This window comes from Talpa occidentalis, unplaced genomic scaffold, assembly GCF_014898055.3.
Source record: "Talpa occidentalis isolate TD23 unplaced genomic scaffold, MPIMG_talOcc4v2.1 talOcc4.12, whole genome shotgun sequence".
NCBI lineage: Eukaryota > Metazoa > Chordata > Mammalia > Eulipotyphla > Talpidae > Talpa > Talpa occidentalis.
Window position 1 is genome coordinate 79108672 of NW_023601212.1, and position 140316 is coordinate 79248987.

The 140316-nt window shown below is 48.9% G+C and overlaps 5 protein-coding genes across 13 annotated transcripts in view; 3 read left to right on the forward strand and 2 right to left on the reverse strand.

Moving 5' to 3' along the window:
* The first annotated feature begins 4368 nt into the window (after positions 1 to 4368).
* RHBDD2 (rhomboid domain containing 2) lies at positions 4369 to 11800 on the forward strand. Of its 3 annotated transcripts, XM_037506856.2 has the most exons (4): positions 4369 to 4585; positions 6640 to 7047; positions 10467 to 10617; positions 11208 to 11800. In XM_037506856.2, the coding sequence occupies exons 1-4, from the start codon at positions 4408 to 4410 to the stop codon at positions 11563 to 11565; spliced, it is 1095 nt and encodes a 364-aa protein (XP_037362753.1). In that variant the 5' UTR covers positions 4369 to 4407; the 3' UTR covers positions 11566 to 11800. The 3 variants fall into 3 exon arrangements, with proteins under 3 accessions (XP_037362753.1, XP_037362754.1, XP_037362755.1); XM_037506857.2 differs by lacking the exon at positions 6640 to 7047; XM_037506858.2 differs by lacking the exon at positions 6640 to 7047 and having other exon boundaries at positions 10503 to 10617.
* Positions 11801 to 35042: 23242 nt separating this feature from the next.
* Positions 35043 to 87483, forward strand: LOC119241534 (NADPH--cytochrome P450 reductase). Of its 7 annotated transcripts, none has more exons than XM_054693624.1 (17): positions 35064 to 35102; positions 36532 to 36626; positions 64053 to 64240; positions 76701 to 76749; positions 79110 to 79238; positions 80767 to 80916; positions 81469 to 81593; positions 81995 to 82084; positions 82480 to 82578; positions 83279 to 83395; positions 83499 to 83617; positions 85295 to 85476; positions 85643 to 85792; positions 86188 to 86458; positions 86535 to 86680; positions 86771 to 86856; positions 86963 to 87483. In XM_054693624.1, the coding sequence occupies exons 3-17, from the start codon at positions 64068 to 64070 to the stop codon at positions 87105 to 87107; spliced, it is 2031 nt and encodes a 676-aa protein (XP_054549599.1). In that variant the 5' UTR covers positions 35064 to 35102; positions 36532 to 36626; positions 64053 to 64067; the 3' UTR covers positions 87108 to 87483. The 7 variants fall into 7 exon arrangements, with proteins under 7 accessions (XP_054549602.1, XP_054549599.1, XP_054549596.1 ...); XM_054693621.1 differs by having other exon boundaries at positions 36532 to 36622; XM_054693622.1 differs by having other exon boundaries at positions 36532 to 36622; positions 64056 to 64240.
* On the reverse strand, positions 87402 to 92950 carry TMEM120A (transmembrane protein 120A). The gene is made up of 12 exons (XM_037506859.2): positions 92831 to 92950; positions 91159 to 91277; positions 90815 to 90931; positions 89506 to 89565; positions 89200 to 89295; positions 89032 to 89121; positions 88775 to 88840; positions 88623 to 88684; positions 88435 to 88527; positions 88238 to 88302; positions 88072 to 88140; positions 87402 to 87988 (listed from the first exon to the last, which is right to left on the reverse strand). The coding sequence occupies exons 1-12, from the start codon at positions 92909 to 92911 to the stop codon at positions 87875 to 87877; spliced, it is 1032 nt and encodes a 343-aa protein (XP_037362756.1). The 5' UTR covers positions 92912 to 92950; the 3' UTR covers positions 87402 to 87874.
* Positions 92951 to 94417: 1467 nt separating this feature from the next.
* Positions 94418 to 128328, reverse strand: STYXL1 (serine/threonine/tyrosine interacting like 1). Its single transcript, XM_037506860.2, has 9 exons — positions 128153 to 128328; positions 116746 to 116849; positions 113587 to 113648; positions 109745 to 109892; positions 105260 to 105405; positions 101039 to 101184; positions 98771 to 98868; positions 97056 to 97168; positions 94418 to 94900 (listed from the first exon to the last, which is right to left on the reverse strand). The coding sequence occupies exons 2-9, from the start codon at positions 116846 to 116848 to the stop codon at positions 94769 to 94771; spliced, it is 948 nt and encodes a 315-aa protein (XP_037362757.1). The 5' UTR covers position 116849; positions 128153 to 128328; the 3' UTR covers positions 94418 to 94768.
* Positions 128329 to 128431: 103 nt separating this feature from the next.
* MDH2 (malate dehydrogenase 2) overlaps positions 128432 to 140316 on the forward strand; it is a 12452-nt gene continuing 567 nt past the window's right edge. The window contains exons 1-8 of the mRNA XM_037506862.2: positions 128432 to 128580; positions 132104 to 132272; positions 134895 to 134978; positions 135464 to 135573; positions 137047 to 137172; positions 137430 to 137507; positions 138491 to 138590; positions 138939 to 139090. Coding sequence (XP_037362759.1) covers positions 128515 to 128580; positions 132104 to 132272; positions 134895 to 134978; positions 135464 to 135573; positions 137047 to 137172; positions 137430 to 137507; positions 138491 to 138590; positions 138939 to 139090 — 885 coding nt within the window. The 5' untranslated portion in view covers positions 128432 to 128514. The remainder of the gene's footprint in view (positions 128581 to 132103; positions 132273 to 134894; positions 134979 to 135463; positions 135574 to 137046; positions 137173 to 137429; positions 137508 to 138490; positions 138591 to 138938; positions 139091 to 140316) is intronic.

Consider the following 140316-nt stretch of genomic DNA (forward strand, 5'->3'; position numbering starts at 1 on the left):
AATGGATGAACTCTAAGGACCATGCTCAGTGAAATAAGTAAAAAAAATAAAAGACAATTACTGTATGGTTTTGAAGTGGAAAATGTCAGGCTGACCTGTTGATTAGCTGGAATTGGGACACAGCCTGTAAACTGAAAGTTTCAGGGAACAGTTGATAAGCACCCTCAAGGCCACACACACCTTGATCCATGCATTCCCAGCTGACTGTACCCTTTGCTTTAGTCAGTAAATACTCTGTAACCTAGTTGCTCAAGGCTCAGACTTTGGAGAGAGATCTCTGGGCCCACAAGTGTAAAACCTGCCAGAGTAAAAAGAGCTTCCTTCCTCCTCCTCTCTGAGTGCTGCCTGGTTCACTAATGAAAATCTGCCATAACAGTTCTACTTTTACAAGCTACCTAGAGTAGTCAAATTCATAGAGACAGAAAATAGAATGGTAGTTTTTGGAGTCTGAGAAATGAGGATCCAAAAAGACTTAAAAAGGCATCTATACCTCGGCTCTTGTATAAATAAAATAAATCTTTAAAAAAAAAAAAAGGTATCTAGTTCCACCTCCAATCTGATGTTTGAATATTTCCTCAATATTCTCATGAAGTCACCATACCGCTTCTGTTTGCATACTTTTAGTTACAGGAAGTACACTACCCACCAAAGCAGCTGATTCCAAGGATGGACAATGCAAAGTCAAGTGTGTCTCCCTGTCATTTCCATACTCCTGCCTCAGTTCTTGCCTTTGAAGTAATATGGAATAAATCCACCCTTTTCTTTTAGGAAAAGAACAAAACTAGACCACTACCTCATACCATGCACAAAAATCAACTCAAAATGGATAAAAGATCTGTACATAAGACCTAAAGCCATAAAATACATAGAAGAAAATATAAATAAAACACTGCAAGACATATATCTCAGTAACATCTTTAAAGACTCATCCCCCAAAGCAAAGAAAGTGAAGGCAAAGATAAACAGCTGGGAATACATCAGACTAAAAAGCTTCTGCACAGCAAAAGAGACATTAACCAAAACAGACACCCCACTGATTGGGAGAAAATTTTTGCACTCCATACAACTGATAAGGGACTGATCACAACGATATACAAAGAACTCACAGGACTCAACAAAAACAAAGTAAACAATCCACTCAAAAAATGGGCAGAAGAACTTAAAAGACGCTTCTCCAAAGAGGAAATGTAAATGGCCAACAGGCGTATGAAAAAATGTTCAACATCCCTCATTATCAGGGAAATGTAAATTAAAACCACCATGAGATACCAATTTACACCAGTAAGAATGGCACATATTAAAAAAAACTAGCAACAACAAATGTTGGTGAGGATGTGGTGAAAAAGGAACTCTCCTACATTGCTGGTGGGAGTGCAAACTGGTCCAACCACTATGGAGAGCTGCATGGAGATTCCTCAGACTACGAAAAATGGAGCTACCCTATGACCCAGCAATTCCACTCGTAGGGATCTACCCAAGGGACACAAAAACATTAATTCGAAAGAATACCTGCACCCCTATGTTTATCGCAGCACGATTTATAATAGGTAAGTTTTGGAATCAACCTAAATGCCCAAAAATAAATGACTGGATCAAGAAGATGTGGTACATATACACACAATGGAATACTATTCAGCAATCAAAAAAGATAAACTAATGCCATTCACAGCAACATGGATGGAGCTAGAAGAGATTATGCTCAGTGAAATAAGTCAGAAGGAAAAAAAAAATAGCGGATGGTTTCACTTATAGGAGAATTATAGGGGAACCATACAAGGGCTCAAGGGGAAAAAAATAACAATAAAAAACACAACAAAACAAAAATAAACAGACAACTATAAATCAGAGCTATTCTGCAGGGGAGGGGGAGGGAGAGGGATCAAAACAGGAGAGGGAAGAGCAGAAGAGCACAAGGGTCTGTGGTGATGGTGCATGGGTAAATTGGTGGTGGAAATTCTATGGGAACTACACCTGAGAAAAGAAAGCAAACATTGTAAAAAAAAGAACAATGATATAAAATATATAGATAAATAATTAAATAAAATTAAAAAATAAATCTACTCTCTTCAGGAAAGTCCTTCAGATAGTTGCAACCAGGACCCCTGAGACTTCTCTAGGACGTCTCCCTGACCCCTTTCATTGGTTCTCATAAAATTATTTGAAGAGCCCCCTCCCCTCCCAACTCTGTCACTTCTTGTTGGACAAGTTCCAATTTTTTTAGATCTGTTTTCAGAGTATGTGTCTGGAAGTAGATCCAGAACTCCGTGAGAGAACCGACTGGCACAGAGGAGATGGGGCCGCCACTCCCTTCCTCTTTCCTCAGTGTAGATTTAGGAAGTTCCAGAAGTTCCCACTTGCTTTGTTTAGTATTTCCATCATACTCCTGCTTCCTATTTTGCTTCTTTTTATTTATTTAATTTTTAAAAGATTTATTTATTTTTATACAAGAGCTGGGGCACAGGCCAGAGGTGCCGGTGGGTGAGAGGATTCACCAGAGAAAGAGCGGGGAGCAGAACAGGCAGACTGACCGAAATACACCGCTGAGGGGAGCAGCGGGCGCAACAGGAGAGGTGTGCTGCACCATGTGGGTATCTCGCTGGGCAGCCAGGATCGAACCCACCCTACAGAGGCTGCGGACAGCTTCACAGCGCTGCACTCAACCCACTGTGCCACTGGGGAGGCCCCTATTTTGCTTCTTGTAGAGTAAAACCTTTAGTAATTTTCATGCCTTCTACTGCGTCATGAAAGTATTAGCCTAAATACCTGCACCATTCATTGAAATATGTCCCAATGTTTTATGTCTACATCTGAGAAATTATATGGTTATAATTTAATACTAAACATGAAGAAAAAAAACAGCAAGTTCTCTCCCGAGCTTTGGGATAGCACAGACACTGCCAGCACTACAGAGAGGTGCAGAGCAGGCCCCCAGAATAGATCTCTATCGACCACTGAGAAGCATTTACTTCTCAGTGGTCTCTGCGGCCTCAAGCGAAATGTCCACAGAGTCGAAGTAAGCAGGATATTAGAGGGCAATTGTGAAAGGGGCAGAAAATTGAGCCCTACCAGCTGGGATCCAAACCCTAGCCTGAACATTTCTCACTTGTAATCTTGTTGCCATAATTTCTCTGTAATAAGTGTCACCTTCTGGAGTATCTGCAATCAGAGAAATAATATTTCAGTTGTCTACCTTAAAAGCTGTTCTCTGGCAAAGAGACCATCAAGTGCTTTTGTAACAGGGTGGTCCCCAGGAAAGGGGGAAGTTCCAGGTTCCCTGCCCCACCCAAGGGAGGGTGGAGCTGAGCAGGGAGAGAAGCTGCAGAAGAGACTGAGGAAGGAAGCAGGATGTAGCCAGGAGACACGTGAAGAAACTGTGCTTGTCTTTTGCTCGTGGACTGGGTGACACAGGTGTGGGTGAGACCCGTGGGGAGGTGACAATGGCAGCTTTTATCTTGATGTTGATTTTGCTCTTTTCCTTCCGGGCTTGTCTGGTTGTTTCTGGCCCTTTTCTGTGGGTCCCCACTGGAAGATGCTTTAGACTTGTGGCAGGCTTTGGGGCCTTGCTCTGGGCCAATCCCATATAGATGGACTTTTACCCACAAGGGGACGGGTAACTTTGGGTGCTTCATTTAGAAACTAGACTCTTTGCCTTACCTGTATTGTTTCCTAGTTTTATTAAAGTTCCTTCCCATTAAAGTCTCCTATGTTTTGTGTTGATGTGGCGGATGGCAGAACCCATTTAGAATAGGCAGGTTTGCGGGGTTTTGGGCTGCCCCTCTCCCTGTCCTATAACACTTTGAAAGAGACCTTGCCTGTTAAGGTGCCTTGAATCTCTCCAATCTTCCCTTTCCAATCCGGGATCAAGGCTGCCCAGGTGGTTCTCCTGGCCAATTCCAGGCAGTAGCTTCAGGGGGGCTGAGAGCTAATTCCACCACAGACATCGAACTTACCCAGCGACCTGCCCAGGCCTCAGTTTCCTCATCCGTGTAATGGAGATGTGTGAGAGGGGGAGAGGGAGGAGAGGGAGAAGAGAAAGTGGGGAAAGAGAGTGGGGGGCTAGAGACAGACAGACAGACAGAGACAGACTGACAGACAGAGAGACAGAGAGAGAAAGAGAGAGAGAGAGAGACTGGGTGTGTAGCCGCCCCCACGCCACACTACAGGGGCCTACTGGGGGTGCGGGCTGGACTTGGGCTGCTGCAGCCCCAGGGCGCTGGCCGACACCCCCTTCCGGCGCGCGGGGGCTGGCTGGTCGGAGCCACCGGATTGGACAACCCCGCTCGGGGCGGGGCCTGGGGCGGGGCTTCCGGCCGCCGCCCCCGCGGTTGCCAGGGGAGACAGCCGCAGGGAGGCGGAAGCAGCCGAGGACCTGCCAGAGCCGAGCCGGACGCGGGAGGGCTGGCGGCCATGGCGGTCTCGGAGCCCGGCTATCGGAGCTGGTCCTTCTTTCCCGAGGTGCCATCCGCCACCTTCTTCACCGCGCTGCTCTCGCTGCTGGTGTCTGGACCCCGCCTGTTCCTGCTGCAGCAGCCCCTGGCGCCCTCCGGCCTCTCGCTGAAGGCCGACGCCCTGCGCGACTGGCAAGGTGAGCTGGGCGGGACCCCGGTGCCCTCCCTTTTCCTCGGACTGCGCCACGCCGTGGGGCCCCGGCCTCCCAGCACCCGCGCCATCGGGGCTCGCCTCCTGCCACCCCGTCTCGGTCCGCATCATCATTCCCCCCAACCCGGGGGAGCAGCCCCATAGTGCACGTCTTTGTGTCTCCACAGCCCCATCTTCGTCATCTCTATAATCCTCCCCGACACGAATTTTCCCCTTTCCCTGTCGCCACCGGGACTGGGCAAGGGCCCCAAATTCATCGCTAGCAAACCTGTTCCATTCATTCATCCTTGCTCGCTCTCCGGGAGGATTTTCCCCGCCCCCTCCCTGTCACCTATACACCTACGTCTGCTCTAGGGCCCAGCTCGCGCTGAAGATTTTTTTTCTCACCTTCATCAAGACATTTGAGCGTTATTTGTGACAACCCCTTTAAGCCTCCAGTCCTGCTGGGATGTGGCATTTATTTCTTACGCATCTTCGTTTGTAGCATAATCCTGACTCTGGTTCCCAGTTTAAGGAGGGGGAGGGCCATCTACTCCCTTTGGAGAGGGTTTGCTTTCTCTGGAGGAGTGAAATATTGCAGACCAATAAAACATAAACTTTGGCTCGTAAAAGACATTTCTAGTAACCCGTTTTGTTCTCCATTCTTTTCTGGGAAGGAAAATGGGGAATTTGTATAGCTCTTGTTTTGCGAAGCACACTCACCTGCATTAATCCTCGTGATCTCATGACGTAGGTTTTATTATTGCCCATTATTTAGATGAAACTGAGGCTCAATGCGGAGAATCGCAGGGCTATTAAGTCATACGATTGAGACAGGAATCCAAATTTTTCTTTTTCTTGTGTGATGTATGCATCCATACATACGGATATATTTGTAATCCCCAAATCATATAGAGTTGCTTCTAGAATCTTCACATTTGTACGTGGAATTTCAATTTTGGAGGTATTCAACAAATGATGACGTACTCTCAGATAATGAAGCCTTAAAAGAGATGACCTGACTGAATGGTTCATTGCCTCCATTATGCTCAAATCTAAAACTGTTTACCATACCTGAGATACACACAGCACCGTCATCATAGACAGATACAGCGTGCCAGCCAAAACAGCTCCCTTTTTTTTTTTCTTTCCTTCAGTTTCTGTGAGGGTGGGGTTCAGGGGCATGTGAGTAATGGACACATAAGAAACCTTTGAAGATCTCACGTGTATTCCTGTTACTTTGCAATGAGGAAACTAAAGCCCAGAGGGCCGGTGACTTGAGGTGAGCTCAACCAGCAGTCATGATAGAGCCTATTCCACTCTAAGTCTTTAGCTCCCAACTTCAGTATTCCTGCCACTACATTCCCTTTTTCAGTGTAGCATTTTGGCCTGCAGGGAGTAAAAGTATGTAAGAGATGATTGCTTTTAGAAACATATAAGTAAGATTCTTTGCTGTCTTATTGCATGTAAAGCATGGCTCTAGCTATAAGATTAGATACATTTTTCAAGGAAGACTTCTGAATTCTATATCTACACTGACAGTTTTATGATCTTTATAGGTGCAAAATAATTCATGGTCCCTTTTTTCTTCTTCTGAACAGCCACTATGGAAGGAGAGGTCAGGATTACAGCCGAGGAGACTGGCACACAGAGTGTTAAGTGACACCCACTCAGTGAACCCTGAAGCTGTTACAATTAATTAACCCTCAAACTGCCCGGTGAGATAGGTCAGTATTAAAACCTGAAAAAGGATGATAAAGCACATTACAAATTCAAAGATCATCCCACGCTAAAAAGTGATTTTTCCCCACATGGAAGTCAGTCACTGATGAGACTTGCTCCAGGTCTGGGAAAGAGATGGGCTTAGATATTCACGCCTCTCCTTTGAGTCTGGGGTCTTACATGGCTGCCTCCCACTGCTTGTCTTGGTTCCTGCTGATTTTCACTGGCTCTCAGTGATCTACCATGGGGGCTACTCCCCCTTTCCTACGTGGGTTGTAACCAGGCTATCACTCCTTGGAGCAACCCACTGGGAGGACTCTAACTCAGTTCCCTCTGCAGTTTACAGGCTGGTGACCTACATCTTTGTCTATGAGAATCCAATCTCCCTATTCTGCGGTGCTATCGTCATCTGGCGCTTTGCTGGCAACTTTGAGAGAACCGTGGGCACCGTCCGCCACTGCTTCTTCACCGTGATCTTCGCCCTCTTCTCTGCTATCATCTTCCTGTCATTTGAGGCTGTGACAACACTGTCAAGGCTGGGGGAGGTGGAGGATGCCAGAGGTTTCACTCCAGTGGCTTTTGCCATGCTGGGAGTCAACTCTGTCCGCTCTCGGATGAGGAGGGCCCTGGTGTTTGGGGTGGTCGTGCCCACAATGGTGGTGCCATGGCTACTGCTGTGTGCTTCCTGGCTCATTCCCCAGACCTCTTTCCTCAGTAATGTCTGTGGACTTGGGATTGGGCTAGCGTGTATCCTTCCTAAAAGATAACCTGCCTAAGGGTAAACCAAGATGGAGGGTCTGGGGGCTCAAGTAGATAGGTCCATGGGCTCAGATGCAAGTAATCTGAGTCCTAGCTTCACCCTTGAAAACCATGTAACCTGGGCAGTTTAAATTCTTTCTCTAGGCCAAAATTTCCTTATCTGGAAAAAACAACATAACTACTCCCTCATGTCACATGCCTCCTTAGCACTATCAATGAAATATTCTGATTTTTTTCCCTTGTGAACAGGGGTGTAAACCTATATTTGAATCACTGTGAGAGTTTGTTGGAAGAATCTGAAATACCATGAGCTGGAGATGAAAGGAATAGGAAACAGATTTGTTTTGTTATTGTTTTTATTTGGTTTGATCTTTTATTCAGGAAAAAGAAATGTTTTAAGACAGACTTTTACATTGGTAAAAGAATATAGTTAAATATCATTAAATATGATTAAAAATTAAATTAAAAAATTAGGTCAGGCCTTACATGCCTTGTATATATATTTTGGCAATTAGGAAAAACAATTTAAAATACAGAATGAGCCACATTTTTAAATATCAGAATTGATGATATTGGGGGTTTTACTCAGTGCATCCTTAAAATCTTTATAAGTTCGTAGAGTAGGCAGTGTATAAATATACATAACATAGCTCTTTTTATCTTATTTTAAATTTTATTGTAATTTCATTTCTTTTAAACTTTTTCCTAATATCAAAATTTAAAGCTATAAACTCCCCTGTAAGCACTACTTTAGCTGCATCCCACAAATTATGATGATTGTCAGTTAAACTGGGCCTCCCCGGTGGCGCAGCGGTTGTTAAGCTGCCCGCGGCCTCTGCGGCGCCGGTTCGATCCCGGCTGCTCCCCAGCCAAGGAGGGTCCCAAATATCTGGCTCTGGTGAATTCTCTCACCCTCCCGCGCTTCTGACTGTACCCAGGGTTATTTCATATAAGTGAGTTGCTTAACTTCTACATATTTGGTGATCTTCTAGATTTCTTTTTTGCTGTTGACTTTTTATTTCTTTCATGTAGTCCTTTTAAATTTTTTTCTGGGCCTGCGTTGCTCTATCTTGGTGAATATTCTTTGTATACTTGAAAAGAACATATTCTGTGATTGGTGGGTATTGTGTTCAATATATATATGTCAGTTAAGTCAAGGTATTGATGTTCAACTCTTCTATATTCTTATACTTCTCTCACTGAGAGAAGACCATTGAATTCTGCAACTAAAATTGTGGATTTGTCTATTTTTTTCTTCCAATTCTTATGATTTTTCCCTTTGTTTATTTTGAAGCTGTGTTTTTGGATGCATACACATATAGGTTCAGTATGTCATCTTAATGAATTCACCTTTTATCATCATGAAATTTACCCTGTTCATCTAAGAATTGTTTTTGCCCCAGAGTCTTTGTCATTTGATATTTATAGTTATTCTAACTTTCTGCTTTTTAAAAATAGAATTCAAATGGTATGTATTTTCCATCCTTAGATTTTTGACATGTTTGTGTCTTTAAAGCATGTTTCATATAGATAGCATATAGTTGGTTCTCTAGTCTGACAGTTTTAAATTGTATGTTTAACCTATTTACATTTAGAGTAATTGCTGATATGGTTGGGTTTAACTCTGTCAGATTGTTTTTTGTTTTCTCTTTGCCCCAGATGTTCTTTATTCCTTATTTCTCTTCCTGCCTTTAATTGTATATTTTTTAGTATTTCATTTTATCTTCTCTGTTTGCTTATCATACCTCTTTGTCCTATTTTTAGTGATTGCTCTAGTATATACAATATACATTTTTAGTTCATCACAGACTTCTTTTAGATAACAACACTTCACAGATAATGAAGAATTTTATAACATTGTATTTCTCTTTTTCTTCTTTTCATTCTTTGTGTTATGTCATTATTTACTTCTACATATATTATAAATCACAGAATATGTTGCTATTACTTTTATATTAGACAATTATTTTTAATTTAAAAAGGAACATTTACCATTTCTACTTCTTTTCATCCTTTTGTGCTTCCATGTTTCCATGTGGTATCATTTTCCTTTAGCCTGAAATTTTTTCTTTAACATATATTGAAAAACAGGTGTGTTGATAATAAGTTCTTGATTTTCAAAAGCTCTTGGTTCTCAAAAAGTGTCTTTAGTTTACTAACTATAGAATTATTGCCTCTGATATCCTTTATTCTCAAAGATGTCATTACTTTACTTCTGGTTTGTATCTTTTTTAATGAGAAGTCAGTAATCTTTTTTTAAAAACAGGCTTAATTCACTTTATTGTTTTTGCATAAAGCAATGCGGTAGCCATACCTGGAGCTTAGGTCCTCAGTGATCATTTTTATTGTTACCCTGTATAATTCATTGTTTGTCTCTGACTTGTTTCATGATTTTTCCTTTATCACAGATTTTCAGCTACTTAGTTATCATGATGTGTCATAGGGTGATTTTCTTTGTGTACCTTACTTGAAGCTTACTGATCTTGTATCTAGAGTTTAGAGTTTTCATCAACTCTAAAAAATTATTGTAATTATTTCTTTGAGTATATATTTCTCTCCTATTTTCTTCTCTCATTCTAGGGTATCAGTTACACATATGTTAGACTACTTGATGTTGTTCAATGATGGGGTAACTGATCTTTTTTTTTGCAGTGTCTACCATGTAGTTAAACCCATCCAGTTAGGTTTTTTCGTCCTCAAGTTATATATTATAGTTCAAGAAGTTCCCTTTAATCTCTTTTTACTTTTCATTTCTGTATTGACATTCTTTTTTGTGTGTTCCATTACTATGGTTGTGTTTTCCTTTAAATGCTTTTATACTTACATATGTATAGTAGTTGTTTTTTCCTGATAGGTGCTTAATTTACTTGTTAAGTCATTGCCTTTTTGGAATTTTCTTCTGAATGCCCTGAGTGTTCACAATGATGTGTCCTTACTCTGTCTGGTTATAACTTCAGCATCTCTTGGGGACTTGGGGACAGGTGTAGTTCTACCAGCTCCCTGGTAGTTGTTTCCTCAGTAGCTGTTCTTTGCATAGCCACATTCACCTCGCCCTGTGTATGTACACGCTGGAGAGTATTAGGACAGCCTCATTCCACTGCAAGGACAGCGGTGTGTACCCACGACTGCAGGGGTTAGAGGGACTCAAGAGATGGCAGTTGGGTTGGTTTAGGGGAAGGGAAAGTGTTAGCATCTATGTACCCTCCCCTTTTACTGGCCATGTTCCTTCTGAGGTACAGTGAGTAGAAGCTCAACTTGTGATTTCCTCTGGGCTTGAAACTCTTGTAAGATAATGGTGGGAATGAGCACTAATATCCCTGTAGAATAAATGTGGGAACCTGTATTCTTCCATGGGAAGTATTTAGCCCTTTAGCTACCTCCAATTTTACTTAATATACTGACCTCAGATGGCATCACATACTGCTATTCCATCGACCTCTCAGAGCGTGTAGCACTGAAGCTTGACCAGAAGTTCCCCTTCAGCCTGATGAGGAGGATTTCAATGTTCAAGTACATCTCAGGCTCTTCAGCTGAAAGAAGAGCAGCCCATAGCCGGAAGTAAGTTACAGAACTCTTAAATCTTACTTTAAAGGCAATTCATGGCTTGTGGAGAATATGACTGGTTCAGTGTCATAAGGGAAAAGGAACAGGGTTTGGGTAGCCCTGGGCCCAGAAAATCCACACACAAGTGTTCTGAATACTTTTGTCTGCCCAACTACATCAAAAGTAGTGCCAAGCAGAGATGGGAAAGGGAGAGCACTGGAGCACAGCATTAATCCTCCATGGCACATGGCAGAGGGGTGGGGAGGAAGGGAGGTGTGTAGGGGAGGGGGAGCTCCTTGCTTCCAAGCCCCTACTCACTCTCTTTCTACGGTTCCACTCTGCTGGTCTCTTGAATGCGTCACTGGCCCAGTGTCCCTTCATACCACTGGCTTGCGCAGGATCCTGAGTGGGCCCTTCTCTCTCTGGACATCTGTTTTCTGTTGAAATGAAACTTTTCCCCAACTTAGTACTTAGAGCTAGTGAACAGGAAACGTCTGCAGCCCATTGTAGTGTGACAGTTCCTGGGTCTCGAGCATTTCTCCTGTGGGTGCCGCATGCCTTGGTATTACTAGCCGGATGACCATTTTGTCTCTTGTTCATTCCAGAATGAACCCTGTGCCTGGCTCCTACCCGACGCAGAGTGGCCATCCTCACCTGTCCCCCAACCACCCTGTCGCCCAGATGCAGCACACTAGTGGCCAAAAGTTAGCCTCTTGGCCCCCCAGTGCTCCGGGGCACATGCCCAGCCTGCCTCCATACCAGCCTGCCTCCGGCCTGTGTTATGTACAGAACCATTTTGGCACAACCCCTAACTCCTCTGGTGTCTACCCAGCTTCGGCGGGTGCCTCCATGGGGGTTCAGCCTCCTGCCCCCCTCAACTGCCCCGGCACAGTGTATTCTGGAGCCCTGGCCACTCCGAAGGCTGCAGGCTCCAAGGAGTGCTCACGGGTTCTGATCCCCTGAGAGAGATTTTCCAGGGGAGTTATCTCACCTCATGGCCTTCTGAAGAAGGTCCTCTCTGAGATTTTCTTTACAAAAAATTATTTATTGAACACCTCTGTGTGCCAGGCTCTGTGTTGAGTACTTTGATATTCCTATTTCAAGCTCATTCATTTTCACGACAACTTTGTGAAGTGCAGTTTTTTGTCCCCAGTTTACAGGTGCAGAAAGCGAGACACTTTGTGATGCTATAAGGTTGCGTAGCACTGTAGCGCCATGGCTGGGGCGCTTGGCATCAGGCCCGGGCTCCTCCCATTCACAGTCCTGCCTCCCGGATAACACCTGGGAGAAGAAGGCCCAGGTCGTCCTTGGAAATTCCAGCTCTGCATTTCCTTCCTGTCCTGTGTGTTGTGCTCTTGATTATAGTGTGTCTGTGTATCTTGTGTCTGCCTTTTGGAAGCTCCCTGCTGATGTGCTTGGCAGTCCCCAGGCCTGTGTAGTGTTTCTCCCTGCAGTGACGCCCCCACCCAGACTTCTGCCCCAGAAGTGGTGAGACGGACCTGTGTGAACTGCAGTGGCCTGTGTAGTGTTAACTGCCTTTGTATAAAGAAACAGCCTTCAACCTGCCTGTGGTGTGTGGTCTCTCTGTGGTCTGGACGGGGGATAGGGAGAGCATTGAGATCTGGGCCGTGGAGTGATGAAGAAGACAACTGTTTGGAGGGTCATCGAGTCAGGACAACAACCTCCACTCCACTTGGGCATTGGGGGGTGAATTGCAGCAGTGCTGGGATAGCTGAAATGGCAACCCTGAGATTGGCAACTCCTGCCCTAAATAGGGGAGCATGTTCCCAAAGTTCCATCTTGGGCCACTGTGAAAAGGGCTGCCTTACAGGACCTTGTACCAAGGGGTAACATGGGTATGGGCAGCAATGACTGCTGTAGCCGGAAGCAGGGACAAGAGCCCGGGTGTCTTTCCTGCCCCATCTCCCGTCAGCATCTCCCTCTGGGCCACATTCACCAGGAATGCATTAGCAGGAGAATCCAAGAAATGTAGTTTGTGGGGTTCGGCCTCATGGAGGCAGGACAGGGCAAGGGCAGCGATGTAACTGAGCCAACAGGTACCTGATGAGCCCGAGGAGAGCGCAGGGCTACTAATGAGCATCAGCTGCGGCTCCTTCCGTGTGCTCCCATCAGGAAATGTCCCAACGTGCATGTGCTTCCATGGATGTCATCATACTTGGCCATCAGGAGCTGGATGGCTCACTCTGAGCTGGCTTTTTACGCGTCCTGGGTATTAAAGGTGGATAAGGCACACCCACAAATCCACCCGGCCAGGTGGGGCCCACAGTGGTACGCATATACCTGGATGGCTCATTTGGGCAAAGGGGCTGGGGGTGGAGCTGAGCAGGTGACTCCTGAGCTGGATTGTGAAGGAGGATTCAGGTGCCCAGGCTGCAGTTGGCATGTGTCTGCAGTCAGAGCAAAGTCTGACAGGGCCCAGCCTGGGCCTCTGACTCCAGCCGTACCTGGCACCTTTCCCAGTATCACTTGGTGAGGGCAGACTGTCGTATGTCCCTTACATTTTCCTTCTACTCCTGTCCCAGACCCATACCCAGAAGCAGCTGAGAGGTCCCCCTACCCCCAGTGTGGCAGGGTCATGTCCTTTGTGTTGGACCTCCTGGCATGGCCTGCCTGGCTGTAGAGGCCATGGGCCTGCTGATGGTTGGGCTGGGAGACCCTCTCAAACTCTCACATATCTCTGAGTAGCAAAGTTCTGAGGATCCTCAGAAGCCATTCATTCCAACCATCACCCCTTCCTGGTTTTACTAATGGGGTTCCAAGAGGCAGGACGGGTCTGGCAAGAGCAGCCACCAGCAACCCTGACCACAGCATCTGCTGAGACAGCTACTCTGACACTGACCTTTTGTCTGTTCCGCTGGACTTCCCTGGGTCTGGCAGCAGTATATGATCAGCAGCATGGAAGCAGGTCAGAAGAGGCCACCTCACCCCTCGGTGTACATTTCAGAGGAACTGGAGGAGCTACCAAACCCCACCCCCATTTGCCTTGCCTGTCAAATCATCCACGCCCACAAACACTGAGCGTGTGCTGAGTGCATGCCAAGACTCGAGACTCGAGCTAGAGGTTGGGATGAAGGCCAGCTCCGTGAGCAGAGAACCCAAAGTAGGGCTGGTGCTCGTAAATATTTATCTAAATATTTATTGATGAATGAGCTGCTGATCCCTGCCCTTGGGGGACTCTGGGGGGGAGGGGAGTGGGAGGTGGGCCAGGGAAGAATGGACAGATAAAGAACTAATTCAGGGGGGGCCTCCCTGTTGGCGCAAGGGGTTAAGTCTCAGCACTATGAAGCTATCCGCAGCCACTGCAGCATGAGTTAGATCCCTGGCCAGGGAGGGGACCCACATGGTGCAGCAGACCTCTCCTGACTCTCCCACTGCTCCCCTCAGCAGTGTATTTCAGTTAGTCTGCCTGTTCTGCTCCCCACTCTGTCTCTGGTGAATCCTCTCACCCCCCCACCTCTGGCCTGTACCCCAGTTCTTGTATGCATAAATAAATAAATCTTTTTTTAAAAAAACTAATTCAACAACACTTTAAGGCTCTCAGAAGAGCCTCCCCCATCCTGGAGAGCTGGTGAGCTGAGGATCAGATACTGAGCACACTCATGGAGGGAGTTTTGGAGGCAGGGAAGGAAGAAGCCACCCACCGTGTCCTGTTGCTATTGTTAGCGTGAAGAACACATGATCTTCAGCACGAGGGAAAGCCATAACTCCCTGCAACCAGAAACCTCTCTCCTATCCCCAGGCAGGCAGGACCTACTCCAGTTAGAGAAGCTTCCAGACCTGGTCAGCAGGGAGCAGCAGAGAAGCAGAATCACGCTGGGGCCAGTTCTATAAATACTCCCCAGGGGAGGTTTGGCTTCAAGGTCCTAGCATGACAGGAGGAAGAGGGCTGGTGCCCTTTTTCCAGAAACACACCTCCTGGTGGGGGTGTCAGATTTGTGCATAACTACAGCACAAAATAAAGGCTGTGTGCCCTGCCAGGCTTCATTCCTTCTCACACTTGTTCTTTCATTCATTTCTGTAACACTTTGTGAGCCAGTACTGAGCCCCAGGACTGTGCTCAGCTCTGGGGTCATGAAGATAAAAAAGACCCAGGCCTGCCTTCAATGTCTCTTGGTCCATTAAGGGAGATGTGCTGTATGGAGTGAGAGAGAGAGAGAGAGAGAGAGAGAGAGAGATGGGAGCCACAGGGGAGGGTCAGAGAAGAAACTTCCAAGGAGGAGAGTTGCCAGGCCAGGGCAAGGGCCAGGAGGAGGAGGGCACAGCATGAGCAAAAAGCAAGAGGGCAAGGATCCAGAGGTGCACACATTAGGAAAGAGCTGGTTGCAGCAGCCCAAGCTGGTGGCCCTGCCTTGCAACCTTGGGGGGGTGGGGGGAGGTGTAGAGGAGGACAGGCTGGTGGGCGTGGGCAGGGGAGAGTATTAGACAGGCAGAAACAGAAGCCCGGCGTGTAAAGATTTCTGGGGTTGTCCTGAGCTGGTGACCAAGCAGAATATGTGCACACAGCCTTGCTCCCGAAACCCAGTGCTCCTTCCCTGCCTGGAGGGGTCAGCTTGCTCTCAAGTGAATGGGATGAGGAAAGGCCCCCCCAAAGAGAGGGAGGCAAGACAATCCTGTAGGATGAGGTTCCCGCAGGCATGGAGTGTGAGGGTGTGGGGAACTGACCTTGGGCTGGATGCTTGGGTTGGGTCCCTTGAGTTCTTAAGACCCACAGAGGCACCTCCCTTGTCTCCATCCCAGGACGCTTCCTGAGCTCTGATCTGCCAGTCTGTGCATGAACCACTGTCGGCTGCAAAAGCAACACCCTAACCTGCACCTGAAGCTCCAGCCATTCCCAGATTACACCTGGAAACTTGCTCCAGGGTTCTGATTTGAGCCTAGATCCCCTCCCAGAAAGGTCCCTAGCGACTTGCCTGCCCAGTTCTACCCTTGAACCTTAGCCAAGTCACATCTCAAGGCTGCCTTTGGTGGAATTCTTCCTCCTGGGGCTCTAGCTAGGGCCTCCTATGACTCAAGGGCCTAGGATGGGAAAAACAGTTTCCACAGAAGTGGCTCTGGGCTAGCTTGGGCCTTCCCAGTGCCCAGGAAAGCTGGAACCACATAGCGCCTCTGCACTCCCCACCACACAGCCCACACAGACTTGTGTAAACACAAGCACAACGTTCTGAACATGTGTGTGTGCTGAAGCTCACAAATCTGGGCCCCCACCCACATCGATTCAAGTTCAGACTGGTGATGCCCACCGACCACAAAAAATGCACACACAGAATCACGCATGAGCTGGTCTGTGTACGTCTGCATGCACACACGTGTGTCACGTCACAGGCAAGGTAAGTGCTCAGGTGGGAAGCCCTGTCCCTCCAGCTGGCCCAGCTGCATCTCCCACCATCCCCTGCCTTTCCCCAAACACACAGTGAGATAAGCAGATGGCTGGCAGGAAGCATCTGAAAATGAGCAAAATCTTCAGGAACATGCGTGGCCATCTATCGCCGTGAAGAATAGGGCCCTGCCCTTCCTGCCCCTCTGTCTGCCCATCACTTGCCTGGAATTTCACCATCGAGGCTGTTGCTTTCACTTAGGGTCACCAGACATTGAAGGACACTGGAAAAGAGCCCACACCGGTGAACATGAGGCCCAGGGAGCGATAAGGACATGCAGTGAATCCGTGATTGAACACAGTGGCCACCACTGGCAGGAGTGAGAAAGAGGCGAGGGAGGAGTCCTCCTGGAGCCCCCGAGGGAGCATGGCCCAGTCCATGCCTGATTTGGGAGTTTTGGCCTCCAGAACTATACCTGGGTACATGTCTGTTGTTTTAAGCTTGACGTTCTTTGTTGTACTAACCCTAGGAGGAGAATACAGGCAGGTTCATCTCCCCGGATGGCTGTGGGGCCTGCCACCTCTGCCAAGGGTGAGCCAGCTCTGCCATGTGATGGGCCGGCTCCAGAGTCCTGCTCAGCACCCAGGAGTGCCCCAAGACAAGCCTGTGCGCCCTGTCACAGCCTGGCCAAGCAGGCCTCTCCGGGACAAAACGTGGAGAAGGGCATTCCAGGGGAGAACAGCGTGCGCTAAGATGGGTGTGTTCGCTTGGTTGGACCCAAATGTGGGGTGCGGGAAGGTCAGTGAGGGTTTGTTCTTAGAGCTGGACTTGTGAGGCCTCTCAGCCAGGGTGGGAAGGGCCTTGGGGGCCAGCCTAAAGGATGCACTTGCTCCTGGGGGTGGTGAGACCCCCCGCCAAGAGTGTCTCTGTCTGGAGGGAGTCACACAAATTTGTCTGTGACAGAGCCGGGCTGAGGCAGGGCCCTCCCTGGGGTTGCCCCTTGGATTCAGGGGTCAGGAGGCTGGAGGGTGCACTCGGGGCAGGCAAAGCTGGCCCTCCCGTGGGCCTGCCACCTCTGCCAAAGGGTGAGCCAGCTCTGCCATGTGATGGGCTGGCTCCTTCTTCCCACACACAGCCAGGGGCATTCCTGTGGTTGCCAGAGAAGGAATCTAAAACCCTTGAGCCTCCTGTTTGTTCTTTGTTGTTCTCCACTCCCAGGTGTGGTCCCGCTTCCCTTAACTCCCAGGGCTCCAAGTATACAGAAAGGTCACCTGCCGTTGCAGGTGAGGGAGGGCAGGGCCAGGTGGGAGGGTGAAGTCCAGGTGTCCCACTCCCCAGATGCCTCCTGCCCTGAACTCTCCCCCTCTGCCTTGCACGAAAGTGGGCAGAGAGGAGGGGTGACTCTCAGCCCTCATTTCCCAAGGGCTCTGCCAGGGACAGGGAGCTCCTGGCCACCTTGCTGGGAGTGCTGGGACAAGGCCAAGCCCATGTCTCATCCTGTCCTGTAAGAGAAGACACTGGCCTGAGCTGTGGGCATCAAATCCTGCTGCTCTGGTGTCCCTTCTCTTTATCAGTGCACCAAGGCGGGAGGAGAGGAGGGACCAGACCTCTCGTGGGGCCTGGCAAAGAGGGCGGTAGGTCCCAATAACAGCACCTCATCAGCCTTCCTTCCCTGGAGGAAGCAGAATAGACAGGGGGGCAATGAGTGTGTGCATTGGCACGGTGGCTCAGGGACGCCATGAGGCATGTCTGTGTTCAACATGGGGGCAGGTAGATGGGTTTGAAGGTGCAGGTGATACGGTACCGCCTACTGGAAATGATTCCTCCGGCGGGTGGGAGAGGCCCTTCCGCCGACTGGGTTGGCCTTAGGGCTCTGATGGCTGTGCTGAAAAGGCCCCTGAGCCCTCTGGTCCGAGAGGAAAGAAGCCTTCCCTGGGGCTGCACAGGAGGTGCAGGGAAACCCACATGTGCACCCCACCTCCCTCAGAGGCTGAAGACTGCCCTGCCCTGCCCTGCCCTGGCCAGGCCTCTGGAGCCAGTGTGGCTCAGTGCCTCTTGGTACCCAGCAAGCACTGCGGGATGTGTGGGGTAGAAACCTCTGCCTGGAGGCCAGCCTGAAACCCACCTGCTGCAATCCCAGGCCTGATGGGAGAAGCCTGGGCCTCCCTGCAGGCCCTGGGTGCCTCCCTTCCCAAGGGTGTCCTGGCCCTCCTGTGGCTTCCGCACCTGGGAGAGGTTCAGCTTTCCTGAGAACCAAGGGCTGGCAGGGAGTCAGGTTGCAACTGGCTGCAGGGAGAAGGGTCTGGAGCTCAGGTTTCCACTTACCCTGGGAGGCTCCCCTGGAATTAGGTAATAGTTCCAGCCCTCAAGGGCCTGGCCCCATACCCCTTCACCAGTGTTGAAAGGCTAAGTCCTGAATGAGGTGGATGAGATGGAGCAGGTGGGGAGGGGAGGGGTAAGATGTGGTTACATCTCCCCAGTGGCTTTGCAGCTTCCCTTGGCCTGTCACCCAGCCCTGGGAGCCAGGGACTCTCACTCCCATTCTATGGATGAGCATATTGAGGCCCAAAGGAGGAAGTGAATGGGCCAGGAAAGGCAGAGTCTGGACAAGCACCCAGGTCTTCAGTCCGCTGGTCTGCCCTGCTCTGCTAGAGCCAGGCCAAGGGCTGGCAGCACAAATGTCACATGCCTCTACCAGAAGTAACTTACCCCACCTGCGGCTTCTCGGAGCTCTGCATGGACATGCATGTGTGTGCACGTATGTGCAGGAGTGTGTGTCCGCGTCTGTTTGTATGGTTGCGTACCTGCACGTTGTGTGTTTATGTGCCCGTGTGTGGGAGGGGGAGGCTGGGGCAGGATTCCTGCTGAGAACAGGTTCTGAGTGCCTTCATTCCATCACCTCCCTGAGCCCCTCCCCGTCGTGGAACCCTCTCTAACCCCAGGCTCCACACCCCCCCTTCTCAGGGAGCTCCCCTTCCCTCTGTCACCTCAGGAGCCCCTTCCTCTCCATCACATATAAAGCTGCCACTTAACTTTAAAGTGTCACCTGCCCCTGCCTGCCCACATCCCCCCACCCCCATCCCAGGGGTCGTCTCAGGGAGTCATCTCTCCTGAGAATGGCTCCTCAGCGCTGCTGGCCACTGGCTTAGGCGTCAGAAAGACCCAAAGAGTAACTGTGGGGACAAATGAGGGCACCAGGTTGCCACCCCTGGTCTGGGGGAGAGGCAACCACTGTAGCTATTCACGGGATCTTCCCTTCCCCAGAACCCCTCCAGCTTCCCCGTTTTCCAGCTTGGTCTTCAGAGAACATTCAGTCAAGTGTGCTAACATTCGGTCAAGCCCACTGAATGCAAATGCAAGACATCTGGATTCCCACTGGGCCCTGCAGCAGAGTCATTTATAGAGAGTAGATGTGGAAGACTCCTGCCTGAGGTCACAGGGACAGGTGATGCCAAGGTGAAGTGTGAGTCCTTTCTTCATGCCTCAGCTGATTCCCCTTCCAGTGAGCATTCATCTCAGCACTGGCTCCTGGCCTGGCCCCTGGCTGCAGCATGGTCTCCTGTTCTTTTCTGTTTGAGCACTTGATTCTGGGGCCCAGGCCTAAGGTGGAGCGTGGAGCCCACTTCCTCCCCAGGAACCTGCTGCTCCCTCTACCTGGAGGGGCCTCCCCAGATGTCTGTGTGGCTCACTGCTTAACTTCCTGCAGGAATCAGCTTAATTGTCCCCTCATCAGAGATGCCTTCCTGGGCCCCCTGAGATCCCTCCTGGTCACTCTAAGATCCTTGGCTCCCCACAACCCTCATTCCTCATAGCAGGGACTTCTGCCACCATCTAACTTCTTACCTATGAATCTTCCCATGCTGAAATGGGCTTCCATGAGCTCAGAACCTTTGTTTCATTCTAACCTTATTCCAGTGCCAACATAGCTCTGGTTCTCCCTGTCTGGAACATGGCAGGCATTCAATATCTATTTGTTGGATAAACATAGTCAGTAACTTAATCATCACAACTTTCCCAAGAGGTAGGAATTGCTACCATCTTCATTTTTCATATGCAAAGCCAAGGCACAGAGAAGCAAAGTACACCATCAAAGATTATATAGTCAAGAAGTGAGGGTTGAATCCAGGTGGCAGAATGTCAAAACTCTGGCTCCTGCATTGTGACCGCCTGCTGGGGTGCAGCCAGGATCCATGTGACAGCAGTGTGGGGGCTCAGAGTGTCATGATCCGCCGGGAACACAATTCCTGGTATGGCCGGGGCCCAGCCGATGAGTCCCTCATTTGGGTCTGCTCCAAGCATTCAGGGGCTCGACGTAGACAGAGACACAGAGAAAGATCCCGCAGAAAAGTCCAGAAGGCCTCTGGTGCATCTGGGAAAGGCAAATGGGAGTTTTTGGCACCAAAAATGGGAACTAGAAAGATGAGCCAGTGCAGTGATGACAAAACTTGACACAGGAAGCGTGAGTGTGTGTGTGTGTGTGTGTGTGTGTGTGTGTGTGTGTGTTCTGCTGGGAGAAGTAGCTGCTGAGGAAAGCCAAGCTTGGAGACAGAGGGATCACAAGGGCACTGCCTGTGCCTGATGGTGACCATTGTGTCTACCTAACTGTGAGACCTCGGCCTCCTAGCCCAGCATACTCCACTCCCAGTGCTGATCATGCTGTTCACCTCCCAGGGCTTTTCTGGAAACTGTGTGGGTTTGTGCAGGGCTCACTATGCCTATCTGCAGATGAACAGGCTGCCTTGAGAGGTAGCCTGGCACTGACATCAAGGTGGGCAGAAGAGAGGGATGGTGAGGACTGAATTTTATGAGTTATAGGACCCCCCCCCCTCCAAGCCTAGCATTCTGGTCCCCCCTGCCCTGCTATTGGAAAAGCTGTGGAGAGCAGAGGATCACATGGCCCAAGGTCCCCCAAGAGACCTCATCCATGAGGGAGGAGACTATTGTCAGGGTCAAAGCTCGGGCACAACGGCACGGGAAAGGATGGGATGGGATGAATTCTGCGACTTTCTGGCTGCAGAATGGCTAAGAAAGAGGCTGGTGGGAAGCCCTGTCGGGAACAGCAGTCACTACCACGAGGATCAGGGGGCATATGGAGGAGCTGGTGGCAGGGGATTGGACTTTCCACAGGGCAGTGCTGACACCAGGTCATTCCTGTCCACTGCAGGGAAAGGCTCAGGCAGAAGCCCCAGCACCAGGGAGATGCCACAGGCATCCCTCCTAGGTCACTGGGATACTGAGACTCCTGATGCTGCCTGTTTGTGAGTGAGCTTTTCTAAGAGCCACTGGCCCTGCCCGGCCTGGCAGGTTATCAGGTGTTTCCCATGTTTTGATGAATTTCCCCTGCTCATCCGGGAAGTGCCGCCCCAAGAAGTCACAGGGCTAGGAGAGTTCGTGGCTGAATCCAGAGCCTACAGACCCCAAAGGGCGGGATCAAGTTCTCCTCCAGGGCCTTGGCAGCTTCCACGGTGTCTGGGGTTTTATCCAGCTTGCCTTGAGACAACTTTTGCATGCACAGCTGCAAGTAACAAAACCCCAACTCAAACTGGCTCAACAAGCGAGGACATTCACGATCTCACATGGAAAAAGATCCAGAGGTGGGAAAGGTGAGCAATTGGCTAGTGTGGCCAGAGTGCAGGGTCTTGCTGCCCTAGAGCCCTCACCAGGAACTTCCTTGTCAGACCATTCCCCGCTCGGCCACAAGGCTGCTGATCTGGTGTTACTGCTGCACATGGCAAGATCCAGAGGCAGAAAGGGGCCATGTCCTTAGTATCTTTCTCTTGGGAGCCAGGAGCACCTTCCCTGCAGCCTCCTAGCACCCCTTTCCTCTTGTTTCCTGCGCTGGAGTTGGGGCTTGTGTCACTCCTGTCGATTGCTGTGGAGGCCATTAGGTGTGGGGAGTCACAGCCTGACAATAAGAGCAAAGTGGGGGACATTTTGGAGGTGGAAGGCGTGTCTGGATTAGGCAAGGTGAGATGTTGAGGAAGTAGAGCGCTAAGGTATATTTGGTTTCCAGAACTCCTCACTGCCCTAATCATTTTTCTGCTTATTCCTTCATTCACTTGTTCCTTCCTTCATTCATTCATTGGAGTAGTGACTGAGTGCCTAGTGCATGCTAGGTCCCGCGTCAATCCAAGAAGTATTATTGTTATTTGTTAGAGATGAGGAAACTGAGGCTCCGATGTGGCAGAACTTGTTCAAGGTCCCAGGGCAGGTGAATATTATCTTGCCTTTCTAGCTTCTGATGCAATGGGCAAGCCACTCAAGAGAGGGGAGCTGGAGAGGTGTGTGTCCTGAATGGACCTCACTCCCTTGGGCTCTGACTGGCCCCGTAGGGCCTGGCTGGAGGGGGCTTCTGTGGTGTCTTATGAAGGACGAGGTGCTTGGTCGGGGCAGGGGTTGTCCTAGAACCAACTCCAGGTCCGGCTGCTGCCTTCGGTCCCCAGCAGGGGCATTCAAGGAGGAGACCGTTCTCAGATACCCTGAGAACCTAATCCCTCACACCACGCCTCTGCCCCATAAAAGATCGCCATGGGGCTCAAGTCCTGGACACCAGGACGGACCTCAGCACACTGCTGTCCTGGTTGGTCTGCCCTGCGTGGGGTCCCCACATCCCAGCTCCCCAGGTGGGTGCCTCCTCCAACACAGGGATAGGGCAGGAAAGGGTGGGAGTTGGGGGCAGGGGCGATAGACCATGGCATTTCTACTGCCTGGCCCCTCCCTGCACCTCCGAGGGAAGCCTGGCTCAGAGGAGGGAGGGCAGAGTGCAGGCTGCCTGCATCTGCTAGGCCAACTGAAACCTAGACCCGAGGGCAGCTAGGTGTGGGGTGGCCAGGGCCAAGCCTCAATGAGGAGGTAGAATAGCTGGTGGGGACCTGCCATGCCCTCCGTCCTGTCTAGTCTGGCGTGGAGGGGGAGGAAGGAGCTGGTGTGGAGCCTGCCCCCACCTGTGCCGGCCAGGTGGTGCCGTGGACCGAGTTCTGGGTGGTTGTGTGAGCCCTGCTGTTGACCATTGTGTGTCCTTGGGAAAGTGTTTCGGCCTCTCTGGTCTGAGTATTCGCATCTGTAAAATGAAGTTGCGTGTGATGATCTTTAAGTTTCCTCTCTGCTGACAAGCTCTGCTTTGAGCGTGTGGCGGGACTGGATATTGATGGGCCTCCCTCTTGTGCGCCTGCCTTACCTGCTGTCATCCTCGTCCCTCCGTACTACCATCTCCAATTTCCTGCCCTGACCCCCATGCCGGGACTAGTGGCTTTCCAAGGGCCTTGTGTATGCAGAGCCTAGGGTCAGCTTCTCTCTTCCCCGGAGGCAGACTGGGCAGCCTCTTTGGCTGAGAGAGGTAGAGTGGACGCCCAAGGCCACACAGCTGGGGAGGCTCAGAGTTGGCCTCTTAAAGGCAGTCTTGACATGCAATTCCAGTGGGCCTGAGTAGGCAGTGGGGTTTCTGGGGGGTGCTAGGCCAGCTGCAGGGTGTGGCATTGAACGTCTGGAAAACCACCCCTCGTTTCTCTAGGGTCACACTCCCTAGCCACCCACAGGGTGAAAATGCTAGTGACGATGCATATGGATTCCTGGCCTCTGACTGGGACTCCCTGGCATGATGCCTGAGGGATGCCTCTGCTCTGCTGGCCTGGGAAGAGGAGGGGGGCAAGGCTGAGCCTCCACCTCCAAGGACAGGCCTGCCCTGGGAGGCTTCTGGAAGCTCCATGAGGTGGGCACCAGCAGCCACCTACGGGAGACCCAGAGGCATCTGGCTTAGGCCAGGAGTTAGGGTGTTCTCTGGAGACTCTTGACAAAGGGGAGGAGGGTGACCTTGACAAGGGGGACAACCTTAAGTTTGAAGGCTCTGGGCGAGGGCAAGTGTGGCCAGCCACGTGCAGGCTGGGCGGCTCAAGGCAAGGAGGGAGCTCATAGGACTCTTGCTTCTCAAACAAAACACTAATCTCTCTTGAAAAACATGCTCTGGGGAGTGAGGCCAGCGTTTTTTTCTTTCCTGAGCTCTGGCATTGTCTTTTTCTCTTGGCAGGCTTGGTACAGCCAGGGTTGCCAAAATGGAAAAATAATCCTGTTACCATCCCCACGGAGCTGCGTGAGGGACCTGATCGGGTTTCCTTCCTTGTGGGGAGTGACCCCTCAGAAGCAGAGGGCTTCTCCAGCCCTGGGAGAGAAATTCTCTCTGAGTCCAAATGTGGGCAAAGTCCCTTCCTCAGAAATGTGCTGAGGGCCACTTTGGAAAGAATCCTGTGAAAAATGATCCAAGAAAGTGTGAAGGGTGACCAGGACCATTCCACTGTCCTTTACTACAGAGCTCATCCTCCCAACTCACTGGCTCTGAGGAGCTTTTTTTTTTTTTTTTAAAGATTTATTTATTTATGCATACAAGAATTGGGGTATAGGCCAGAGGTGTAGGGTGTGGGGTGAGAGGATTCACCAGAGACAGATTGACTGGGAGCAGATTGACTGAAGTACGCTGCTGAGGGGAGCAGTGGGCAAGGCTGGAGAGGTCTGCTGTGCCATGCGGGAAGCTCCCTGGCCGGGGATCGAACTCACACTGTAGAGGCTGCAGTCAGCTTCATAAGTTGTGTCTTAACCCCTTGCTCCACCAGGCAGGCCCTCAGGAGCTTTTGCTGAGGCCCCCCAGCCTCAGTCCCCCTCAGCCTCAGCCCCCAGACTCCTCAGCCTCATCCCCAGGCTGAGCTGGGGTGAAACCCCCTCCCCAGCTTAGGAAAAATCATCCAGTTTCCCTCACACCTGTACATACTTTTCTTTCATACCTTGATTTCCATTCATTTTAGAAATCAGAGAATTTAATATCTCAGAAGAGCTCCCCCTTTGTTTCACTCATTTAATATTCATACCAACTTTGGAAAGTGAGTTGACATATTCCCATTTTACAGACTGAGAAACTGAGGCCCAGAAATGGAAATACGTGTGCAGGGTCAGAGGTGGGTTTCCATGAAGCTGGAGTCACTTAAGTTCCAGCATCCTCATTTCCAGAAAACAAGAACATATATAAAAAGTATTATTTTATTGATAAAAAGGCTTAAGGAAGATTTGTTTTTCTTTATGGAACAAACACTGGTTTTCAGCACTGTATATAATTTTGGGGAATAGAACTGAAAACACTATGAAGGAGCTTTAATTTTTCCATATTACAAGTCGTCCATCTGGTGACTTTATTCAGCAAAATGGAACAAGTCTGGATAATCATATTTGTAATATCATATTATTTTTCTTGAAGGGGACTCCAATATTCATCTGTCTAGAAAAACCTGCTCAAGGCCTGCCAGGGACTCTTGGGGAATAAGTAGCAGGATGGAGGCCCCAAATCAGCTGTCTTCTTACCTCCTTCTGTCTACCCCTTGCCTCCTCGGCTCTACCCTTGTCTTCTCGATCCTGCTGTCCTGGAGCTCATGGGTAGGTATATCCTACCTGCTGTTTATCTTCAAAGGTGGGAAGTAGATTCATGGGAAATGGTTAACATTGACTTTCCTACTTCATATCTTACTTTAAAAATAATCCTATAATCTCTGTTAGGGGCGATTAGATCAATTCATATGGTGAAAGGTGGAACTTACACGGGGATGCATGTCAGTTTGTTCAAAGGGAAACTTAAGCCAGTCAGAGATTTCATAGATGGATGGGCTTCCTGAAAGGCAGTGAGCACCCATCATGGGATGTGTGCAAAAGGAGACCGTGAGCCATTAGCTGCTGAAGCGGTGAGTCTAAATTTGGGGTGGAGGGTTGCTCAGGAAGAAGCTGTGTTAAGTGGGAGTCTGAGAGTCTAGTGGGGCAGAAGCGTGGAAAAAGAATGCCCAAGCATGTAAATGAGTGAACAGAAGACAGAGGTCTCAGGATTGAGGTCTGGGATTGAAGGGGCTTGGAAGCCTGGATAGCAGGGCGGAGGTCTCTTATGTGAGTTTAGCTCCCCACCCCATTTGGGGCAGGAGGCTGTCACCAAGACTGTTCTTCCTGAGCTACCCCAGCTCTCCTCCAGGAGAAGAGGCTTTGATTTCTCCCCACAGGATCACGATGCTCAGGGGTGCAAGAGGAGCTGAAAAAGCCTCGTTTCTGTCCCTGCTCAGCCCTTGACCTTGCTGGATGCAACTTAAGATATCTCCATGAGCCTGGGTTTCTCCCAGGATGAATAACCTTATTGCAGTTGCTGCTGAGGGGGGCGGATTTGATACTGAAAAGATCCTGAAAGTCCAACCTCTTTATGAACTGTCAGCTAACCCCAAGGGACAAAACCTTGGTTTCCTCCTCCATAATATGGGAACAATCGTACCCATCTTTTGGGATGATGTGAGGTTTTTTAAAAATATTCTCCAATGATTTATTTATGCATACAAGAGCTGGGGGGTAAGCCAGAGGTACAGGGGTGAGAGGATTCACCAGAGACAGAGTGGGGAGCAAAACAGGTGGATCTACTGAAATACACTGCTGAGGGAAGCAGTGAGCAAGACAGGAGAGGTCTGCTGTGCCATGTGGGTAGCTCCCTGGCCAGGGATCGAACTCATGCCACAGTGGCTACTGATAGATTGATAGTGCTGAGGCTTTAACCCCTGTGCCACCAAGGAGGCCTGGGATTACATGAGGTTTCAATTAAATCTGTGACTTTCAAACATCAGCATCACCTAAGAGACTTTTGCTAAAACACAGATTTCAGTGTTCCCTCACTCCCAAGAGTTTCTGAAAGTAGACTTAGGAAGAGGTCTGAAATTGGGCATTTCCCACAGATTCCCAGGTGATGCTCATGCCCTTGATTTGGGGACCACACTTGGAGCATCACTGAGATAGATCAGTAGGTGTTGGAGCGTGAGCTGGCCAGAAGCCCACCAGCCTGCCCGTCCACGGGCCAACTGTAACCTACCGCCATTTCTGCTAGGCGACCTGGCATATAGCAGGTGCTCTTGGTAAGCCCTGTTTGAACTGAACATTCATGGAAGCTAAGCAGGCTTCTCTCCAGGGGCCTTTTCCCAACGGTTGTCAGGGATGTTCTAGTTATTATGGCAATAGCAACAGCCTTCTGGCAATTTCTGAAAAACAATCATGGGACTGTTTGCAATATTGGGGACAGAGGGCAAAGGTCCTGACCTAGGGTACGGACAAAAATGTGAGGGGAGAGAAAGGGGGGTGTGGCTTCAAGTCTTCCCCTTATAGGACACTCTCCCATTCCTCTACACTTGCTCTCACTCCCCTGTGCAAACCCAGGAAGGATTTAAACTTTAGTTGCATAACAGAGACTGGAACAAAGGGAAGGGGGTGTAGGGAGGGTGTAGGGAGCAGAAAAGAAGAAGGGATCTGGGTTCCTGAGAACCGCAGTGCCTGGGCCACTTCACACGCATTAACCCATTCAGTCCCTCCCAGATCCCAAGGGTTCAGGTTACAAGGACCCCTCCAGGATCACACAGCTGTAGTCAGGACTGGAAAGCCAATCTGCTGTTGCCAAAGGCCATGTTTGTTCTTTCCTTTCAGGGCTGCCTCTGTGAAGGTGCTGAACTTTGAAAGGGGTTAGAAGGACCCAGGAGGTGTGGCGGTGGCAAGGAGGCTGCAAGGAAGGTCTGGGAAAGTTTTTCAATACAGACCTTAGGGAGCCAGGCCTGTTATCATCTTCCCAGCGACCTCCCCTCCTCTTTATCAGCTTCCCTGTTTGCGTCCATTGGAGCCACACTTCGGACACACCACCCCCACTCTAGTTCTGGTCAAGTGAACCCCATGAAGGCAGACAGTGGTTCTCGAAATCAAGTATGGCTGAGAATGAAGCTTATTTAAAATTTCAGTTTCTGCCTTAACTCTGGAAATTCAAACCCAGTGTTGGGGGCAGGGAGGCCTAGAATTTGCACTCCTCACAGCCTCACTTGATTCTAATGTGGGCAGCTCACTGATTGCCCTTTGAGATAGCCAGAGGCCCCACTTACCCCTCAGGAAGCTCGGAGGTTTAGAGACTTTTCCTTCCAGTGTCCCCACCATATCTGCCCTCTGCTTTCAGCTGTTCCCCCTGGGAGTGCTGATGATTCATCCAGCCCCCACAGCACTGTCTACAGATATCCCCAGCTGGCCAGCTCAACCTGCTGACAGCAAGGCCACTTATATCTGACCCACTTGGTGAGCCCAGCAGCGGAATCTGCTGTTTACAAGGACTCAGCCAGGAGACCTGAGCAGCTGTCCCTGAGCTCAGAAGGGAACTAGCATGTCTGGGGCTCTTTGTACAAGAGGTTTGGGCAGAGAAACAGCCCATCAGTGGTGAAAGTACATACATGGGCCAGATAGGACTGTTTCATTTCCTTTTTACATCTGTAAAAGGGAGGAAAGGCCAAATGCTCATTCAAGAGCTTCAGGAAGTTCAGAGTCCTTCTATGCTCAAGGCCAGGCACAAGGTGTGGCGTAGGCTCAAGGTCAGACACGAAGTATGGCTTAGGCTCAAGGTCAGGCATGAGGTATGGCCAAGGCATGGAGGTCAGGAATGTGTGTCTTCAGGCTCCTTGCTCTTTGACAATAGGCTCACCTGGAGACCTGCCTGCTGTCCTGCTATCACACATCCCTCCTTTGATCATCACCAGCCTCAGAACACCTGGGAGACGAGCCAGGCAGAGGATTTTCCCATTCTGCTAACAATTGTCTAGAGACAATTTGGCTAAAGTTAAAGTATCTAATTAGCATCGGAAGCAGAATTTGTCCCCTGATTTCCAGATGGACATTCTGTGCTTTGGTGACTGCCTCACCCATGGGCCAGCAGGTTTCAGAGTAACCATAGCCATGTGGCGTCAGGAAACCTGCAAACTCATTTCCCCTGCACGCTATGGAAACTCCCAAGGGAAAGGGCAGGGTAATCCATCATGAAAAGGCCTAGGAGTGTAGCTGTAGCATTGAGAGAGCCAGTGGATGGTGTCATTCGGGGGTGGGGGGTGGTGCAGGACTTTCTCAGTTTATCAGTCATATCCTTCTGCATCTGTTGGAGATGTCAGCCCCCAACTTCCCTGAGGACAAGGCTGACCTGAGGTCCTCTTTTTCTTCTTACGAGAGGTCAGCCCCTTTGGGGCACTCTGGGAGGGAGCACCCACTCAAGGCAGAGAGACTCTTGAAGACCGTGTGCCTGTGAGAGGAAGCCGAGTCAGAAGACTGCAGGAAAGACTCAGGACCATAGGAAAGACTCAGGCCTGAGGGTCAAGGAGCCTATACCAGCATGGGGGTGGTATCAGCCAGATGACAGAGCTGAGCAGGGACCTCCCCTCCAGGGGTTGGGTGGAGGCCCCTAGAGGAACCAGTCCCATCACCTGGAAGCTCAGTTCCCTGGGATGAAGTGAGGTGGGGAGGGTTTGGACATGCTTGATACATCCACAGATGGGTCCCAGGGTCTGCCCTAGTTTAAACATTTATATGCTGTGGGATCTTTGAACCTTTGGGATTCATCCCCTCACCTTTCTGAGCCTCTGTTTACTCAACTGTCAAATGGAGGATAATAGCGTATACTTTTTTTTTTAAGATTTATTTATTTATGTATACAAGAGCTGGGGTACAGGCCAGAGGTGTGAGGGGTGAGAGGATTCACTAGAGACAGAGTGGGGAACAGAATAGGCAGATTGACCGAAGTACACTGCTGAGGGGAGAAGCGGGCGAGTCAGGAGAGGTCTGCTGTGCCATGTGGGTTGCTCCCTGGCTGACAGGGAATCGAACTTGTGCTGCAGTGGCTGCGGATTGCACCATAGGTTGCGTCTTAACCCTTGCGCCAACAGGGAGGCCCCGATAGTGTATACTTTTGAGAGAAGGTCTTTAGTAACAGGTGTGGGATGTTTAGCACAGCATGTGGGATCTAGTTGGAATGCATGACATAGTATTTATTTTTTATTTAAAAGATTTATTTATACAAGCACTGGGTATAGTCAGAAGCGCGGGAGGGTGAGAGAATTCACCAGAGCCAGAGCAGGGAGCAGAGCAGGCAGAAGGACCGAAGTACACTGCTGAGGGGAGCAGCGGGCGGCAGGAGAGGTCTGCACGCCATGTGGGACCCTCCTCCGGTGGTGGCCAGGGAGCAGCCGGGGATCGAACTGGCGCTGCAGAGGCTGCAGGCAGCTTCGCCACCCAGCGCTCAACCGCTGCGCCACCGGGGAGGCCCTTGTCATAGTATTTAGAGCCTCCCTCCATCCCAGAGCAAGTGGGAGCCTATTGCAAATGCTTAGGAGTTTGGTCCTATTGAATGAGGAAAGGCTTCCATGGATCATGTGGTCCAAAAATACTGACACCACATCAGGGGATGCTACACCTTTAAAAGATTCTCCCAGGAAAAGAAGCTTTGCATGAGGGGCCAGCTTCTGATCTCCAGTCCCTGAAATTTCTGTCTGCTGTAGGTGTCCTGAGTTTTCAGGTTGTTCATATTTGGAGGTGGGGGTGTGGGGTGAGTGTGGGACCACCTGCAGCAGAGAAACAGTCACTCTCCTGGTGGTCCCATCTCTTCCTTAGAAGATCACATCTTCCTCAGTTCTTAATGCATCCCCACCTGCATTAAGGAGAAAACTTCCATTCTGTGCATTAGGAAGAGACCCCAAAATACCACAAAAAGGAAGCCTCTGGGCAGGCCACAGAGCCCTTATTTGTGAGGGTCATGTCCAGCAATGAGCACAGACTAGTCCTCTAGCCCCCCTCACCTAGCCTAGGCTCTGTCCCTCCAACCCACCCTGCCTGAGGTCCCTGCCCCTTGGACTTCTACCCCCTTTCACCTAAGCCCCAGCACCTTAACTCCAGCCCACCTTTCCGGACTCCTCTGTAGCTCAACCAGCAAATGTCTCCTTCGCACCTGCATTTGGCAGAACTTGGAGGCGGGGAGGCAGAGAAAGAAGGTCTCTAACATAGACTTTGCCTGGAGATACTCCAGAACAAAGGGAGACCAATACTCTGGAACTTAAGAGAGCTGACCAGTAGTGTGGGAGCCATCATTTCCAGAAGGAATTCAGTGACTTTCCTTGGGTAGATGTGCTAGAATACAGACATATGAACTACTCCTGATGATTCAGAGGAATAAAAGTATACAGCACGTATGAGGAGTCTTCCAGTTTCTCTGGAGGATTGAGTTTGTTGAAGAAAGTTCTGAAGATCAAGCTGGAAAGATAGTTTGGGGCCAGATTTTGAATGCCCTTGTACTCTAGACCAAGGATATCTATCCATTCCTCAAACATTGTTTTCCTGCCAGGAGATCTGAAACACAAAGAGTAATTCAACCTCCATCCTTGACAATAACCAATCACAACACAGGCACTGAAAGGTCTCTAGAAAAACCTTGATAGCACAAGATTGAAGATCTGTTTCTTTGAAATCATGCCAAGAAAAAAAAAAAAATGACTCTCTGGGAGGAAGACAGCTACACAGGAAGAGCCCTGTGATCACAGGAGAGGTTGGCTGAGCGGCGTGCACCCAATACAATATTACAACATTAATGACTTGACTTTTAGGCCCAAGCCACAATGAACACATAGGTAGAATGTAAATGTTAATCAAACTCAATAGTGAAAATGTTGAGACTCCTCAGGGAGTCTGGGGGTTCAGACCAAAGGTAAGATTGAGGAAGTTGATAACTTCACTGTCCAATGGGAAGAGATACAGCTTGCAGTTGAAAATCCAGAAATAAAGGTCCAAGGCTGTTACTTAAATTATAAAATTACTAGCAGAGGAAGCAAAGTAAGCATATAAATAATTATGCTGAAATGTGTGGGCAGGAGAGGTGAGTTATAGTTTTAAATGACCTGACTCATCATTAGCAGGGCTCAAGACATTTACATTTATTTACATAAAATAAAGGACAATAAACAGCCACAAAAAGATGTATTTACCATGATGGAAATAAGGGCCAGAAGGAAGTGTTAAACAAGGTAAGAAGTGATTCTTCCTGGGCAGTGATAAGGAGAATGGAAGGGAGTTGGCAGGAAACTATTGTCTATCACCCCACCTGTAGAATTTTAAGAAAACGGACGTATATAATCAATGTTCTTTAGGTATTGGGAGCCAGTAAGAGAATGGATTCTTTGACCAGTGACAAAGTTGTTTGGATATTTTTAAAACGTATGTATTTGACTAGATTAAGAAAAATATTCATAAGGTATAAAATGTGAAAGATACCAAAGACGTACAGTGATCTCTCCCTTTGCCCTAGAGATACCAATGTTATCACTTCCCTTTTCTTTCCAGAAAGTTCATGTACTTATAAGTATGTATACACATTACATACATTCTTCTTCCTCTTCTTCCCAAGTATATTCTTCCTCTACTTTCCCCACCCTATTATCTTTTTAAAAAAAGATTTATTTATACAAGAACTGCGGTACAGTCCAAAGGTGCGGGAGGGTGAGAGGATTCACCAGAGAGAGAGCAGGGAGCAGAACAGGCAGACAGATCAAAAACACTGCTGAGGGGAGCAGTGGGCGAGACAGGAGAGGTCTGCCACATCATGTGGGTATCTCCCTGGCTGGCAGAGAATTGAACCTGCGCTGCAGAGGCTGCGGACAGCTTCACAGTGCTGTGCTCAACCCACTGTGCCACCGGGGAGGCCCCCCATTATCTTTTAAAAACAAACAAACAAAAAAAAATAAAAACAAAAACAGTCAAGCATTCTACACATACTGCTCTTCACCTTGCATTTCCTTTATGAAATTTTCTGATTCTTCCTTATAAACTGTGAGCAAACTAGAAAGTCTGTCTTTTTTAAAATCAAATTTTATTATCACTTGCTTACAAAACGATGTAATTCCAGGACAGCTTCACACCTCAACATGTGCACACACTTCCCTGTTTACAGCTGGGTGCTCTCCATGTATGGATGGAGCAACAGTAAATGATATAGTGACTGTCTCCACCCAACTCCACCAACAATGTGGCATCAAACTCTGGGATTTTGTCATCATTATAGGTGAAAAATGGTATCTCTGCCAAGTTTTAATTTGCACTTTTTTATGTATGGGCTTAAAAAACTTCATATGGTTAAGAGTCATTTGGGTTTTCTTTTCTGGGAACAGATGGTTCATAGCTTTTGCCCTTTTATGTGCATTAGTCTTTTGCCCCCGTAATTAGTTGGGGCTCTTTATTAGGGAAACTATTAATAATTGCAAATATTTCTTCCTACTTTGCCATTTGTCTTTAGACTTTGTAGCTCTTTTTTTTTAAAAGATTTATTTATTCATGCATATAAGAACTGGGGTGCAGGTCAGATGCGCGGGAGGGTGAGAGCATTCACCGGAGACAGAGTAGGGAACAGTACAGGCAGACTGACTGAAATACACTGCTGAGGGGAGCAGCGGGCGAGACAGGAGAGGTCTGCCATGCCATGTGGGATACTTGCTGGCAGGCCAGGATCAAACCAGCGCTGCAGAGGCTGTGGACAGCTTCACAGTGCTGCGCTTAACCGCTTGCACCACCAGGGGAGGCCCCTGTCTATAACTCTTTATGACACATTAAGTTTTCATTTTTGTGTTATAATTCAGAAAGACCTCTTGGAGATTAACACAAACTCTTCATGGATTCTTATAGGATTTTGTGGGGTTTCTTTTTCTTCTCTCTTTTAAAAAAATCATTTAAGTCCTTTATCTTATATTAGCATTTTATATTTGCATAACGTGTGCAGTGTGTAGCCAACCTACTTTTCCCCCCCCAGCTGGCGAATGGGAGTGTGTTTTGAGAGAGAAGTGTAAAGAGCCAGAAAGGTAGGGCAGAGAGCAGAGCAAGTATAGGAGGAAGTTTCCCTAACAAGTGGGTGTAGAAGAAACTGCAGGTGGCAGGACCTGCTGAGATCATTCATGTGAAAGGTCAACCCAGGTAGGCCTGAACTAGGACAGGTTAGCAGGAAAGATGAGAAGGGGTGAGGGTGGGAGTCTTGATGAGAGAATCCACAGAACTGTAATCTGGCTCACTGGAGAAATGCTAAAGAGGTAAGATGCCGTTTTCCTATCTCCATGAGGTTATTATTGACAGAGAGAACTCCGTGTTAATCAGTTCTGGTTACACAGAAGCAGGGGCAAGGATCCAAAGCTTAAAGCCTCACTGGGATACCAGAGGAAATGTTTAAAAAGCCAAGAAAATGTGCACAGTAGTATTAGAGATCTGGTGATCTATTTCCCCACTGCTCTCTCGAGGGCCCAGTGTCAGACTTACACTTGCATTCACATAGAAGCACGCCTCACCCTGAGGGCGAGTGCATTCTTCAAACCTGTTGGAGGGACTAGTTCAATATCTGGCTCAGACTGGTTCCCGGCCTTCAAGGTCAAACGGGCATAAAGCCTCTCTATGGGGTTTTACTATTTTCAAATGATTTGATTCTGGTTTGTTTGGCCCCGAGTTTTGAAGATGCAAAAGGGGTTCAGAGGGAAGTGAGCTGCCAGTGTTCCAAGCTTAATTCTCAACAGCTTCTATAACAACGACAATAATGCTTACATTCGCGAACACTTACTAGCTCGCTGAGCTCCATCTTCCTGGACAGGCTCACATGCCCATCCTCACCAGCCCACCGCGCGGGAGCCGCAGCGGGAGGCCGAGCTGGGATCCTCACCATCCAAGGCAGCCAGCCTTTCACCCCCGAGGCGCACTCTGACCCTCCCCGCCTCTCCGGTCCGGTCCCGTCTGCCCGGTCACGGCTCACAGCGCCCCCCGCCCCCCGCCCCGTCCTTCGCGGGTCACCGGCGCTCGCAGCCGCGCCATTCTCAGGCAGGTGAGATGACCGGGGGCCGTAAGAGAGAATCTGTCGCAAAAGCGAGCGGCGGGCTGCAGGCGTCCAGGCAGCGCGGCGCACGTTCACCGGCCCGAGGCCACCCGTGGGTGGGTGGGCAGCCCGGGGCCGGGCAGGGGGCGGGAGAGGCAGCGGCCGCCGGCGCCCGCATTCCTGTCCGCCCCGGAACGACGTGCCGGGCTCCCGGGCCCAGCTGTCCAGCCCGGACGCACGGGGGCGTGGCCCGGACGCACGGGGGCGTGGCCCGGACGCACGGGGGCGTGGCCACCCGGCTGAACCAAGAGCACAGATTCGCAGGGGGGAGCCGTGACCCGCGGCGCGCGCGCAGCCAGGTTGGACGCGGTGGTGCGGCTGTCGGCCACGCCCCCACCCCTGCGACCGGCGCGAGCGGTGGTAGCGCCTCAGAGGTTTGGGCCTGCGTCCTGCTCAGGTGCCCGGGAGAGGAGTCCGGCGGCCCCGCGGTGAGTGCGCGCGATCGCGAGTGTGGGGTGGCAGAGGTCGGGGCGCCGGGGCGTGGGGTGCGGAGACTCCGGTGCCTGAAGCCTTCTGGTCTCCTCGGCCGCCCGAGCCTTCGGGCGTGGGGCGGGCTCTCGGGCCGGGCGGCTGCGTGCCTCACCCAATGCTCTCGCGGTAAACGCGGCGCCCACCTCGGCCCTTTCCGAGACGGCCCATTCCCCTCGAGCTGACCTCGCGGCGGCTTGAGGGCCGTGGTTTTCGCGGCTGAGGGCATCCGAACTGTCTTTTGTCCAAGGGCGCGGTCTCGGCGTCAGAGGGTTCGGGTGCCAGCCCCCCACCATCACCCTCTGGCTAAGCCACTTTTACTGCCGGAGCCTCAGTTTCCCCGTCTGTACAGTGGGCTCAGGAGTCAGCAGTTATTGGGGTAACTCACGTGGGAGGCGCTCGGGGAGTGGGACCGGGACCCACCTCTGACCCTGCAGTCTCAGGTGTGCTCAGGGGAGCCGGCCAGACTGGCCGCTTCTGGGAATCTCTGCGTGCTGGCTGAGGGGTGGCATCTCTAGGGACAGTGACCCTGGAGGGCAGGTGTCTTGGTGCGCCCCAGAATAACCTTTACGGAGTTTGCCAAACTGGGAGCACTAGGTGAGAGGTCGAGGTCTGGGTGAAGGGGAACTTCAGGAAACTTGACCTCGACTTTTTGCTTTTCGTTTCTCAAGGCAATCTTCCTTGTGTAAGCTGATGACCAATACAGAGGAGTTTGGAGTCACTTCAAAGAATGTAGCTGCCTCCTCTCTTAGATCCATAAATGCAACTTTCCCTCTGAGCTTGGCCAGGCTAGAGAATGGACTGGAGTGTGTTTGAGCCTTAAACTTCTTTGAACTGTTTCCTACTCAGTAGCTGAGTGATCCAGCCCAGTGTGAGAATCAAATGAGAGGATCTTGTAGACATGAAGAACTGTTCCTTAAGCCAAGGAGTTACTAACTTCTGGGTTAGTTCCCCCTATGTAGTGCTTATTCCTCAGGCACTTGCTTGGGCAAAAGGCATTGATTCTTTAGCCACTCCTAAATTCTATCTCTACAAGTGCCCTTTGAGTGACTTTGGGGTTGGCTTGATCCAGGAAAAAGTCCTAAAATCCCAGTTAGTAAAGCAGTGAACCCAAAGAGATCACTTGCTCTACTTTGTGTTTCTCTAAGACATTCTTATATTCCTTTTGAGAGAGTGGTCACTTGGTGGACGTATCATGATTTTCACACAAGCTTTCATTTCATACCAGGAAACTGTTCCATTGGTCAGATAGCTTAATCATTCTCTCAGTGTCCCAAAACATCAGCTTTTCAGAGAATAGAATGTTAGCTCCCAGTTGTATTGTGAAAACTTAGGAGTGATCTTAACATTCTAAAATTCTTCATTTCTCACACTTGAAATATTAAACAGGTAGGCAAGCGTCCATTAAGATGAAGGGAACTCCAGGGACGTAAGTCGGCAAATGGAAGCAGCATCACTGACTGCAGGCAACATGAATAAGGCAGGTGAATACTCCTTGGCAGTATGAGTTTGTAGGCAGCAACGGTAGATGTCTGTTGCTTGGCAAACCTGAAATTTTAGAACTCGCCAATGACTCTGGGTTGATCCTGCCTTAACCCCTTGAAAATCAGAATCTGAGTTAGATAAGTCCATGTATATTTAGGAAATAGACTATTTGAAATCAGAACAGTTTGGCAAATCAGATCACTTACTTATTAAACTCATGGAACATTTCAAGTTAATTAAGAATTTAGGTTTTAAGCAACTCTTTTTTTTTTTTTTTCTTGATGGAAACTTCTGTGATGTTAGCATCTTTGATGGTCCCAGAGAGCCCAGCTGCTCCTGTAATTGTCTCTGCTTCCTGTACTTTAGGAAAGAGCAGAGCCCTGAGTCCCAGTGTCGGAACCTGAGTTCCAGTGTGGCATGCCCGTTGGCAAGCCACCCCAAGCCTGCAGGCCTCTGTTTGTTTGTTTTTTTTAATATTTATTTATTTATGCATACAAGAACTGGGGTACAGGCCAGAGATATGGGGGGTGAGAGGATTCATCAGAGACAGAGTGGGGAACAGAACAGGCGGATTGACAGAAATACACTGCTGAGGGGAGCAGCGGGCGAGTCAGGAGAAGTCTGCTGTGCTATGTGGGTCACCTCCCTGGCCAGGGATTTAACTCGTGCTGCAGTGGCTGCGGATAGCTTCATAGGTTGTGTCTTAACCCCTTGTGCCACCAGGGAGGCCCCAGGCCCCTGTTTCGTGCTCTGGGACTCAACTGATTATATGTCAGCCTCTTTTAAATATTAAAATAGAAAGAAATGGAGAAAGAACTTTTTTTTTTTTTTTTTAAATAGAGGCATGTTTTTATTTATTTATTTTATTTGTTTGTTTGTTTGTTTTGTTTATACATGCACTGGGTACAGTCAGAAGCGCGGGAGGGTGAGAGAATTCACCAGAGCCAGAGCGGGGAGCAGAGCAGGCAGAAGGACCGAAGTACACTGCTGAGGGGAGCAGCGGGCGGCAGGAGAGGTCTGCGTGCCATGTGGGACCCTCCTCTGGTGGCCGGGGAGCAGCCGGGGATCGAACCGGCGCTGCAGAGGCTGCGGGCAGCTTCGCAACCCAGCGCTCAACCGCTGCGCCACCGGGGAGGCCCGAGAAAGAACTTTTTTATAAAAATGTATTCTCCTTACAAAAATAGTAAGTGCTATTAAATTTACAGAAATATACAACATAGACAGTGAACATCCCTCAGAGTCTTGCACTGTGGTTTTTTCTCTATAGAGAAAAATGCAGAGGGGTGTGTGTGTGTAAATGGTATGATTAATGGCAGTAGATATTGCCAAATTCCCCTCTAAAAAATGGTATCTTGTTACATTCCCACCTACGGAGCCTCATTTTTTAATTCAGAATTCTGCAATCAATTGTGAAGACTTACTGCTAACTGCAGGGATGCTTTCAGCAAAGTTTACACCAGACTCTGCTAATTTTGTATTATGGACACACATGTGCATTATCTATTGGTATTTTAAAAGTTCTTTTGATGAAGCCACAGGGCTAGCATTTCCAGGCCCACTTCACAGCTGGGGAGGCCATCTCAGAGATAAAATTCCTTGTTCAAGGCTCTGAGAATGAAACTGAGGTCTCACTTAGAACCACCTCAGTCCAGAGGCTCACTCCTCCTCCTTTTGTTCTGTGTTATCTCATTTTCTGGCTGTTGGTATTGTTTTTTTTGGAAGAAGGAAGCTCTCCTAATAGATATAATTGCTAAATAACGTGATTATTCTGCCTAGTTCCAGTGTCACAAAACACAAACAAGTATATCTATAGGTTTCCCCATATGTTTCATTATAATGTAAGAAACATAAGTGAAATGAATATCTGAGAGATGGATGATGCCAGTTCTATTATTATTGTTACTACTATTGTTATATAGGTTACAGAACAAAACTAGTTTTATTTGGGTAGTTATTTTTCATATGTACTTGATAAAAATTTAGACTCACCAGGCAGGTGAGTAGAAGCTTCCAGGTCAGAGGTAGCTTACCAGCCCATACAGGCATAAGCCAGTGCCAGGCCCTACTTTCTTCATCGAGTGGAGGAAAGAATCCCTGCTCCACTCCCTCCTGGAACACTCGAGGTGTTTCATTTTTGGCTGTTAATTCTCCCTGTTCTTGGCAAGCTTTCCATCCCTGTGGAATAATACTTAAAAAAACAACAACAACACATATTTGGCCCTCAGGGTCTAAGCTTCTATGTTTAGGGCCTGGCACAGCCACTTGAGGACTCTGGTGGGAAGGGGAAGAAACAGAAAGGTAAACAGTTATGACAGAGCACCTAGAATTCACTGTAGAGATGGTGCATCAGAGGTTCTTATCCTTGGTGCTGACCCAGTCTGTGCTGGGAAGCACTTAGAAGGAGCTACTACCATCCTAGGGAGAAGAGGGTGTTCAAGACTCCCCAGAAGAGGAGATATTGGGGTTGGATCTTGGAGAGTAGAAATTCACTGAACCCAACAAGGCATGTACTCTCTGGGATTGGGAGGAGGGGGATATTATGTGTGTATGAGGCTGTGGAGTCATTGGGCTTACCTGAAGGGGCTTGTGAGCCATGCTAAGTGATGGGAAGGCTTCTTAATAAGTCAGTGATGAAAACAGAACAGTGTTTTCTCATATTGGGTTTTCACCCTTTCTTCCTTCCTAGTCTTTTCTCTCTGGGTGAATTCATCAGGTGGGAATCGTCATATGCCTAAATCTGTAAACATGGTTTTAGAACTCTACACTTTCAGTATGTTTTCTCCCCCAAACCCTTCCCCAAGTGAGGTGTTTACATTAGTCGTGTATCTGTTGGGAAGCGTAAATATGGGGGCAGAGGTAGGGAGAGAGACTATGGCAGAGGAGTCCCATGGCAGACTGGCTCTTCATAGTCCGGTGGCTCCTGTTGGGGGTTCAGTTGGAGCCAAATTCATCAGCCTCTCTCATGCCTAATGCTGGTTTGTTTGGCATCTTGATTGATACCTGGGTATGTTGTGGCCAAAAACCTGGGGGTCCTGGCACTTCTTCCCGATGGCTCGTGGAGAAAACTGTGATGTGGGTAATGATATATTTCACTTATGAAGAGGTGATGGGTTGGGGGAAATGGAAAGATTTAATTGGAGTGCTGGAGGGTGACACATTTGTACACAGCTGAAAGAATTGTACATGTGTGTCCCTTCATCAATTTCAAGACTAAACCAGAATCCATTGGGCCAACAGTGGTGCCCTGGGCCACGGGCCTGTTTCTCAGAGAATTGGATTCTTTATGAGACACACTTCAGGAGTAAAATACAATGGAAAAGCTTGACTTTTGTCCACCTGGTTGTACTAGTAGGAAGATGGGACTCTGTGGTGTGCCCTCTGATGTGGCACTTACATAATTTATTTCTAGGTGAAATTTATAAGTTAAGCTTAGTCATTTTTTAATCTTCCCTAGTTTTACCTTCTGTGCCTTTTCCCGTGACCTTACCTTCCCCACCCCATTTGCCAAGCCCAGACTTCACATCGCCTCTTCCTTTGATGCTTATGTAAGAGCACAGTGTTCTTGTGATACTTCTCTCCTGGCAGGCATGAGATCATCATTGTGTTGGGTAGGCTGCATCTGTACAAAGGTTTGAAGGCTGGTAGGACACATGAACTTGTGCTTATCTTCTCTGAACCCTGATGTGTTGACTCATTTAGATTTGGTTTTCAACACTGCAAACAGGGATGGCAGTTCTTGAATACACAGAATGTATTAGCCAATTGTACACAGTTTCTTGCAGGGGTGGGGTTCAGCTGGGACACCTTCCAGGCCTCATCAGGGATTTGTGGTCTGGTGAAGTGTTTGTTGGTTTGAGATTGTTTAAGAACCACACAGTGTTCCTTGAACATGTTGGACCCAGTTCTTTATGTAATATGATTTGCAAACTCTGAAAGGTCATTTATCATGGCAACAGGGTTGAAAAATACCGTCACACCCACTTGAAACCCCTATTGTATTCCTGTTAGTGGCCTTGCCATTTCCTGGTTCTAAGGACAAAAGACATCTTTCCCTTTCTCCTCATCCTCATTCTGGGCCCCCCCCCCCCCCGCCATGCCATCCTGTCAGTTTTTAATTTTTGGATTTCTTGTCATTTCCTGCTGCACTACCCTCCTAATTGGCTTCCCAAGTCCATAAAGAGTCCATAAATCTTCCTCCCTGCTCCTGCCCCTCAAGTCTCAAGATCTGTCCATGGTACCATTGCCAGTTTGATCTCAAAGCACAGACAGTTATTTGCTCTCATGGTTTTACTGCTTAGTGGGTTTTTTGGCTTGTTAATTTTTTTCTTCTCTGTCTACTTGCATAAAGGATACTGAAGTGTCTTATAACAAAAGGAGTCTAATTCTGTCTCTCCCTAATGGCAATATGTTTGAATGGATTGTGGATTCAGTGAGGACAGGGCACTGCGCCATCATTTCTGCAGGTGTAAGTCCATGATTAAAGCCGTGCCCAGCGTGAGACAGGCACTCAGTAAATACTAATGGGATAAATGGAAGAATAAATAATGAATGAATATTTTGGCTTATCTCTTCCCAAGTGTCCTGCTAAAGCTTTCTCCTGCCTGTTAACAAGGGCCAGTTGTCAATATTGTGTGTGAGCTGCATTTTTGAAGATTATTCTAAGGGTATAATAAAATTTTTTGTATGGTTTTAGTGTTCTATCTAGGTATGAAGTTTTAAATGTTTCAAGTTCTTTCTGCAATTGATAGCTTATTCAATAGTAAATTAAATACTTAACAATTTCATAATTGAAAAAGAGAAAGAAATGGGATGCCCCCCCCAATAGTATTCTAAGTCTTTCTAGATACTTCCAGATCTATTACCTAGATGCCAAAAACATGTTTGTTTAAAAAATTCTAATGAAATAAATAAAACGGTAGAGTGTAGTCTAACACCTGAGTGTCTTGTATGTCAGGTCTCATGCTGGGTATTTTATGCCTCAGCTGATCTTTGTAACATTTTGAGGATGGGTGTCATGGCTGAGACTGAGTGTTAAGTAATGTTTGCAGAGCTCTGTAGTGTGTAAGTAGCATATCTGGGGGTTGGAACCAAAGTCTGTAAGGCTCGTGTTCTTTCATGGCTCACCTGGGTTTTGTTGAACTTCAAGAATCACTTTGTCCTCAGCCAAATCATGAAAGAACTAAAAGCTGAGACCCCCAATAATTAAGAGAAGGATCCTGGGGGGCAGGTAATTATAGCAAAAGACCAGCAAGGGAAGCTATTGTGCAATCACATAGCCCAGCTCAAAGCTTCTCAGCAGACAAGGACAAAGAGGGATGGAGTTACACAGCCAGTATCATTGAAATAGGAAGCAGGTCAATTTATCAGGGAGCACTGTTCCCTGGCCCTTTTTATTAGGCCCCTTGTATCAGGCAGAGGGAGTGACCTCTGCTTCCTCTCAGGCATTTGGGGAGCACCTCAGCCAGACACCTGCCTCTACCATGTTTCAAGGGTTATTTGATTTTGAGCAGTGCCTCACCTGATGGTTTAGCCAGGATGTTAACTACAGAAATGAACCCAGGTCATTCACTGAGGCAACTTCTATCTGTGACTTCATCTTGTTCTAAGAAGGTTGTGATAGACATGCAAATAGGTGATAGAGAGATTCTGACGTTAGTTGTCAACTTCCTAAGGCAGTGTGGTTGGAGCAATAAAAAACTCCCTTCAGCTAATGGTTTAGTGCTGATGGATAGTCTGTAAATGGTGCAATAGCTATGGATGTTTTTATGAACATACCAGACAGTCCTCTGTCACTGTGGGGTCTGATTACTAACTTGTTCATTTGTGAGTTAGTAACCCTACTCCCCAAATCCTCCCAGTTGCATGGTATGAATCCAGACATGGATCACGGAGATGACCAAGAGTTGGTGCTCAGTACACATTTGATTGACACCAGCCTTTATCGTGTGGCGGTAGCCTGATGTCAAGTTGGAATGCACACAAAGCTGGGGGGTCAGCACAGTGCCATCTGAGGCTTCCACTCCAAGGCAGCAGGACCTGCCATCTCAATAGACTCTGGCCTTTGGGAAATGGGTGCCTGTGTCTCTGACAGGCGGTTCTCTTGTCATACTCATGCCAGCTCCTGGAGCACTGCCTGAGCCCTGCTGTGTGTGTGGAGCTGCTACCCAGAGCAATCTTATGTGGCTACCTTGCTGCCTTAGCCAAATTCACTTTTTCCTGAATGGTGCAGCCTGCTGCTGGCTGAACCTGGGGTGACAGAGGGCAGCCTAAAAGAACTGGGGCCATTGTGGGCCAGGAGTTGGGCCCCCATTGTCATGCCTGTGGGTAGCAAATGATAACTAGGGTTGCAATAAGAAGTGACAGAGTTAAATTGACTCTTCCTCTTTGAGTTGCTGACTGGGAGATCTTTGGTAATATGGGTGGCCCTTTCTCTCTTGTTTGAATCTGTGCCTGTAAAATGAATGAAATTTATTTATCTAAATAGGTTTATCTTTTTTTTTTTTAAGGAAGGCTTTTTTTTAAAAGATTTATTTATTTATTTATACAAGCACTGGGTACAGTCAGAAGCACTGGAGGGTGAGAGAATTCACCAGAGCCAGAGCGGGGAACAGAACAGGCAGACTGACAAAGTACACTGCTGAGGGGAGCAGCGGGTGGCAGGAGAGGTCTGCGCGCCATATGGGACCCTTGCCCGGTGGCGGGGGATCGAACCGGCGCTGCAGACGCTGCGGGCAACTTCGCAACCCAGCGCTCAACCGCTGCGCCACCAGGGAGGCCCTAAATAGGTTTATCTTAGTCAAAAGAAAGAGCTTGTGTGATATTCCTGGTATGGTGCTTGGCACACAGTAGGTATTGAGTAATGTCAGCCCCTTGCCTCCCTCAGCGTGATGTGTTAATTGGGACTGTGGGGGCCTTTCTCTCTCCTGCAATTTCCCGGTGCTTGCATTTTGAGAACCAAGGGCACTAACCTTTGTCTCTTGGAGTTTGTGAGAAATCCAGGTCACCAATGTTCGTTCAGCACTTGCTAGAGAACTGCAAGATGAGTAAGACATAATTCTTTATCTTCAGGGGTTTATGATCAGTGAGAAAGCGGGACGTGGACGTGACTGACCATGATGTGAGGCGGGTGATGCTCATGGAGTGACTGAACTGAGCATGAAGCAGGAAGGAAAGACTCTATGTATGTAGGAAATGGTACTCAAGTTAATAACCCTGGAGGATATGGCTTTGATGGCCACAGACAGGGAGAAGAGTGAAGCAAAAGCAGGCAGCAATGTTTTAGGTGTGTCTAGGGAAGCTGATAAGAAGGCCTTGCGATAAGAATGCTCCTGGATGTTTTCTTCTAACTTTATCAATCTAACCAGTTTTTGACTTGCAGAAGAGAGAAATTGGTGCAAAGAGTTTTCTTACTCTTCTCATGCAACTTGCCCTGAGGTTAGTATCTTACAGTTGTCATACTGTTATCCAGAGCAAGAAACTAACATAAATTTGGTGCAGTATCATTACCAAACCAATGGTTAGCAAACTTTTTCTGTGAAGGACCAGATAGTTAAATACATCAGGCTTTGTGGGTTATAATGTCTGTGTCACAACCACCCAAATCTGTTGCCGTAGCAGGAAAGCACCCGTAGATTGATAATCTGTAAATGAAAGTGTGGCTTTAGCACAATAAAACTTTTTATTCAAAATTAATAGTCTGGGCTTGGCCTGCAGACCATAGTTTGTGACCCCGCCCCCCAAATGAAACCGTATCTCTTAATAGAATTTTGCCACTTTTCCACTAATGTCTTCTTTCTGTCCCAGGATCCTTAGTCTCCTCAAATCAGCTCCTTGGCCTTCCATAACCCTTGATATTTTCGCGAAGTGTACTGGTCTGTTGTTTTGTAGAATCCCCTCAGTTTGTGTCTGGCTGATGTTTTCTCATAAGTGGAGCAGGACTTCGCATTTCCAGCAAGAATACCACAGAGTGTGCTGTGTCCTCGGCAGGGCAGTGCCCCAGGGCATTGGTGAGATCTCCCTGACTTCTTGATTAGGCTGGCAGGTCAGCAGGGTTTCTCAACTCTGAGGTCGCAGATTTCCCTTTGCAGTTTGTAGGTCATGTCTTTGTAGTATCTAGGAAGAGATATTTTGAGAGATGCAGACCCTATCTCTCATGGGATTTTTGCAGATAATTGGTAGATTTTACCCGCATCGGTTGTTACAGTAGTGTTTGCCTAATTGTAATTCTCTGTTTTTCTCTTTCCTTCTACATTTATTAGTTGAGCTTCTACTGTGAGGAAGAGCTAACAGTCCCTTCTCTTCCATTTATATATTGAATTTTTTTAAATCAGTATGGACTCATGGATTTTTATTCTATGGTTAAAAATCTAGTATTTCACTACTGCTGAACAATTCAAGAGGAAATTAAGAAATAAATTCCACTTACAATAGCAGCAAAAAGAACAATATACTTAGGAATAAATTCAGTCAAGTAGATGCAAAACTTTCACACCAAAAATGCCAAAACATTGCTCAAAGGAAATAAGACTGCTAGACAAATGGAAAGACGCTCTGTGTACATAGATTAGAAGGCAATCCAATCCAGATCCCATTACCTTTAAATGTACAGATTAAAAGCAATCCCAACCGAAATCCTGATGGCTTTTTTTATACAGAAATAGGAAAACTCATCTAAAATTTCTGTGGGGTTGATGGAACCCCAAAGAGCCAAAACAGTCTTGAAAAAGAAGAATAAAATTGGAGGGCTCACTCTTCCTAACTTCAAAACTTGCTACAAAGCTACGGTAATCAAGACAGTGTGGTTCTGTTTTAGGGATAGAAATATAGATTGATGGAATAGAACTGAGAATCTAGAAATAAACTCATACATCTTTAGTTAATTATTTTCAACAAAGGCGCCAAGCTATATAGAAACAAGGAGGGAAGGAATAATCTGTCCACAAAGGAGAGCTGGGCCAGCTGTGCATGCGCACGGGTGTCCACATCTTCTGTACATCCACCTGCAAGAATGAAGCTGGATTCCTACCTCACACTGTGTGTAAAACTCAACTCAAGATGGTTGGAAAAACCATGTAAGAGCTAACATTGTAAAATGCTCAGAATACAGAGGAATAAGTTGTTATCACCTTAGGTTTGACAATGGTTTTTTGTATATTTCTCCAAAATCATAAGCAAAAAAGGGAAAACTAGATAAATTGGACCTATTACATATGTTCCCTTGAAATTCATATATTGAAATCCTAACCCCCAAGTGTTGGTTATTAGGTGGGGATTTTGGGGATGATTAGGTCAAGAGGGTGGAGCCCTCATGAATGGGATTAGTCCCCGTAGAAGAACAGACATGAGTGCTGGCTTCCTCTCTCTGCCCTCTGCATGAGAGGATATAGTTGGAGAACAGCTGTGTACAAACCAGGTAGCAAGTCTTCAAGAGACTCTAGATCTACTGATGCCTTCATCTTGGAATTCCCAGCCTCAGAACCATGAGAAATAAATGTTTGTTTAAGCTTACCTAACCTATGAAATTTGTTATAGTTAAAAACATTTGTGAGCCTCCACGATGGTACAGCGGATTGAGCACAGCACTGTGAAGCTATCCGCAGCCTCTGCAGTGCAGGTTCGATTCCCGGCCAGCCAGGGAATTACCCATGTAGTGTGGCAGACGTCTCCTGTCTCGCCTGCTGCTCCCCTCAGCAGTGTTTTCGGTCCATCTGCTTGTTCTGCTCCCTGCTCTGTCTCTGGTAAATCCTCTCACCCTCCCGCGCCTCTGGCCTGTTCCCCAGTTCTTGTGTAAATAAATAAATAAATCTTTTTTTTAAAAAACAAACATTTGTTATCAAAGGACACCATCAAGAAAGTGAGAAAGACAACCCACATCATGAGGAAAATGTTTGCCAGTTATATATCTAATAAAGATGTCATGTCTAGAGTAAAGAAAGAACTCTTGTAGTTCAACAAGGACAAAACAACTCAATTAAAAATAAGCAAAGGACTTGAACTAATATTTTTCCAAAAAGATATTCAACTAGCCAACAAGCACCTGAGAGTTTCCCAACATCATTTGTTTTTAGGAAAATGTAAATCAAATGCAAATCTAAACCACAGTGAGATACCACTTCATACTCACCAGAATGACTATTTAAAATAAAAACAGAAAGTTGCTAGTATTGGTGAGGATGTGGAAAAATTGGAATATTCGTCCATTACTGATGGAAATACAAAGTGGTACATTTGCTGTAGAAAACAGTTTGGCATTTCTCGGAACATAAAGCATAGAATGAATCATATGACCCATCAATTCCACTTTTTGTTACATATCCAAGAGCACTAAAACAGGTACTCAAATAATTTGTACATGAATGTAGCATTATTTTAATAGCCATGGGAACAATACAAATTCCATCACCTGATGAATGGATAAACAAAGATATAATCATACTGTGGAATATTATTCAACCATAGAAAAGAATGAAGGACAGATGCATGCTGCAACGTGGATGAACCTTGAACACATTATGCCAGACATAAAGAACCACTTATTATATGAGTCATTTTTATGAAGTGTCTGTAATCAGCAAATTCATAGACAGAAAGTCCATTAGTGGTTACCAGGAATTAAGCAATGGAGAATGTCTGCTTAGTGGGTACAGCGTTTCCCTTAGGAGTAATGAAAACCTGCTGGAAGTAGACAGGGATAATGATTGTACATTTTATTTTATTTTATTTTTTAAATATTTATTCATTTACACAAGAACCAAGGTACAGGCCAGATGTGCGGGAGGGTGAGAGGATTCACCAGAGACAGAGCGGGGAACAGAACAGGGAGACTGACTGAAATACACTGCTGAGGGGAGCCGCAGGTGAGACAGGAGAGGTCTGCCGTTCCATGTGGGACCCTTGCCGGCCAGCCGGGATTGAACCAGAGCTGCAGAGGCTGCGGACAGCTTCACAGAGCTGTGCTCAACCGCCTGCGCCACCAAGGGAGGCCCTGATTGTACATTTTAAATGCACTCAGTGCCACTGCACTTTACTATTTAAAATGGTTAATTTTGTGTTATGTGTATTTTACCAAACACAAAAAAAATCTTAGAGATAAATTAGATAGGGAAGAAAAAAATCTTAGAGATAAATTACCCTTCCCTCCCAGAAAAGAAATACCCAGTAATATCATTATTTATTAGGTTGTTTAAATTGTTCTAGCTTTAGCTAGGAGGGAATCCTTCGACCGGTCTCCTGGTTCTTTGGAGAGCCTCATCTTATCTTGAGCATTTTCTTAATTTGCCACACCTCAAGAGGTTTGAGCTCCTCTGAGCATTTTCCATGCCCCAGCCCTGGAATCCATTTTTTTTTTTAAGATTTATTTTTATTTATTTATGCATACAAAAACTGGGATATAGGCCAGAGGTGTGGGGTTGAGAGGATTCACCAGAGACAGAATGGGGAGCAGAACAGGCAGATTGACTGAAATACACTGCTGAGGGGAGCAGCTGGTGAGACAGGGGAAGTCTGCTATTCCATGTGGGTAGCTCCCTGGCCAGGGATTGAACTCATGTGGCTGGCAATAGCTTGATAGTGCTGAGACTTAACCCCTTGTGCCAAGAGATCTGTTTGAAGAAGCCCTGCTTTCTTCTGTTGGAGAATGGTATTTAGAAGCCAAGATCTGGATGCTAGGTGACACTGTGTACCTTTAATCTGCTTCTGCCCCAGAGAATATGAGTGGGAGGGAGAAGTAATCCAACTTTTTCTGAGTGTCTCCCACGTATCAAATGCTATGTTAACCCAAGTTTCCTTTTTGGGTACTTTTTTTTTTCCTACTTCTGGAGTTGTTGATGATGCTGATACTCCATTTGCCTAAAATTATAAAACTATAAGTGGCAGAACTGTTTTTGATGAGTTTTTTTTTAAAGAGCTATGGACTACCCCCATAGTCCCTTCAGGTCTTTTTGTGTGCTCTTCTCTGACCTTCTGTGCCTCCCTCCACCTGGAGCCTTCCCTAAACCACTTTGGTTCATGCCAGCCTCACCCAGACATGAATTGGTGCCCACCATCTGCACTGTTCATTTGGCACAGAAGTAACTGCCTGTTTTATCAGAAGGGCAGAGAACATCCCCGAAATAGTTTGTCCTTGCTTGTTCAACGTGCCTGGTGCTGGGCAGTGGGGAGCCTGGTGAAGATGGAAGAGCCCCCAAACATTCTTCCTACTACTTTTGTCTGTGGTCTTTAACATCACCATCCGTACTTCTGCAGAAAGTTTCCACAAGGGGCCTCCCCTGGTGGCGCAGCGGTTGAGCGCTGGGCTGCGAGGCTGCCCGCGGCCTCTGCAGCGCCGGTTCGATCCCCGGCTGCCAGGCGAGGGTCCCACATGGCGCGCGGACCTCTCCTGCCGCCCGCTGCTCCCCTCAGCAGTGTACTTTGTCAGTCTGCCTGCTCTGCTCTCCCCTCTGGCTCTGGTGAGTTCTCTCACCCTCCCGTGCTTCTGACTGTACCCAGTGCTTGTATAAATAAATAAATAAATCTTTAAAAAAAAAAAAGAAAGTTTCCACAGGCATTGTTTGCACAAAAGCCAACCAAGTGAGGCTCACTAACTTGCTCATTAAAGTATCGGTAAAGCCATTACCCAAGTTTGGTTCTTTGAACTCCCACACACTTCACTGTAGTTTTTCTACTAAAACTGTTTTGTGATCCAAGAGACTGGAGAAATTTTTTAAATGAGATTATTTTGCTTCTTTCAATGTTATGGCCCCTTCTCTGTGAAACCTCGTCTCGTTTAGAACAGTCATGATTATAGCTAATTTCACATGTTACTTTTGGAAAGTCACCACGATTTCCTTCTATATGACTGAAATGGAGGCATTCCAGAGTCAACCGATGATGAACAAGTAGTGTGTCCTCTCTTTAAGAGCACAAGGATGGGGCCATTTGAAAATTTGACATAATGCTGTAATGGTGATGGAATCCCTAAAGAGCAGATGGGTTTTGTTTTCCTACTCATACGGGTTGGAACAAGAACAGGCTTGAGTACCAGAGCAAAGCACAAAGTACAAGTACAAGAGCAAAGAGGTGAGTTCTGATAAAAGTGCCACTGTTTTTCCATGTGGCCAGTGGGGGGTTGCAAAGACTGCATTAACATTGTCTAGTGATGGCAGAAAAGTTGAGGCGGGGGGCCCTGGGCTTGCAGGAGCCCATCCTAGCCTTCATGCTCTTTGAGGCCAGAGCACTGTTCTGCCCCTGCTTGCGTCCTTTCAACCCTTCTGCACCTGCCCTTTGCCAGGTGTTGCCTCTGTCTCCCTCATGGTAGCTTCTGGGGTTTTCTGTCCCCACCTGCCCTCTGGCCTTCAGGTGAGGGACTTATATTGCACCTTCTATAGAGTGGCCTTACCTAGACATAAACTAAGCTTTCCTGTTGCAAGTCGAGGTGAGGTGAGCTGATCAAAATGGTTAAAGACTATGCCCTCAGACTCCACGAGCTCCTGTTGACCAGGGGCAATGATTGAGGAAGGGGTACTGGTGTCTCAAATTCTAGCTAAGCCTGCAGTAAGTCTCCAGCAAACCCTCTGGTAGTTGTGGTTCCTTAAAGGGCAGAATTGGACAGACTCCAAACCCTTTAAACACTCCTTTATTTTCCCTTCAGAAAAGTTGGGTTTGTCCAGCTCATGTTTCTCTAAACTTTTAAGGAAATCTAGGAGCTTCGGGGAGTCACCTAGACTGACTTCCAGGGGCGGAAACTGAAGCCTGCTACTTCTCCCTACATCCTCCCAGTGTGAGCACACCCAGTTCCCTGGACCCAGAACAGAACAATAGTTTTGACATTTTTCTTTATGTGGGTCTCACAAACTCAACACATCTATTGTCTTATGTAATATTGGCAACGGACACCAAGGCTTAGAGAGATTGCATGGTGTGTGTGTGTGTGTGTGTGTGTGTGTGTAAATGCCATGACATTAGGAGTTTAAACATCTGCTCGGTTTCAGATATGCATCGTGTGTAAATGACCATTGAATTGTACTTCCAAGGACTCTGATGCTTCCTTCCGGTGTCTCCCACCATCCTGTCTTCACCGTCTCCCTCCAGCAGTCACAGGCAGCAGGCTCAGGGGACTCAGGGGTCGTCAGCCATGACCTATCAGGTGTAGAGAACCTGTGTCCCCCCCAGGCTGTGATCTTCAGCTTGGTGTGCAGTTCAAGCATGGCCAGCAGCTCCCCTGGCCAGAACCTCATACCGCTGAGGGCCTTACTTCCTGGGAATGTTTCCGTGACTGAGACCTACTGGGCCACGCATCCACTCAGGGCTCTTCTCTTGGCCCACCCTCTGGGACTCGGTATCCTGTCCTCCCTGGAGTACTTATTGATTCTTGTATTGAGAGTTTTGACTTGTTTTCCCTCAAGCTTCTGTGAGCACAGAGCTTTGTGCAGCTACTGCGTTCTTTCCAGACTTGCAGTGTGTTGTGTAGCAGAGGGAAAGCTGCAGAGAAATGTTGACAATAAATCGCTGTTTGGAAAATAGTTTGACAGCAAGTCAAGAGCCTTAAATTTTATTCTGTTTGTCTCAGAAATATGTCAAAGATAAATTCGGAAACTCTTTTAAGGAAGTAATAGAGATAAGCAAAGACTTGTCTTGAAAAGATACCTGTCACCATATTTATCATGGCATGATTTATAGCCAGAAAAGCCAGAAACTACTCTGTATCCAAGACTGGCCTAACATTTGGGAATTTGTAGTCAATTTTAATCAATGGATTAAATCCATTTTAATCAATCAGTTTTAATCAATCACAATTTTAATCAATGGAGAAAGCAGGGCAAAATTATATGTAGTATAAAGGCAAAGTTGTTTAAATGTGTAATTTAATATATATAATTTAAATAATATATAAAGGTGTTAAATTATATAAAATTAATAAATATATTTTATAATATGCACATAAAAGTAGGAAAAATAAAACAAATAGTGTTTGAGTTATGTTTTTAAATTTAACATATTTTCTTCAATAGATATATTTTTAACTTTTTGAAATAATTTCATATTTACAGAAAAATTGTAAAATTAATACAAAGAATACTTTATCATTTACTTTCTTCCCTCTTTAATGTGTTTTTTTCCTGTTGCATTTGAGAATAAATTGCAGCTAATGGTACTCATTTTTTTTTAAGATTTATTTACTTATGCATACAAGAACTGGGGTGTAAGCCAGAAGTGCAAGGGGGTGAGAGGATTCACCAGAGAGAGTGGGGAGCAGAACAGGCAGATCTACTGAAATACACTGCTGAGGGGAGCAGCAGGTAAGACAGGAGAGGTCTGCCTCACCATGTGGGTCGGCTCCCTGGCCTGCTGGGGATTGAACTCGTGCTGCAGTGGCTTGTGACAGCTTGATAACACTGTGTTTTTAACCCCTGTGCCACCAGGGAGGACCTAATGGTACTCATTTACCTCAAAATACTTCAGTGTTTATTTTTTAAAATTTCAGAACATTTTCTTAAGTAACCATAGTACAATAATTAACATCAGGAAATTAGCCCTGATGTAGCACATTATCTAGTCATATTTTGCCACTAATGCCTTTATTTGCAGAAGATTACTTATTGCAGTTAGATTACCTCTACCTCTACACTAAGCATTGTTTAGTTTCTTTTGATCTGAAGCAGTTTCTCAGCCTATTTTTATCTTTATGACTTTGATATTTTTCCAGAAGTCAGGCCACTTATTTCTCTGTAGAACGTCTCTCAGTTTGGACTTGTCGAATGGTTCCCTCACAATAGAATTCAGATTATGTGTTTGGCAGAATGCCACAGACAGGGTATTGTGTCACAGAGCACCATATTAAACGGCAGTTGATGTCATTTTGTCTCAGTGTTGGAGCTGTTCACGTTGACCTGGTTCTAGTGGTGTTGGCCAGGGCTCCCCTGTAGGGTTCTGCGTTTCCTGTACAATCTAAACATGTCATCAAGCTTTCACCCTCGAGTTTTAGCATGGTTCTTGTCTGAAGCAGTTGCTACTGCGGTGGCTGCCAGTTGACAATTATCTAAGTCCTTTATTCCTTCTCCCTTCATTAGTTGGCATTCCACTATGAGGAAAAACCCTCCCTGCTCACCCACGTTTTTACTCACTTGTGTGTTTGTGTCAGTGTTGACGCACAGATTATTCTTTTATCCCATGGGTCTTAATCTGTCACTAGTGGTATTTATCTTGATATTTAAGTTGTTCCATATTTGCCTAGTGGGAGCCTCCTCTGTCCTTTTGCTAATTCTCCGCCAGTCTTTGGCCCTTCCTGACTCTTTAGTGATCCAGGCTCACCCACTCCTTTTCCTGCCCCAGTTCCAGAGTCAGCCATTCCTCCAAGGAGCTCTGGCTCCTTTTATGGAAAAATGGTGTTTCATAACCAAGATCTGGGTAAGATCTTGGGGTCTGCACTGGGATATCATTACTTTTAGGTCCTCTCTACAGACAAAACTAGGAATATACATAAACACATGTTTCTATGTCTATCTTTATTAAAAACCATGTGAAACCATGTGATAAAAACCAGTTTCAGTCCAGTACCACAGCTTTCACTACCTGTTCTCTCCTCCCATATTTGTAGCTCCCTTCCTCAGTGGTAAGAAAGCCAGCTCCCATGTGTGTATTCTTAATTTCAGAAGTAACACATAAGTAACAGCCATTTCATCATAAAAGGGCAAAGCAAAGTTTCCTTTAGATATCCACCACCCCGATAATAGGCTAGAAGAAATCTTATTACATTGCTCATATCTTCCTGGATCACTTTTCTAGAAAAATACATTAATGACCTCAGGATGAAAATATAATTATGTTATTTGATATGTTTTGGTAACCTTTCAGTTCGGGTACCATTAGTTCCATGAATTTGATCAGATCCAGAGTCTGTAAGTGCTTCATGGCTTTCCAGTGTTTGGAAGTGACATCAAGTGTGCAGGATGCTGGCACCAGCTGTCCTGCAGCCGAGGCCCCTGGGCCCTGTGCAGGTGCAGCCACAGGGGAGTCTCCCCATCCATTTTCTGAAAGGACTTGTGTAGAATTGGTATTACTTCTTCGGAATTTGCTGGGATTCATGAGTGAGCCTGTCTTAACCCGTCTTCTCCTGGAGCTCACCTTTTTTTTTAAAAGATTGATTGATTGATTGATTTATACAAGCACTGGGTACAGTCAGAAGCGCGGGAGGGTGAGAGAATTCACCAGAGCCAGAATGGGGAGCAGAGCAAGCAGACTGATGATACACTGCTGAGGGGAGCAGCGGGCGGCAGGAGAGGTCTGCACACCATGTGGGACCCTTGCCTGGCGGCGGGGGATCGAACCCTCACTGCAGAGGCTGCAGGCAGCTTCGCAGCCCAGCACTCAACCGCTGTACCACCGGGGAGGCCCTAGATTTATTTATTTATTTATACAAGCACTGGGTACAGTCAGAAGCGTGGGAGGGTGAAAGAATTCACCAGAGCCAGAGCCGAGAGCAGAACAGGCAGACTGACTGAAATACACTGCTGAGGGGAGCAGCGGGCAACAGGAGAGGTCTGCGCGCCATGTGGGACCCTCGCCTGGTGGCTGGGGATCCAACAGGCGCTGCAGAGGCTGCGGGCAGCTTCTCAACCCAGTGCTCAACCGCTGCGCCACCAGGGAGGCCCTCTTTTTATTTTTTTTAAGAGAAAAGCTTTTTGTCTAAAGATGCTTTAGTTAATATTATTTCAGGAAGAAATCAGAATGGACTTGAGAAACAGAGACACATTTTAATTCAAGCTCCACCACTTAGCAGCTAGCTGTGTGGTCTTAGGCAAATCATTTGAGCTTTGATCTCATCATTGAGGAGACAGTAGTGACTTCCCTGTGATGCAGCTGAGACATTAACATATCACTAAGGTGCCTGGCCCAGTGCAGGCTACTAATGGGCTGCCACTGCCACTATTATTAGCAGAGTGAGAAGTTGGGAACCACCCTGCTAAAATAGCCCATCTATAGAGTGATCCCCCATTTCTGTGCATCAGGCCACTCACTTCTTCCTCTCTGTCCCCCCAGCACTTTTTTAAACCACTGATTTTATAGCATTTCTCACATTTCACTGTAGTACTTTCTATTTTCTTAATCAGATTGTGAACTTCTACACAGCAGTCATGTTTTCCCCATTTTTCCCTCCTTCATACTTGCATGTCTGTCTGTCTGTTTGTCTATTGATCTATCATCAAACATTTTGATAAATGAAGAATAAGGGATTAAGTAAACATTGGCTCACAAATAGACTTTAGACAGCCAAAGAAAATAACATGATAGGGCCTCCCCTGGTGGCGCAGTGGTTGAGCACTAGGCTGTGAAGCTGCCCGCAGCCTCTGCAATGCCAGTTCAATCCCTGGTCCTCGGCGAGGGTCCCACATGGCGCGCAGACCTCTCCTGCCGTGCCCGCTGCTCCCCTCAGCAGTGTATTTCGTCGGTCTGCCTGTTCTGTTCCCCGCTCTGGCTCTGGTGAATTCTCTCACCCTCCTGCACATCTGGCCTGTATCCAGTACTAATATAAATGAATAAATAAATCTTTAAAAAAAAAAAAAAAGAAAGAAAATAACATGATAGGGCCTCCCTGGTGGTGCAGTGGGTTGAGTGCAGTGCTGTGAAGCTGTCCACACCCTCTGCAGTGCTGGTTCGATTCCCGACCGGCCACAGAGATACCCACACGGCGCAGCAGACCTCTCCTGTCTTGCCCACTGCTCCCTTCAGCAGTGCTTTCGGTCGTCTGCCTGTTCTGCTCCTGCTTTGTCTCTGGTGAATCCTCTCAACCTCCCACGCCTCTGGCCTGTACCCCAGCTATTATATAAATAAATAAAATCTTAAAAAAAAAAAGAAAATAACATGATAAAGGGTCCTCATTAAGTATTTTACAAAATAGAACACATTTCACTACATTTTTTTGAATATATGTATATATATGTGTGTAATAAATTTATGTATGAAAAAGATGAAGGAAACCTCTAGAGAGAAAATGGCTGTGTGGGTGGTCAGCTCTGTCTGAGCAGGCTGAGACTAGGGTAGGAGGGGGTGAGTCCTTATCTCTGGAGGCTGTGCAGGCAGAGGCTGGAATTACTGCTTGTTATTGAGGTGCCTGGGCTGGGGATGGGATGGGGGAAGCGTCAAGAACCCTCCTTCTTGAAACCAGAAGGTCGCCGAGTCACAGTGCAGATGTAATAATGGTGTGCCCATTTCCTCCTGAACATGCTCCTGTTAAAATGAAAAGCCTGGCTCTGTCTGAAGCACAGGCTGTTCTTGAGCCAGTTTTTTAATGGAAAGATTTCTGTGTCCCCTTCTTTCCTACTTGCAGAGCCCTGCTTTGTCTAATCCTCTTCCCTGAGTCCCTAGACTATGCTGCGGGACCACCTGTCACCCTTTCCATCACCTGCATTCATGTTCATAGCTTTTGTTTAACATGAATTAGAACTCTGTGTGTGTGTGTGTGTGTGTGTGTGTGTGTGTTTCACAAGGTTCAGTGAAAGAGATCTAGGACTCAGGCCAGAGACTTGGTTTTCTTCCTGTCACTGTAACCTATCAGCTAGTAGAGTTTAATGAACATCTGTTTGCATCCCAGACCCTTTAGCTGCAGGCACCCTCTTTATCATTAAGCCCAGATCACCCAGTCTTCTGTTGACACATCTCCAGTGATGGGGAGCCATGCCTCTCAACTGCCCATTCTCTTTTTCAGACTTCTTACACAGAAAGTTCTTCTTGGACAGTGTAACTCTGTTCTCCAGCCAGGCCCCATTTTTCCACTCAGGGATCTCTCCCTTCTGTTCTCTAACTATCCAGAGGCTGTTTCTAAATTATCTGTTGTTTAGGGTATCCCCTCAAATTCCTTTCTTGTTTCTCTTGTCACATCATTTGGGGACAGCTCCATCCTGGAGACTCCTTCTGATTAGGATCCTGTTTGTCTTTGATGCTAAGTGTGGATGGAGCCCATTTGCAACTCTGCCATGGGCCTTGACTGCACATTCACTTTTTGGAGGCCTTGGCCCATCCCATTCCCATCTCCTGTAAACAGCGAATAATAGTCCGTGCTTGCGGGCTTGCTGTGTGGACATACCACATGAGCCATAATATGCCCTGGGGATGGGGGTTGGGGTGGGGTTCTGATCGCTTTCTGGGTTCTTATCAGACTGTCATCCCTTATTGCTGCTGATGCCCTAGAAACAGAAGCAGATTTCATAACTGGTCTGCCCCAAACTTGAGTAAACTAAAGCAAGTCCTCTGACTTCATGTGTTCTCTTTTCCATATTTGTGCTCAGAATTAATTGAAGCCAATAGGTTATCAGGACCAGTGTCAGTTCCTGTACAGTATCTTAAGCCCATAAATCATTCTGTGTTAAATTTAATTATGTTGCTAAGCTATATACACAAAATATCAAGGGCTTAGGGGAGCTATGGATTCTGGTCAGGGGTCTGAGTTCCCATGAGGCTGATCCGAACAAACCCGTGGTTCTGCATGAGCAGCTGCAGTTGCAGTGCTCAGCCCCTGTAGGGCTTTGTCAGCTCAATTTCTGCTGAGTGATGTGAACTCTTCCGTCTACTTTTGTCCAAGTCATACTTTCACAAATCTACTTTTCCTGTCTGCCTTCCTCTTTCACATCATTGCATCAGGCACAGTGCCAGTCATGTGTCTCCAGATCATACCCATCATGGGGGCACTTGGCCATCTGCTCTGGAACATTGGCTTGAGTGTATTCTAGTCTATGACCACGGAGCTTGGTCAGAGCTCCATGCTGTTGATATTGCAGGCACAGCCATAGTTCTAGTCATGCTATATCCTTGCCCTGTCATCACTGGCTGCCCACGGCCCAAAGATCTTTGACACATAGAGGACTTCTAGGCCCTTTACACACTGGTCTCAGTCCATTGTAAAAAGCTCACCTCCTGCTTGACATCCTTCCACCCACACATACAAACACATCCTTTTGTACATGCTCGAGTCACAGCAAATTCTGTAGCTACTGCTCTTTCATGGTGTAGGCCATAGTACTTGCTTCCTGTGTCTGGAACTTCTCTTATTTCCCTTATCTGACTGGTCATTTTTCACAGCCCAGTTCAGACTTTGGCCTCTGGGTGCCCCTTCTTTAATTGTTTTAGGTCATCTTACCTCCTTCAGACATCAAATTTCTGCATACCTGGCCTCCCTATGGCATTGTAACTGTTAAGGTGTGCCTGCTAATACAGCACAACATTGAGGTGGCGCCCTCTACTCCTCTCCAGCATGGTAGCCAAGGAGACCTGATAAAAAAGAAGGTTTAAATAAGACTCAGAGAGCTGCAACATAGTACCTAAAGTCTCCAGGATACAGTTAAAAAAAAAAAAATCACTTGCAATACTAAGTCTGAGAAAATCTGGAATTGACTGAGAAAAGACCGTCAATGACACCAATATCAAGATGACACAGTTGCTGGAAATCATTGTGTCCATACATGATTGAAAGAAGAGCACACCAGACATCTTAGAATTGAAACATACAATAAGAAAAAATAAAAACTCAGCGAATGGCTCCATAGTCAAATGGAGAAAACAAAGGAACTCACCAGTGAACTTGAAGGTAGAATAGTAGAAATTGACGAATCCAAACAAAGAGAAACTGAGCTAAAGAAAACCTAAAGATGAGTGTCAGGTACGCAGGGCTAATAAGAAAATACATTTATGTCATCATAGTCTCAGAAGAGAGACTGTAGTGCTGAGAAAGTATTTGTAGAAATAATGGCTTAGAAATCCTCAAACCTATGATTCAAGAAGCTGAGCTATTCCTAAATAGGATAAATCCAAAGAAATCCATACCAGCTGGAGTGGAATGTACCAGTTGCTCTTTTGGGCACCTGTCTTTAGCAGGCCGCCTTGGAAAGCCCCGTTCCCTGAGCATATCTTGATCTCTAAAGGATGAGTTATTGGGCAAGAGTAGGCTTTGTTTCCTTGGGGCTTTTCCCTTATCTCAAAGCCACTAAACCTTAGTAGAGGTTGGTGATCCTGTGCATTCCTTGTTCCCACTGCACTGGGGAATGGATGCTAGATCCTTATCTGGTGATTGCACGCTGGAGTTTGCTGGCTGGCTGGCTGCCTTCCTGTGCCACTCACTACAATGTCAGCACCGAGTTAGTTGCTGGCTTTTGTTTACTGATTTTAGAAGTTGTATATGGTAAAAGCAAGGCCACAAATACCTACTGGAAGATGACACTACACTCCAGTATTATAAAACAGTCAAATGGGGAAAGAGCCCTTCTTTTCTTGCCTGGTTTGCCCTTTCAGATGCTGGAGAGTCTCCTGCCATTGGCCCTGGCCTTGGCCAGTCATTTGTCCACCCTGCGGTGTGCTAGGCTGTCTGCAGACTATAGCACCTGGATCGGAGTTGCTGCCCTCAGCCCAGAAGGAACTCCCCAGTGCTGAAATTCAGAAGGAATGATGTCAAACTTTTTCTTTCTCTCCTTTCTCTTTCTTCTTCCTTTCTTCCTCCCTCCCTTCTTTTGTATCTCCTTCCCTCCCTCCTTCTTCTCTCCCTTCTTTCCTGCCTCCCTCCCTCCCTTCCTCCCAACCCCCTTTTCAATATATGTTATCTTTTACAATGAAAATGAAAATTCTTTTTTTTTTTAAGATTTATTTTTATTTATACAAGAACCGGGGTACAGGCCAGATGTGCGGGAGGGTGAGAGGACTCACCAGAGACAGAGCGGGGAACAGAACAGGCAGACTGACTGAAACACACTGTTGAGGGGAGCAGCGGGCGAGACAGGAGAGGTCTGCTCGCCATGTGGGTTGCTCCGAGGCCAGCGGGGATGGAACTGGCACTGCAGAGGCTGCGGACAGCTTCACAGCGCTGCGCTCAACCACCTGCGCCACCAGGAAGGCCCAAAAATGAAAATTCTTATGTGCAGATCTAATTTGTAATAAAAGGTCAAATCTGATCTACTCTGTTTGGGGTGGGGTGAATTTATTTGGCTGCTGTATTTGATGTACCCCATTTTCTGAGTCTAATTTTACAGGTGAGGACATCAAATCCTTTTGCCAGGAAGGGATTTGCCCAGATTCCCAGCCAGCTGGTGGCAGGACTGTGGCAAGAACCTGGTGTAGTTAAGAAGTTGCTCTTTATATTTTCTCATGTCCATTTCACTTTTTTAGGGTTTATTTGTTGCTGACAAGTGTTGCTTTTGGCCCCATGCGCTCTTCATTGTCTGATGTTCTTCCTTTCCACTCAACGTGAAAAAATGAAATGACTCACAGACTTAAACATCCTTCCAGGACAGAAAGGGCTCGACAAGTCTCCTTGGAGTGCTGGTGGGGACCTAGACTTTCTCGGTCACTTTCCTGTGCCTGAAACAGAGGATAGTCGTCAGTATGTCCAGATTGTTCCCACCAAAGCATTTCAGACGGCAGAGCAGAGTGGCTGCGTGTCCGAGCTCTTGATTCACAGACTGTGCCAGGATTCCTCAGGGTCTGCTGCAGACTCCCAGAGGTGCTGAGTTTTCCGCAGTGAAAGCCCACATCTGCTGAATTCTGTGTGAATGATTAGCTTGGAATGGTTCACAGATTCAACAGTATATTTTCTACATTGATCTACTTTTGATAACTTTGTGTCTTTGCAAAGCCTGGTTTTCGATGGAACCTAACTACTTCAGAAATGAAATTATTAGGTCTTTCTTTTGACCTCAAGATATTATGTAGGTTTCACTGAGCTTCCAGGAGCTCAATGGCCAACAAAGATTGTAAACCTCTGTTGTACACAATTGCTGAATGGGTACACTGCCAGCCCCAAATTTCCTTTACTTTTTTAAAAAGATTTATTTATTTATGCATACAAGAACTGAGGTACAGGCCAGAGGTGTGGGGGGTGAGAGGATTTACCAGAGACAGAATGGGGAACAGAACAGGCAGATTGACTGAAATACACTGCTGAAGGCGAGTCAGGAAAGGTCTGCTGCGCCATGTGGGTTGCTCCCTGGCTGGGGATCGAACTCGTGCTGCAGTGGCTGCAGGTAGCTTCATAGGTGGTGTCTTAACCCCTTGGGCCACCAGGGAGGCCCCCCAAATTTCTTTTAAATCTGCATGCTTCATGTTCATTTTACATCCTCTGTGTCATACATTCATTTATTCCCTTCACTCACTCATGGGTCATTACTGAGCACCAGGTCGTGTGACCAATGGAGGTGACGGTCGTGCTGAGGTCTGAAGACTAAGTAGGAAGCAGCTAGAGGGAGGGCATCACAGGCATGCGGCAGAGGTCCTGGCTCGGGGATACAGGGGTGCAAGCTGCAGAGGTGGGTGCTGTTCGTGTGCAGTCAGTGGGGAACAGTGATTTTAGAGAGGTCATTGTAATAGTTCAGCAGCTTATTCCCAGCTCCAGCCCCCAGGCACGCTGCTCATACCCTAGCGTGAGAGGCGTAGAGAGAGGCTTTTTCCTCCCAGCTTGACTTCCTTCTCGCCAACCTGCCAGTCCTTCCTTTACCATCATGTGCCAGATACAGAGTTACCTAAGACACTGTCCTTCCTCAGGGAGCTCCCAGCAGAGCAGGGGAGACATGTGTGCCACAAGTCTTCCTGTTCAGACATATGGGTACTGAACACAGCCCTCCCCTGGGAAGCAGGAGCCTTCCAATTCCCCACTGTAGTTTGAGACCTGGCATTAAATGATCACCAGAGTCTTCCATCGCTCCTCTTAGCTCTTACCTGTCTAAAGATTTGTGCCTCAGACTCAAAGCTGCTGGGGATAGTCTCAATTCTTTTGAGACCCCATCTCTGAGTGCTGGATGTATCCACTGTGATGGTGGGAGCTCAAGGCCCCCTGATCCCCACCCCTGCAGCACTTGGGCATTTCTGCCATGGTGCGGGAACTTAAGGAGGGAGGCCTGAGATGCTGAAGGAAGCTGTAATTAAGGTGTTGGAGGCAGTGCAGGCGTGAAGAAGAGTGAACATCGCCTCCCAAACACCTAATGATGTGTACGCATTGTGCTTCTCTGATGATCTAGCCGGTCTATAGTCGTATGCCAGGCAAACCAAGCCAGGTCTCTACACAGTATTCATTCACCACGTTGATAACTAACTAACATGTTTATTATCTACCAGGCTGTGAACAAAGTCCCTGCCTTTGTGGGCCAACCCTGCAATCAAGGAGATAGCCAAGTGGAGGGATGGTGGGTGTCGTGTAATGTCAGATACTGATCAGCTCTGTGAGGGGAGGAAGAGTGGCCAGATAGCTAAATGCCATAGTGAGGCCAGTCTCCACATGGTAACATCTGAGCAGGCTTGAATCAAGCAAGGGAGAGAACCCTGCAGATAACTCGAACAGAACTAGAAAGTCCAGATAACAGCATTAATATGCAAGGGCCCTGCAGCAGGCCTGGAGGCTTGCGGAGTAGCAAGGAGGCCAGTGTGACTGGGAGGTGTGAGGACAACAAACAGGAGTGGTGTCCAGGGGCCTCATCACATGGGGTTTACTGGCCAGGTGAGGACTTGATTCAGTACTGATTGTGACGTGAAATCATCTGAGGGTTTTGATTAGGGAGAGATCTTATCTGATGACTCTGGCTGCTGTGTGAAGGATCACCCTGAGGAGTCTACGCAAATGGTGTGGGTGTTGGAGGGAATGGGAGAGCGCAGATGCCAATGTGCGGATTACCTTGCTCTCCAGCACACCAGGGCTTTGGAAACTGCCTGCAGGTGGAAACCACCCTCTGAGTTGTGCAATGTGTCAAGAAACAGCCCTGTAACCTCGTGGGCACTGGTTTCCCCTGTGGCAAAGTAAGGGAGAAGGTTGGTGGAATGCGGGCCTGGTGTCCAGTGACCGGCTCTGCTAGGGACACTGGTGTATCCGCATGTCTCTGCCCTGACCAGAGCCCCAGCAGGTTCCAGCTGGGCTCCCCGTGTCTGCCCCATCACGATTCAGTGGGACAGGTCCTTCCAGAATCCATCACAGCTGTGTGACAGAAGGCTTGTGGGTGTGACAGACAACACTGACAGGGTTGAATAGAAAGACATGACTCACATTGAATAAACATTAAATGTGTTGATAAGTTAATACTTAAATATAAACAGTCCTCTCTGTGGGCACTAGATTTAAATTTGTCCTTTTATGTCACATGTCAGTTCAGACCAGCCAATGAGAAACATGAAGACCCCCAGCTTGAGGGCATGTGTGCAACAGGTTGCAGAGCAGCAGGTCCCATGCCCTGAGACCTCAGATGCCTGGGTGCGCGCTGCCGACTGCTCTGTGTTTTCCTGGAGGCTGTGACAGGCAGCGGAAGTGGGATGGGGAGCAACCTGCCATTGCCTGGTAGCTGAGATATGACTAAGGCGTTCTTGAGCCCCAGCTGTGGTGAAAGCAGGCCACTTGGTAATAGCAGTGATTGCAAAATGGAATGATGGAGATTTGGGAGCTGAACTCAGCCTCTCTCTGACTGGCAGAAATGGATTGCTTTGGCCTTTGTTGACTCATCTCACGTCTGCCTACCTGCCAGGTTTCAAAGATGGAGGGACCAGCTGAGTAACTTTCAGAGGAGTGAACTAAGTCAGTGTGTTGGAGGTCCCCAAGACCACCCTCTGGTTCAGTGATTCACCAGGACTCACAGACCTGAAAAAAATCTGTTTCACTTCTAGTTATGGTTTATTGCAAAGGAATACAGGTAAAATCAGCACAGGAAAAGGCTCCATAAGGTTGATGAAACCAGATGCAAGTTTCCAATTGTCTCCTCACAGCACTGTCAATGCTCAATTCTCCTGGCAACCTTGTGTGGCAACTAATGTGAAGTGTTGCCAGCTGGCAATGCTGTGGCATCCAAAGTTTTTACAGGGTGTAGTGTAGGCATCAGGCATCCACTTACCTACTCAGTCTCCAGCACCCCAGGGGTCAAAACTGATACATTGTGATCAGAACCCTGGGTGACCTTGTAAGTGAAAACTCTCCAAGTGTGCCAAGGTTGGTCTCAGTTATAGGGAGACATTCTTATCAGGGGGTATATTCCAAGGGCCCAGAGGTTATTTTCTACAAGCCATCCAAGGCCCAGGCCTGAAGACCTTTGCAATGTACACAGATTAGGACACAGTCAGGGGAAGAGATTGCTGTGAAGTAGCCCTTCCTCGTGTGGAACCCGCTCTCTGCTGTGTCCTTGTGGACTGCAGGATGCTCAACAGAACTGGGAGTCCACAGCTTCCGCAGACTCGCTGTGTGCAGGGCCTGGCCCAGGTCCGTCCGTAGCCTGCGCCCGCGCATTCTGGGCTGAGCTGACACCAGCAGGTCTGTTTGCTCATTTGAGTCTGGCCCCAGGTTGCAGCTGCATCCTGGGGTGGGGGCTGGGGGGTTGTGAGTCAGCAGCTCCCACCCTAGCATGCTGCTGTTGCTGCAGCCCTGGGGCGTGAGATCCAGGTGGAAGCTTTCAGGGGGCTCCCCAGCAGGCTGCCTGCTGACGTCTACCGTTTCTCTCTCCCAGCAGTTTGTGGTCCACATGGGAGACTCCATCATGGATACCACCGCGTCTGAGGCAGTGGCTGAAGAAGTGTCTCTCTTCAGCATGACAGACATGATTCTGTTTTCACTCATCGTGGGTCTCCTGACTTACTGGTTCCTCTTCAGAAAGAAAAAAGAAGAAATCCCTGAGTTCACCAAAATTCAGACAACGTAAGTGACGCTGCGCTGGCTCCCTCCTTCCCTCTGCGCCTTCAAGGGTCCCTTTAGTCAGTCCCAGCAGCGAGTCAGCAATGAGTCAGTGGGAGACTCCTTATGCAGCTGTGTCCAGTCTTGGGTTTTGCCTTCTTGGTGGCCTCTGCTTCAAATCTGCTTTCATAATCCCTTTGTTTACGCAGCATTTGAGGGGTTACATGGTGCTTTTATTTCTGTTTCTTATTTGAATTTCACAGGGACCATTCAGAATGGGAGACACCATTTTACACATGACCTGAGGCCCAAGTGTGTAAAAGGTGCTGGCCAATAGCATGTGCACAAGGGAGCCGTGGCTAGCAGTGTCAGCCTCACTCCAGGGCCATGGTCTCTCCATGTGGTAAACAGATGAATCACAGAGATGTTTGCACAGCACCACATTGCAAGGCTATTCTATTACTGCTTTTGTAATTTCCTGTCAATCCCTTTCATTACTGATAAGGAGAGAGTTGCTCTTTGGTGATGATACACCTTTATTAACTAAGACTTGCTAGTTTCTCTTTTTAAATGAAGAGAGTGGTCTCAAGCTTAGCAACGGGAAGTGATGGTATACAAGGTAACCCATTTTCCCTGCTGCTCAATATTCACTCTGAACACATTAGTGATTAGACATGTGCAAGTAGTTCTCCAGCCCTCTGGATACCTCTGGGGTGACACCATCAGATGACAGGCTCAGATCCACAAGACTGTCCTCACACCCAAGATGCCCAGCGCAAGTCCAAGTTGCCTTCTGACCAGTCGGCTATAAATCAGAGGTTCCACAGCCCCTTCCTTGGGTTTGATTCATCTTCTGGAACATCTCACAGAACCCAGGAAATCCATTCACTCATTAGGTGAGCACCTTATTGTAAAAGGATGTCACTCAGGACCACCCAGGTGGAAGAGACTCATGGTGGGGGGGGAGGGGGTGGGGGTGAGGCTTCCATTCCCTATCTTAGTATCTGCTTTCCCACGTGTTCACCCAACCTGAGGCTCCCCCAGCCCCATCCTCCTGGGCTTTAATAGAGGCTTCAGCACATGGCGCTGTTGTTGAACTGGTCAGCCACTGGTGAGCTCCGTCCCCAGCCCCTCTCCCCACCCCAGGTCAGGGATGAGGCTGAAAGTTTTAATTCTTTCCTAATGAGATTGTTTCCACTGGCAACCAGCCCTCATCCTCAGGGGCCTCTGAAAGTCATTTCATTAACATAAACCTCCAAGTATGATTGAAAGGGATTTGAATGAGTAATAGAAGACCCCTTCCTCACTGCCCTCCCTTAGGAAATTGCAAGGGGCTTAGGAGCTCTGTGCTGACATGGACCAGAGACCAGATATGTGTTTCTTACTGTAAGTCACAAAATCACACAGAGTGTCCAGCTTGGCATATGTACCACTGTTTTCTATTTTATTACTAGTTTTATTTAGCCTTCCATTAAGTTTCCTTTTAAGAAAATTTAAGGAAACAGGTAAATTAAAGAAAAATAGTAAGGAAAAAAGGTTACAGGTGGTTTTCATACCTGAAAAGTGATGATGCCCCTGACTCTGCAAGAGTGAGCTCAAACTGTTGCTGCAACCAGCTCCTTTTCTTGCACTTTCCCTGACTGTGTTACCCCAAGCTCAGGCTCCCCGGAGGCCCGTAGTCAGGTTTAAGGAGACCTACCAAAGTAGGTCCTGTCTACCTAGTCCAACACCGCCCTCAGGTGGCTCCCCAAATTCCACATGAGGCAGGCAGGTCTCTGGCTCAGAGTGTGGTTCTGCAGCCAGACCCTGCCCCTGGGCCCAGCAAGGTGAGCTTCCAGGTTCCCGTCAAATCCTAATTCCCTGTTCTAGTTTCCACAACAGTTTTCTCTCCTGGAAAAGTTAAAGTCTTCAGACATGAAAGCAGATGTGCAGGGAGTAGAGTTCTTATACCACTGAAGGGTCATCTGTTTTACACAAACACTTACTCGGTCCCACTGTCCCAGGTAGCGTGAATGAGAGAGATGGAGGCCCCGTATTCCTCAAGCTTGTCCTTCAGTGCCAGGCAGATCCTGGGCGAGGCCTTCACCCCCTCTACCTCAGTTTCCTCATCTGCGAAGTGGTGGGGCTCTGTGAGTATTAGATGAGGTTGTGTGTTGGTTGGCACCTGGCTCCGTGCTTTCCTGCGGCGGCTGCTCAGTGTTTGTGTCAGGATGTGTTTCATGCATTGTTGCCCGAAAGTTGCAAGAGCCACCAAGGCAGTGTTTACATTTAAAGAAGCTGAGCAATGAGGACACTGAGGTACATTTAAGAATGGTTTATGAAGTCACTGCACGCGTACCACCTATTCAGGACCTCTTGGCCCAGAGCCTGGCTGTATGCTAGGTCGCAGTGCGTGTCAGGGAGCTGGGATGTGGCAGGCATAGACCAGCTGCACAGACCCTGGGACTCTAAGAAAGAATGCTTCTGGGGGAGGGACAGAAATTGTGCTTTGGGGGGAGACTGGTGGCTGAGAGGACTTTGCCAGCAGAGGGCCAGAGAGAGGCCTGCAAAGTGAGCCGAGGATCAGCCTGGTCCAGCTGGAGCTGGTACAGGTGCTTTCCTGGTGTGGGGAAGTGTTTTGGGTGAAAAGTGTGGTACTTGAGATAAGCGTCCAGGTTCCAGTTTACATTGACCCTGCATTTCCTTGTCTGTAAAATGAAGGTGCCCTGGTCCCCTCCGATCCCTAGTGAGGATGTAGAGTGCCCAGAGCTATCATCAGGGGGATCACATATTGATCATTTTGCAGTCGTCCGTCACCTCTCTGGCCTTGCAAGGCAAACTTGAAATAAAACTAGACTGGGGGCAAGTAAGTTCTGAAGCACTTGTGTTTTATAGATTCTGGTTGTTTCACTTGGCCAGGATACCAAAACTATATCCTTCTTTATACCCATAAAATTGGAACTGTCTGCTGAGTGGTATCCTGCTGTCTCCCAGTCACCTTCTTGTTGCTCACCCTAGCGTGTGGTCTGCCTGCAGTGGCCGGGGCAGGCGTTCAGAGTGCTGTGATTAAGTGCGGGCCCTAAAGCGGCACGACTGAGGTCTGACCCTTGACTATTGCACATAGTAGCTCCATAGCTTTTGCCCAACTTCTTCATCTTTTTAAATCTGTGTCCTCTGTAAGTCAGGGATAACAGGACTTAATTCAGGGGGTTGAAAATTAAATAACAATCTGTAGTAGCACTCTGTGCCCGGATCACTGTGCCCGGCTCACAGGGCGTGACGAGCCCTGAAGTGGTATGTGTTGTTATTTTTATCCTTATTCGTGTCCTCCAAATAAGGCAGATGAGGAAGCAGACCCTAGTGACTGAGGAGTTTGTCCAAGGCCACCTAGCAGAGCTGGCTTTGGACCCGGACTTACACATCCCACAGCCATGTTTTGCCCACGATGTCCTTTGGATTTTGAATAAATGGTGACTTACTCACACAACAGAATCCTATGTAGCAACAACAATGAAAGGAAGACAAGTACACAGCCTCAGAGACAGCCACGGCTCATTCATTCGCATGGTCACGGGCCTGCTGCCAGCTCCTCATCTGAGCACCAGCCCAGCAGCATCAGTGAGCAGCCGAGGGTGTGTGTTGGGTTCCCATATGGACTAGTCTCTGTTCGGTGAAAGCTTCGAAGTGGGATCAGTGGGTCATGGAGGTTTGTCTCTGAGAGACACTGCTGAGTGGTTTTCCAGCGTTGCTGTGCCAGTGGAGCGTTCCAGCAACACTCATTTTTGTTGACATTTTTTATTCTAGTGGTTCTAATGGGCACATGGTGGAATGCCCATATGCATTTCTCTAGTGGCCTGTGGCCTGTTCATATGCTTATTGGCCACTTAGACATCTGTTATGAAGGTCTGTTCAAGACCGCCCATCCTTTCTAGTGGGTTATTGATCCTGTTGGTTTGTCATCTTTTTATTTTTTATGTGGATGGTAAGTCCTCACTTAGTATCAGTAGATTCTGGAAACTGACTTGAGGCAAAACAACCTATAACCAGGCTCTCAGATTATATTGTTTTGTTCACTTTTGACCGGGATTTCTTTTTTTTCATCAATATTTGGCGCCACATCCCTTGAGGACCTGCTGTACATATATTTTAGAGGTGTGCCCTTTGTTAGGTAACTCCTGCAAATGTCACCTCCTTTCTTCAACTTGCCTTTTTTACGCTCTTGGTGACCAGACATTCTTGATTTAAAGTCTAATTTGTCAACCTTTTGGTTGACCTTATCCTTTTAGCATTAATGTTTTTGCGTCCACTTTAAGAATTTTTACTGAGCTTAAGATCATGAGGATGTTCTTTTACGTCTTCTTCTAAAAGCTCAGTGTTGGAGGCTTTAACCTTGGGTCTGCCTCTAGCTGAAAATGATTTGGCATTGGCAATTTATGAGGTGCTTTGGGGTTCATTTTGTTCCTTATGGGTGCCCATCAGCTCCATGCCATTTCTGGGGAAAGCACATCCTCCCCCCACTGCACATCAGCATCACTGCTCACAGATCAGGTGACCACTGCCTGGGGATCCATTTTAGACTCTGTCCTGTTCTCTCTGCTGTCCTTCCCAATACTACACTCTTCTATTTTCTGTGATTTTAAACTTACTTGTGACTTGATATCTGGTCATCTTAAGTCCTCCAGCTCTGTTTATTTAAGATTCTCTTGGCTTTTTTTGACTCTTGACAATTCATATAAATTTAGAATTACCCTGTCTATGTCCACCAAAACCAACCAACCAAACCACGACAACAAAAAATAAAAAAACTTGTTGACATTGGATCAAATTTGTGAATTAATTTGCATCTTACAATATTGAGGCTTCTCATCCAGTGGTTTATCTAAACCCTGGGGGAGTTGCTTTGAACTGTTTGTAACAGCAATTACGGACTTGTTAAAGAGGGGCAATTAGAAGCAGCATGTTCTCTTAATAATAATAATAATAACAGTAGTAATCTTTTAAGTGGTTTTCTCATTCCCACTCTCTCTGCTTGTCCTTCTGGACAGGCACTCTATTCCATGGCATGCCTGAGGGAGGTACCTGGCGGATGGGTGGCTCCCCAGGGCCTGAGGCCCTCTGTTCCTAAGCACCAGGAACGGGTACCCTGTAAGGACTTGCTTATGTCTGCCGTCTGCAGAAGTGTGTCTCACCCCAGTCTAGCTTGGTGCAGGGTCTTTCAGAATGAAGATAATCTGAGTATGGCCCTTGAATTAATATATATATGGCTGCCTTGAGGGCAAACTGTGGCTCACAGAAACTGGGTTTGGCTCACATGGTACATATTTTAAATTAGAACATTGAAAGTGTCTACCCAGACATGTAGCTTCTTTTGAAAAAAAAAAAAAAAAAGAGAGTGGGGCCTCCCTGGTGGCTCAAAGGTCTCAGCACTATAAAGCTATCTGGCAGCCACTGCTTCCTGACCAGGGAGCTAAGTCAACCACGTGGCGCAGCAGACCTCTCCTGTCTCGCCCGCTGCTCCCCTCAGCAGTGTATTTTAATAGATCTGCCTGTTCTGCTCCCCGCTCTGTCTCTGGTGAATCCTCTCACCCCGCCCCGTACCTCTGGCCTACCCCAGCTCTTGTATGTATAAATAAATTTTTAAAAATTTATTTAAAAAAAATGAGAATATCTGGCTACCCTAGGCCCACTGTGATGCTGCCCTTGGTGGCTGAGCCCAGAGGGGGCCTTGCTTGGGGGCAAGGAGCCTGCACCACAGCACACCCCCACACACAGGCCCAGGCCCTGAGAGGCACTGAAGTGCCCCACCCCACCCCAACTTCTGCTTTGCTCTGACGCTGGAAAGTGCTTTAAAGAAAAACAAAGCTGGGGCCTCCCCTGGTGGTGCAGTGTTGAGCGCTGGGCTACGAAGCTACTCGTAGCCTCTCCTGCCGTGCCCACTGCTCCCCTCAGCAGTGTGTTTCATCACTCTGCCTGTTCTGTTCCCCGCTCTGGCTCTGGTGGGTTCTCTCACCCTCCCACACTTCTGACTGCCCAGTGCTTGTGTAAATAGGTAAATAAATCTTTAAAAAAAAAAAAGAAAAACAAAGCTTTTCATTGCGCAACATGTCAAACACCAAAGCAGAGAGCCTAGAAAAGTTAACCCATATGCACCCATCTTCCAGGCTTAACATCTGTCCTCTTCTGACATCTGAAACATGCATGGCAGTGTTCCCTCTAAAATTCAAGGGCTCCTTCTCTCAGTCCATGCTCCCTTTTAAACAGAACACGGTGCCATCCTCATACTCCTGCAAGTTGCTGGGACGCTGCGCTATCGGCTGCTACCCATCACGGTTGTCCATAGTTCCTGCTTGACACTAGTGTCTGGGTGGTTTTTAAGAGTCAACCCATACACTTACCTCTCTGTCTCTTTCTCTCTCAAGTATATTGAGGCATAACTTACAAGCAGTAAATAAAATTCTCTTTTTCAAAGTGTACAGTTTGATGAGTTCTGACAGATGTCTGCCGTTTGTGTAACTAGTGCTACCAGCAAGATACGGGGCATTCCGTCACGCCAGAAAGTCGGCCCTGTGCCCTGTGCCCCTTTGCAGGCAGTCTCCTCCCCGGCCTCTGGTGACCACTGATCTTACTTCTGTCCGGGTCATTTTGCCTTTTCCAAAATGTCATGCCCATGGAAGTAAGTCCCTTTCTGGGCTCCTTCTCCTTTACATGACATCGAGTCTCTTCATTCACAGAATCCGTTCCCTCGCTCTTCTTTCCTTGCCGCGTTTCTGTGAAGAAACTGGATCATTTGTTTCACAGAGTTTCCCACAGTCTGGTTCTGCTGATTGTGTCCCACTGGGGGTTGCTTTTGAAAAACCACAAAAGAGCTCATTTTCCTGTGTGACCTTTATTCCGGGGCACACTGTCCACTAACAGGCCAGGAAAGCCAGGAGCCGAGCTGTGTCCACTGTTTCCCAGCACAGGCAGGTGGGCAGTGCGCTGAGCTGCTGCATGCCCAGTCCACACTCCAGAGGCCCTCGGCCCTGCTCAGTGTGAAAGGAGAGAGGAACAGATGAGCTTTACAGGCAGAAAGCCCCTGTGGGCTGGAGTGTGGACTGCACCTGGGCTTCCTCCCTCCGCGGGGACTCGGCGCGCAGGTGGGCTGGACCCTCACACTGCCCTGCAGGCTGGTCTAGGTCTTCTGCTGCCCACCGAGCACGTCCTCTGCCCTCCCTGCCTCCTGTCCCCTCATGTGGTTGGGTGGTTTTGTCACTCCAGCGCGTGCCTTAAACTTCAAAGGTGTCCTGTGGGGGGAGCGGAGCGTCAGTGGGCTGGTGGCCTTGCTGGGTGTCACCAGCGCCTCTGTGCAGGGTGCCATGGCGCTGACACAAGCACATGTCCTTAGGCGCTGCTTGTTGGGGAGGATGGTTGTTGGGGAGGGTGGTGTGATGTGATGAGCACTCCAACAGCCGTGGCAGTGGGGGTGCAGAGGAGGGGTGCCCTCTCCGCCACAAGTATGATGGGGTTGAGGTGCCCTCAAGTGGTGGCTGGGAGGCTGAGTAGGCAGCTGGGGAGAGCAGTGTGGGGCAGGACAAGCAGGGACCTCTGTGGGAAAGGCACGTGGTGTAGATCACTAGGGAAGGTGGAGTCATCAAGGTAGTAGAGTCAAGGGGAATTGGGGTCACAGAGGGAGCTGAGGCAGGGCCACTTTGTGACAAGGGCCGTCATTCAGTGTCAGAGGCTGCGGCTTATCTCCAGGCTCTGTCTGACTGAGTTCCCTGAGCCACACCTTGGCCCTTGGTCTCTCTCTGCTCACCTGCCCGCCACCTAACTGCCCCACCTGATGCCCCACTTGCTGCCACAGGTCTCTGGACTCAGGAGAGAGAGGCCAGAGAGTGCCCTGTGGTGTAGGACAGCAGGACTCCACCTGGGGTCCTGACCTGCTGTATTGGGGCAGGGTGTCCCCAACAACAGCCCACTCAAGCTTGGACCACCCTCAGTGACCAGGACCTCGAGTCCCCAGGACTTCCTGTGTCTCCTGAATGTGCCTGGAGACACACCAAGGAATTCTGCAAGCTGTGCCTTGGCCGATACAGTGGGAAGGGCAGGTGCAGCCTCACCAGCAGTGTGGGCATAAGCTGGTGTGCTGGCCACGGCGGACTCCCACAGGTCTGGACTTGAGTCACCGCTTCACCCACATCTTATCTCTTGACCTGTCAAAGGGGAATAGAAATCCTTGCCTCCTTCACAGGGTGGGGAGGCTTAACTGAATAAAAGATAAAGTTCCTGGACTACAGGCTGGCTCGCAGTAGGCGCTCACTAAGTCACAGTTCCCACTCTCTTTTTTGTCTTTGACCTGTGAACTCCCACCCTTGCTTTGACCTTCCACTTGCCAGAGGCCAACTGTCATAGAAGGAAGAGCAGTCCTTACCTTTGGTTCCCTTCTTGGCCCTGTTGGTGGAGAGAGCTGCTGTTTTTCATTTAACTTCTAGTGAGCCGCTTTCTGTTTTCACCCAAGGCAGCGCTTCCAAACCACTCGCTTCTGCCGGAGGCTCTGGGACTGCCTCCCCCTTGGAAGGGAAATTCCAGCCCTCTTCATAGCACCCCCTTCTCCCTTCCCATGGTAGCAGTCTCAAAGACATCCTCTTCCCGGCAGCCTACCTCCGGCTCTGCAGCTCCCAGTGTGGAGTCCTGGCTCCTGTTCCCCTCCGGCCTGGGTGCCTGTTACCTTGGGCATCAGGGAACGTGCCACCACATGCTCCACTCTGGAAGGGAGCCCTTTAAAAGCAGCTGCCCCTCACCCCCGGGTCGCCAAGGGTGGGGTTCCAGGAGAAATCAGTTCTGCTGTGCGTAAAATTAAATTTGGGTTGCAGTTTTCAGAAATCCTTTTGAATATTGTCTGGGACTGGAAATAAATGAATCACCCCAGGGCATCTCGGTTCATCTCCATCCAAGTGACTCAGTGCTTTTGTCCACCCTCCCTCCCGGCCTCCCCGCATGGGGACTGCAGCTGACTTCTGAAGCCTCACCCGAGAGACTCCTGCTCCCAATTTAGGAGGGAAGAGCTTTAACTGGAACCTCTTGTGCTCCATTCCAGAGCCGTGTGGTGTCTGGGCTCCAGGCCTGGCCAGCTGCTAATGAGCTGTTTGTACTTGGGTGCCTTTGAAGGGGTGCACCTTAAGATAAAACCTCTCAGCAGCGCATGCAGTGTCCACCTGGCCAGGCGTGTCCCCCACTGTGTCATGGAGCAGTGAGACGCGCTGGCTTCATGGCATGCAGCGGGCTCCCAGACGACAGCCCCAGCATGGGTCCCAGGGTCGGGGGGTCTCCTGCCCTCAGCTCTTTGTAGGGAGGGAGGGGGAAGCAGATCTAATTCAATATGATCCTCAGATGCTCTGGCCTCGGGATCAATGCGGCTTCCTTTATGGAGAAACAGCCCTGCCATAGCAACCTGCACAACCGCCTTCTGGTGTCTAGAAGAGCTTTATTCAGCCTACAGGACTTCCTTTTCTTTTTTTTTTTTATGGGAAAGAGGGAGGATGTGGGGAGAAAGCGCTCTGATATAAACAGTTACCAAGGAGACCCGAGCTGGGGTTGGAAAGGTTTTCTCCTTCCCTTGGTCCATACAGAGGGAGGAGGGGTGTGTGCCCGAACGCAGGGAATCACGGGAGATTTCAGCCTCGAGTCCCGAATCCTCCTGCTGGAACTGCCAGATGTTGCCGCATTCTCAGGCTGGAGGTGACAGATGCAGGCAGGGGCTCAGCGGAAGTTCTGAGGGAACTGGGGTGCCCAGAAGCACCATCAGAGATAACAGCCGCGGGGGCCGGCATAGGGGATGGACGGAACGGGACTTTGCAGCTCTGCCTGGCCCCAGGAGAGAGCCGCAAACTGCCTGTCCCCCTAAGTCCTGGAGGTGGGCGTGAGAAACCATGGGGTGCACGTACTCATCTCCGCGGGACGAGCCCACACTGAGAAGGTCAGTTGCAGACAGTGTCCCTGAGGGCAGACTGTGCTCCAGTCCCTTGGACAAGGGGACGCCTCGCACCCAGACCCTAGAGGATGGAGCTGCCTTCCCGGCAGGGGGTGCCCTAGAGGCCCGAAGAGGGTGCTGAGGGGAGTAGGGGAGCTGACCAGCAGAGTTGGGGTGGTCCTGGGGACTCATCTGGGCACGGGCACCGCTGACACCCAGAAGGCCCCGTGCACTGACCTCAGCCCTGTAAAGGTGTGTTCTGTGTGTAGGTGCCGGCATGAGGCTGGGGGTGGGGGGGAGCGGTAAAGCCAGCTGTGGGCATGCAGTGTGGACCCCCTTGAGCCACGCAGGCAGGGAGGCGGGTTCCCCGCTCTCGCTGTAGGGATGTCAGGTAGCAGCAGCGTGTCAGGACAGCCACTGAAGACCCACCTGCCTCCTCAGGCTTCCCTTTTCTCCCACACGAGCCCTGGGCTGCCAGGGATTTGGAAACTGCCCCTGGAGCCACCAGGGAGAGCGGGAGCATCCTCCCTACTGGGGCCTGAAGCTCAAAGGGCCTCCCTTCAGGAGTACCCATGCTTCTTGGGGGAGCCCTTCCATGACCAGAGCCATCAGATCTGGGGTCCCTGCTCTGTGCAGCTGCCTCAGGAAGCCACCCAAGGTCTCCTCCCATGCACCCCCTCAACTGCTAGGTGAGCTCCCCACCCAGGAACCCCTCAATGCCTGGGTTCCATAATTTTCTTCTTGGGAGCCCTTTCCTGTTTCAGAATCAAACCTAGCTCTTCTGAGGGGCCTTTCCCAGTTTCTTTGGCTCCACCCACTTGGTCTTCGCACCAGGTGCCACCAGCTGCCTTGGAAGGCAGAGTTGCCCAACACCTGTGTTCTTCTAGAGAACACCCCCTCTATCCGGCAGTATTAACCAAGTTTCGGGTGCCCTGGGGGAGACTGCCGGGTTGAGATGTGCGGGTTTTCAATGAGAGGAACCTGAGGCCTCAAGGAGAGGCCGCCACTTGTCCTGTCACAGGCCCCTGTGGTGGCAGAAGCGGGATTTGACCCCAAGCCCCTGCTTCTGGTGTGTGGCCTCTCCCATCTGCCACGACTCTCCTTAGGGCTTATTTTTTCCCATCCTGGCCATTGGCCTTTGGGAGGTAAAGGTTGCCTGACTTGGCTGCCTGCCCGCGAGCTGCCACAGTGCCTGCCCCACCCCGGCTGCACGCTTTGTCCGTAGGTGGTGGCGAGCAGCCTGGCACTCCTGGAAGTGTCTGTCTCCTGTCCCTTTCTTCAGCAAGTCTAGAAGAGTCTCCACCTTGTCTAGATGGAGCTTCTTGGGAAACCTCTGACCTTTGAGAGAATCAGGAGACAATGGGGGCACGTGGAAGAGAGTGACAGATGCCTGACTTTCGAGGGCAGGGGACGGTGCTCTGACAAGGACATGGTGCATTGCGGGGTAGAGGGAGTTTGCGGGAAAGACAAGCTAGGACGTTCTAGGCAAAGGCGCAGGCGGGCCGCGGGAAATGGTGAGCGGGTCTGCACAGCCTGGTGCGCTTGGCTGGCGGATGAGGGACGGGGCGGGTCGTTGGGAGGATTCCCAGTTGGTGGTCTCCGCCCTCTTCTTTAGACTATGTTCTCCCTTTGCTTGGGGTTCAGCTATTACCTTTATCCTTGTTGGAGCCTCCAGAACCAGTCTGTCAGAATCCCCGCGCCACACTTCTTTTTTTTTTTTTTTTTTTTTTTTTTAATTTTTTTTTTTTTTTTTTTTTTTTTATAGAGGCATGCTTTATTTATTTGTTTGTTTATACATGCACTGGGTACAGTCAGAAGCGCGGGAGGGTGAGAGAATTCACCAGAGCCAGAGCGGGGAGCAGAGCAGGCAGAAGGACCGAAGTACACTGCTGAGGGGAGCAGCGGGCGGCAGGAGAGGTCTGCGCGCCATGCGGGACCCTCCTCCGGTGGCCGGGGAGCAGCCGGGGATCGAACCGGCGCCTTAGAGGCCGCGGGCAGCTTCGCAACCCAGCGCTCAACCGCTGCGCCACCGGGGAGGCCCCCGCGCCACACTTCTTAACATAAAAGTAGTTCTTAGAATCTGATGACAAACGCCCTGCATGTTCACTGGAGGGGAAAGACAGGGTGTGGGAGTTGGAAATAAAAATTAGCAAAAACAAACAAAAAGCAGCCACAGCCTCTTCCAGCCCTAGGCGAGAACAGCCCCGCATCTCTGTGCTTCTCCTCCCGACCTCGCCTTTTAAAGGAAGCGGACGGCACCGTCCATACTATTTTGAAGGCCGCTTTTCCCACCAATATGTCAAGCACATCCTTCCACGGCGTGTCATTTGACAACTGTATGCCCAGTCTCTTCCCTAGTTTTAGAAACTTGAGTTGCCCCCATTTTTAAACGATAAAATCAACTTTTTAGTTACAAAAATAACGTGAAAACACAAATTTGGAAATGCTGGAGCAGAGGCAGCTGCCGACGTGGTCCCTGCAAGTGGCACAGGCGGAACCAGAAGCCCTCGGTGCCGCCACACGCATCCATGCCCACTGCACGCTTTTGTTTTTCAGGCCCTCGTCAGTGAAAGACAGCAGCTTCGTGGAAAAGATGAAGAAGACGGTGAGTTTTCTCTCTGTCTGTGCTTTTCCCAGCAAGTCTTGGCCCGGGTGGATGCGGAGCGTCCAGCAGAGGCCAGCTCCCCTGGACAGGAGGAGAGGGGACATGAGCCCAGGCACCTACATTCTAGTCTGACCAGATCCCAGAGCCCCAGAGCTGCCCTGCTGTTGCCAAGACACTTCCCTTGTTTTCTGTTTTTTGGGTTTTTTTTTTTTTTTTTTTGAATATTTACTTCTTGAACAAACCAGGCTCCAAGAATTGACCCTCCCACTAAGTCAGGATGTTGTCCCTTCTCCTCCTCCCACCCAGGCCAGCTGTGCCCAGGGGCAGGGAAGACCTCGCGCCCGGAGGCCACGGCACGGCCGCAGCTCTACCTCTGCGCGCTTTGCTTAGCTCAGCATTCAGTTCACGGCAAGGGGCTCATTGTCCAATGGTCACATTGTAAAAAAGACTTTCCATGGAAAGTCTTTCTCCTATTCCTGACACTCATCACTACTGTTCTTGGTATTCTGTGGCTCATTTTAGAGCTGCTTTATGCCCATGCAAATAAAAACAAATAGTCTCATTTTATACTTTTCTAAAACACAAAAGGTGGCATATTACTATCCTTATGTACTTCCTGTGCTTACTCGCTTTTAAAGACCATGATTTTTTTTTTTTTGTACTTGATGATATGTCTGGGAGAGCCTTCCACAGACCCCCGCCTCACTCTTCATGGAGCTGCCCTGTGTGGCCATGAGTGCTGCGGGTTAACCGCGCCCCGTGGATGGGGACTTGAAGTGTTTCTACTACGTAGCTCTTAAAACAGTGCTGCTGTGAGCACGTAGATCCCCAGGTACGGTGACATCCCAGCGGTGGAGTTGTTGGATCTCAAGGTGTGTGCATTTGTGGCTGTGGTGGGTGTTGTCCCCAGCCGGGGTCACCCCAGGGCGCGCACTCGGCAGCGTGCGAGAAAGCCTGTTCTGCCATCAGTTTATTATCAAAGTCTGACATCTTGCCTGTTTTCCAGATTTAAAAATGGTATCTCTTTGTAGTTCTCACGTGTGTTTTTCTTTATGAACATGAGGTGAAGCAGACGATCGTGTTACCATGGCACTTTTTTTAAATGGGTTCCTCATTCAAATTGAGGAACTCCTTAAAATTATTCTGGGGGTTGATCCCTCATCTGTGCTAGGAATTAAAAAATAGCTTCCAGTCAATAGTTTGTGCTTTGACTTGGCTTATCATGTGTTTATTTGGCCGTGTAAAAGTTACATAGTCCACCTTATGATTTCTTTCATGACTTCTGGACTTTGAGTGTGGGGTTTGGAAAGGCATTCTTCAGAAGAATTCTGTATTTTCTCCTAGTACTTTTACAGTCTCCTTTTCCATATTTAAAGTTCCATTTATCAGGGATTTGCCCCGGTATAAGATGTGAGGTGTGGAGCCAGAGCTGTTGTGTTCATGTAACTGTCCCAAGTCCACGTGATGGACTCCCTCCTTCCCCACTGGCTTCATCCTACACCTAATTCACATGTGACCTTGGGTCTGTTTCCATATTCTCCTGTTTCCATATTCTCCTGACTTTGTGGTCTCACTGTCTGCACACAGTATCATACTGTTTTACTTACTGAGTTTTTATTTTATTTTTATTTTTTTTAAAGATTTATTTATTTATGCATACGAGAGCTGGGGTACAGGCCAGACATGCGGGGATGAGAGGATTCACCAGAGACAGAGTGGGGAACAGAACAGGTAGATCTACAGAAATACACTGCTGAGGGGACCGGTGGGTGAGACAGGTCTGCTGCGCCATGTAGGTAGCTCCCTGGCCAGCCGGGGATCGAACTCGTGCTACAGAGGCTGCAGATTGCTTCATAGTGCGGTGCTTAACCCCTTGCACCACCGGGGAGACCCCTCTATTGTCTAGGTTTTTATAATGAATACCTCTCATTTTTATGATCACCTGGAAAAACATACCCCAACTCCCGATTTAGAGATTCTTGATATGTTTCTTTCTTGTCAGTCTTTTTCCTCTGTGCATGTATGTGTATTAAAAAACACATACACGTGTGTGTAATAAAATTGGGTAATACTTTACATACTGTTTGGTTACCTTTATTTGCTAAACAGTATGTTGCATTTTCATATGTCATTAAATCTGTCAGAAGTGTGACTTTGGGGGCTGTGTAAGATGACCTTGATGGCCATCATCACTAGGGTGGCCTTGGCCACGGAAGCTGTGGCAGTGAGATGCTAGCCCCAGGGTGACTTAGAAATGACCTAAAGCAGGAAGGAAAGAGGGTTCCCATGTCCTCTGGAGCCCCCAGTGAATCCTGTGGCTGTTGGCCCTGTACTGACTCCTTGTGTCTGGCTTTCCCCAGGGCAGGAACATCGTCGTGTTCTACGGCTCCCAGACGGGGACTGCCGAAGAGTTTGCCAACCGCTTATCCAAGGACGCCCTCCGCTACGGGATGCGGGGCTTGGCCGCAGACCCCGAGGAGTATGACTTGGTGAGCTCTCGCCTGGCCCCTTCTTCCCGGCTCTTTCAGCAGCATAAGGGAGACGTGTCTGGATCCTGGAGGCGCTTTAAGGGCTGAATTGCCAAGGGGACAGACAGGAATGGGCGTCTCCTATCACTTGTTCTAGCAGCCATATGCCCAGATGAGCCACCAGCACCGCTCCCACTGGACTTCCGTGCTCTCTACGCTGTGGGCTCCACCAGGGCTGGCCAGGTCCAGCAGAAAGAACTAGTGGATTGGGTGTGGCTTGAAAATGAAAGGCCTCACAGAGCTGGAAAGGAACTCTGCCCCCTTTCTGCCCCACCCCAAGTTGCAGTGGCAGGAGAGCCAGGTTGAGAAGTTAAGGAATCGGGGCCCTAAATTTCTGCCCGCCTGCTGTGGAACTCTGGGCCGGGGCCTTCCCTGCCTGTTACCAGCTGAGGGCATTGGATGAGTCATCTCCAGGAACCCTTCAGCCAGACTCTGAAACAAGGCTTTTGTTACCTCTGGTCTGGGCCAGGGCAGGGGGCCGGGTGGAAGGGGACATTACCCCTGGAAAGAGGACAGCCTGCGAGGACCAGAGAGCCTGAGAACCGGGGGACGGCTCCTATTTGCTGGGGGAGCCTCTTCCCTCTTCCTGCCAACTGTCCTCTACATGTTGCCCTTTGGGGCACTGAGAAACTATCTGCAAGACCCAGCCCCGACATCCTGGCTTCAGTCACCTCCCGCCTATGTCCGCGGGCTGTGAGGGTGGGCGTGCTCCTTGCTCCCCGGGCTCCTTGCTCCCTGGGCTATTCTGCTCCTGGCACGGGCTCCCGTGTGGTTTGGGGTCTCCAAAGCACAAGGATCTTCCAGCAGTCTGCCTCCCTGCTTCTGGGTCAGGACAGCCAGGCCATGGCCCCAGGTGGAGGCCGTGATCAGACACCCAGGAGGGGAGGAGGCTAGTAGGGCGCAGGTGGTGCTGAGAAGAAACCCCCCAGGGAACTACCTCCCCACCTCCTAAGACCTGAGTCTTGGCCTGGCTGTTCTTGCAGCTCCAACAGGCTCCATGTTCTTCCTCTGAATTACTGTCTCCAGAGCGCCAGCTCCTTCCTCACCTGCCATGCCATCACCCAAACCGTCCTGTCCCCCCACCTGACCCGCACCAGCCCCCACTTCAGGCCTTGGGGATAAGCACTGCCACCCATCCCTCTCCAGACCTGGTCTTTGAGTTAGCGAACAGGTGTTAGGAATCAGTGAGCGCCCTGGCTCTCCTGTGCCCCTGGGAGGGCCCACAGCGGAGGGCTCCACGTTTTGAGTGCCATCTAGTGGCCAGGATCCCAGCCTGCGCATGTCCACTCAAACCTAATTGGCCTGCTTCCGGAGTTTGACCACCAGCCCTGCTGTGCACCTCCCAAGCGGGTAGAATTGTTCCCTCTGACCCCACCACACCCGGCGCATCCCTGGCTGGGAGCTGCCCGGGGCAGGGCGTCCCATCAGCACAGACCTGACCTAAGGCAGGTGGTCGTAGTCAGCCAATGGGCTGCCCTTGTCTCTCCAGGCCGACCTGAGCAGCCTGCCACAGATAGAGAACTCGCTGGCCGTGTTCTGCATGGCCACCTACGGCGAGGGCGACCCCACCGACAACGCCCAGGACTTCTACGACTGGCTCCAGGAAGCAGATGTAGATCTCTCTGGAGTCAAGTATGCGGTGAGTCACCGTCTTCTTCCAGTAGCTTCTCGTGGGCTCCGGTCAGCCTGTAGTGCCTCCCCTAGGGCTTTGGATCCCCCACATCCAAGGGGTGTCCTCCTGCTCTCTCCTCACTCCAAGCAGCCAGGGCAGCCAGAGGCATCAGGCTGAGGGCCTGGCAGGGAACCCTGAGAGCGGTGCTTGTGAGGGGACCCTCTCATGCCTGGGCCGCAGTGCTCAGAGTTACTTCTATGGCCCCAACCAATGTGCTCCGGGAGAAATTGGTTGCCAGACACTAGAGGCAAGAAAGATGGGCCGGTGGGCACCGTTCCATGGGGCGGGGAGGGTGGTTTGCAGAGTTGTGGGTTGGAGGCTAGCTGTGGAGGGGGTCCTGGGCTGCAGGCCACCTAACAGAGCCACTTCCAGGGTCAACAGTGGCCAGCCGCTCCTGGCGGCCTTCAGCGTCTGGCAGGTGGAGGACCGTGGGTACTGGACTAAAGGCCCTGGCTGGGCCAGCACTGCAGGAAACCCACTCCCTGGCCTGGCCAGGCCTGACCCACCACTTCCATATAGGTGTTTGGCCTTGGGAACAAGACCTACGAGCACTTTAATGCCATGGGCAAGTATGTAGACAAGCGGCTGGAACAGCTCGGCGCCCAGCGGATCTTTGAACTGGGGATGGGTGACGACGATGGGAAGTAAGTGCCCCGACCAGCCCTGCAGTCCAGGCCCCCCTCCCCAGGTCCCCGTCCCAGCTGTCATGTGTCAGGAGGGGACCTCTGGGACATTACCACTGAGGGCCGGGGAGGGGAGTCGCCCCCTCCTGAGCAAGCCTCAGCTTTTCCACACCTTCTGGCTTGCCCGCTCAGATAGTCCCTTCCATGATTAGTATAGACATTCTGGGGCCTTCCTGATGCCTTGAGCTGACATCACTGGGCGGACCAGCATGAAATGAACCCTAGGGCTTGGGCAGGGTGCCAGGAAAGCCCCATGTTGGTCCGGCAGCCCCCTCTGGTGCCCAGGCTGTTGGTCCACCACTGGTGGATCTCGTGCCGCACTTGGGCTCCCTGGGTTCTGGCTCACTCCCTCCTCTCCCCAGCCTGGAAGAGGACTTCATCACTTGGCGGGAGCAGTTCTGGCCAGCAGTGTGCGAGCACTTTGGGGTGGAAGCCACTGGAGAGGAGTCCAGGTGAGTGCGTGCCTGAAGATGGGGTGGGAAGCCATGGGGGGGCACCTCCCAACGGTGGAAGGCCTGGCCCTGTGCAGTGGCCATGGGGACACGATGACAGGCTGGCTGAGCCCCAGCTTTGCAGTAGGCGCGCAGGTCCCAGCTAAGGTACTTGAGGCCGCCCTGGGAATAGGCAACGGCTCGGCACCCAGCCCTCACGCCGCACACTGCAAGGAGTGGCCGTCCAAGAGGCCTGACCCCCATCTACTGATCCCCCCTCCCGCCCAGGATGTCCGGGTCTCCCACCTCCCCTTTCATTTCCGCAGTTTCCCTCTCTGAGGCGGCCTCCCTTCTCCCTTGAGGCCCACTCCGTCACTTCTCAGCCCCTAGCCTCATGCCCTGTCTCCCGTTTCCAGCATTCGCCAGTATGAGCTTGTGGTCCACAAGGACATAGACATGGCCAAGGTGTACATGGGCGAAATGGGCCGTCTGAAGAGCTACGAGAACCAGAAACCGTGAGTAGAGGGCATGGCAGCGCCATGTCCCAGGGCCTGGGGTCAGCAGACAGCTGGCAGCCCCATGTCCCTGCAGGACCTGTCCTCCCAGTCCCCGTCCCTCAGGGCTTCTTCATCCAGGTGTAGGTGCCAGTCGGGGCACCCACAATTTCATCTCCACTGTTACAGGAGAGTTCAAGGCCCAGAGCTGGGGCGGGGAGGGGGAGGCTGCTCTTTGCTCAGGGCCTTTGGTCCAGCACACAGCCTTGGGGAGACTGGCACCCGCTCAACTGGTATTCCATTGGCTCTGACATTTGGCTATGCAAATACCCTGGGCCAGGGGTAACTTCAGGTCATGGACCAGGATATAGTAAGTCTGGGTCTAGGTTGAACTTTGATAAAAGGGCTCAACTCCTTAAAATTGGCCTCAATGTTTGGACTTTTTGTCCAAAAACACTGTGTTCCTGTCAGGGGCCCCTGACTGCTTTGCTGGGGTGCTGTCTGGACTCCAGCTGGAGTCGAGTCCTCCTTGCAGCTCTTTTGGGAGCACTGCCTTGGACTGGGCTGGGAGAGCCCTTCATTTGGTTGCAGGAGTTCCCTCATGAGCCGCAGAGGACAGCCCTGAGGTCCCTGTGCATTGTGTAGCCAGAATGCCCCCTGAGGGTAGGGATGTTCTGACTGAAGCCCCGGCCAACCACTGAGCTGCTCTCCTCCCCACCAGACCCTATGATGCCAAGAATCCATTCTTGGCCGCAGTCACCACCAACCGGAAGCTGAACCAGGGAACTGAGCGACACCTCATGCATCTGGAATTAGACATCTCAGATTCCAAAATCAGGTACCAGCCACTGACCCTCCCCAACCGTCACTCAGAGCCTCCTCATCCAGGGGCAGCACGGGCTGTCCACCCTCTTCCTGAGCTTGTATCTCCCTCCCCCTAGGTATGAATCTGGGGACCACGTGGCTGTTTACCCAGCTAATGACTCCGCGCTGGTCAACCAGCTTGGTGAGATCCTGGGCGCTGACCTTGACGTTGTCATGTCCCTGAACAATCTTGATGGTGAGTCCTGGAAACAAGGCCACTGTCCCTCCTGCTTCCCGAGGCAGCTCTGGCCCCTTGGCAAGAACAGTCAGTGAGCTTCTGCTTAGGCCCAAAGCCTGGCACCTGAGAGGCCCTCCCACCCCAAACCCCAGGCTACAAGTTCTGGAGCAAATTCGGGGGCAGGAGGCAAAAGTAGCTATAGGGTCTGGTCCTCTCCTTTGGGTTTCCCCCACTCCTCACTAGCATAGTGCCTGATGCTCAGAGGTCCTGATGCTCAGAGACAGGGTCAGCCCTGGCTGCCCGCACAGCCCCACGTCCTGTGCGAAGAGGAAACTGCAGGCCAGGAGTCTGGTCCCAGGCCTGGCTCCATCAGGAACGGCCTCTGAGGACTGGGAATGCCCTCTCCCTGCTCCAGGGCCTTTCTCTCCTCTCCAGTAAGATGCAACCCTAACAGTGCTCTGGGTTGATCTGGGGTACAGAGTGCAGGGGGCCCTAACCCTGGTGGAGGGTGGGGCTACCTGCCGAAGCCTCTGACTATGAGCCCCATGCTCCTCGCTCCACCAACCTGGGGCCCAGCTCTGCCTCACTCTGTCCCACTCATTGTTGTCCTGCGGGACCCTCACCCGGGCTGCTGCCTCTCATTAGTGCAGTCAGCCCTCTAGGGAACAGCACAAATGGGGGCTGGTCAGAAGTCATCCTGCCAGCCATAGCACAGCGGGTGTGTAGTGTGCTGTGCACCCACATGGCGACCACTGCCCCTGCACCGGGAGAACCTGAGGCCTGCGGGGTGCTCTTCACTGCCCACACTGCTCAGAGTAGTGTGGCTTTAGAAAAGACATGCTTGCACACCCAGCCTGGTGGGGCAAGGCCCAAGCCATGGTTTCTGGGCGCAGCACAAGGAGGCCGTGGGGTGCTGGATACACAGGGGTGTTCTGTTCATGCAAACCCATCAGACTACCAGATGACATCTGGCATGACTTGTGCACAAGGGTAGTTTGTCAGACCTACTCATGTCCCCAACACTGAGCCCCTGTTCCAGACCCTCTCCCCGGGGCCCCAGCAGCCCTCTTGGCTGTGTGTGCCCAGGAATACATGGGCCCCACAGTCATACCTCTGAGAGGTGGAGTCCCTTTCTGCCCAGTCCCAGGCTGGGCCCTGCTCTGCTCCCCTTCTCAGGCAAGGGCAATGTCCCTGCCCGATTGCAGGAGGGATCAGTAAAGTGTCCTGGTCACTTGTGGCAGCAGCAGGTCCTGGCAAAGGCGGGCAGGAGCGGTACCTGGAATGTGCAGGACCCCATGCCAAGAACATGGACTCTGAGCATGGGCCTCCACATGGCACCAGGCACTAAAACTGACTTGAGGGTCGCCATGAGCCAGGGTACCCAGCCCACAGGCAGGACACATTTGGGGAGTTCTATCTCTGCTCTCTCTCTCCGAGCAGCTCTCAGCAGGCAAGGGGGGGGCTCAGTCTCCTGCAGTAGAGCCAGTGAGTGCCAGGCCACCCCCAGCAAAGCCCCACCTCTGAGGAGGCTGCTTGTCCTAAAGCTTAAGGCTGACGAGAAAGAACCAGAGGAGCTGGCCCTGTTTCCAGTCCCAGCTGGGACCCCGGCTTCCTGTGGAGCAGGCCTGAGGTTTCCCCACCCATGCCCAGGGGTGTAGTCACTCACCACAAATCCTGCCTTCCCTCTCCTTGCAGAGGAGTCCAACAAGAAGCACCCGTTCCCCTGCCCCACCACCTACCGCACGGCCCTCACCTACTACCTGGACATCACCAACCCGCCGCGTACCAACGTGCTCTATGAGCTGGCCCAGTATGCCTCGGAGCCCTCGGAGCAGGAACACCTGCGCAAGATGGCCTCCTCCTCAGGCGAGGGCAAGGTGAGCCCAGCACCCAGATGGCCACCACCCCAGCCTTGGGCTGCAGCTCCCAGCCAGCACCCCTGGCCACCCCACACCGCCATTCTCCAAGCTCCTTGGGCCCATCTTCAGCCCTGGCCCCAGAGTCCCCTCACCCAAGCTTACCCCAAGTTCTGTGTCTTCCTAGGAGCTGTACCTGAACTGGGTGGTAGAGGCCCGGAGGCACATCCTGGCTATCCTGCAGGACTACCCGTCCCTGCGGCCCCCCATCGACCACCTGTGTGAGCTGCTGCCTCGCCTGCAGGCCCGCTACTACTCCATCGCCTCATCTTCTAAGGTGGGATGTCCTCTGGAGTAGAGGGGTGTCTTCCAGGATGGGGGGATACTGACCCTGGGTTTGAAGCCTGGTCCCCTTAGAAGGTACAGTGTGAGCTGCTGGAGGTGCATCCGAGCCTTGAGCCTCAGGCCCAGCTCTGCCCAAATGTCCGGGGCAGTTCACACAAGATCCTGTCAGCAGGCTGGACAGTGGACTATGAACTGCTCCCAGGCCCTGTGGTGAGAGGCAGTCCGGACAGCTGCTGGAAAGAGGCCTGTGAAGGCACTTGGGGGACCACAAAGGATGTGAAGAGGCTCTGAGCAAGGATCCCTGTACCTTCAGGCTTGGGGTGACCTGGCTGGGTGGTAGGTAAGGAGGGGGCACAGCTATTGAGCTCCCTGCCACCCTCCCTCCAGGTCCACCCCAACTCTGTGCACATCTGTGCTGTGACTGTGGAGTATGAAACCAAGACTGGCCGTGTCAACAAGGGTGTGGCCACCAGCTGGCTGCGTGCCAAGGACCCTGCTGGGGAGAACGGGCGCCGGGCCCTGGTACCCATGTTCGTGCGCAAGTCCCAGTTCCGCCTGCCCTTCAAGGCCACCACCCCTGTCATCATGATCGGCCCCGGCACGGGGGTTGCCCCCTTCATGGGCTTCATCCAGGAGCGGGCCTGGCTGCGACAGCAGGGTGAGTGTGTGTTCCCGGGGCAGGGGGCAGGATGGGGCCGGGGTTCCTCGCTGACCCTGGCCCGGTGCTGCCCCAGGCAAGGAAGTCGGGGAGACGCTGCTATACTACGGCTGCCGCCGGTCTGACGAGGACTACCTGTACCGCGAGGAGCTGGCACAGTTCCACAAGGACGGCTTCCTCACCCAGCTCAACGTGGCCTTCTCCCGGGAGCAGCCCCAGAAGGTGAGGCAGCAGGTGGGCCACCCTGGAATTGGGGGGGGGGGTGCCTTTGGGACCAGCCTAGCTCACCAGCACTGCCCTGCTGGCCCCCAGGTCTATGTCCAGCACTTACTGAAGAAAGACAAGGAGCACCTGTGGAAGTTGATCCATGAGGAGGGTGCCCACATCTACGTCTGTGGGTGAGTGTGGGCAGAGGAGGGGGCAGGAGCAAGTCCCTGCCTGTCCGCTTGCCTGGGGTGGGGGGGCCTTGTCCGACCCCCAGTACCACCTCTTTCCTGCCCTCAGGGATGCTCGGAACATGGCGAAGGATGTGCAGAACACCTTCTATGACATCGTGACCGAGCTGGGGGCCATGGAGCATGCCCAGGCCGTGGACTATGTCAAGAAGCTGATGACCAAGGGCCGCTACTCCCTGGACGTGTGGAGCTAGGAGCTGCCGGCCTGCCTTGCGCCTCCCTTCACGCCCCTATAGACTTGCTTGCCCATGTAATCATTTTCCTCACTCCCTTCTGCCAGTCTCCAGGGTGGTTGCTGCTGGGCCTGGCCACAGCAGGTAGGCCCAATGACAAAGACTGCTCCAGGCCCCAGGTGTACCCTCCGGAGCCCCCCAGGGCACGTGGCCAAGGGTGACCCGGCCCACACTTTGTGAACACCTCAGGCCCTCAGTGGCTGAACAGAAGGGGCATTTCTCTCAGCTGAGCTGGGGCCTGGTCCTTCTACATGATTTTCAATGAATGTAAATAATTTTAAATAACCTTTGGCCCTTGGAATAAAGTCCTGTTTTCTGTATTTGCCTGGTTATTTCTTGAGCAGGGGCCTCCCCCTGGAAGTACTTAACTCAGGCCCCAGAGAGACCACAGCTCAAGATCACCAACAACTTGTGCCAGGGTGGCAGAGAGAGTCACCAGGCCCATACCTGAGTCTTGGGAGAGCACACACCTCCAGCCACCTCTGTGCCTCTTCCTTTATTGAGGCCACTGGCCCCCAGCTCCCCACAGAGTGGGGACACGGGCCAGATCTTCCTCTCCAGCATAGCCTTTAGGGCCCACAGAGCCCAAAAAACCCAGGGAGCAGAAGAGACCCTCCCAAGAAAATGGGAGCCCCCACCCTTTCAAACAACACATGGGGTACAGAAAGCCCCTTCCAGGCCGGGGGTGCTGTAGGGAGTCGTGTTGGCTGACAAGGACAGGCCCAGCCTCATTCATTCTTGCTCCCGTGCCTCTGACTGTGGAATTTCTGGTGCACGACCCTCAGGGTGGTGAAGAAATTGCCGAGGAAGAGGATGAGGAAGGGGAAGCCACACATGAGCACCTGGGGGCAGGGGAAGGAACGAGAGTTAGGAGGAGGGCTACGATTGGGGCCTCCAAGCATCTCTTCCAGGGTTCCCCGCTCACCTGCCACTCCTTGCACTCGGGGTCCCGGGCCAGGTTGAACAATGTCAGTGCATTAAAAAGCTGCCAGAACTGAGGAGACAGGTAGAGGGGGGGTGTTAGGCAGAAGCCAGTCCCTGCTTGAGCCCAAGGTCAGGAAGAGACAGATGGACACACAGCTCCAACTTACATGTCCAAAGAATAGAAAGGGCAGCAGGAAGGTGAGTCCCCGCCACATCCAGGATTGGAAACCCTCTGCGGGGAGAAAGGGTCAGGGCGCAGAACGACCAGGGAGAGAGGGACACCATCACGGGGCCCGGTGGAGGGAAGAGGGACGTCTTCCCAGTCCCCGTCAGGATTCCCAAGGGCGGGCCACGCCAGACTCACCCACAGTGAGGTCCATGGTGTGCCTCTCCCCCAAGGCCCGCAGGCGGTACAGGCAGCCGCTCTGGTAGTAATACTGGAGGAACTGCACGAAGCCTGCGAGCGGGCACATCAGACTGGGCTGGGGCCCCAAGCCCTTTCCCACCCCTCCCTGTGGGCGAATCCCGAGCTGGGACTTCTGAGACACTCACTCTGGTACATGGAGAAGGACAGGAATTGGTTCCGGAACTTCTGGTACATGAGGCCGTCGGGCCTAAGGCAGAAAGCAGAGGTAGGTGTGAGGAGGCCAGCTCCCTGTCCAGACTCCCTCGCTGAGGCTCAGAGTCCAGGTCAGGGCACTCACCACGTCAGCATGACTCCCGACAGGAACGTGGAGACGTAGTGATGGAAAACCCACCAGCCTTTGATCCTGTACGAGGAAGCCACTGTCAGGTTCCCTCAGTCCCCAGATCTGTGCTCGGAATGGGGCCAAGATGGGAAGAAACCAGTACCCCAGCCTGGTTCCTGCTTCGCTGTGGTCACCCCCGCCCACGTTCTGGGGTCACTCCAGTGCTTCCCCACTCCACCCCCCAATCTGGGCTGGACTCTGCCGTCACCCACCGGGAGCCATTGTTGATGAGGATGCTCTCTCGGATGGTCAGGGTGCAGTAATACCAGACCAGCAGGAAGTTGAAGGTAGCATCTGTCACCCTGGGGAAGGGCACAAAGGGTAGGTGCCAGAGGGCCTGGAGAAAGAGCAGGGTCTACCCCGAGCAGTGGGACACCCACCTGGAGTTGAGGAGGAAGCGGCAGGTGAAGGAGATGAGGATGAGGATTATGGTGAGGTAGAGCTTGAACTTCTCGTACTCATCTTTGTAGGCAAACCTAGGAGGGCACGTACTCATGGGACAGACTGGAATGCTGGCAGGGCCCACCCTCACCTGCACCCCTGCTGTGGACACACTTCTGGGGAAAGGTATGGGGCCAGCATGGGTAAAATAGCCCCTGAACCTCAAGGCTTAGCCAGGGAGTCAGGGCAGAGGAAAGGATCCCAGGAGGTGGAGAGGGGCTGAGACCCAGTCCATCACAAATTACTTAGCCTGCTTGCTCAGGAGTGTCACGTTGACGTTGCCCAGAACTAGGCTCAGGTACAACCTAGGGGGAGAGGAGACTTGGTGAGGAGGGGCCCTGACAGAGAGAAGCCAAAGGGGACAGTACCCCAAAGGGGCCAGGCCAGAGTCTGGCCTTCCCATGGCCTTGGCTTAGGGTTCTGACCTTGGAGATGCTACAGACCAACTCCACAGGGATGCCAATGCCCGCCTTTCTCCTGGCATGTTCACCAGTCATGCTCCAGGTTAAACCAACATCCCCCACCTCCCAAATTCCCTGCCCCGACCCAAGCACCCCACCTCAGTGCCCAAGGAAAGCCTGGCTCCCTCACCCCATGGAAGCTGTGCCTGCATCTCCGACTACCCCTGGGACCCAGGTGTGGACCCAAGGTGTGTGCATGACCACCTTCTACCTCCTGCCCCATAGCTTCTGCTCGCTCTGAGAAACTTGAGCCTTGAGAGCCTTCCTGAGAAACTCTGGCTGAATTCTCCCAGACCTCTCCGCAGGCAGACACACTCATGCTTTCCCATACAAAGGAAGACACACACCCAAGCAAAAATCACCCTCATGCTAAGTTTTAGGTACTGTTTCTACTTACTGGTTTCTCCTCCTACTCACAGCGAAACTCCAGGAAAGTTACCTAAACATGACTGTCTCCTCAGATCTGTCATTCCCAATATCGACTTCCACCTCCCCCTTCCCACGGAGCTGTTCTCTCCAAGGTCACCCTGACTTTCAGGAAACATTTTCTCGTCCTGATCACATTTAACCCCAGGGCCATCTGATCAGAGGCTACTGGCCACTCCTTTCTTGGCTTCTGGAACTGGCTCTCTCCTGCTTGTCTTGCTACCTGTAGTCTGGTTTTTGTTTTTTTTTTTTCCCATGCAACACTGCTGGCTGCCCTTCCTCGTCAGTGATTATAGCAGGTCTAAGCACATGATGACCCAGTGCTGCAACCTGGCTCCCCTCTGGTCTCACTACGCCCACCTAGTCCCACCCCAGGCTCAGCCACCAGACCTGCTGTCACCTTGTTGTGTTCGCTGTGTCACTCATGAACACCAACCTACTCCAGGAGGCTGGATCTAACCTCAGCTCATGCGCTGTCTTTCCCTTTAAAGCACCCATCATGGCAAGTTGTCACTATCACTGAGCTAGTCACCCTGAGGTGTCTTGACCATCCAGCCCAGAGTGAGTTCAGGGGGCATTTACTGACCAAATGACCAAGCAAAGGAAAGCTACACCTTCGGACTCGCTCCCAAAGGTAGGGTGAACAGAGCTGGAGAAGGCATCTCACCCATTCTTCTTGGGCAAATAGGCCTCCATGTCAAAGAAGAGGCCTTGGCGTTCCTTGATCTGGTTCTCCAGCTCCTGCGAGGCCTCCTCTGACTCCACCGGGAGGGAAGGTTTGCATCTGCAGATGGGGCCACAGAAGTCACAGTCAGAGCAGGAGGCCCCAGAAATCACACTTGTCACCTGTGGGCCATGAGGGCAAATGGTGCCCAGAGATGGGAGAAGCCATGCTCAGGGACATTCACGGAATCAGCGCCAGCACTCTACCCCACCAGGTCAGACCCCCACCCCTGCCAAAGGTGGGGAGGAATATGGGGTGGGGGTGGGAGTGGACACAGGGATCCTAACTTCTTCAGGACAAGGGCCAGCTCCTGGAGCCGCTTCTTTTGCCGAGTGATGGAGCTAGTACAATTGTTTTGCAGCTTGGTCAGCTCCTCCAGCTTCAGGCGGTACAAGCGGTGGGTCTCCTGGGGAACAGGTGGGAAAAAGACACAGACTGGTTGGGAGTGTCACCGATTCAGAGCCTGCTGGGCAGGAGGTGGGGTACATGCTCTTAGGGACTCCTTGGTAGGGTCAGAGCAGGAGACGGGACTTGCTCCTGTTCAGAGCCCACCCTAAGGTTGTTCTCCCCTAAGGAGGCAAGATGAGGTTCCCTCTGCAAGCCCAGAAGCTCACACAGCACCCCTCTCCCAGAAACAAGCTAGTTTCCTGACAATTTTCTGTCTCAGTCCATCCCTAGTTGTCCTATCCCACCCACAGATTCACCTTCTAAACCAAGCAGACTACCTAAAACCATCTCCTACCCTCTCAGATCCTCCTGCCTTGCCAGCCTGCAGATGCAGGGGGCTGGGCTTGTCCAAGATGCCTTCTGCTCTGGCACTCCCAGGTGATCAGGATTCATTTCAGCCCTTGGACCTCCTGCTAGAAGGCCAGTCCCTCTAGCCCTCCCCCAGCACCTTTGGCCCAAGCTTCCCAGAGCACTTTGCCCTGGTGGGTGAATCCCAAGCAGCAGGAGCCTGGAACCTGGGCAAGGGGAGGTCTGAGGAAGGCCTGGCAAGAGTTGAGGCCAGGCTGGGAGACTAGGTCTGATCAGGACTCCGAGGAGAAGCACTAAGGACAGCAGGCTTGGCTTCAAAGCAGACAGGAGAACCAGCTCAGGAGAGGTAAAGGTCAGATCAAGTGCCCAGCTGAGCTGGGTTCTCCCTGACTGCATGTTTCCCATATCCAGGAAGGGCCCTGACATAGCCACCCCTCAGAACCCAGCATGTACCACCTCTGTCCACTCCCAGTCACTGCCCTCTCCTGGCTGAAGGTGGCTGGCAGCCTCCTCCCTAGCTTCCCCAAAGAACAGAACACTGGCCCACACAAGCGAGATCCTCCCTTGGCTCAGGGAGACGCAAACCCGGCCAGGTGCATGCGGTCGGTCCCTGCAGAGTATGACCTGCCCACTCCTCCCCTCAGTCTCGGCAGCAGCCGCAGGCACCGGTCTTCTTGGGCGCTGTCCTTCACCTGGGCTGACCCCGCCCCCATGGGGAAGGCAAACCACCCAAAGACCATGGCTCCGTGGCAGACTCAGGCCAAGACAACGTTGCCCAGAGGCGGGGACAGCGCTGCAGGGTTCTGACCCCACCGGGCCAGCGCTCACGGCGTGTTTGCTGAGAGACTGACTCAAGAGTGGGCCTGGCCGGCTGACTCAGGCGGCCGCCCTCCCGGAATGGGATGGGTTGGGCGCCTCCTCCTAAGGCCCTGGCTGGAGGGCCAAGTCCACCCAGTTTGGTGGGGTTCCTCGGGGGTTGCAGCGGCTGCGCGGGGCAAGGGGCCAGCGCCGGACATTCATTAGGGGCCGAGAGGAGTGCAGAGCTGGCGACACCGGGCCGAGGGCCCCGCCACTCTCGGAAGCAGCTCCAGGGGTCCCGAGCTCCGACCCGAGCTCCCGCCCCAGCCCCAGGGGCACTTGACCCTTGACCCCAAGCCGGAGAGACGTGGCTCCGGGACGGAGGGGCGCCCGCTCCGCGCTCACCTGGATGCTCTGGAAGTCCAGCTGCAGCTCCTCCCAGTCCCGCAGGCAGTCACCCAGCGGGCCGGGGGGCGGGGGCTGCATGGCTGCCGGGCCGCGCTCCCGACCAGCCCGGGGTGAAGGGCTGAGCCGCAAGCCGGGCCAGTCCCCCGCGCCTCCGCCGCCTCCGCCGCCGCCCCCGTCCGCTTCCGGGCTCGAGACGCCGCCCGCCAATGGGAGGCGGCCCGGGGAGGCGAGCGCGCGGGCCCCGCCCCCTCCCTCAGCCAATCTGGCCCCGGGGCGGGGCCGGGGCGGGGCCGCGTGTCGGGGCCGCTGGTCGGGCGACTCCCGGCCGGGCCGGGCAGGGCTGCGGGGACGGCGCCCCTCGCCGGGCTCCAGGGGCCTGGCGGCCGCGTGGTGCGGCCAGCAGAGTCCCGGGCTGTCCAGCTGGGAGTGAATCGAGGCCTAGGGAGGTCACACCTGCCTCAACCACTGCCCTCCTCGGCAACCTGCAAGGAGGGGCTCCTGAGCCGCCTTCTCCACTGGGTTTCACCGCAGCCTCCTCGCCGTCTCCCTGCTCCCGGGCGCTCCGCTACAGTCCCTTCACTCGGCCGCCCGAAACACAGGCTAGTCCCCACCAGTGTCCCTGCCAAGAGCTTCCCAGCGGCTCCACTCGGCTACCTGCATGGGCCACTGACCTATACAGCCTTTGCTCTGTAGCCATCCCAGGCTCTGTTCCAGCTCAGACCGAGTCGTGCCAGCACTTCCTGGAAAGTTCTCACTCCTCTTGCGAACCCCCACTATTCCTTGAGGGCTCCCTCTTCCATTGGGAAGGCTTCTCCACTCCTCTTTTAAAGAGTCCTAGAAGTCTCACTCATAGCAGGAATCTAGAAAACTTAAATAAGGGACCAGGAAAATGAATAACTATAAGAAAGTGAAAATCAAAATCAACAAAAAACTATGAACCAGAGACACTTTTTGGGGGGTGGGGGGTGGGAGGGGAGGGATTGGGGTCAGAATGGGGGGTTTGCAATTGTATGGGGGAATATAAAAATAAAATTTATTATTTAAAATAAAAATAAAAAAATTAAAAAAAAATAAAAATAAAGAGTCCTAGAAGGCAGGAAGAGAGTCATCTCTGTTCCCAGTCCCTGCGAGGTGGCTGGGAGTGTTTGCTGAATGGGCACAGACAGACATCTGAAATTCCCCATTAGCCCCTGTGCCCTCTCCTGACTCCACACTTGTTCAGTGGGTGCTGACAGCGATGTGAACAGTGCTCGGAAAAAAAACTCTCTTTAAGATTTGAGGAATCTTTAGAAACCTAGTGTGGCGGGTGGGAGGAATAGGAGTCTCTTGGTAAACTCAGGCAAAAAGGTGTGGGGACCAAGGAAAAGAAATCTGTACAAACGACCAGGGGAGGAGTAGAAGGGAAGGCTTGGACTGCAGTAGAGACAAAGGTGTGCCCGTGTCCAGAGCTGCAGAGTGTAGCAGTTAGGAACTGAGCCAAGACTGGGCCTGGCACATTTAGGGCTGATGATCTCTCTTTCCGGGTGGGCATCATGATACCCCCTGTGGACCAACACAAGGTAGGAGGAACTCCTGCAGCAGCAACACACACACACACATACACACACACACACACACACGCACCAGCAGCCCCTAAAGGATCCAAGTCACGCAGGACATGTGGGGCTGCCAGATGCTCCTCCAGGGACAGCCTCAGGAGGTGTAATAGGGGTGTCCAGGGTGCCCCCAAAATGTGGGTTTTCACAGTCTGAGCAGAGTACACCTGCTGTGTGGTGTGAACAAGAAGCCTAGAAAGAACCACATCAGGAGGCTGACATGAGGCTCTGGGCAGCAAAGGCCCTGCTTCTAGACCAACGTGATTACACATCCTGGCCCACCACCCATAAGAAGTCCCTAGCAAGGCTCTTCAGGACCCGTGGCTGGCCACAGAGGAGATCAGTAGAGTGGATCAGAGATGTCTGTGGTGAAGTCTCCGAGGACAACCTGCTCCCACTGTAACAGCTGAGCCACAAAGTTCCGATTTGGACGCATGTTGTTTTTGCACTTCTTGACATGGACCCAGGACCTCTATGAATGCAAGGAGAAAAAGAGAACTTCAGGATTGGACTCTTTCTGGGCTCTTTCTGTCTAGATCAGAGCCAGCTCAAAAGGAACAGGAGGCACCTGCTCAGGGGCCAGCAGTAGACTGAACGGCTGGACACACTGGGGCAAAGAGTCAAAGGAACAGGCTTGCGCCTATTTCTAGATATGGGGACAGAAATCATTCTTATTTCAGCTGGCTCCAATGATAGACATCTGTGAAACCTCCCATAAGCAGGAAGGCACCATGCTCATGGCTGGGGCACAATGCAGCCTCAACAAAGGTTGGCATTGTGAGTGCATAAATGAATGGAAAGGGGCAGAGAACTATGGGTATATTCTCTGAAAAGAGAAAATTGAAGTTACATTCTTTCAGGCATCTACCCTAAGATACAGGAGGATAATTACATGAAGGAAGGTAACAAGCTGGCCTCCATCTGGATTAAAGACAGAGGAAAAAGGAAATAGCCAAAGCGGTGCCTCAACAAACTAGGAATAGATGGAAACTACCTCAACAAAACAAAGGTCACGTATGAAAAGTTCATAGATAATGTTATACTCAGTGGTGAAAACTGAAACTAAATCAAGAACAATAAAAGGATGCCCAGATTTCACCACTTCTATTCAACATAGTGGAAGTCCTAGCCAAGCAATAAGGCACAAGAAGAAAGAAAAAGCATCCAAACTGGAAAGGAAGACATAAACTTACCTGTTTGCAGATCACATGATCTTATATGTAAAAAACCTTGAAGATTATACCAAAAAAACCTATTAGAGCTAATAAATTAATTTAGCAAAGGTGCAGGATAAAAAAATCAACAGTTGCATATCACTACAAATGAACAATTTGAAAAGAAAACAATTCTATTTATAATAGCATCAAAAAGAAGAAAAAATATATAGGAACAAACTTATCAAAAACTTGTATTCTGAAAACTACAAATAAATGGAAAGACATCATGGACACAGATTAGAAGACTAATATTGTTAAGATGTCAATACAAACCAAAGCAGTCTATAGAGTTAATGCACTCTCTATCAAAATCCCAGCACCGGGCCTCCCTGGTGGTGCATGGGGTTACGCACCACACTATGAAGTGATCCGAGGCCACTGCAGCCCGAGTTCAATCCCCAGCTGGCCAGGGAGCAACCCACATGGCACAGCACACCTCTCCTGGTTCGCCCACTGCTCCCCTCAGCAGTGTGTTTCAGTCAGTCTGCCTATTCGGTTCCCCACTCTGTCTCTGATGGATCCTCTCATCCCCCCGCCCCACATCTCTGGCCTGTACCCCAGCTCTTGCATGCATAAATAAATAAATCTTAAAAAAAAAATCCCAGCACTGTTTTTGGCAGAAATAGAAAAATCCATCCTAAAATTCACATGGAATATCAAGGAACCCAGGACAGTCAAAACAATCTTGAATAAAGAAAAACGAAGTTGGGGGTCTCACACTTCCTGGTTTCAAACCTTTGATGGTACCACAAAATTAAAATAATCAAAACAATGTAATACCAGCATAAAGACAGAAATTTAAACCATCGGACCAGAATAAACAGCTCAGAAATAAACCTTTGCATAAATGGTCAAATGACTTCAGTAGGGCGCCAAAACCATTCAGCGCCTGCAAAGCTCCCCCATCCCCTTGGGCAGGGGACAGCAGAAAGCACTGTCCTGAGAGTCATGAACTTGAGTTCCCAAAGGGTTTGTAATGATGGGTCTCTGCTTCCTTCCCCTCTGTGGACCCTGCTCTCCTCAGGGGTAAAGGAAGATGGTTGGCCTGGATACACAATGAAGCCACGCCAGCACTGCAATCCTGTGACTCTAAGCAGAAGCCAGAACCACCAACAAATGCTGATGGACAGAGTGACAGCAGCGGGGGACACTCAGATAGTGCTTGCCTAGCCTGAGTCCTCTGGGCCTCCCCCATGTGCCCAGCCTCAGCCTCTAGCTGGACCACTGAGACCCAGTCCTTGGATGTAGGGTGCTTGAGTAAAGCTCTGGACTTGGAGTTCCCTCCCTGAGCCTTTCCCCTCCCACCTCCCAGTTAGGGCTCAAGGCAGTGCTGGGGTCCCACTCCTCCCACCACTGCAGATGGCTGTGGTATGAGCCTGAAGCCAGGGCTTCAGGCCAGGGGAAGCATACCTCCAAGGTCTCCTCTCTCGCGTGCATGAGGTAAGCTATAATAGCTGTGCAACTGCGACTGATACCCAAAGTGGAAAAGACCAGGATAACAGAGCCAAGCTCCAGATGAATGTCTGCAAAAGGAAGGAAGGGTGGGGGTTATGCATAGCCTTCTTCCCTGGATTGCTGTAAAATGACTGGCCTCAGTGGGTCTAAGAGTGAGTTCAGAACCAGTACACGATGTCCTCAGCTAATCATGTACATCTCTTTCATTGCCTGGCAATTGAGGGCCCTCAGAACTGGCAGCAGTTCTAGAGAATGACACCTGGGTGTTCAGCATTATCCTGCCAAGGCCTTTTCATTGCTTTCCAGGTTTTCCAGCCCAGGAAGATCCCCTTCCAGTTGGTCTCCCTTGGTTAGGATGAAAGGATCATTTCCCAAAAGCATTTGGGTGCTGACAGAGATAGTGTAATCGAGGTATGAATCCTGGCTCTGCCACTCACTGGCTGTAGGTCTTGAGCATGTCACTCTTAGTCACAGTTTCCTCATATGGGAATGGAATAATAGAATATTACTTGTCTCATAAGGTTCTGTACTGTACTTAGTCCAGTGCCTGGCACAGAGATGGCAGGTGAATTTAATGCCCCTGAGACTATGAGTCTCACTCATTAAGGAGTAGGGGAGGTATCTGAAATGGCATCCTAGGTCTGGCCTGGTAACCCCCAAGAACTGAAGATAAACATACCAAGTAGTAAACATACCACTGTGGACTGTCAGCACTGGCGGAGAACTCAGAGATGACTAAAGTCAAGTGCCTCACTGTATAAATAAGGAAACTGAGGCACTGAGCAATTAAAGCCTGGTCCAGAGTGCCCCAGTAAGGTGGGGCAGCAAGAGGGGGCATCTTTGTGCCATAGGGCTGTGCCATTCTATGGTAGCACACATGGCTAGTCTCTGTCTCAGCTCCTAGTCAAAAGATAATTGCAACCTTCTGGGCAAATGAGGCATGGCTAGATCAAAATGTCACCCTCTACCTTACATGCAGCACTTCAGGCAGGGGGCTGTGTTGGTGCCAAGAAAGTATCTCTATGCTGACCTGACACAACCTCACTCTTGGCAGGATCTTGCTCCTCTTGTGTAATCCTGAGCCCTGGGACTGTCTGAAAACCCACTCTCAGTGAGTCAGGCAACAGGCAGGCACTGCTGTGGCTGGCAGAATACAGAGATGCTGGGCACATCAACTGGGAGTCTCAGACGTCACAGCTAAGGGCTCTAGAGACTTCCTTCCATCCCAGCCTCCAGATCAGATAGGAGGGCAGGCATGGATGGAGTGAGATTCACGTCTGGGTCCCAGAGCCCAGCCCATGAGCAGGCCCCCATGAACCACATACCCAGCCTCACTTCAAGACCGCCCAATAGATGTAGTGAGGCCAGGGTACAGCTCAACCAGGCCCAAAAGGCCACATTGGTCCAACCAGGACCAGAACAGAGTGTTCAATCCACAATCTGGTGCACTTAGTTGGCCCCAGGGCTCCCAAGGTGAACATGGCCACACACATCACCAAGGGTCCCTGAGAGGCGGTTCTGGGACTTGTCCACACCTGGCAAGGCTCATGTTGGGCCCTGTCCTTACTCTCCTGAGCACTGAGGGTCACGATCAGAAATAGGAACGTGGATGAGTTCAGGGTACCCTCTGGCCCTGAGCACAGGCTGCTTGATTAGAGAAAGCTCCTTACCAATGAAGTGACAGAGATGACGAAAAAAAGGTGAAATATTCGCTTCCTGGGAATCTTCTATCTGGATGTGCAGAAGCTTGTCAGCATCACCTTCAAAACTAAACAGAAGAAAACCACCGATAATTGGACAGACTGACATTCTATCCACTGTAGAGTCCCTCTCACAGCAGCAGAAATAGAGAGGATGCTGGGCACATACCAGGAGATACAGGCAAGAAACTGAAACCCTCTCAGAAAACAAGCACCAATCTCATAGAGCACGTATGCACTGGTCTATATTTGGACTCCAGTCTCATCTACAGGTTTCCTTTCTTCTCTTGCACCAGTAACATAAGCAGGTAGTTTTTTAAGTCTTAGCATCTGGTCAAGGAAGACTTTCCATGTGTTGTTCTTCAATATTCAGCTATTTTTGCTGTTTGCATTTCCATATGTCTTAGTTCTATATCAATTTCCACAAGACCTACTGGGATTTTATTGCACTGCATTGAACCTGTAGACCAGCTGGGTAGAACTGACACATTTACAAAAGTGGTTCTTCTAATCAATGACCAGCCTGACAAGTTTCCTCATAGGCACATGCTTCTAAGCAGCTGCCCAGAGCTCTAATTCTTTGTATTGAGTTTTCCATTCTCTAAGCAGGTCTCTCCTGTAAATTCAAATCAATTTGACCTCTCTGAATTCTCAGCTCGCTACCCTGAACTCACAAAGCATGACCCCACACCTGTATAGTGACCTACAAACTATCTCTTAGCAATAAGCTGGATCCATTGTTGGGTTCGCCTTGGTTTTTCCATCTCTCAGGAATCACTACCTTGTGTTGTCTGTTGGTCATTGTGTGAAATCTCTCATTCACAGATATTTTGTCTGGGTTTTTTCAGTGGAATTATAAATCTTATCCCACTTACTCCATCATGGTCAGAAAGGGAAATTCTTCTCCTTTACATTTTTAAAGGATATATTCTCTGAGTATAAAATTGGGTATTCTCAGTTGCTTTAAGACTACACTCCTTTTTGTTGTGTAACAAAATACACTAATACTTAGTGACTTAAAACTACAAACATGTAGGGCCTCCCCGGTGGCGCAGCGGTTGAGCGCTGGGTTACGAAGCTGCCCGCGGCCTCTGAAGAGCCGGTTCAATCCCCGGCTGCTCCCCGGCCACAGGAGGAGGATCCCACATGGCGCGCAGACCTCTCCTGCCTCCCCCTGCTCCCCTCAGCAGTGTACTTCGGTCCTTCTGCCTGCTCTGCTCCCCGCTATGGCTCTGGTGAATTCTCTCACCCTCCCGCGCTTCTGACTGTACCCAGTGCATGTATAAACAAAACAAACAAACAAAATAAATAAATAAATAAATAAAACATGCCTCTATTAAAAAAAAAAAACAAAAAAACTACAAACATGTATCTGGTGTTTGTAGAACATCCAGCTTGGATCTTGGATCTGGAACCTGGGTACAGTTTGACTAGATACCATTGGCTCGAAATTCCTCACAAGGTGATAGTCAACTTATTGGCTGAGTCTCTCATCTGGTTTCATTTTAGGCTTCATTGGAGAAGAGCTGCTCCTAACTCACATGATTGTTATCAGGATTCAGTTCCTTAGAGGCTTTTGACTGAGGGCCTCCGTTCATCACCAACTACTGTCTGGAGCCCTCCTTCAGGTTCATGCCCCATGGACCCTAGAGAGCATTATTCCTCCTTCTACTCTGTGAGACACGGTAAAAAGATGTTGCCCTGATCCAGAAAGCAGGCCCTTGTGAGACACTGAATTCACTGGCACCTTGATCTTGGACTTCCTCCTTCCACAGCTTGAGAAATACATTTCTGTTGTTTTTAAGTCACCAGTCTATTGGGTCCTATTCTCAGTCTGAATGGACTAAGACAAGAGTTATTTCTCAGAGGGCCTGAGATGAGGCAAAGCAGGCAAATCAGGAAAAAAGAATAGGATACTTTGTACCATAGTGTTAAATACCAGGAAAGCATTACTTTTGGTGAGTTTTTTTTTTTTGGGGGGGGTTACAGTTTTGCTCTTCCATATGTCCACATGTCCCACTCACCCTCAACCACTTTTGATAATATTTAGAGGGTAAGTACAGGATGTCAGTTAGGGGCAGAGGATGCCATGGCCAAGCCAGGAAAAAAACTTCAACTCAGGAATAGATGTGTGTTGACTTCTAAGAGCTCTTTCAACTCTCTACATGCACTGCACTAAGTATCTTGTATAAATAGATGATGCTTAATCTGAAAAAAATCAATAATAGCTCTACTTACAATGGTGTTGTCTCCATGCAAACATTGACATGTGCTTTGATTTTCAAATCCTTCTGAATTTTAGGGTCACACGCTTGCCTGAAATCACCCAGGTAGATCTTACCCGGAATTATTTCAACAGGATATGGCTGAAATGCATCCAGTTCCTGAGGTGGGGACAGAAAAAGGTTAATAATATACATATATGTGAAAAAGGTTAATAATATACATACATACATACATATATACATACATACATATATATATATATATATATATATACACATATATATATATATACTGTGATAATATCCCCCCAGGGAAGAAGCTGATTTTGTTTTTGTATTGCTTAGATTTGGTTTTGTCTTTTGACTTTTTTTTTTTGTCTTGTCTCTTGAAATGTTACTCATCAAACAGAAAGACAATCCAGGGCAGCGAATAAGACTGAAATGTATGCATTAAGAGAAACTGGCAATAACCTGCATGGGGAGTTAGAGGACTGGTCACAACGGAGGGACTGAACCACAGTGTCACAGCACAGTTTGCTGATATGGAGGCAGACACCCCATCTCTCTCCACCGCACCTGTCTGCATTAGACCGAGTGCACAAAGATTCAAGTCAAACCCTCTGTAGCCCAGAACAGTGGAAACCAGTTGTCCAGTTGGGGGAGAGGGAGACCAGAAAGATAGAGCCCTTTTATCACACTTAGAGGCTACCATTAAAAAAAAAAAAAAAAAAAAACAATGAAACTACTCACATAGAGCCTATTTGCCTTTAGGAAATGAATACTGATGAAATTCTGATGAGTTCTGATTTAAAGTGGTAGGGAGAACACTTACATAGAAGCCCACTGAATTCCAGGTCTAAAGTTAGAGTAAGAAAAATTTTAGTTTCTTTGAAAAACAATGAAGCAAAGAAAAAGATTATTTCTACACTTCCCAACATGTATTCCAAGAAACAAGTCCCTCACGATGCACTTTGAAAAAAAAGTTCAGAGAACTAAGCACATATGGGAGCAGTACTTATGCTACCCTGCTCTCAGAAACTCACACTGTACATTAGCAATTAAGGGCTCAAAGAAATTCAGGAGTAAAGAAACCCCCTAGTCACTTTCTACTATGGAAAGCAGAATGGAGGTTCCTCAAAATATTAAAACTAGAACTACCATATGATCTCACAATGACACTTCTGGGTATATAACTAAAAGAAATGAAATCACTATCTGGAAGAAATATCTACACCCCCATGTTCATTGCAGCAATACTCATAACCAAGACATGAAAACAACCTAAGTGTCCACTCAAGGAAGAATGGATAAAGAAAATGTGATATGAATATAAAATGGAGTATTACTCAGCTATAGAAAGGAAATGCTACCATTTGCAACAACATGGATAGACTGGAGGGCATTATGCTAAGTGAAATAAACCAGAGAAGACACTGCACGATCATCTCCTTTATGCATGCAATCTAAAGAAGCCAAACTGACAGAAACAGAAGAGACTGAGGGCTGCCAGGGGCTGGGGTGGGCAACATGGGGAGATGCTGGTCAAAGGGTAAAAACTAAGATGACTAAATTCTGGAGATCTAATACACAACATGGTAACTATAGCTAACAACACTGTAGTATATGCAGTATTATATACTTGAGAGTTGTTAAAAGAGTAGTTTTTTTTAAGAGTAGATCTTAAATATTCTACACACACACACACACACACACACACACACAATCCACTACTGCTGTATCACCTGATGCTTCCAATATGATCTGTTTAGAAACCCCTTTCCCCCCCCCCACTCCAATAATTACAAAGATAAAACCCAGTTCTAAGATTCCTCTGGCTCTGAGTCTGACTCAGAAATGACACTGTAGGTACCTCAGGCTACTTGCCGTCTGCTTCAGCCCTTCTCAGAGTCCTCTGGCCTCAGCAGTCTCCCCACCTAGTGAACCCCCTGAAAGCCCACATCCTTCGGCCTCTCTGGTGGCACAAGGGGTTAAGACACAGCACTGTGAAGCTGTCCACAGCACAAGCTCGATCCCTGGCCAGGGATTTACCCACATGGCACAGCAGACCTCTCCTGTCTCGCCCGCTGCTCCCCTCAGCAGTGTATTTCAGTAGATCCACCTGGTGTGTTCCCCACTCTATGGTGAATCCTCTCGCCACCCCCGCACCTCTAGCCTGTACACCAGCTCTTGTATGCATAGATAAATAAATCTTAAAAAAAAATGAAAACCCAAATCCTTGCCAAGCTGTCAGCCTCAAAAACTGTAATCAGAGAGAAGATGGCCAGCTGGGCCAATCCTCAATCTTAAGAAAGAGACGTATGACCCTTCTACATTCAGGCAGGCCCGCTGCTTGCAGATGTGACCCAAAGGGTACCCCAAAGCTCAGCTGACCCCACTCAGGACACTCAGCTTGCTGGAGCAAAATGAAACACCATTACTTTCATTGAAAAATCTTGCCAAACACCTATCACAAATTTATCAACCCTCTTCCTGTTGCTTTCAAACCGATTTCCTTTCCTGTGTTTGTATGGGCTGCAGGGGAAGTGGGTGTGGCGTGGATAACAATGTGCTGTATTATAAAGAGCTAGTATGTTCTAGATGACAGTGTGGACGACCATCTCAACAAAGGTAAGAAAAATAGGCATCTCAGGTTAATGTGTCCAAACAGAGCTCATAGCCTCCCTCTACTTTGCTTCCTCCTCCCATGTCCCCCACCTCAGTAAGCCACACCACGGGTCACCTGTCCCACCTAAACCTGGCATTACCCTATATTCTTCCCTGCCCTGTGGCCCTCCATGTCTAATCAGTGACACTTCCTAAATATTTCTTGAATCTCTCCTCTCCCTCCCTGCCTTCTAGCAGGTCTCCCCAAATTCATGCTGCTCTCTGATCTGCTCTCCACACTGCATTCAGAATTAATTTTTCCAAGTGTAATCTGACATTGCCACCTCTGACTTAAAACCCTGTGCTGGCTCACCATCCTCCCTCGCTAGTGTGGTCTTTACATATCTTAGTCACAGAACCCCTTTGCTCAAAGTAAAACCTGATTTATTTAAGAAGTCACTTGGTCTAAAGTGAGGAGGGGTAGTCTCAGGGCCTCTATCACCCTTACTATTCCTCGGGGAACAGTAGTAACGCTCATATCTTACTGAGTGGTAGAACACATAACAAAAGAGGAAAGGCTTTCAATCTTATCCTTGAATTAAGGTTCCAAGGCAGGGAGAGGCCAATACTAGGTACCGACATCCTAAAGAAGGCCATAAACATCTAAAATAGAATTCACCTCACTCACACCCTGGAAGTTACCATCAGCCACAACCCTATTCCTCTCCCAAATAGCAGGGCAAGTCATAGGTGTATATATATGTAGACATGTCAGAATTGACCAAACTGCACACTTTAAATATATGCAATTCATCCTATGTCAATTACACTTTACTAAACTTATTTTTAAAGGTGGGCAGGGGTGAGTTATTGGCAGCATGATGTTTGCAAAGAAGAAAGATACCCTCCATACACTGCAAAGCCAGTGACAAGTACCCCTCCAGGAGGGAGGAGTGCCTGGCAGGAAGGAGAGACAGGCTGTACACCCCTAGAGTCAAAAATCAAAGTGTGGTTATCTTGTGTTACATGTAATCCTATTTATAGTCTTCAATAAACCAGACACAGCACAATGCTCTGCCTGCCAGGCATCACTACCCATGTGCCTAGCAGCTTAAGTGCCCGCTACCCAGCTCTCTTCCTCACAAGCACCTCCTCCCGGCTTGGCTCCAGGAAGCAAGTGCCTCTCCTCTGGATTCCAGGTACCTGGTAAGTCCCTGGTCTCCCCTGCTAGAAGAAGGACACTTCATAGGCAGAGGCTGCCATCTCACCCTCTGTTGTATCCTCTGCACCCTGCCAGGGCTGGTGGCACCAGATGGCTAAGAATGGCAAGGTAGCCTCAAATCATGATGCCTGTCTGACTTCGCCCATCATCCAGAATCCCCCCTGGGATTCTTGTCTTCCAAACAGACCTTGCCTCTCAAAACCACAGTGGCCTTTGCCCGTTTCTGACAATTATAAATTCATATAAAGGTTCATTGACTGGACATTTTGGCTGCCCCAAGTTTATTTCCCAAGCTCAGTCTCTGACATCTCTCCCATCTTTTTCATATTGTCTGTCTCCTCAGTCTCCTACCCCTCTCCCCACATTTTGGTCCCAAAGGGAAGCCCATACACCCCAATTATGCCTTACCTGTGGCATCCAGATGATCTTCTGCGTCCGGAAGAAGTGGTACATGGCTGAGAACAGCTGGTATCCCCCTTTCAGGATGTGGATGGGGTGGCGGGTGTGGTGGGCCAGGGCTGTGCCACACTCAAGGGCAGTTCCAAGCTTCACTCCTAAGAGCGGAGACCAAAGAGATGTGACCCCTCTGTGCTCACCATTTGTCTAAAGCTCCAGTGGATGGCCACTTTATTCTGAAAAGCAATTATCTAGGAAGGTGAAGCAAAGATAGAGATGAATATTACAATTAAAATTTAATAAGCAACTTACTACCAAGTAGGTTGTTCTCTCACTCCATAAACTCTGAGATTGTATATCAATCTCTAGATCATTGTAAGGAGAGATGGCTTAACAAAAAGGAAATGTTATATATATCCATATAGTATACCACACAATTCACCTATTCAAGGTGTAGAAGTGAATGGTTTTTTTTTTTTTTTTTAAAGATTTATTTATTTATTTATTTATTTATACATGCACTGGGTACAGTCAGAAGCGCGGGAGGGTGAGAGAATTCACCAGAGCCAGAGCGGGGAGCAGAGCAGGCAGAAGGAGCGAAGTACACTGCTGAGGGGAGCAGCGGGCGGCAGGAGAGGTCTGCGCGCCATGCGGGACCCTCCTCCGGTGGCTGGGGAGCAGCCGGGGATCGAACCGGCGCTGCAGAGGCTGCGGGTAGCTTCGCAACCCAGCGCTCAACTGCTGCGCCACCGGGGAGGCCCAGAAGTGAATGGTTTTTGAGGAAATGCCAAACTGTTTTCCATGCATTCTGAACAGCCATGCATGTGTGCTCCGGATCCTTGCCAACACTTGTCTTTTTGATTATAGCCATCCTAGTAGAAGTGAAGTGATATCTCTTTGTGGTTTTGACATCACTTTAATCTTAAGTGCTTTCACTGATCTGCAGAATCACTATCAAACACCAAATTAGATATATGTAACGGGAAGCTTGTATCACTATAGATAAGCCAAGCTACCTAGAGGCCAGGATCTGACACCTCACTTCCAGGTGTAGCAGACCGTGGACAGCCCCCCCAAAAAGGAGAAAGGGTGCCTCCCTGGTGGTGCAGGGGTTAAAGACACAGCTCTATCAACTTATCGCTAGCCACTGCAGCATGAGTTCAATCCCCGGCCAGGGAGAGGACCCACATGGCACAGAAGACCTCTCCTGTCTTGCTCGCTGCGCCCCTCAGCAGTGTATTTCAGTAGATCTGCCTGTTCTGCTCCCCACTCTGTCTCTGCTGAATCCTCTTACCCCCCTCCACCCTGCACCTCTGGCCTACATCCCAGTTCTTGTATGCACAAATAAATAAATAAATAAAAATATTTTTAAAAGGAAAAAGTCAGCATCTGACTTCTATACTCAACTTTGGTCTAGGAAGAGAAATTCAATTCTAGCAGGGGTTGCTGAGGACATAGGTGGCCTGAGATGGGTCTTACATTTGGGTGAAGAGCCTGGAACTCAGTAGTCAGGTCAGAGAGATCTGGCAGCTAGTGAGAGAAGAGCCAAAGACCACCCCAAATGGCTTGGTTTGGGAGCCAGAGAGTTCAGCTTGGATCTCATGGGGCTGCTGGCTCCCTTCTGAGCAAGAGACTAAATGATGACTGCTGGGTCAGAGGCCCCAGGGAGTTGGGGAGGGTGTCCCAGGCCACATTGCTGCTGTTTTTTAAATCAGACAGATGCTCCCCACCAATGTTGCAAGACCCACTGGAGGGCTTATTCACACTCAGGAGCATGGGATCTGGCCTTCCTAGCTGCAGGAAGGCCAGGAGACAATTAGAAACTTCAGTGAGAAGTCCTGAGAACATCCCAAGATTCAGACAAGATGTAACAAAGGGCACACAAGTTGGCTATACCTTACCTGGAGGCCAGGAGCAAAAGACTACAGGGAAACTGACACCTGCTTCCAGGATGTGATGAAGGCTCCTCCAACACCCAGCTCTCCTTGGGGGTCCCGGGAGGCATGTGTTTAACAGTGGAAAGGAGAGAATGGTGGGAGAAACCTTCAAATGGTCTTTTACCCAAAGACTGCATTTATATGAAAGATACCATTTTATTTTTTTTTTAAGATTTTCATTTATTTATACATACAAGAGCTGGGGTACAGGCCAGAGATGTGTGGGGTGAGAGGATTCACCAGAGACAGAGTGGGAAACAGAACAGGCAGACTGACTGAAATACACTGCTGAAGGGAGCAGCAGGCGAGGCAGGAGAGGTCTGCTTCCCCATGTGGTTTCTCCCTGGCCAGCCAGGGATCGTACTGGTGCTGCAGAGGCTGCAGATCGCTTCACAGTGCAGTGCTTAACCTCTTGCGCCACCAGGGAGGCTAAAAGATACCATTGTAAAGGAGAAAAGTTGCCTTGAGTGGGCAGGGTGTTTGTGGTTTGGGTTTGGGTTTGGGTTATCTGCTATTGTTGCTTTGTGGTTCTGGTTTCCCACAGAGTGAGAATAGCAGTGAGGTCATTTTTTAGAAAGCAGAGGGGTTATCTTTACTGACAACCATTGTTAGCATTTCAGGGTCCAGTCCCCAATCCCAGGACTGCAGACTAGAGCCCAACAGGATGAGTTTTGGGAAGCTGTCTGCCTCCAGGCAAGACTGGTTTTATTAAAGATGGAAGCCTAGCACCACCCAGTGACTGCTGGTGTGAATGTCCTGACCCGAGGAACTGCACACACAGATACTAGCTTCAGTGCCACAAAAAGCAGAGCTCCCAGGCCAATGACAAAAGGTGGTCAGCCCCAAACTGGGAGCTGGATTGAGACAGTGGTGCCTTGATAAAACAGATTAGATGACTGCGTTTTAAGGCTCTGGCAAAGAGCCAGAGTGATTCATCATTGTTCTCCACCATCACTAACCAGGCCTTGGGAGGCTGTCAAAGCCAAACTCCGTGGATTTGGATCCTGACCCCTTACTTACTAGGCATGATGGTTTAAAATCATGTCTACAGATCCCTCCAAATACCTCCTTTTAGAAGGTGGTGCCTGGGCCTCCCCTGGTGGCGCAGTGGTTGAGCACTAGGCTGTGAAGCTGCCCACAGCCTCTGCAGCGCTGGTTCGATCCCCAGCTGCCAGTGAGGGTCCCACATGGCACGCAGACCTCTCCTGCCGCGCCCATTGTGGGGCGCCCAGCTGTGTCCCCTCAGCAGTGTACTTGGTCAGTCTGCCTGTTCTGCTCCCTGCTTTGGCTCTGGTGAATCCTCTCACCCTCCCACACTTCTGACTATATCCAGTGCTTGTATAAATAAATAAATAAATAAATAAATAAATAAATAAATAAATAAATAAATAAATCTTTAAAAGGTGGCGCCTACGTGCTCTGCCCCTGAGGGTAGGCTGTACGTAATAACTCGCTTCTAATGAATAAAATGTGGCCAAAGTGATTGTGCATAAGTCCCAAGGGCAGGTGGCTTTCCCTCACTCTCCTCACTCTGGGGAAAACCAGTTGCCATGTCATGAGACTGTCCAAACAAGAGAGGTCCAGATGGCAAAGAACAGGGACACCCTGCCAACAGGCAGAATGAAATGGAGGTCTCCTGGCTAGAGCCACGTACTAGCTAGGCACAGCAGAGCTGACCACTGCTGACTGTGTCATCTCAGACACAGTCCATGCCAGTCCCGTCAGGCCTTCAGATGACAGCAGCCCTGGCTGACATCATGACTACAACCTCAGGACAGACCCATTTCAGAGCCTCCCAGCTATTCTGCTCCTGAATTCTGGAGTGGACAATTCAATTCACAGTGTTTGCTGAGATATCAGGCTACCAAATTGGGGATTAATTTGCTACATAGCAATAGGTGTGGGACCTGGGGTGAGTTACTTTACCCTTTTGGGCCCCAAATTCCCCATCTATAAAATAAGGATGTAACCTTTTAGGAGACATCTCTATGGTCTCACATTTCTATATATCCTATATATAAAGCAGAGGCACTGGCTTTTCAAGGATATTTGTAGAACAGCCTTGGGAGACAGAGACAGTTTTCCCCTTCAGAACCAAGGTCAGGCAGGTTTTCTATCCATCATAAAAGGTTCAGGCCCCCTCAGCTCAGGGTTCTCCTATAATGTACATGTGCAGGTGACTTCTCAACTCTGTACCCTCCTCATGTTACCCTCTACGAACAGGGGCTTGAGAAGAACTTGGGGCAACAGTGCAGGTTCATGATGACATTCTGGCTATTCTTATTGCTCTGAGTTAACAAAGTCCTTCATCTCTGACCCAGGAGCCTCTTGTCTTCTGACAGCATCCAGGAAACTGAGTAGACTGACTCATCATCTTTGAGGGAGGGAAACATCTCAGACCCTTCCCAGTTTTCCACAGTAATACCCTTAGGAGGCTGCTCTGAAGACTACAGAGTTGACCCAGGCAGGGCCCTTGGCACGGTTCCTGGCACGTGGCAAAGTGTTCACTACTGTTCACTAACTGTTAATGATTATTCACACTGCGCTTGTCAAGACCCACCTTCTTTAATGTCGTCAGAGTCCTCGTCAACATCCTTTCCATCTTGTTTTAAGATTACCTCCAGGGATGTGGTATTGTTGTCATATACCACACAGTATTTCACACACTCCAGATCCAGAGTCTCCGGGAAAAGATACTCATTTGCCTTCTAGAGAGACCACAAGAAAGGTCTGTTGGTGGGCAGGTACAGTTGAGCAAATATTCCCCACCAGTAGAACCGTACCTATTCTCCTGACTACAATTGCAGGCACGGAAGCACTGAGAGTGGACCAGAGAGCCTGCTAAATCCTGAGGATCTTCCATTCCCACAACCTTTACTGTGAAAAGCTGACCACTGCTGACTGGACCAAAGACTGGCCAAGTGCCTGGCCAAAGAACAGCTGGTCTACTGACCGGCCACAGACTACTGTATTAGGCGCCTTGGCACGAGTGTGTTATCAGAGCAACCATGGCCAACTGAACATCTCTCGGGGGAGAGTGGTTGCCCCCATAAAGAGGACAGAAAACAGAAGGCTTAAATAAGCAGAAGCGATGGCAGGCAGATGTAATGAGACAGAGCATAAACTCTGGGAGAGCAAGAGTTTTGTTCTTTTTGTATCCCAAGCTTCTGGAACAGTGCTTGGCACGTGGCAGGTCAGACATATGGTTATATAAACAAGTAGGCAAACAAGAGTCATGAAGTCTGAAGAGTAGAGTCGGGGAGTAGTGAGTTACCATGACAGAAACACAAGGGCAGGAACTACAGATGCCTTCCTCTGAGAAGGGGCCACTCTCACAGTGCCAGAATGGCCCAGGATCCCAAAGGGTATTGTTCCAGAGCTCAGGGGAGCCTCTGGATGGTAGATGAGAGGCCAGTCTTCCCTTGTTCACAATGCTTCCTCACAGCCCCTCTACTCAGAGGGACTGGGAATGATTTATCCTTTGAACCTGGTCTGGCTGATGCAAAGGCCCCGACAGAGGACTAGGACCAGGGCACATGTACTCCACTGAAGGCAGCGAGGCAAGACCCATGGGAGTACAGGCCACGAGAGTTCTCTGGGACCCCACGGGGAGAAACCTTATTTGTCAGAAGGAATTATGGAACAGCATTCATAGGATGAGCAAGATTTAGACAGGTGATAGTGAGGAAAGAGAGGTTCTGAGTGAGGAGAAGAGCTTGCACACAGGAAAGGTGTAAATAGCACAGAGAGGCTGGAGTAGGTGGGAGAGCAGGGAAGGATGTAGATGGACATTCATTCATTAAGCAAGCCTTCATTGAGGACCTACTTTGACCTACATGATGCTAGCTTCTGGAATACAGAGATTCTGGAATACAGAGATTCAGAATGGGAAAAGGTGGCCTGGAGGATTTGGATGGCTGGAGCAGGGTGCATTTGAGAGGAGACAGCAAAATCAAATAGAAATTTGCCAGGTGGCAAGATTTGGGGGAATGTTTCAGGCAGAAGGAACAGCTTTCAGTCATTTAGTGAACAAATGGGCAGCGAGCACCTATCAGATGCCAGGGACCAGGCTGAACATCTGGGAGGCTTGTGGACAAATACATATTCAGGGGACCCCACAGACTATATTCCTAGATTCTGAGAGGCCACTGATTGTTAAGATGCACCACCAGTTATAATCAGGAGAGTTCATAAAAGGTGGGATTTATTGTCTTGTAACACCATTTCAGGCAAAAGCAATGTGATTCCTAAAAAACCTGAACCCAGGCTCTACAACCCAGATCTTCATCTCAGGTGCTCCTCTCTGCCTTTCCCTGACTTCTCATTCTCCTGAGGTCTGAGTCATGGTTACCACCACTGCCAGGCTCCCATCCTCCAACTCTACCTCCAGAATAGAAAGAGCTGCCTTCTCTAATTCCACTTCTGACTTACTCAGTTTTCATCCTAGGCCCACGGCCAATCACTGTGACCAGTGACTGGACCCTGCTTTAGAGAGCACCATCAGAGCCCCATGATTTAAGCAGGGAGAGGAGGAGTTTCCCTCAAAAAAAAAAAAAAATGACAGGCGTACTGGACAGAAAAACAATAGATATCCACCACTCATTGGTGGGAGGAAAAGATATGGCCACATTAAAAGTGCAGATCAATTGCAGCTGTGCTTCAACTTCAAAAAATGTTTAAATATGTGTATTTTAAAACCGAGGAAATGCAGTGATATTCAGGCATCAGGTGAGGTGAAGCATGCTGGAGATAAGGCCACGTAGTGATGTGGAATCAGAAGGCCATGAATGCCAAGTTGGGGGACTTTGAGCCCTGCTGAGGCTAGGATTGCCTGAAGGCCTGCAATCTGCTGGCAAACAAGAATGGAGGGAATGGAGGGGATAGGTGTGACCCTGGCTGAGGGGTTCCCAGGGACTGAGGCAGAGAAAATGTCTCTATCCAGAGCTGGGGTGCTGCCAGAATCAAAGAAATATGCAGAGTTGGGTGACAGTTAGAAACTAAGGGCCACATATCATGAAGGTCAGAGTGACTATCTCTGAATAGGTTACAAGAAGCAGAGAAAAGCCTAAAATTGAAATTAAGAGCTAAAATATAGAATCAGAAAATTGAAATTCAGAGGAGAAAAAAAGTTTTTGATGCTGGATTGGGTGAGGAAAGCAGGATGTCAGGCAGCAAGCTTATTCTGGAAAGAACTCTTGAACCAGGGCTTGTGGTCCCTGAAGATGTGTGTGCAGGGGAGGGCCAGAGATCTAACAGCACAGTAGGAAGGGAGTTGGGGGGGGGTGGGGAGGCTGACACGACAGCTAATTGCTGAAGCTGGGAGCCTGGGTGACATCTCAGAGCAAGAAGGTGTACTTATAGATATGAAGGAGACCAAGGACATAGGGACACATCAATGGTTTCCTCTAGGCAGCAGGAGGAGAAAATGAAGCTGAACCAAAGAGAGAGAGAAGCAAGAGAGAACCTGGAAAGCCAAGGGTGGAGCGTGTGCTGAGGACTGTCAAGAGCAGAGACAGACCTGAATAAAGACCTGCCAGTTACCTGAAAGAAAAGACACACTGTTGTGGGGAATGAGCCTACACTGCAGTGGTGGGGACATGGTGACCACCTGCAGAGCTCTGTCTTCTTAAAAAGTTGGAATGGGGGGGCCTCTCCGGTGGTGCAGCGGTTGAGCGCTGGGTTGTGAAACTGCCCGCAGCCTCTGCAGCGCCGGTTCGATCCCCGGCTGCTCTCCAGCCACCGGAGGAGGGTCCCACATGGCACGCAGACCTCTCCTGCCGCCCGCTGCTCCCCTCAGCAGTGTACTTCAGTCCTTCTGCCTGCTCTGCTCCCCGCTCTGGCTCTGGTGAATTCTCTCACCCTCCCGCGCTTCTGACTGTACCCAGTGCTTGTATAAATAAATTAAATAAATAAATAAATCTTTAAAAAAAAAAAAAAGTTGGATTGGGGAAAGGAAGGTGGGAAGGAGAAGGCTAGGCAGAAAAGGGAGGGGCTTCCACCTCTGGGTTACAGTAACTATCTCTATGGCTTATCATCTTTTCTCTGGGTAGAACAGAAGCTTAAGGAGTGCAGGGACAATAAACCCAACGCATCTTGTATTCTGTTGTAGGTCCAGGGTCTGGAACAATACCTGGAATATCAGTCAAGGAATTAAAGCAATATTTACTTGAGACACTGTTGATTAAGGTGGTATGGGGGCGGGGGGGGAGGTCGGTATTAGGGATAATTTAGGAAGTGGGGGTGAAGTACAGGAAACCCCTGGGGGATGTCCAGGGATGGTCCTGCCCCTGCTGCCGACAGTATCCAATAATAGGTGCCAGCTCCTAGATCTAGAATATAATCCCCACTCTTTAGACCCTCCTGTGTAGCCAGCATGCCCCAGTTCCTAACTCTGCTCCATACCTTCTTCACTCTAAGGGCTGTAATCACGTGGCTTTCATCATATTCCCACTTGGAACGCACATCTGAAAAGGAGAGTATTTAATTAGTAACTGTATTTGCAAAGAGCTCATGTTCAAACTACTTCCAGCAGGTACATCACCATCCTATATCTGTTTGTCAGGTAGATGACCATTACTGTCAGTTTAAACTTCAAGGTCTGTGGTTTTACTACTCTGCCCTGCCACACATGACTCCCCCGCCCCCATACCCATACATCCTCCCAGAGGTGGTGAGACTTCGTATCTTTGATTTAGGGAGTCATTTTCTCTGAGAGCTAAACAGCAGGGAGGGGGTAAATCAGAGGCAGAGTGAGTTCATACTAAACCCCCAAGGAATTTTAGACCCAAATTCAGACTCTAGAAAGTAGGAGCTAAGGTTCTAATGTCTCAGCTAGGACAGAAGCTGGGGTGTTGGTATTTCCCAAAATTGGGAGGAGCATTGAGCAGAGATGAAGACTTATATATAAAAAGTCCTAAAACAACTTTTATTCAAAATATACAAGGAGGGGCCTCCCTGGTGGTAGAAGCCACTGCATCATGAGTTCGATCCCCGGCCAGGTAGCTGACCCACATGGCACAGCACACCTCTCCTGTCTCACCCAATGCTCCTCTCAGCAGTGTATTTCAGTCAGTCTGCCTGTTCTGCTCCCCACTCAGTCTCTGGTGAATCCTCTCACCACCCGCATCTCTGGCCTGCACCCCAGGTCTTGAATGCATAAAATAAATACATCTTTATATAAATATATATACATATATAAGTGTATACACACACACACACACAGAATTCTTAAAATTCAGCAATAAGAAGATAACCAGATTTTTTTTAATGGGAAAAAGATAGGAATAAAAACCTCATCAGATAGGAAAAGACACCTTACCAAAAACAATATCCAGATGGCCAAAAAGATATATACAGTTGTTCAACATCATATGTCATTAGGGAATTACAAATTAAGACAACAGTGAAATACCACTACATACCTATTAAAATGTCAAAAACCCAAAACTCTGACAACACCAAATGAGGAGGATATGGAGCAACAGGAACTCTGTTCATTGCAAAAGAGTGTAGCTATGTAGGAACAGTGTCTCACTGATTAGAGTCCATCCCTAGGAACAGTGTCTCATTGAGTCCGTCCCTACCACTAACTCTTATCTGCCATTGTTTATCCTTGACACCACTTAGCAACAAAAATTAAACTACAGAATAGATACATTCAACAACATGAATGAATTTTAATATAATCTTGTGCAAAAGAAGTCAGAAAAGTGGTCTGTATGATTGAAAAACAAATGAAAGTAAGCATGGTATTGTGAGCTATAAGACACAAAGCCAACACGTAAGTTCAGTGGCAGCTCTACACACTAGCAAATATCTTCTGAAAAGGAAATTGAAAACCAATTTAAATGGCATCAAAGAGAATAAATAATGCTTAGGAATTAACTAAACCAAGGATTTGAAAGACTTATATAATGAAAACTAAAAAATGTTCCTGAAAAGACAAATAAATGGAACATTACCTGTTCATGGACTAGGAAACTTAATATTGTTACGATGTCAATACTACCCAAAACATTCGACAGATTCCATGAAATCTATCAAAATTTAGATGACATTTTTTGAAGAAATAAAAACATCCTAAAATTCATGTGAAATCTCAAGAACAACTCTGAAAAAAAAAAACAAACAACTAAGTTGAAGGACTCCCAGCTCCTGACTTCAAAACTTACTACACAGCTCTAGTAATCAAAATAGTGTGGTACTAGCATAAAGACAAACAGACCAATGTGATAGAATAGAAATCCCAGAAATAAACCCTGACATAATGGTCAAGTGATTTGACAATGGTGCTAAAGCCATTCAATGGGAGAAAGGACAGGCTTTTCAACTAATTTAATACCACCGAACTGTGCACTTCAAAATAGTTAAGATAGTAAATGTGTGTATTTCATGACAATTTTCAAATGTGAGGACAGTCATAATACAAGTTTATAACCAATCCAATTGTTAAAGGCTAACAAAACCAGAAAGTACCTTTCTTACACTGCTGATGAGAGAGCAATTGATACAACGTCTTTGGGGGCAATTTGACAATAATATAGAGAAGCTGAATCTGTAATTAGGCAATTAAATTTCTAGGAATATATCCTGAAGAAACTCTCACACATGAATAAGGAAAGACGCACAATCTTGTTTGCTGCAGCACTGTTCATAATACCACCACAACACAAGTGTAGTGCACCACACTACAATCAATGAGAAATGGATACACATTTCAACCAGCAGTTAAGACAAATACACTAGATCTTCCAGATGATAGGGCAAATCTCAAAAATACAATGCAAAGCAAAAAAGCTACTCGCAAAGGGCCTCCCTGGTGGCGCAGGCGGTTGAGCACCGCACTGTGAAGCTGTTTGCAGCCTCTGCAACGCGGGTTCAATCCCAGCCAGCGGGGCGGAATCCCACACGGCGTGGATGTGGCAGACCTCTCCTGTCTCACCTGCTGCTCCCCTCAGCAGTGTATTTCATCAGTCTGCCTGTTCTGTTTCCTGCTCTGTCTCTGGTGAATCCTCTCACCCTTCCATGCATCTGGCCTGTAGCCCAGTTCTTGTATAAATAAATCTTTAAAAAAAATTTTTTTAAAAAGCTACTGGCAGAATGATTGTACATTATGGTACTATTTGTGTAAATGTTTAAACCATGTATTATTTTAGGATGCCTGCAAATATAGTAGAAGTGTAGCAGTCATTTTTGGGGAAGCAAGGAATAGAATCAGGATGGGGAACAAAAAACAGGTAGTACATCTTCTGGGGTAACATTTTATTTATTATGTTAAATCTGAGTGGTAGAGACACTGTTGTTTATTAGTGTTACTACATGTTTGTTAGATGTTTAAAATATTTCTTGAAAACGGTAACAAGAGGACTTAGAACTGGAGTCCTCCAGGAAGTACTCTTCTAGATGAGATCTGGGATAATTTCCAAGTCATGTTAAAGTTAGTAGCCGTGTTTTGAACTATGCCTAAGGAGTCTAACAGTTTTCTAAACTCATTTAGTTCTCCTAGCCTCAAAAGTTTGTCTGAAGGACACTGTTCACTTACCCAATTGTTTATATACTTACCCAATAAACAGAGATAGTTGGGTTCAGTTAATCTGGATAGTTTTGTGACCTGATTCAAGATGTTGTAAAGCTCAGTTGGCTCACACAAAACCAAACCAGGCATCCTATGGGGAAAAATCAACAGTGCACAAGCTTAGAACATCTCTTTCTGATTTCTATAAATAGGCACAAAGTAAGATATTGATTTAAACTCTTTAATACCTTCAAGGAAAGACAAAGTCATATAAGTGAGCAGGAAAGCTTCAAAAACATATAGTGAGATGTGCATAGAGAATAAAACATTGAGCACAACATAACTGAGTCATATTAGAACCAAGCAGGCTGTGAAATAGCCACCAATTCATTTGCAAATAATTACTGTGCACTGAGGAGATGCCAGGTAGTGGAAATAATTGTGGTAAATAAGACCCACCTCACAAAGGTTACAATCCAACAGACATTGGACAAAAACATACAAGTAGGAAAAGGACAATAAGAGAGTCAGCATCCAAATGTCAGAGAAGCTAAAAACAGAAGGCCTCACCAAGTTGGGGGGACAGAGAAGGGATCCCTGAGATGAGTTAAGCTGAGACAGGAAGTTAGGCAAATAGCTTAGACAGGTGGAGAAGGGAGGAAAAATGAAGGTAACATTTCTTGGAGCAGGAGGGAGCCCAGGGTAGTTCAAAGGACTACTGCTCGGCCACCGCTCAGTGAGAATAAGTGAAGACCCTGGGGAGGCTGCCCAAGTCCCCTCATGGGGGCTTTGTAGGCTTGTGTTAAGGATCACGAAAGCCAGCTTTGGGTGGAGAATCTCTAACGTGCACTGACAGAAAGTGCACTCTAACTGCCCAGCCAGCCTGGGCTCTGGCTTCTGACTACAGGCCTGCACTTGGCACTGTTTCCTGGCCACAACCATCTCCAGTGCCCTGGGGACACAGTGGGTAAGTGCTGGGCCTATGCTGCAGCTTCCTGCTGGGTAGCCAGCAGGCCTCTGAAGGATAGCAGGGATCAGACAGGGGAGAAGTTGAGTCCAGGGGTAATCATGCTCAAAACAGTTCAGGCCCACTTCAGAGATCCTTCTCACTTCCTCAAGGACTTAGCTTCTCACCTCCCCAACATCACCATCAATTTCAAGCTCCGCATGGAAGAGTCCTATCCACACGCACCCTCTGAACCTGCCTTTGTTCCCCTCTACAGCAAGACTTCTCAAAAAGGTGGTGTCCACTCATTGTCTCCCCTTCAATAATGTGGACTCAAGTCAGAGCTGCCTAGGTCTGAACTCTAGCTCTGCCACTTACTCCCGGTTGCCTAATCTCAGGGAGTAATTAGCCTCTCTGTGCCTCAGCAATTTTCTCCCGTCCAAGTACTAACCAGGCCCGACCCTGCTTAGCTTCCGAGATCAGACGAGATAGGGCGCGTTCAGGGTGGTATGGCCGTAGACAATTTTCTGCCTCTGTAAAAGGAGGTGATAACAGTATTGCCACTCCTATAAAATGAGGATAAGAGTACCTACCTATTGTGTGTGGATTAATGAAATTACACAAGTAAAACATTCTGAGCAGGGAGGAAATGGTCAGTATTGGCTTTGATACAACCTTTCCTCTGGGACCTTCAAACCCCAACAAATCACAGAAACCCCAACAAATCAAATCAAAGCCATCAATAGTACCCATTTTGCCTATCTCATTAGTCCTGTCTCTGTTCAAATGATGGGGCCTCTTAGCATTTAATACAATGGAGGACTCCTCCTTCTCTCCTTCTTCCTCCATGTCTCAGCTTCTGCTGGCCTCCAGGACAGCTCCCCTCCCTTCTCCCCCTCCCTCACCCTCCACTTCTCAGCCCTTTCTTCTTTGTGGGAGGGTCTACCTCTTCACATAAGAATGCCCTGGGTCATAGTCATCTCTTCTCTATATCTCACTCTAGGTGAGGGTTAGCATACTTACAGTTCACTCTTTGCTGTGGGGGCCTGCCCTGTGCATTGTAGGGTATTTAGTAGATCCAGCCCTCCACCCAGCAGAGGCCAGCAGCAACCCCACCACTACCAGCAATACTATAGTAACTTCTTCCAGACCTGGAGCTGCAAAATCACGGTTAGTTGAGAACCAGGGCTCTAAGATCTAGAGTCTAGGCAACTCATCCAGTCCCTGGAATACCAATGAGTCCCTAACTAAAACCCCTATGTGACCACAACACTGAGCTTCAGATTCCACCTGGATGCCTGACAGGCACCCCAAATAGAGCATGGCTGAAACAGAACGCTTCATGCTCACATGCCTACACCAATACCTGTTTGTTCTTTCATCTTAATAAATAGCACCATTATCCACCTAGTTATTGAAGTCTAAATCCCTGTTCCTTCTTTCCCTCAGGCCCTCATATCCAATCTATTAGCTCTAATATATTCCAGATCCACTCATTACTCCCAACCCCCTGACCCCTCCCCCACCCCCGGCATGACACAACACTTCTTGCTTCCTGTTTTCTCCCTAGATTCTAATATTGTCAGGGTGATCTTTTCAAAATGAGTTTATCGGGTTTTTTTTGGTTTTTTTTTGTTTTTTTTTTTTTTAAGATCTATTTATTTATACAAGAACCGGGGCACAGGCCAGATGCACGGGAGAGTGAGAGGATTCACCAGAGACAGAGCAGGGAACAGAACAGGCAGACTGACAAAACACACTGCTGAGGGGAGCAGTGGGTGAGACAGGAGAGGTCTGCTGCGCCATGTGGGTTTCTCTCCTGCTGGCTGGGATCGAACCCGCGCTGCAGAGGCTGCGGACACCCCACAGTGCAGCGCTAAATTTATCATTAAGTTAATTGCATTATCTGATATTATCATGCTCATTTATTTGCTGACTTTATCTTCGCTCCCCTCCCACTGGAATGTATGGCTCATAAGGACACGACCTTGCCCATCTTACTCACTGCTGTATCTATCACCCAGTACCAGAACTTTGGGTGCAAGGTAATCCTCAAAAGCACATGTGGGGGCCTCCCCGGGGGCGCAGCGGTTGAGAGCTGGGTTGCGAAACTGCCCGCGGCCTCTGCGGCGCCGGTTCGATCCCCGGCTGCTCCCCAGCCACCGGAGGAGGGTCCCGCATGGCGCGCAGAACTCTCCTGCCGCTTGCTGCTCCCCTCAGCAGTGTACTTCGGTCCTTCTGCCTGCTCTGCTCCCCGCTCTGGCTCTGGTGAATTCTCTCACCCTCCCGCACTTCTGACTGTACCCAGTGCATGTATAAACAAACAAACAAACAAACAAACAAATAAAACATGCCTCTATTAAAAAAAAAAAAAAGCATATGTGGAATGAATTATCATTAGTCGCCATACCCACCTTCACCAATGGGACCATCTTGACCGGATGCCATAATATATGGTTGCCACATATAGATTCCTCCTAAGGACCTCCCAACCTCTATCCCCACACAAGTCCCAAGTTCCCCACCTCTGAAGCCCTGTCCCCAGGCTATCTAGGAGAAAAAAGGATGGGCTTTGTGTCTAGTTTCACAGCTTCCTTAAGCCAACCTCAAATCTGGTTCCTAAGCTAACATCTTCAAGCTCCCCTTTAGTCTCCTCATCACACCCACCAACTCTTCTTCCACCCTAGCCAAGACATGGTCTCTGGGAATATAGAGAAAACCCGGACCTAGGGACTTCCTCCTTCAGACTTTTCTCCTTTCAAGAGGAGACACTATCCCTGGTCAAGCAAGAACTGCCCCCTACCTAGAGAGATAAGAGCAGTCCCTGAACTTACCAGCATGGTCTGAGCACACAGCCCTTGAGCCAAGATCGGGGGCACTGCTGGCTTGGATGGGTGGAGGACTGAGCGCTAGCAACATCCCTTTCTGAACTACTCCAAACTCTGAAGATGTCCCCAATTGTCTGAGAACAAATTGGGTCCTCAGAATATTTTGATGCTCAACTTGTACATAAAACTAATATTGATAAGTTTGGGACAAAAGTATTCTTTTAATGGGAGTGAATCCCATTAAGCCAATTTAACCCCTTAATTGGTTTTCTATAATTCAGTTAATCAATTCCAATTTTATAGATTAAGGTAATTTTAGATTATAAGACTACAAAGATTTCAGATATAAAGTCTCTCACCTTATTAACAGTGTATTTCAGCCCACACCCACCAACAAATGTCCAGTCACCACCAAGTCCAATTTTTTTTCACTTTCAATTTTGTTTAGCCAAAATTGTTTTTCTGAGAGCAAGATTTTTTTCCATGTGAATGTTACAATAAAGATTTGATTCCTTAATCAGACTTGTTATCATACCACATTTTACTGAGTATGCTTTCTATTGCTGTAAGTTTCATTTGTATTGATTATTTCTACCGAAATATGGAAGTCAAAATGGCAAATTTAAGACATCCCCCTTTGGGGTCTTTCAGACACAGCTTTTAGGAGAGTTTGGGGATATTTGGTGCAACAGTTCTCACAGGAGAGATGAGGCAGGCAGGTGAGAAGGGAGGTTAGAGTGAACATTCTCTGAATTTGGCTTGATGGGGTGAGAGACCAATCTTCTCATGAACTGACCTGACTGGGAAATCCACATAGCTTTCTGGGTGGTGAGCAAAGCACTAAACTCTCTTTGTCTAGAGAGCAGGGTGCCAGCACAGGCCTTGCCTCTTCACACTGGAGCCCACCATTAGGAAGCTTCCTCACCCTCCCTGCAAAGACCTGGCCTGAAATTCAAACCAGGAGGCTTGTGTGGGGCTCACTCTCTGGCAGCCCAGGGCAGTTCAGACATGGTTGGTCTGCTGAGCCCAGCTCCAGTGAGAGCTCATAACTGTTCTGGGGGATAACAGCCAGTTAGGAAGGGATTGTCATAGTTTTAAACAATGGGAAATGGCCAGACTGAGCCCTTCTCCTATCTCCCTGTTCCTGACGCAGGCCTGGAGTCTTCTATCCTGACAATAGAGCCATCATAACCTGGGCCTAAGTTTTCAGGACACTGAGAGCTTCTCACAGGAGTTCCAGGACACTGAGCGCTTGGTCTAGTGCTCAGACCCAAAGTCAGGTGGACTCACTTGATGGGCATTTGCTTTTGGTAGAAAAGAAGCATCACCCAGTGTTTCTAGAAAAGCCAGACCACAAGCTAAACCTTGGGCACCTTACTCAGATTGAACAGGGACCTTATACCCACAAGTAGGGGCCCACAGTCAACCCCATTATGCCTTGGTTCTCTGTGGGAAACTCAGGTTGTGCCAGGATTACCAGGTTTAAATAATGACAGGCACCATTGCCTTTGCCTGTAAACTGAGGCAGTAAACACGCTGGAAGGTACAGGAGAGTTACACTGAGACAATGGACATAAAACACCCAGCACTGGGTCTGGCACAGAGCAGGAGCCTAGGAAAAAGAAGTGTGTCTACTCCTATCCCATCAACTTTACCTCTTCAACTCCATAGGTACATACCGAGCAGATAGAGAGCACATTTCAGAGAATCTCAAGCCAAAGACCAGAGCAGAAGTTGGCAAACTTTATACGGGGTTAGCCTGTGGTGCTCTCTGAAGGTCAGGATCTGAAGGGACATGGGACAATCTTTCCTCCATCTCAGACACACCTTCTTTGTGATATGAACTTTGACAAAGCTATAGGACATAGAGAGTGCCAGAGCATAGCACCCCTGAAATGCTGAGGCTGCAGATGTGGTTCTGAAATTGGTCTCAAGTTGAGGGGGACGCCAGGTCCTATTGTTAATCATCACCAACATCTCTATATTTGGGAAGCAACAAGGTACAATCAGAGGCCCAGACCCAGCTGCCCACATCCCTGTCCTTCATCTTCTATCTTGCTTTCACTCCATGTCCCCAAACTTAGGCCACTGTATCCCTGAGAGGCACCCTAGTGGTCCTGTAAGGGTGAGTAGCAAAATGTACCCAGTCTCCCAAAGGCAGTGGCCACCACATCTGGTCTCACCTACAACCCTGTCTCTAGTGCTTTCTTCTCCTCCTCAATATACAGAGGCTCAAACTTCTCTGCTCCTGACACAGAGCCTTGGCCCTGGACTTGGCTTGCACTTACTTCCCCAATAAATGGTGGGTCTTGAGGACTGAAGACTCTGTTCCTGATTCAAATCTGGCACCAATGGTGACTCACAGCTCTTGGGAGCTTCTTGCCACCTCTACCTTCTAGTTATTCCACTGGAATATATCTTAGAGAGCCAAATCCTTTAGCCTCCAGCAAGTATGCGCCATAACTAAAAGTTAAGCTATTTAAGCACAGGCCTGTATTAAAATATATGTCCTTATTTTCCAACTTCTTAGAGCATCTAGAAGAAAATAAACTCCTGCACAAGGTGGAGTGATTACCGCAATTCTAACTCCTCATTTTAGCTCCAAGGATCTGAAAGATTTAAAATAAGGTATGATTTTAGAGTTGAGGGTAGTTCAGCATTTAATATGTGCACCTAATAGCAAAAATTATATAGCCCATGACTGTGCTCTACGACTATCATAAGGTACAAAATGGTCAGTATACACATATAGATGTATATGGCTTATGTTATGTGGATGGGACAAGGAGGGTGTCAATATATTTGTAGAATATTAAAATGTACAATAGAAAACAGACAAAATGAATCTATAGTAACAGAAATCAGAAAGTAGGTCTTTTGGGAGACTGGAAAGGAGCATGAGGGAACTTTCTGGAATGAGAATGTTTTATAGCTTGTTTGGGGTGATGTTTACAAGTTGTAAGTCATCAAAACCATCCAACTGAACACTAAAGATCTGTATACTTTATGTATACTGTAAACTATGTCACTAAAAAAGTAAAAATATCTCTTCTCCCCCCATGTAGATCCATGTTTGTGTTCAGAGACATAAATATGTAGGTGCTGTGTGTAGATGCGTGTATGTAGCCCCCACCTGTATGTCCAAGGCTTCCTGTCTGAGCTGCAGGAAACCACGTGGACTTGGGCACACCGTAGGTACACAGTGCAGAACTTCAACTAGGTCTCTACAGCTGCCAGCCTCTCTTATTACAGCACCCTTGGGTCCCCATGGAGCAAACTGTCTCATTTTCTAGTTCTTGCCTGGGAAGCTAAGTCCACTGGGTAGGAACTGCTTTCCCCATTATCTTGGGTGCCCTTCTGTGCTTTCTCCAAAGACAGCGGGGTAAGCATCCTCTGATTTCATGCTCTCTTACCTAATCTCTCTCTCTGTCTCTCCTTTCAGCAATCTTAGAGTTCTCCTTCTTTCATTAACGTCTTTCTGATTTCCAACATTCAAGTTTCAGTTTCTTTATACAATTAATGAAATCAGAAAGAAAACTCTTAGAGTTTAGCCTATGTCTTCTGCAGCTTTTACAGGCATAAAGGCTGCTGCTGCTGGGCCCCAGCCTGGAGAAGCCTGAGGCTGGATAGCTGATAGCAAAGCGAGGAGAGGCAACTGCATTTGAAAAGGCTTGCATCCCCAGAATTGTTGGAGCAACAATGCAAGTGTTTCCTATAGACCAGCTATAGGCCAAGCAGGAGAGAGGGTCAAACAGAATGTATCTTAAAAGGAACTTTGCCAAGAGGGCTACCTGGAGGGATAGTGGGCCAATATCACTGATACTGTTAGGGGGAAGTGATGTCCTGAGTTAATCCCATACAGGATTAACTTTGTGGACTCCACCCCCACTCCAGACTAAAGCGGTTGCTCTACAACAATACCAGGGAATTCCAGAAAACAGTTGCTAAGGAGGCAACTAAAAGTAGTAAGACTGAGAGGTCGCTACCGAAGTCAAGGGAACTGCAGATGAAAGAGACCCACAAAAGCAACACATAGAGGGAAGATTCAATTACAAACTCCCTTCAGAGAATATTAACACCAGATGACTAAGGAACCTTTCCTGCTCCTATTTCTCCTCTTACAACCCACCTCTATGCAGCAGTCTACATAGGGGTTGGGGGTGGGAGCAAGATGGATATACAGAGAAAGCAACCACGCTCTTCTCCAAAGGTGAGAGCCTAAAGCAAGCTGAGAAGGGTAAGGCAGAAGCTTTAAGTTCAAAGTTTGACTATTAATGTGAACTGCACATTTAGGCTACTGCAATGTCTCTTCTGCTGGAGACTACATGTGATCCAAGGGCAAGGAAAGATTTAAAGAAAGAGTGGGGATGAACACAAAGCTGTTTTATGACTGCTCTGCTTCTTGACTGTGATTCTGCAAGTTCAGTGTGAGACAGGGCAAGCTAGGGTTATTAGGCAGTTTTAGGGACAGTGCAGGAGGGGACCTCTGAAGAATTTAGGGAGGCTTCAGAGATAAGGACAACCAAAGAAATATAACCAATTCCATTAGGAAAAACAAACATGCCAGGACCAAGGACAACATTGTTAATGCTGGTCCTGTTAGGGGAAAAAGGCTGTCCCAAAGCTAATTCCATACAGGCTTTGTGGACTCCACCCCCACCCCAGTGTTAGGGGGAAAAGGCTGCCCCAAAGCAAATTCCATACAGGCTTTGTGGACTCCACCCCCACCCCAGGTCAAAGCCAAACACACTGGGAACTCCAAATCCCATCACCACTAAAGGGAAGGTGGCTGGGACCTGAGGGTGGGGTTAAGCAGCCAGGTGGATACAAAAGGCAGACATGTGGGCTTTGGGGCTCTCTCCATTTTGGGGCCCTCGGCCAGCTCGCGGCGTCCGTCTAGCTCTGAGAGTGACTTTGGGGTTTCCAGGTCGTCGGATCGGGTAGGACGCATTAAAGACTTTATTTCCCTATTTTCTCCCTGAGTTGTACATTTTCCTTATTTCTTTTTCTCTTGTAAATAAACCTTTTATTAACCCTTTTGCGTGTGTCTGTAGTAGAGTATTCATAAGACCCTTTAAAGCGCGCGGGTGAGGACCCACAGCCAGGAACCCGTTTAATATCGGGGTTGCTCTATAACAGTCCTGGTTTCCTTCAGGTGGTAAAGGGAGGCGGAGATTGGAGAAATGGAGAGTGGTTTAATTTATGGACACATTAGAAGGGCAGCTGTTTAACTTCAATGCAGGGATGTCCATCCAGAGGACTGGGCCAAAATTTAAAGATGCAACAAATGGGGAAAGACAAAGCTGTTAGATAAGGAATGTGAAGATCCCGCACTCAGTAGCAAATTAAGTGAGACAGCCGAGAACTAACCAATCACAAAGAGACTGGTGGAGCTTTAGAATAATGAGGGAAAAAAGGTATATATTCCCTGAAACACAATTCCACTTTGGCTTCCTTGCCCCTCCCAGGCCTGGTTCCCTGGCCTGGGAGTCCCACTTTATTTCTGCTCTTTTCCTCCTCAATAAACTTTTTCTTTCTATAAACAAACTGCCTCTTCTCGCTTGCTTGCCTGAGCGTCTGCGAAGTTCCTGCTGCGGCTTCGTGAGACACCAACCCGTGGGGGGTCTAGCGGCTGGGGCTCAGCGCTGCCCTGCAGCCTGGAATCCGTTCCTGGCTGGGAGACTAGGCCTGACAATTCCGGTATCAAGTGTAAGTTATGCAAGCAAAGGAGGGAGCACAGGCAACAATTGACACAGCAGCTAATGAGACTGTTGTGAACAATCTTGGGATTTAAAGGGAAGCAGCTAAGGGCCAAACGTGCTCTTCTTCAGCCAAACTGTTGGGGATGGCCTGAGTAGAGGACTTGAGAGGTAGCGAGTTCCCTGTATTGGAGAGGCTTACAGGGGTTCACTGACTTGACAGGGATGTGGATGGGGCTGAGTCCCAGATGTGTGAGTGAACTTGAGAATCTGTGGTTTTAACTTCTTGTTTCTCTCTGTGGCCTCAAGGCTTCCCTTTATGGGGATATTTCAGCTCTGGCCTCTCTGGATTTCAATCCCACATTCCTCTTGAATAACTCCCCAACCATCCAATTAAATTCCCATGCAGGTGATTTACCATCACCTCCAATTCAGCCCATCTAAAATGGAGCTCTTTAGTTTGTTTCTTCAACCAGCTCTCCGACCACACAACCCCAAATTCTGTTTCTGTAGATGTATACTTCACTCAACTTGACTTCCCATAGCCCTCCCTTTCATCCATTTCTTAAACCAAGATGCACACAAACTCAATTCTGCTCTTGAAACAGCTTCCTCATTAGCCCCACCCTTTCCATTTTTTATGATCATGATCATAACCCATCTCTTTATCATCTCACAAACTAGTCTTCTAAGCAATCTCTCTGTCACCACATTTTTCCCTTAACAGGTCAGGGTCAGTCTAATCCTCCTCCAACACAGTTCTGGTGGTGTCATAAAAACCTCTGACAAACACTTGCTTCCCAAGAAGTAAAAGTCAAACTTCTCAGCCAACACAAATAGGCCCTGTACAATATGGCTTTTCTAACACTTTTCTAATACGGTTTTTTCAGCAGTATCTAAAGCCATTCAACTGTCCCAAAATTCAGAGACCCACTCTCAGGCTGGCCCTGTGCTAGACTAATAGGCGCACAGATGAAAGACATACCTGAATGCAGGATGTTGTCAGTTCTAATGGTTGAGATAAGAGGGTAAATATTTAACCAGAGAATACAATCAATGATAAGATAAAAAGGACACTGCTTGTGCTCATACCCTCCATGCCAACAAATATTTACTCACTCTTCCTGAATAAAGGCCTAGGCTTTCCAATCTTTAGATTTTTCTTGGGACTGTTTTCTTCTTTCCCACCTAAACACTTTGTGTCCCTTCTTTGAAAACGCCAATGCCTAGGCGAGGGAACTCTCCCTTGGGAGAGTTGGGGTTGAATGGTGTCACTAAAGAACACCTACTCTTTCTGCATTTCTGGGTTTAGATGCTTCATCCACTGGAGAGCCTTTTTCACATGGTCCCCAGAACCACACCCCATCCTGGCTTAGAGTCACCTCCTCTGGGTTCCCACAGCACCTCACAGTTCTCCTAGTTTTACCCAGATCATGCTACTTGCCAGATCATTACTTGTCACCCCCACCAGACTCTGACTGAACTCTTTGAAGGCAGAAAATGCGGTTATTTTGTTCACTAAATAGGCAGCGCCAAGACAGGTCTGGTAGCTGAATAAACAATGGGAAGGCAGTCGTCGGTGCACTTTGTATTGACATGTTCTCTAGTGTTCCTGGTATTTTCACTCCTGCTTCCCTAGCCACTGTTCCTGGCAGGTTCCGTCAGTATTCTCAGTAGTGGGGTCTCTAAAACCCTGTGAACTACAGGGGAAGGGCCTGAGCACCGTGATGGACAATGCTACGGACGGGTGGACACGGAGAGAGTGACTGATTAGAGAGGCCCCCATCCTCTCACCCCACCCCCGGACTCTCAACCTCCTCTCTCCCCATCTCCTTTCATGAACTCAGAGGCCCTTCCCGCCTCCGGGAGGGGCAGGAGTGGGTCTGGCTGAGGTCGGGGGCTCAGGACGCGACCATGGTCAGCCGGCCTGGGGCGCTACCTCAGCGGGTCTGCTGGTCAGAGGCTCTGTCTGAGGCCCCACCTGGAAAAATGGCTCCTCTACGGCTCTTCCAGCCTAAAGCCCGTCCTCTTCCACCTCTCGGGTGCGGGCTCTCCCTCCCAACTCGCCCGCGTCTCCCACGAGGGAAGCACCGCACACGAAGCCCGGCAGAACCCTCCACAGACTGCGCCGACGCGGCGCGGGAGGCGTCCCCGGGCCCGCCCAGCCAACAGCCCGGAAGTGACGACGAGCGCGCGCCCGGCGGGAGGGGGCCGGAAGTGGGCCACTCTCGCGAGGCCGGGCGGAGCGGCGGCCGGAGGGCCTGCGCTGTGTGGAGGTCGTTGGAGTCATTTGCCAGCTGCCAGCCCCTTCGCCGGCCGTTCGGTGCCCCGCCCGCTCCAGCCATGCTCTCCGCCCTCGCCCGGCCTGCTGGCGCTGCTCTCCGCCGCAGCTTCAGCACTTCCGCCCAGGTAGGCCCGACGAGGGGCTGCCCCTTGGCAGAGGAGTCCCCCGCCCCCGGTCCGGGCCACGTGCGATCCCGGCTCCGGAAGAACCCGGGCCCCCCGGCCATCCCGGCCCGCAGGCCTCCTGCTGCTGCCCGCGGCTCTGGGCCGGGCCTGATCCCGGACAGGAAAGGCTGGGGAGAATGCCCGGCGTTGAGGGGATGTCTAGTTCCAGGACTGGTGCACCGCGCAGACACCCCCTCCCCCCACCCCGTAGGGCCCGCTCGCCTGCAAGATTGAGAACCCAGGGTCTGGTGCCGGAAATTTTACGTTTTTATGCAACTTTCCGTAGTTATTTGACTAACCTAGTTGTTGCAGCATCCGTACAAATAATGTGTAATTATTAGCTCCATAGTACAGACAAACCGACGTGCCGAGGAAAGGAAGTGGTCCAAGGTTACACAGTTATTTGGCAGAGGATTAGAAGTATTCTGATCATGGTCAGCGGCTTTTGGGTCACCACGCCTTCCTCTAACAACCTGAACACTGCTCCCTTCGAGGGACTTTTATGGTCGATCCTTCCTGTTGTGGGTGGGCCTTCCCCCAGGTGGCTTGACTGGGGGGAGACTTGGCCTCCAGCTACTTAAGCCTAGCTTTTTTTTTTTTTTAAAGATTTATTTATTTATTTATTTATTTATTTATTATTTATTTATACAAGCACTGGGTACAGTCAGAAGCATGGGAGGGTGAGAGAATTCACCAGAGCCAGAGTGGGGAGCAGAACAGGCAGAGTGACAAAATACACTGCTGAGGGGAGAGGCGGGCGGCAGGAGAGGTCTGCGCACCATGTGGGACCCTCGCCGGTGGCCGGGGATCGAACCAGCGCTGCAGAGGCTGTGGGCAGATTTGCAACCCAGCGCTCAACCACTGCACCACCGGGGAGGCCCCAAGCCTAGCTATTTTTAGCCATCTTCTCAGACGGTGGTTCTCAAACTCTGATGTGTGTCAGAATCATCTGAAAGCTAATAAATAAGAGGCCCAGACTCATTGAAGGACCTGGGCCTCTATTTTTACCAAGTACCTCAAGTGATTCTAATAGAAGCAAAATTTGAGAACCCAGGAGATACCCACATTGCCTCTTAAATACCACACCCAAAAGGGAGGTGATTATTGAAAGAGATTCCAGGTTTCTTATCATTTAGATAACTGCCTTTGAGTTTCCTGTGCGTTAAGATCATTTGAAAAATAAATATACAGCTAAGTACATTGAGTGTCCTTGCTCGCGAGGAACAGTGCTGGGCAGTGCCTGGAGTTGAGTAAGAAATTGCACTTGAGGTGGGCCAGAAAGGAGGAAACATAGGACAAGTGAAGGTGATAAAGATTGATGCTGGAGAGTAAGGGAAGAGAACTGATTGAAGACAAGACAACAGGATTTGCTGACCTGTGTTTTAATGGGGGTTATGAGCGAGAAAGATGAATATGGAGACTTTGGAGTTGAGTTTGCTGGCAAGGAAAAGATAACTAGAAGAGATCAGGTTTGGCAGGGGAAGGCTGTCAGCTCAGTTTGGTATGTGTTGAGTTTAAAATGCCTATTGGAGAGATGGGTTTGAGGAGAAAGTTCTGTATATATTCATTTTCAAAACAGTTGCAGTGTACTATTGACAGCTGCTCTTCACCTTGGAAATGCTCAGCTTTGGAGATAGCTCTAAGATCAGGAGCTAACATTTGAAATACTATAGGTTCCACACTTAAAGGCATGTTTGGTAAATATTAACTAAGTTGATGGGATTTTATACAAACAGTATCATGTCAATGCACTGAGCATCAGAATGAGCAAGTATCATCTTAAGTATCATGATTCACTTAAGGACCCTAGTGAAGGTACCAGGTCAGTCTCTTTCTTGCTAGATTCTTTTTCTTGCTAGAGATTAAATAAATAAATAAATAAGTAAATAAGTAAATAAATAAATTTTGGCATTAATGAGAAGTTAACATTTTCATCCTGCATCCCAATGGGATTGTCTTGTGCCTCCCCCATTGCAACCAGAGCCCTGTCCACACAAAAACTTGCACATGAATTTTTAATAGCACTCTCACTGTAGCCAAAATAAAATGTCCATCAGCTGATGGTTGAGTGAACAAAAGTCCTCTGTTTATACAATGGACTATTGTTCAGCCATGAAAAGTAACAATGTAGATACATACTACAACATGGATGGATTTTGCTAAGTGAAACTGTTCTAAGTGAAAGAAGTCAACTTGAAAGGCCACATTTTGTATCCTTCCGTGTATATGTTACATATCCAGGATAGGTCAAAGAGATGGGAAATAGGTTAGAAGTTGCCACTGACTATAGGGGAAAGGGGAGTGGCTTCTAGTGCACGTTGGGTTTCTTTGTGGAGTGATGGTTGAACAGCTCCTGGAATATCCTAAAAACCATTGGAGTATACATTTTATACATTTTAAATGAGTGAATTGCTTGGTCTGGGAAATACATTTCAATAAAGTGTAAAAATTGGATGGGATTAAGTGGTGGCAGTTGTTAAATATATTTATCTCTGAAGTGGCTGTTGAAACTCAAGTCTTTTAACATTAATCCAGAAAGTTGGTCAGTAAACTGATATAAACTCTTCCAGCTCTGGCCTTCTAGCTGTCAGTGAGGCAGTCTAGTGGATTTGGAACTCCCTTCCCTCCCTCTCCCCCTCCCCCAACACCAGTGACTTCACTAAACTATCACTTCTTCAACTTCCCAGCCAACATGACAGGACCAAGTGCTACGTGTCCTGCTTTGCTTGGTGATGAGCTGGAGTGATTCTCAAACTGACCAGTGTCAGAATCACCTGGGATACTTAGTAAACATATTACGGCCTAAGTCCCATCCTACTTAAAGGAGTCTGGTCCTCTGTGGTCTATTAGCTCAGCAGTTAACTGATACACACTAGTGGGTAGAGGTGCCTGAGACTGCAGGTCTGGCCTACTTGATAAAAGGAGCCTTTTCAAAATGCACATCCTCCTAATCTTGCCTAGGTCTCTAGCAAAGGTTGTGCTGCCCTACCCTCTTAGAATCTTCCCTGACTCCCCTTTCCCCACTGCTTTCCTGCACATAGTGCTTCTGTTACAGCCCTTTTCTCTCAGCTGCACATACAACTTGTTACTTGTCCCCTCCAGAGCTGGCAGAGGTCATCTTTTCTGCAACCCCAAATACAATGAAACCCCAAATACAATGACTGAACTGTCGGTAGGTATTCAGTAAATGTTTGTTGTTCTTTAAATTGCAGATTAAAGGTAAGGTTGATGTTGCCATCCCAGTTGTCTGAATAAGCTAATTATCTTGGAGTATGACCCTAACTATGCTGCTACCTATAGCCATCAGTTTCCTGTCTTCCTGATGCAGGCCTCTAGACTTGAAGAAGTAAACTGGACTGGTAGAAGTACAGCAGTTGTGTCATCCTTTGATACCACTGCAATAAAGAGGTCCAGTGCAATATTTTGCAGGCTGCCGCATGAGTCCTTTGAATGCTGAGTCCATCTTTCTCTGTACCTGTCTTAGAACAATGCAAAAGTAGCAGTGCTTGGAGCTTCAGGAGGAATTGGGCAGCCTCTTTCACTCCTGCTGAAGAACAGCCCCTTGGTGAGCCGCCTGACCCTCTACGATATTGCTCACACACCCGGAGTGGCCGCAGATCTGAGCCACATCGAGACTAGAGCGAATGTGAAAGGTACTGGGCAAGCTGACCCTGAGAACTTAATATCTCTTCTCCTTAGTAGACTAGGATCTAAGTTTATAGTAAGGATCTTAGGTGAAGCTCGGTAGTCAGAGATAAGGGGTTTCTGTGTTCATCTCAGAATTACAATTTACAAATGATTACCTTTTTGGACTTGGGTCAATAAAAATTTAAATAGCAGTGTCACAGAAAACAAAGGTACTCTAACCTTCACAGTTTTATTGTTTCTAGTTGAAAGGTAATATGAGGGTGGGGAAGTGGGAACTCTTGGAAACCTCCTATGGGACCCTTACAGGGGGCTCTTAACAGATGTCCCCTGGTGTGCTGCCCCCCTTACTTCCCTATGCTGGGGTGACCTTTGCCAGCTTCTCCAAAACACAGCCACCTTAGGGAAATCTGCCCTTTCTAATAGTAAATGGAATTATTTCACCCGAGAATAGTTCATAATCACATATAATTTTATATCCTCATTTTGCCTTCACATTATAGCAGCGTTTCTCATGCCACCAAATTTTTGGTAAAGATTTCTTTAAAGGGGCCTCCCTTGGTGGCGCAGCAGTTGAGCGCTGGGCTGCAAGGCAGCCCGCAGCCTCTGCAGCGCCGGTTCAATCCCCAGCTGCCGATGAGGGTCCCACATGGCTCACATACCTCTCCTGCTGCGCCCACTGCTCCCCTCAGCAGTGTATTTCATCAGTCTGCCTGTTCTGTTCCCCACTCTGGCTCTGGTGAGTCCTCTCACCCTCCCGCGCTTCTGAATGTACCCAGTGCTTGTATAAATAAATAAATAAATCTTTAAAAAGATTTCTTTAAAGCTATACCATAATTTATCATTAATTTATTATACAGGTTCTGTTGACCTTTGAGCTATTTTGACCTGTTTTTCTATACTATAAATTTATAAACTATAACAAACATCTTCATCTTTTTGTCTTTATTTTAGAGTCCTAGAAGAAGAGTTAGTAAATCTATTTTTAACTTTTTACTGTGAAGTACCAGTTTGCTGTCCAGAAAAGTTGCACTAATTTCTCTCTATACTGACAGTGTATGCCCTGTTAGATACTGTTTACACATACCTTCAATTAAGGTAAATAACTCAGGAGGTTGCTGTCAATTTTGTGTTTATTTGCTTTCCATAGTCCTTCTGAATTTGCTCGTTCTCTTTTTGGATATATGATTAAGTTTCTTAAAGCCCCTGCTTTAAGGAAAAAGTAAATCAAAAGCAGGTTTTCGTCATTGGAGCAATTTGCCCTGAAATTTTTGAAAATAGAATTTTTTCCCCTCAGATGGTAGCAGTAAGCAAAACAGATACTGATATTTAGAGTCTTTGGGCCTCCCTAGTGGCAGAAGGGATTAAAAACGCTATCGGGCCTCCCTTGGTGGCGCAGCTGTTGAGCACTGGACTGCAAAGCTGCCTGCAGCCTCTGCAGCGCCGGTTCGATCCCCGGCCGCTGGCAAGGGTCCCACATGGCGCTCAGACCTCTCCTGCCATGCCCACTGCTCTCCTCAGCAGTGTACTTCAGTCCTTCTGCCTGTTCTGCTCCCTGCTCTGGTTCTGGTGAATTCTCTCACCCTCCCACTCTTCTGACTGTACCCAGCGCTTGTATAAATAAATAAATCTTTAAAAAAAAAAAAAAAGCTATCAAGGGCCTCTCTGGTGGCGCAAAGGGTTAAGACACAGCATATGAAGCTGTCTGCAGGCAGCCACTGCAGCACGAGTTCAATCCCTGGGCCACCCACATGGTGCAGCAGACCTCTCCTGACTTGCCCGTTGCTCCCAGCAGTGTATTTTAGTAGATCTGCCTGTTCTGCTCCCCACTCTGTCTCTGATGAATCCTCTCACACACACACCCCACACCGCTGGCCTGTACCCCAGTTCTTGTATGCATAAATAAATCTTTAAAAAAAAAAAAACAAAAAAACAGCGCTATCAAGCCATTGCCACTTCTGTACGAATTCAATCCCCCGGCCAGGCAGCAACCCACATGGTGCAGCAGACCTCTCCTGTCTTGCCTGCTTCTCCCCTCAGCAGCATATTTCAATAGATCTGACGGTTCTGCTCTCCACTCTCTCTGGTGAATCCTCTCACACACACATTCCCCCCTCCACACACACACCTCTGGCTTACAACCCAGTTCTTGTATGCATAAATAAATAAATCTTTTTTTTTTTTTTAATTTAGAGTCCTTGTTTGTTAGCATAGAGAGTTTCTTTCATGGCCTTCACTGTGGCTTTTGAGCCAGCAGCTCTTGTTAGGATGACCATACTGTAGAATAAATAGCTCTTCTAACTAACTTACCAGCGGGTACTAGTTAAGTCGGATAAAGACAAGCAGCTGACTTGGTTTGGTTTTGTGAAACCCGGAGGGGTAATCTATTCTGAAGCTGGGCCTTGGGCAAGTGGAGGTTGGAGAAAAGTAGAGGAAGGTGAAACATTCTTGCGAGCCAGAAGGATTGGATTGGTCAGGGAAAGGAAGTTCTAAACAGGTGGCCTCCAACCTTCTTGAGGACTGTGATTGGCTTTGGAGGTGGTTGGAGGCCATCCTTCCAGGCTTTGTGCCCACAGATGTGTGGGCCTTTCAGATCAGAAAGAGTGACATTGCTCTCTTGGGTTTTCTAGGCTACCTCGGACCGGAGCAGCTACCAGACTGCCTAAAAGGTTGTGAGGTGGTTGTTATTCCAGCTGGAGTCCCGAGAAAACCAGGTGGGTCTTTGAAAGCCTTTATCTAGCATCTCACTGTATGCCAACGTTAAAGCATGGATCTAGCCAGTGTCTCTGCTGCAGAAAAGATTCTAAATGTTCCCCAATGCCTGTGGGATAAAAATCAAACCTTTCTTGACATGGCATTTAAAACCCCTCATGTGTCTACAGTGTTTCTCCCCTACCCAGCCTCTACACACTTTGAGCATGGACTGTCCTTCCCTCAGACCATCCCCACCTCAGGAATTCTGACTGATCCTTGATGGTCCTCAGATACCACCTGCCTGGCTCCCCTCCCCATGTACCCCACAAATCTCTATTCTGGCACTTGTCACTGGATTGGTTTCCTTACAAGATGGAATTACTTGAAACAAGGACCCTGTCTCCCTCATGTTTGAATTTCCTGTAATACCTAACACACGGCACTTAGCACATGGTGAGAAATTGGTCCTGTGCTTTGAGAACATCTTGAATTGGATCATTTGCAGGCATGACACGTGATGACCTGTTCAACACCAATGCAACAATTGTGGCCACCCTGGCTGCAGCCTGCGCCCAGCATTGCCCTGAGGCCATGATCTGTGTCATTGCAAATCCGGTGAGTACACTCCTGAAGCTCACAGTTAGCACAGGTATTCTGATGTGCTTGTGGGGAGAAAGATCTTCAGTTTATTTCCTGGGAGTTCCTTCTGATGTGGACAAAGTGTGAGTTTTAATCTTTTTTCCAACAACTAGGTGTCTTTGGACAACTCGCTTCCCCTCTCTATAGCTTAGTCTCCCTGCCTGGAAAGTCAGTCCATTCTTAAGGCTCTTTTAAACCATGACCGTAGCCTTTTACCATGTGTTTTCTCAGATGCTACCGTTCCTGGTTCCCATTGACTCCTTTTCTTCACACTTTCGCACATACTCTCATACACAGACACCCACTCTGCTCACTGGTTTTTGTTGGTAGCTTATTCTTCAATTCAGAAATTCTGAGTGCTGTATCCTCCCTAAGAAAACAAGTAGGCTTCTCTCACTTGTCCTACAGCATCTTGGGCTGCGTTTAACAGCAGCCTTCTCCATTCTTCCTCCTGGCTGAAGCTAGATTGTGATCTTGTGTGTAAGGAGGCTGTGGGTGAGAGTGCAGTGGCAGTGATGTTGATTGTGAAGCATCGTCACTGGTCAAGGCCCAGTTCATGCTCATTGCTGTGAGAAAAGAGGATCCTACCTTCCCTGAGTAGCTCGCCCTTCCTTGGGGGCAGTTGGTCAGAAGTAGAAAGTAGAGGAATTGAGGTGTAGGCCAGAGGTGCAGGGGGTGAGAGGATTCATCAGAGACAGGAATAGGGAACAGAACAGGTGTATCTACTGAAATTCAGGAACAGCGGGCAAGACTGGAGAGGTCTGCTGTGCCATGTAGGTTAGCTCCCTGGCCAGGGATCGAACTCATGCCACAGAGGTGACAGCGCTGAAATGTAACCCCTAGGCCACCAGGGAGGCCCTCTAAATCTTGCTGTTTTGGTTTTTTTTGTTGTTTCATAGTCTCTGTACCAAGTAGCATGCTAAGCACTTGCTGTATATCAAGTCATTTAATCTTTACAGCAGCCTCTGAGGTAGTTGTCTCCCCTATTTTACAAATAAAGAAACCAAGTTCAAGGGAGTCGAGGTAACTGGGCTAGGATTACAGTGCAAAGTGGCAGAGCTGGGACTCACCCTGGGTCATCGAGCTTTTAGCCATGTGTTTTCTGTCGCTAGGTATGGCTATGTAGTCGTGAGCCCCAGCCGGAGCAGAGGGTGCCCTGAGGGACCATCATATTTCACAGTCGATAATTGAAGTGTCACATGCACACTTGAACTCAGAGGCACCAGGGGAAGAGTATCTGCCGCAGTGAAGGGTCTTTCTTTAGAGCAGGGAGTTCATCTGGTCTGGTCTGTCTCGTCGTGAGGGTGGTTGGCCTAGAAGCAGTTGTCAGGTGGGGGTTTTAATTTGGCGCATGGGACTTGGTAGTAGTTTGGTAAAAAGATTTTCTTTCAGTTGCATGGCTATGTTTTCAGGATACGGGGCCAGTTATGTTTCTCTTGGATTTACTAGGTCAATTCCACCATCCCAATCACAGCAGAAGTTTTCAAGAAACATGGAGTATACAACCCCAATAAAATCTTTGGTGTGACAACCCTGGACATTGTGAGAGCCAACACTTTTGTGGCGGAGCTGAAGGTAAGAGCTCAACTCCTTGTGTCCACAGCAGATAACAGAGTAGCTACTTCCCACGGCATATGTCCAGACTCATGCTGTTTGCTGGGGCCATGGTGGGGAAGCCAAAGATGGCAGGAATTGACGATCTTTCTAATTTCTTGGTTTTGTTCCAAGTTCTGTGGGTTTTTCCAGTATTGGTGCTTTTGGTGGTATGACAAGTTTTATACTCAAAGAGCTTGATAAAAATTAATCAGGCTTCACTGAAACTTTGGCAACAGGGTCTGGATCCAGCTCGGGTCAATGTTCCTGTCATCGGTGGCCACGCTGGGAAGACCATCATCCCCCTAATCTCTCAGGTAAGTGGGTTAAGCCCTTGCCAGGAAGCCTGAAAATCACGAGTGCTTTGAGAATCCATTTGATGTAGTTAGACTGACAGATCTGACCATCTGTCATGCTTTAAAAAGATTTTTGCTGTGGATGCAGCCCCCACCCCAGTCATCTGGGGCTCTTGACAGGCTGTGGAGTGTAGTCAGGTGTCAGCATTTCAGGGGACACAGCAGTGGGAATGAGTGTGGTCCCAGGGTGCTCAAAACCCTCAGCTGGTAGGAACATCACTGGGCTCCTGGCTAAAACAGCTTAGGCAGTACTGCTTTGCTTAAAAGTGAGTAGAACTGAATGCCATAGAGAATAAGATCTACCTTGTAACCCCTGAGTATAATGCTCTGGGACACAAGATATTGGGGGTATTCTTGCAAAAAATGCATTAACCTGGCCAAAAAATTGTGAAAATGTCACAGACCCAAATTGGTGAACATTCAACAAGATGAGCAATCAGTACTTCTGACAGGTGTCTCAAAAGACAAAGGAAGACTGCGGGGCTTAGAGACTAAGGCGGAATAACTGATGGCAAGGTGGGGTCCTGGATAGGCCTCTGGGACAGAACAGGAACAGGGTGGGGGAATTGTGAAGTTTGAAGAAGGGCTGTAGTTAAATAACTTGATACTAATTTCCTGTTTTTCATTATTGCACCGTGGTTATGTAAGTTGTGAACATTCGGGTAAGGCAGGTGAGGGAACTCTTCGTACTATTTTTATAGCTTTCTTCTAAGTCCAGAATTAGTTCAAAACATAAAAGACTTATCTGAAAATGAGTAGGGAACTCACTATGAAGTTGACTTGTGAACTTCCAGTGAAGCTGACTTGTTCTTCAGGACCTTGGTTTCCTGTATAAGTGAGGATGCCAAGGGATCCTTCTTGAGCAGGGTACAGAAAGTGGGGGGCCTGCGAGTGGCAACAGGGGGCCAGACCTGCTCAGACGATCCCTGTGGTTTTGTTCGCAGTGCACTCCCAAGGTGGACTTCCCCCAGGATCAGCTGACCACCCTCACAGGGCGAATCCAGGAGGCTGGCACAGAAGTGGTCAAGGCTAAAGCTGGAGCTGGTAGGTTCTTGGAGGCAGCCCTGGGGGTGCTGATGCCCGAGGCCTTTTTGGAGTTCAGCGTTCAAGACTGGCGAGGAGTGACTCCTCCTCCCAGGTTCACATACATGCTCTTGATAAGCAGGCTCTCTAACAGAAAGGCAGATCTGCTGGCTTGGTGGAGTGGGGTGGTGCACAAGGTTGGCCAAGCTGATTCCATGCCATTCATGCATTTGTGGAGTTAAGAGACACACATAAATTCCCGTCTTAACATAAGAGATTTTGCAGATATGTTATTTAGCTGGTGGGCTAAACTCATCTGGAGTTTACAGTTGCAGTACCAGCAGGACTAACCTGCCTGTGTCCTCATAGGCTCTGCCACCCTGTCCATGGCGTATGCCGGGGCCCGGTTTGTCTTCTCCCTTGTGGATGCAATGAACGGAAAACAAGGCGTTGTCGAATGTTCCTTTGTTAAATCCCAAGAAACAGATTGTACCTATTTCTCCACACCGTTGCTGCTGGGGGTATGTATCTGGGAGTTGGTGGGCCTTTTGATTCTGGAAGAAAATCTGTAGTTCAGTCTTAAGCTCTGCCCTGTTCCTTTGCTCATAATTCAGATGTCCTTTGTGCAATAACTACAAATCACTTCCTTGGGGTGTGCTTCAGTTTTTGAGGGCAAACATGCCTCACAGAATTAAGACCAGGGAGAATCTCAAACTTCCTAGTATGTGAACTTCCTTCCCCATGGATCTGACAGTCATCAGTGGCTGCCTGGATGTGTTTTCCCAAAGAGACTCATTCCATCTCGGGTAGCCCACAGACAGTGCCGAAAGAAAACCTTCCCACAATCCGGACATCCTGCGTGCTGTCTCCCGGAGCTTATTTGGAAGGCAGGGCCATCTTTCCTCTCCCTGGGATGTTGTGTGGTTGTCGTGCTTTCCAGTTCAGGCACCTTTCTTCACTCCTCAGCCCTCTGGTGAGGAATTTGCCCAGGTTGTCCTCTTGAAACTGGTGTCTAAGTCAGAGCCCATCTGGGCACTTCAACCAGCCTACTTTGGACGCCTGTCCATTGGGTTGGCCTTTTTACTAAGTCTTCAGCGAGCAGAAGCCATACATATTTCTCAGCACCAACTGTCAGACCAGGTTTCCACTTCCTGGAGTGTGGGTAGCTGCTGAAGTCAAGCACACTTAGAGAAGTTGCCTTCCTCTACTATCCAAAAAGAAATACTTGGGTAACTTGCTTGCCTACCCAGAGGCCCATCCCATAGACACAAATGATCAAAGAGCCATAGGCCATGGCCCCAGGCCTCAGGAGCTCCACATGGTGACTGACTCAAAAACCAGGTCAGTGCAGGCGTGTGCAGAGTGCAGTGGGGCCTGTGGGTGAGGAACACATGAGGCTGATTGTCTAGTCGTGAAGGGTGTCCATGTCCAGGGAGATAGCCTGGGTGGCGGCACAGATGGCACTCCGTGTGAGACGGAGTGAGACATTGACCCACACCTGCTCTTTTCCTTACATCAGACACTTTACTGTTCATTTTACATTGGACAGTAAAATGCTTCTTCAGTCCTTTACTGACTTGCGAAAGAGATTAGAGCCCAAAAGTATGCTCTACGTCAGGGGGAATAAGTGTTGCTGATTATTGGGTGCTTGATGTGCAAAGTTGCTCACATGTGTTCCACAGCCTCCAATAAGTAGGTAGTATGTTCATTTTATAGATAAGGAAACCGACTTTGATGGGTCAGCCAT

What these genes read in the sequence shown, in the direction of transcription:
- RHBDD2 (XM_037506856.2), top strand. Translation starts at nt 4,408, where the DNA reads ATGGCGGTCTCGGAGCCCGGCTATCGGAGCTGGTCCTTCTTTCCCGAG. An exon ending in CGCCCTGCGCGACTGGCAAG is followed by an intron (nt 4,586 to 6,639) that starts GTGAGCTGGGCG and finishes TTCCCTCTGCAG; the next exon opens with TTTACAGGCTGGTGACCTAC. An exon ending in ACTTGGGATTGGGCTAGCGT is followed by an intron (nt 7,048 to 10,466) that starts GTATCCTTCCTA and finishes TACTGACCTCAG; the next exon opens with ATGGCATCACATACTGCTAT.
- LOC119241534 (XM_054693621.1), top strand. Translation starts at nt 36,584, where the DNA reads ATGGAAGCAGCATCACTGACTGCAGGCAACATGAATAAG. An exon ending in TTCACCAAAATTCAGACAAC is followed by an intron (nt 64,241 to 76,700) that starts GTAAGTGACGCT and finishes TTTGTTTTTCAG; the next exon opens with GCCCTCGTCAGTGAAAGACA. An exon ending in ACCCCGAGGAGTATGACTTG is followed by an intron (nt 79,239 to 80,766) that starts GTGAGCTCTCGC and finishes TTGTCTCTCCAG; the next exon opens with GCCGACCTGAGCAGCCTGCC.
- TMEM120A (XM_037506859.2), bottom strand. Translation starts at nt 92,911, where the DNA reads ATGCAGCCCCCGCCCCCCGGCCCGCTGGGTGACTGCCTGCGGGACTGG. An exon ending in CTGGCCCTTGTCCTGAAGAA is followed by an intron (nt 90,932 to 91,158) that starts GTTAGGATCCCT and finishes CCCCATCTGCAG; the next exon opens with ATGCAAACCTTCCCTCCCGG. An exon ending in GTCCTTCTCCATGTACCAGA is followed by an intron (nt 88,528 to 88,622) that starts GTGAGTGTCTCA and finishes GCCCGCTCGCAG; the next exon opens with GCTTCGTGCAGTTCCTCCAG.
- STYXL1 (XM_037506860.2), bottom strand. Translation starts at nt 116,848, where the DNA reads ATGCCTGGTTTGGTTTTGTGTGAGCCAACTGAGCTTTACAACATCTTG. An exon ending in CAACTATCTCTGTTTATTGG is followed by an intron (nt 113,649 to 116,745) that starts GTAAGTATATAA and finishes TCTCCTTTTCAG; the next exon opens with ATGTGCGTTCCAAGTGGGAA. An exon ending in TCATCTCTGTCACTTCATTG is followed by an intron (nt 97,169 to 98,770) that starts GTAAGGAGCTTT and finishes TTCCTTTTGCAG; the next exon opens with ACATTCATCTGGAGCTTGGC.